This window comes from Leptosomus discolor, chromosome 3 (genome assembly GCF_034619465.1).
Source record: "Leptosomus discolor isolate bLepDis1 chromosome 3, bLepDis1.hap2, whole genome shotgun sequence".
NCBI classification, from domain to species: Eukaryota; Metazoa; Chordata; class Aves; order Leptosomiformes; family Leptosomidae; genus Leptosomus; species Leptosomus discolor.
Genome location: NC_141393.1, coordinates 41,047,822 through 41,192,000, shown reverse-complemented (window position 1 = coordinate 41,192,000; position 144,179 = coordinate 41,047,822). Strand labels below are relative to the sequence as shown.

The 144,179-nt window shown below is 39.0% G+C and overlaps 3 protein-coding genes across 6 annotated transcripts; 2 read left to right on the top strand and 1 right to left on the bottom strand.

The window, feature by feature from the left end:
• The first annotated feature begins 24,383 nt into the window (after positions 1 to 24,383).
• On the top strand, positions 24,384 to 30,919 carry LOC104353706 (photoreceptor outer segment membrane glycoprotein 2). The gene is made up of 3 exons (XM_009960385.2): positions 24,384 to 24,964; positions 28,926 to 29,172; positions 30,653 to 30,919. Exons 1-3 carry the CDS (start codon positions 24,384 to 24,386, stop codon positions 30,917 to 30,919), a joined length of 1,095 nt encoding a protein of 364 aa, XP_009958687.1.
• A 7,682-nt stretch (positions 30,920 to 38,601) lies between these two features.
• Positions 38,602 to 114,964, bottom strand: UBR1 (ubiquitin protein ligase E3 component n-recognin 1). Its single transcript, XM_086462103.1, has 47 exons — positions 114,860 to 114,964; positions 102,660 to 102,916; positions 100,467 to 100,545; positions 98,169 to 98,279; positions 92,431 to 92,561; positions 87,353 to 87,494; positions 85,679 to 85,741; positions 85,265 to 85,388; positions 83,145 to 83,252; positions 82,608 to 82,696; positions 81,649 to 81,747; positions 80,860 to 81,017; positions 80,148 to 80,247; positions 79,691 to 79,819; positions 78,677 to 78,857; positions 77,672 to 77,733; positions 77,332 to 77,442; positions 76,371 to 76,436; positions 76,111 to 76,212; positions 75,448 to 75,511; positions 74,909 to 75,033; positions 73,937 to 73,989; positions 72,818 to 72,920; positions 72,294 to 72,342; positions 70,120 to 70,274; positions 69,051 to 69,150; positions 67,231 to 67,340; positions 65,917 to 66,004; positions 64,096 to 64,285; positions 63,038 to 63,243; positions 59,638 to 59,731; positions 57,060 to 57,212; positions 56,451 to 56,548; positions 55,705 to 55,798; positions 54,261 to 54,409; positions 51,829 to 51,884; positions 51,412 to 51,508; positions 50,421 to 50,488; positions 49,374 to 49,524; positions 48,436 to 48,523; positions 46,691 to 46,824; positions 45,348 to 45,456; positions 43,502 to 43,558; positions 42,938 to 43,015; positions 42,011 to 42,181; positions 41,718 to 41,819; positions 38,602 to 41,234 (listed from the first exon to the last, which is right to left on the bottom strand). Exons 1-47 carry the CDS (start codon positions 114,938 to 114,940, stop codon positions 41,093 to 41,095), a joined length of 5,277 nt encoding a protein of 1,758 aa, XP_086318229.1. The 5' UTR covers positions 114,941 to 114,964; the 3' UTR covers positions 38,602 to 41,092.
• A 4,155-nt stretch (positions 114,965 to 119,119) lies between these two features.
• TMEM62 (transmembrane protein 62) lies at positions 119,120 to 141,884 on the top strand. Of its 4 annotated transcripts, XM_086461933.1 has the most exons (14): positions 119,120 to 119,287; positions 123,385 to 123,496; positions 124,608 to 124,745; positions 126,147 to 126,192; positions 129,793 to 129,934; positions 131,959 to 132,083; positions 132,232 to 132,354; positions 133,242 to 133,397; positions 134,912 to 135,071; positions 136,727 to 136,840; positions 137,807 to 137,891; positions 139,422 to 139,526; positions 140,368 to 140,486; positions 141,405 to 141,884. In XM_086461933.1, exons 1-14 carry the CDS (start codon positions 119,120 to 119,122, stop codon positions 141,729 to 141,731), a joined length of 1,920 nt encoding a protein of 639 aa, XP_086318059.1. In that variant the 3' UTR covers positions 141,732 to 141,884. The 4 variants fall into 4 exon arrangements, with proteins under 4 accessions (XP_086318059.1, XP_086318062.1, XP_086318060.1 ...); XM_086461936.1 differs by lacking the exons at positions 119,120 to 119,287; positions 139,422 to 139,526 and having other exon boundaries at positions 123,430 to 123,496; XM_086461934.1 differs by lacking the exons at positions 119,120 to 119,287; positions 123,385 to 123,496; positions 126,147 to 126,192 and having other exon boundaries at positions 124,628 to 124,745.
• Positions 141,885 to 144,179: the final 2,295 nt, after the last annotated feature.

Below are 144,179 nucleotides of genomic sequence, written 5' to 3'. Positions count from 1 at the left end.
TATATACATATATACACACACCTCACATACATGTGATTTTACATTACATATACACATATATGTCTACACTATTTACATGCATACTATGTGTACATTACATCTAGACTATTATATATTTTATGAGAACACTGAACTACGTAACTGTATCAATGAGGATTCACACCTTTAACCATAACTACTTACATAAAACAGCCACAAATTTGGCAACGTAGCCACCTATAGATGCAAATGAATATGCCCTAATCCTTACTAAATCGGGTAAGGTATTTGTAAAAGTGAATTACTAAAATAAGGGGGAAACGTTTAATAGTAATTAAAAGTGGTACTATCACTAATCATCTTTAAAGTACAAAGAAAGAAAAGAGTGGTGTGGGGAAGAAGACAGAACACAGGAGTTAGTGGGATGTGGAGGAAAAAAACGAAACTAGTATCTGTAATAAGCTGGAAATTCTTTACAGATGTTAGTGTTATTTTCCAGGTTCATCTTTGGAGGCTGTTTTATGGAGTTCTCTAGATGACAAAACAGGTGTTTTGTCAAAATGATTAAGCTACAGGCAGGTTGATGTGTTGTCCTTTATAAACTGTCTCAAAGTTCCCTGTGCTTAAGTTTCACTATAAAGTGAAGTGCATTGGAAAAGTGCATTTGTAACTCTTGCTCAAGGATAGTATAGATACATTTGATGTAATTTGGCTGAAAACGAATGTGCTTCTGATGAGGAGTTTAGCATGACCGGGGCTGTTAAAAAGCCAGGAGCTGTGGTTCTGGGAAAAATTCTTTCACAGTAGAGTTTTCTTCCAGTATAGATAGCATTTGTACAAAGATTTTCTGTGCAAGTCCCAGGATGTAATGGTATGTGAAAACGAGATACGCTACAGTCAGTGGAAGCCTTCTTTTTGTAACGCCTTGCCTGGTGCCTGGGCAGCTCTCAGAAACAAACACGGGCACTGCCTGTCTCACTCCCCAGGTCAGGGAGCCAAGGCTGGCAGGCGTGGTGGGCAGCAGCGAGGCCGGGTCAGCACCCACCCAGGCCGGGTCTGTGCTCCCCACCGACGCCCCCTGGCACAGAGAGACCCTAAGGGAGAGCCAGGCAGATGTCCCGAGCATGGCAACGATGGATGAGGCACTCAAAGCTCAGGGAGACCTATCATGGTGATGATGCATCTTCTACTCCCATGATAGATATTAGGCAGATGCTACTCAGTTAGGGAAGCTGAGAAGAACACATTCGAATAACTTATTTTAATAGGAATTATCAAGATTTCTGATTGGTCACTTCCGATTCCAACAAATTCCAGAAACACAGAAAACTCCAGAAGACTGTTAACATTAATGTTCTGAAAGGATAAATAAAATTACTTTGGTAACTATGGGCCATCAGCTTGCTATCAATCCCAGGCAAAATAAAGGACTGAGTATTAAAGAATTAAAGACAGACAAGATAATTACTAAAGTTCTCCTTCTTGTCAAACTAACTTTTTATGACAACATTACAAATTTGGCCTGGAAAGATAATAGTTGTTATGGCACTTAGACTTCTGTAAGAAATCTAAGTTTGTTCCACACAGCACAGTCTGTTTTTAAGAAACTAAAATGGCAGAAAATCAATAGATCTCCTATTAAATAATAGGTCCCAAAATATAAGTTAACTGAACTACTGTTTCTTTAATTAGTCCCGTAAGAATCAATTCCTGACTTCACACTGAAACATTTTTTTACTAGATAAAGTTTGTAGTTGACACTGAGATCAGGAAGCACTATAGAATAAAGTGCATCAACTGTTTAATGAACTGCAATCAAACTACACATGTTCCAACTCAGATAGAAGACAACATTATACATCAAGGAGCAAAGAATAAATGGAAACATCACCTAACACGGTACAGATAATCAGTCACTTTTGATAAATGCATTTGCTGCAGTGTTAAGGCTATGACAACTACGGATGAGTAGGCAAATAAATACTAAGGGAAGTCACACTACCTCTCCATTTGCTCATTGTAGGATTGCTGCTCAAATATTATGACCAGTTCTAGTGTTCACATTTCAAGAACAGATTAAAAGATTATTTTTTTTTAAAAGCAAAAAGATGCAGAAAAACAAAGTATTAAAATACTGGAGAATACATATTGACTGTAAAATTATGAAGCTCAGTTCTTTCACATTCTCTAATGAAAATCGCCTTACTCTAAGAAATTACAAGAGACCTTCATTCTGACATAGAAAATCATACAAGTAAAAGGCTGAACTTTTAGATTACTTACAAACATAAAAAGATCTCCCAGGTCTTTAATTTCAGTCAATAAAGATATTATACTATTAAAATACTTCACAATTATTTCAGTGGATTCCTCATTACTAACAATTCTTACAAGATAACAGAATGATTTTCTAAATTATATGCTTTTAGTCAGATACTGTTAGCACACAACTCAGAGCAGTCCTGGGGAAGCTGATGCTATGCACAAAGTTAGCCTCAATAACTGCAACAGTTTCCTTGGTCTTAAAGCAGTCAGGCTGAGATAAGTGATGAGGTTTTTATCTTTGAAAATTAACTATACATGTGTATTTCATTATGAAAATATAATTATCCCAAGCAAATTCAGTATGCTGAGACTGTCCTAAGTCCACCAAAGTACTTTTCAATAGTCTAGGGATCAGCTGAAAAAATAAAGCAGGTCAGAATAATGAGGCATAAGAATCAGTAAGTTTATGTATTATAAGCATAGGGATCAAGAGACTTTCAAAAGATGTATGAATTTCTTACAGATCAGAAAGGCTAACAGTGCAAGCTCAGATTTTAGCTAGCTGCTAAAGAACGGCAAAATTATTCCTAAAAACACAACAGCAAAGTTTCCCAAAAACCATTACAGCCTTTCATTTCACCCTTACTTAAGAAGTATTACATATTAGTATCACATGTTGTAAGAAATACTAGGCGTGTGTAAAGACATTCAATACCAAACCTCTCAGAATTAAGGCTTGGGCTTTAAAAAAAAATCCCGGTTGTATTGTTGACATATAATCTGCCATAATTCTATATTTTCAACGTTTAAACACTTGATCTATATAAATAAAATGTCTAAAACTAGAAAAAGTTTTACTTCAGATTGACTGAGCGGCAGATTTAATTTTGCAGATATGGAAACAGTAACACATGACACCATAATGGCAAAAGTGTAATAACCCTAAAATAATAGTGGTATTCTATAGGTTCTTGAATTAGTATAAGAAATACAACTCTACCAACACAAGTTACAAGGTGTTTGTTTAAATACACCAACAGTGATTAAATTTGCCTTAAGGATATTCAGTTCTAAACTGGTGAGATACTTCCTAATTCTGAAATTATTATTTAAACAAAAATTAATTTCTACTCTGTAAGAGAACATGGTGGGTTATGAGATTTCTACTGAGAAACAGGAAACGCATGATATGGGTGAAATCTGCGTACACCTTCTTTTAATTAATACTAGGAACTAGAATAATACTGGTAATAAGAAAGAATATAGTTATTACTACTCTTAAGAGCAAGATTCCAGCTTTTACCTCTTTCTGATCAAGGACTGTAAGAGCACATTAGAATACATCAACACCAAATGTGTGCAGTATCTACTGCAGGGCTACTCATACAGCAGGCCCTGGTCCTGATTCAGACCATAAATCAATTCTGTCCAAATCTTTACGCCAGGAAAAAAAAAAAAAAAATTCAGGGAGCCATCAGTGCAGGTCCTTGCAATAGAACTGATGTATTACCTACCAATTCCAACAAGCCAGACAAAGTGAGGTTGCTCCCTGATTGCAGGGGGAGGTCAAGGGAAAACTGGCTCATCAAGGAAAGGTTAGTCCAGTCTTTGGAGATAGGCACAGAAGCACAGCCACATGACTGAGGTATCCTAGGCTCAAAACTAGTGAAATAAGAAGAACAACATGGACAACAGGGAGAAATGTCCAGCCTGAATTTAGCACCCAGCCCAAACTTCCTTCTAATCAACAGAGAAGGGAGTGCACCATTGCCTCAAAGCAGTCTTTTGGATAAAATGTTCTTCTTTCTCTTCCTTCCTCACCAAGCTGACAACAGACAGAAAGACCTACCAGCCGAGCACCCAGCTACAGTAACAGAAAGGATATGGTTATGACTATGATCTCAGCTAGACATTCAGAGGAAAGTTGCACATAACAGTGTGACCTAGCAAGAGTTACAAACCTGTCTCAGCAAAAAAGCTATATAAACACTCCCTTCTTACAATCAATCTCTGTCAAGTTAGCAAGTTGAATTAGTGCAGCTCAGAGATCAATGAGGACTAGAAAAGGCACGGGACATCATTTTCCAGCTATAAACAGCAGCCGACTGTTAGACTGGTTCAACAATAATGTGCAATTTCAGCTGCAGAAGCTAACACATGAAAGATACGATTATATGTATGTGTATCTATAAATGACAACACCACCAAACAGGCAATAATGGACCTTCTTTCCTGCATACATCTGCTTTACCGTAGGAAGCTCACAGCTTGCTCCTCGGCTTCAGCACCAATTTCTTTCTTAGTCTAGTCAAGACAAGAACTGACTGGGTTAGCTAGCATATTTCTCCCACAAGACCAATAAATACTTTCTCCACACTCGTTTATCTTGTGATTCTTTCATGATTTTCTTCCATCGAGACGAACTGATAACAGGTTCCCCCACTGGAAACACCACCTTGCTTAAAACTGTAAAACTGCAATTTCACCCAAATCATCATGATTGACTATCACAATCTCTAAAGCTTGACAAAACAGCAGGTAAACTTTATGCAGAAAAAGAATTGTGATCCAGTATCAGTTGGCCTCCTTCAGCTCTCAGAGTACAACATGCCAACTTGCTCTAGGCTGACTCAACTTAGGGAATTATACTTTGACCTTAGAGACTACCGGAAACAGAAAATCAAAGTGTCACACATGAAGGCAAGGCATTCAATGAAACTTGTGGAGCAGCACAGTCATCCCTCGTCTAACACAATTGCAATCAGTTGATAATGCCCACTCTGGATCTATTTAACTCAGGAAGCCAGCAAATGCAAAGATGTGAAAACAATTAATTCTTTCAAGACAGTAAATAACTCGGTGTAACATTATTTAAAACAAAATAACAATATAAATAGATTCTAAAAAGTCACCAGTTTGATGCTGAGAAGAAGCATGTTCTATTTATAGATCACCACCCCCTCCCTCTTTTTTTTTTTTTTTTTTTTTTTAAATACTGCAACACTGCAAAGCTAAACAGACATACTTAATTTGCCCCGAAACTGTATGCTCACCAAGAGTGGCATCTGAAGCATTACTATAGCAGTAAACTTAACAGCTGCATCAAGACACATCCTGCTGATACACCACACAACAAAGCAATCTCATTCCTACCACATTGCTGAAGAACACTAGATTAAATAAATGTTGCTAAACCCCTCATAAAACGTTAATACCCTGAGAGACTGCATGACAGAAGCAACAAACGCCATCTGAGAATTATCTGGGAAGTGACAGAGAGAACGAACCCCCTCTTTCAGAATCACTAAGCAGTTGCTGACTGAAGACAATTCCCAAGCACTGAAAAGACACAAAAAACTCTACAAGGCAAGATCTTTCCTAACTGTGGATAAGCCCAGTGGAGTAAGTCCATTAACACAGAATACAACTTTTGTGTCACTTCAGCTGTGAGAGAATTGCATCAAACACACCAGGAGGACACCAACCTTAATAATTTCAGCATTTCCCCATGTTAGCTCCAGATAGTAACTTGTCCCTGCAACACGGAACAAATCCCTTTGTAATGCCCAGACACAAAAAATGGCCTCATATTAAGACGACCACATCTTTTATAAGCTCTCCAAGCAAGCTCAGCATATTTTACCCTTTCTTTATACACCAGACAGCTTTGTATTGGAAAAATTTACTTTCCTCATCAATACCATCAGTGAGCCAGTTAACCTTATCCATGAAAACCCAGCCTTCAACTCGTCTAACTACTCAGAAGCTTCTCCTGCACTCAAATGCAAGGCCGAGCAACAAGCACACATTTCTCTGAAAGGAAGAATTACCAGATGGAGTTCCTCATCAGTGCAAATAACCTAATTCTCAATAATTGATTAATCTCTTCAGAGACAAAGCAAAAGCATGAAATAGCATTTGAGCAATGCTTTTCATCACAGAATTGTTCTCGACTGTGCAGTACAAGAACCACAGAAAAACACGCCTGAACATAACAATGAATACATTTTTGAATTCTTAACAAGATAGAGTCTAAAATTTTAATGAATATAATAAAGTTGTAAAGGATAAGATTGGATGCTATTTTCAAAGAAGTAATGTTTTGAAAGAACATACAAGATACAGTTACTAAAAGCCACATTACACAGTATTCAGTGTTTCCAACAAAGAGAGGGAAGTTAACCTTTTTCCTACTACTGTGCAACACAGAATACAGTACAACCATTAAAGCATTCTATTAGTGCATGGAAAGCAGAAAAATGAAGCTGCTCCATTTAGTTGTACTCTCTCATCCGACTGAAATAATTTTTATTTCCTCTTCAAGTTAACATGTTTAATTCCCCTGTAAGTAGGCTAGAGACTAAACTGCTAAACAAAAGAAAAACAAATACAAGATTAACCATTTGAACAAGTTTATTTCATCACAATCATAGACAAGAAATCAAGTTGATACTAAGTAATTTTTAAACACAACATGATCTGTGGCTCTTGGATTCCTTAACACACACCTTGCATTTGGTCAGTTTTGCACATTTTAATTCTTGCCCTTATATTCTTTAACAACTGGTCCATCAGACTGATCTGCTGGATCCACAGCGCAACACACCACTCTGAGATCAATCTAAACGAGGCTTAGGTTTCTCTGCCGTGAGGAGACATGCTTTAACAGAATGAGGGAGGAAGGACAGTGGCTGGTCCATGTACAATAATGGATCCCTATGAGACCACTATGAATCCTGGTGTCTTGTACTGAAAAGGCAGCTGTTTCTCCTCCCCTCTGCCTAACACAAAGGCTTTGTGTAGTGCTTTCCCAGAGCAGGAGAAAGAGACAACGCAACACACAGGGATACACAGAAACCGTCAATCTCCTGTTGTAGAGCATCAATTCATTCTGACTAGATAAACAAGTCTTAACTAACACAGAAAACACAGTACTATATTAATGCACCACATAGTACAACTTCACACACTAAGCAAATGTTTAACCTTCTGCACTTGTCTATCTAGAACTGGTAGAAGCTGACGGTTTAGAAATCAGTTTCCAACAGGGAAAACCCTACTCCTCCCTCTCTCTCTTTTGTCACACTCAAAACATCCTTCTTGATTTAATCAGTCACATTGGAAAAACCTCTCTGGAATTTGTGATGTTCGAGGTAACAGAGCCTGCAGCAATAGTACAGTGACTACATCGAACCTAATCAACATCACAATATTCCAATCGCTCAGTTTGCTCTTCTCATTCTAACCCCAACACTTCCAAAACGGGAAGTTTAAAAAGATGTTGAACTTCCAAGAGCATAACAGTAACTTCAAGAGCATAACAGTACAGCAGAAATGTATCAGAGAACAAAGTATTTGTCAGAGATAATTGATTCCATCTTTACATTTTTCAAATTATGGTATCTTGATGCACTATTTTAAAAATAACTTTTGACCAGTGAATATACAGACTACTGTAGTCAAACTCTCCTATACAAAACTTTTTTGGCAAGCCGAACAAATGTTAATAGGCATACTTACGATTTAACAAGTTAAGAAAGTTTTAATACTTTGTTAAATGTAATTCACACTGTAAAACAAAGGAATCATAATCAATAAAGTATTCTGTGCAATTTAACACAGAATAAAAATGTTGAATAGCTCTGTACCACGGGTTCACATCATTAAGACCGCAAAAAAAAAAAATTCAAACAAGAACAGCAAAATAAACTCTAATCTTTTGTTTTCTCAGATATAAGAGCTAAAATGACCTGACATACCTACAAGCATAGTAAGTGTTCAACAGAGGCATAGCATTAACTACACAGAATATGTAAAAATTCTACTTGTTTTTTCCAGAACCACAACACGGAAACTAATCACTCACTTTACAGCTAATGTGATTTTAAGATAAATAGAGTATGTTTCATTTCAGGGCTCTCAACCTTCCTGTCAACATAGCTTACTGATTCTGAACATTTGAACTGAAATTCAATTGGTTCTGCACATACAGTCTAACTAAGAAAGCCATTACAACCTGTTTTATAACTTATTTTCTATAGTCCTTTCCAGCTTAATTATAAATACACTAGAAGGTTCTCAAAAGGCTGTGCTACAGTCAAGGGTCTTTCCTTTGTGGCCATCTCCCCCTGTCCCCCATGATAATAGATCAATGTTATTAATATCTGCAAATCCATCCCCGTTCACACTTGCAGCTGTTCCCAACTGCTCTGCCTCATGCCAGAGGTTAGAAGCCACAGGCCAATCTTTGTCCTCTCATTGCTTTTGCTCTAGAGTGACAACAGAAGTACAAGGATGCAGCTGCAGCTCCAGAGATCATCTGTAGACTTGGGAACAAGGTGTTTCCCCATTTCCTTTCTGTTAAAGCTAAAAGTATAACGCTTTTTAAATTGTAAACATATGCCATCTATATGTTTACTATCACCACCGTAGCGAGCGCACCCGCAGCCTAGCCAGGCATATCTGGATGCATATATTCATGCAACCGCTGTTAATGGCTCCAGTACTCCAAGCGCCAGACGACAGACAGACAGACAGCCTCACTCCCCATCCCGCCTTGCCCACAGATGCATCCCTTACGCGCACGGTGTCATAAAGAACTGGAAATAGAGACGCAGCTATTTCAGAACGGGGCTGTTTCGCCATCGGAACACGTAAGTCTCTGTACCCTTTGCCTTCTTGCAGCAAGTGGGAGGGACAAAAAAAAAAATCTCGTGCCTATAAATTTGAGTTCGTCGTAGAGGCCGGGGCGGCGGTGACTGCTGCCGGAGCCCGCCAGCCCCGCTGACCTTAACTCCGCAGATCGGAGCCCCCCGTCCTGCCTGCACGCCCCCCGCTGCAACGAGCCTCCCCTCGGAGCAGCCCGTGGCCCCCCGCAGCTCCCGCGCCCGCGAACTCCCTCTCCCGCGGGGAGACAAACCGCGCACTCGGCTCCCTTGCCAGCACCGCTGAGGCCGGGCCAGCGGCAGGGGCTCGGCCCGCCGGAGCCCGAGGGCCGCGCCCCGCTGACGCGCCCGGAGCGCCCCCGGGGACAGCTCCGCCCGGCCGCCGGGGCCCCGGGAACAGCCGCCGCGCAGCGCCGCGTCTCCTCACCTGGAACGGGGCCGAGGCGGCGGCAGCAGCAGCGGCGGCTCCTCGGGGCGGTGCGCGGCACGGCGAGCCCCTGCGGAGCCCGGCGCCCCTGGCCGCCGCGGGGGATGGTCTGCGCGGCTCTGGGGGGATGGCTAGAGCGGCGCCCCCCGGCCCAGCCTCCGCCCCATGGCGTGCGGCGCGGTCTCTATGGCGACTGCAGTGCCGAGACGGCGCCGGCCCGCCCGAGGGGAGGGATAACGGCTGCGCGCAGTGCAGAGGGGCGCTCAAGGGGTTATGGAAGGGCCCGCGGCCCTCCCCGAAGGGGTTAACCCCCTCGCAGCCGCCGCCATCCCTGCGGCAGTCCCGGCCGCGCTCGCTTGCCCGCGCCGCCTCCCCCGCTCTCGCCCTTCCTCAGCCGCGGCGCCACCGAGTCCACTGTCCTCCAGGACGCCGCCCGCATCCCCTTTTCCGGAGCGGTGATTGGGCAGCCGCGGAGATTCCTCCCAGGCAATTGGTTGTTAGCGTGATCAATTAGGATACCGGAGGCGGGCGCACCTGGAAACGGCGCTGTGCGCGGGGTTGGTGGACGGCCGGTGAGCCCCGCTGCCAGCCGCCGCCACCCCCGCGCAGCCTCGGGGCCGAGGTGCGTGCTGGGCGCTGTAGTCCCCCTGCCGCCGCCGTGACGGCGGGGTGGCTGGTCAGGGCCGCCGCCGCGAGCCGTTTCCAGCCGAGGTTCTGAGGGGGCGGCGGGCAGCGCCCGTGACGGGATCGAGGCTGGTCCGCGGCGAGCGGCGCCGCAGCGCCCGCTCTGGTCCGGGGGGCGAGCTGCGTCCTCTCTGCGGTACCGGCCTCCGCCTCAGCAGCCCGGGCTCGGCCATCCGCGGGCTTCACCGGCGAGCAGCTGAGCCGGGGCGGGTGCCCGGGGCCTGCCTGCGCCCAGGCCGCTACCCTGCCCCCGCCGTGCCGCGGTGGGGCGAGAGGGAAGAGAGGCTTGGGCGGGGGAGGAGGGGCACCGGGAGGGCGGAGGCCGGCCACTCGCGTCGCCTCAGGGACGTCTGTCCTCTGCGGGGACAAACGCTGCCCTAATGACGCAGCAGGGCTGTCGCCCGTGGGCTCCGCGCTGTGGCACTAGGAAACAGGGTGCTTTCCAAGAGAAGGCTTCGGCTCCCACGGGTGACTCGCTTGTTTCGGGGAGGACTCTCCATCCTCGCCAGGCACTGGAGCAAGCGCTCGTCGCGGGGTGCAGGCCTGCCATCGCACAGCCCCGCAGGACGCGTTTGGAGGCCACGGCGTCAACCCAGGGACTGGATCCACCTGGCAGACCAGCAGCTAGGAGAGACCTGTTCTGTGGGAAGGGGGGAGGACAGGTTTGCTGTGCTCGCAGCAGCTTGTATGGAGTGAGTGAACACACTGCAGTCTTCCCCTTGTGTGAAGTTTCCTTAAAAAAAAATATCCCCACACTTTTACTTCCCTACTGTCAGGCAGATAAGATGATGATAGTGTGAATAATTCAAGCTTGTTCTTCATTCATTACAAGGAGATCACAGTCAAAGAGTAAGGTTAGAAAACAGTGTCTCCTACTGCTGCCTTATGAGTAGGAAGATCTTAGTGCTTGTGATTTACAAATGAGTTACCCAGCAGTGGGAGCTGTGAACCTGACCTGACCTAACCTAACGGTGAGCCCTAACAGTTGTGACTTACTCTGTATCTGCTTCAGCCAGATGTTTCTTCCTTCACAAAGTGAACTACTTCAAGCGGCAAGCCACCAGTCGTAGTGGACAGGTGCTGGTGGGGAGCTTACATTCATCTACAGAGAGAGAGAGAATGTGTGTATAGTGTCCTAACAACTCAAGCAGTTAATAAGAAAGCTGATATTACAAAGAAATGTTCATTTTGTGAATGGAAATGAACCAACCTTGTCTGAAATAGATGGGTAGGGTTGCTTTTTTTTTTTGCCTTTTTTTTTTTTTTTTGCCCAATAGTACCTCTTTTCCCCAATTGCAAAATGGACATAGGGGTTTTACTTACCTTTGATAGACATTTACAATTTCTCTGATGTAAAATATTCTACTGGAGCTACACATTCTTCCAAGCCTGTCTTAAAGGCATTGCAAAGGTCACAATTACTCTAGGATAGGCCTGCTCCTTATACCTACTCTTCTTGTGCAGTAAACAATTTTTTCACATTCCCTCTGAAGTAGACAGTACTTTTCCTCCCAAATTATAATTGAGGGTAGAGGAATGCCCTAACCACCTCTTAATTTAGGTAACACCAACAAAACTTGCTTGTGTGTTAGGTGTAATGGGAAGCTCGTGAATATGAATCCATCTGTGAAGAGTACTGTATTGTTCCCCAAATAATTGACGTATTGCCTGAGGTGCAATATTTTCTGAGTCAATTAGAAAGAATGGGAAGGCCCTAACAAACTTGTTTATCTGGTTAGTTTGTTTACCTGTTTATGCACATATCATGGAAATCACATCACAAGTATCTTCTTAGCACGCTGTAAGTCAGCATGCACACTGCAAGCTTTTAGAAGAACAAATAACCTTTCTGTTCCGCATCAGTTAGTTTTAAAGTTATAGTGATCTGTTAGTTTTCAGTTTACCATGGACTCCTTGTAACTGGGCAAAACCTGAATGGTTCAAATAAAAGTCAAACAGGGAAAAAAATAAACTAAAACCAAGGCTTCTCAAAAGGAAAATCTGTTTCCACTTAAGTGCAGGAGGTCTTTACAGAAAAGATCTAATCTTTTTTGATTCACTGCTCCAGAAATACACCAAGAGGTTCTTCAAGGCTTTCTGTTCTACTATTTTTGGTTCAAAGATGCTGGTAAATATAACAGATACCAGCGTTTCCTCTGTCAATGCAAACTTGCAGGATATCTTCACCACAAAAGCAAGCAACCAACCAAAAAAACCACATTTAAAAATCTCTATCTTTATGTAAATAGAATTAAGCTACATTGGCTTCTTTGCGATAGTACAGGTAGTTAAGCTTAGATGCATAGATCCATAGGACCTAGAAAAAGTTACCCTGAGCCAAAACCTGTCTTGTGCCCTTTATTCAAGTTTTCCATTGTTGGTTCCAGTTGGCTATCTCCATGTGAAAATGTGCCTCTTTTTGCACTATGACTAGAACCTTGTTCATCTCTTTTAACCAGACATATTTTGTTGCTGTATCTGGCTTTGTGTGGTAATTATCTGGTATTCCATAACATCCCATTAACAACAGTTTTGGATGAGGGGGAGTAAAAGGGGAATTAACTGTATGAAGTGCCTCTAAACAGAATCTGCTCCTGCTACTATTAGAGACAGACTGGAGGGCCAGGTGGGTAACTGCTCTGACCATGTAGGGTATTTCGTGTGTTCTGATGTAACTATATCTTTCGTATGGGAGTTTATCATGCAGTCTTTGAACCACTATATCAAACGTATGTGAGTGAAGAGCCATAGTCATAAACTATACAAAAAATGTTAATTTTATAAATAATTAAAATCACAGGAAGGGGGACATCATTATTTGCATCAACAAAGGTTCGGATCTTGCCAAGAGGTGAGTTTCACCATAGGATGGAGAAGAACAAGCCCTGGAAACAATTGTCCGCTGGTTTAATTTTTCTGAAGTCAGGACAATTGTATCAGCAGAAACTTCAGTCTATTACTTCCAGAACAGAGGGAAAATGAAGTTACTTAGCAAAGTTAGTCAACCACTGCAAATGGACATCTCTGCATTTGTTCTGAAGATTTTTAGATCTCTCAGGTGGTGCAAAGTAAATGAGTAAAGCAGACGGTCTTGTAGTTCAATCCTAAATGTCTAACCTGGCTGTAGACTGTAAGGAGACAGAACTGCAGACCAGAACTCCGAAGTTGGAGAGAGGAGGATTACTGTCGGAAATTGCTCCAAATTCCAAAGGCTTACCTGACCAAACTTTATTATAACCAAGCAGCAAGCAGCTGCTATGGAAAGCTGTGAACAAAAAAAAAAAAAAAAAAAAAAAAGGCGCGAGAAATTTAGTTGTGCTCATATGTGCATGGCATATGCATAGCAGTACAATTTGCTGAGAAGTTGAGAAGTTTTACTACGAAAAATAATTCCCAGTCCTGTAAATATGTTCTTACATGTCTGGTATAGCTTCAATATTCTCCAAAATATTTTCTGGAGCTTTATCTCCTACTTCTGTGGTCAAATAGCAGAAATATTATTCAGAGCTTCTGACTCATACAGAAATAAATAAACAACCCCAACACCACAATTTAAGTATTAAATCACCTAATGAGGCAATAAACAGAACTGGTCTGAATTTAAAAAATATAGAAAAAAACCTGCAAAGACCAAAGTGACAGCAAACTGGACACAGCTGTAGCTTTTATGATTTTTTACTTTAAAAAGAGCAGAAAATGAGAATATACGCACATATAAACTCCAAATATCTTTCTTTCTTGTCCGAATAACTAGATCAGAACTTCCAGGATCGTCTATAGATTGAACATAATTTTCTAATGCTTCAACTTCTGCTTTCATAGGCTTCATGATGGATAATCATGGGAAAAAAAAAGTTTGCTTTCATGGAAATCTTCTTCCTTATGGGATAAGGGAGATGTGAGAATTTTCATTTTGTTTTTTGTCTGAAAGTAATGATCCAATGTTTCTTCAAGGAATCTTTAAAATTTAAAAACCACACCTATACACAAACATATGTGTCTGCTGATGGAGAAGGGTGACATGGTTAACAATGCGTAAGACCTCAACTCTGCAGTTGTTTTCTTCACATAAATGTGTATGGGAGTAGATGATTCATCCTGCAAAGTACAGACTCCTTGGTTTCAAATACTTTCATTGGAACTTCTTTGCCTAGACATCAGGATGTTGGGGTTGTTTATTTATTTCTGTATGAGTCAGAAGCTCTGAATAATATTTCTGCTATTTGACCACAGAAGTAGGAGATAAAGCTCCAGAAAATATTTTGGAGAATCAGAAATCAAATGATTCTCAAAAAAGAGAAGAGAGACAAAGAAAGAAAAAAATAATATCCCAAATCTCCCAATAGATGGAGAATTCATAGGTTTGGTTTGTCAGTAAATGGACATCCACCAAATCCTAGAATTTGTTGAAAATTGTAACTAAAAATGAATACATAAATGGGGGTGGAAACAGTGCTCTCACTGAAGAGTAGAAAGGTAAACATGTTTTATGAGCTTACGTTTCAGGCAAAAGTCAATGAGTCAAACAAGTATTGACCAAAGATGGAGGGGCACTTACAAAGCTTTGTAGATGTTTAATCAGCTATCCAGTTCATAGCGAATGAAGAATGACAGACCTTGAGACACCCTGTTCAGCCCTTTTTCCAAAGAGGGACCAACTGTCCCTGCAACTTTCCTGGCCAGTATTTGTCAAGCTCTTTTAAAAGTACTCCATTGATGGAAATCAAGCTTTTTCATGGCCTGTTTCACTATCCTCACTAAAAGAACAATTTCGCCCATTATTTCTCCTCCTATCACCACAGGATTTTACTTCCTTCCTCTGTGTGACTGCCTTAAAATTACTTGAACACTACTTTCATGTCTCACCATCAGTCTTCTCTACAATAAGAAAACCAAGTTCCTTTTTTTGTAGATCACAATTTCTAGACATAGAGTGTCAATAAGCATGAAGTCACCACTGAAGAGACAGAGGGACCTTGGATATTTTTCAGAAGAGCTCTAAGAGCACTGTGTCTAGGGGCTGGCTTTTGTCTATCTGACAGCTTCAGAAACTTTGTGAGTCTCTTTTTTTTACTTTTTTTTTTTTTTTTTTTGTAATGGTCTCTTTTCTTTCTAAAAGAATCTCATATTCCCTACAAGATGTCCTGAGTAATATTATTCAGTTCAAATGGTGTCTAGAGAGTGAAAAATCAGGTTTATACTAAAATGAGAATAGGGAGACTTCCTGATTACTGTAAGAGGTCTCTTTGAGGAGAAATGTGAGAGTGTACGTCTGACTACTTTGCTAGGGAAGGAAGGGTCAATTGGCAGTACAGTGCACCAAAGTATTGATGCTGTGAGATATGGAATAGAAAAAGGAAATTGAACCTCATTATGTAAGGGGAATTTTGTTGGGAGCCCTCATAATATGTGTATAATTCTGTTCTGCAAAAAGCTTCCTGGTGACTGGCTTGTGATGATACAATCCATAGTGAATAAGGCACGAAGGTGAAAAGCGAGATTGCTGCATGGTCTAATTATGAATAAGGTTGTAAAAATGGATTCTAGTCTTCAGAAAAAAGTTACACCCATGATGGCAGTTTTAGGTTACCAACCAATTTAAAATACAGGTTCAGTTTCCAGCTGTACTGTAGATTGCTGGTCTGATTTTAAGGTGAATACGCTGTTTCTGTGCCTTAGTTTTCCATTTGTAATGACTCACCATGAGTCAGGAGTGGATGACTCAGAGGTAATGGACAGCTCCTATGGATTGAAATCAGAGCCAGCTTGATAGGTACCTGCATGTTGTTTCTCGGAATACGCAGGAGCCCTGAAGACTAGCAGTACCTGCGCAATGCAGTTCATGCAAGTCTGCTATAGTTTTCTTTTTGCCCAAGACTGGCTCCAGCATCCATGTTGTTACAACCGTTAAACGTCTGAAAAATGAAAATTATAATACTTCTTTTTCTGATTTGTTTAATCTGTGACGTTCTTCACGCGATTAAATGAGTGACAGTTACATTGTATTTTTCATGGAATATAGTTGTATTTTGCATGGAATATAGTACAGCAGGTCTTCTGGTAAAACCGTAGTACGGTGTATAGCTGTAGTTGTAAAAACATATAATTGACTTAGTTTGCAATAAGCTTTGGGGCATTCCAATGCACAAACTGGGTTCTTTTCAATTGCTGTCTAGCCCCGTTATCTCTTATCTTTGAGTTTTGACATTCCCTCTGCCAACTCTGCAATTCCATAAGAATTTCAAATGTTGTGATTTAACTTAGGTATCTTCACCTGACTAAAACAGCCATAATCATCTAGATACCACTATACTTTCCTTCCTAAAAGTTCAAAAGTGTAATTGAGGGATGAATATTCTGCACAGACCCAACTGCTTCTATTTGCCTAATAACTTACGCCTCTCAGATCTATCGTGTGGTTCACAACTTTACAAAAGCCAGAAAAAGCAGATGGTCTGAGTTCCCTTTTTCATATCCTCTTGCCATTAATACATATCAGTGAGAATCTCTTCCCAAATATGGACTCTCCCTCTGAAGCAGTGACATATTAAAGACAGATTGTATAGCACCTGTTTGTGTCAGACTTACTGAGTGTTTCCAGTTTAGTCCATTACTCCAAAATCTCTTATTAGTTATTATTTGCATTAAATACATGATGAAATGGAAAGCCATCCAAATATTTAAAAAAAAACCCCAAGCATTAATTTTTGGAAACTAGATGTAAAATTAAATTTTGCAACATGCATATCCCAACTAGCTATTTAATTAGGCCAATTCAGAACACATCTGGCCTTGCCTGTGGACTTATATAGGGATGGTACTAAAGGGATAAGTAATTGGCCAAACATTTATTAAATTTACTACTTTCAGATCCAAAGCTACAGCACAGCAATCTCCACTGTTAGCAGGAAAGTGTGTGTTTTCTTTTTGCACCACTGGGTGATAGATCGCAGACCCACGCGTACAGCTGCTCCCTCTGAGCTACAACTCTGTCATGGTCTTGGTGTCCAGGCCTCCCAGCAGGTCTGTAAGAAAGTGCATCATGGTTAGTTACAGATTGCCATAAAACAAAACTAATTTCTGAATATTTCAACTTTTAATATTAACTTTGCAGCTGAAACCATTTCCCAGTGTGAGATGGAATAAAAAATACAGGCAGCATTGACCTCTAATTGTGTTAAATTGGATTTAAGTTATTTCTTACAATGATGTGTTCCTGAGCTTCCACTAGCTGTGTGACCTCTAAACTCTCTAACACAAATAAAAGAAAGCTTCTTACTTTGCATTGTAGAAAAAAAAAACTAAATACAGCAGCACTGCCATCTTCTGCTTGCTTTCCTTCACGCATGCAAGTACTAGGTTTATATTGCAAAGCAACAGGGAAGGTGCATTTTCCTACCAGCAGGCATCTGAGGCAGTAACATTTTCTAATACTCGGGGATAACGTATGTCTGGAGTTTCACAGAAGTGGGGGGTTTTCACTCATGAACTTTTTCTGGGCATTGAAAAGGACTTCAGACAATTGTCCAGGATTTTGAACATATCACATACCAGCCAGAGCAACAGCTCAAAAATCACAGGCAAATGTGTACATTTGTGTACTTGTGCTGTCCACAAGGAATATATTATACTTGTTGACTATGCTCCGTAGAGTTGATCTGTACACAAACACACACATTTGAACTGATCTAACATATTCCTTGGGTCTGCACGAGTACAGGAAGACCAAAGCATGAACGACCCGTGTGCATAGGACTAATTTGATGCAGTTGGTGTATATTTGATCATATGCAACCATTTGTGTGGTCCATATGTGGTAGGTCCAACAGGTCCCAAATCTATCACATATGCTCGCGATCTGAATTTTTTCCAGTGTGCTGTACATCAGCATGTAAGCAAGACAGAAAGCTGGAAGCTTTACTTCAGGTATTTTCTTTTAAAAGGTAAAAGTACGGTAAGTTATATTCTTCTGACTTGAAGCTGCCAGCAAAAGGCACATTGAGCCTGTATGGCTCCAGGGACCCCCCACACACCAAGGAAGTGGCTGTGTATAAGTTTGCCATATGGTACAAGATGATGGATTGTTGGATGGAGTTTTCAGCATAAACATTAGTTATGAGTTTGATTGCATCAGAAGAACTGAAAAGGGAGAGAATTTCAGGGTATGACTTCATCCTGTTGGGATATGTCCTTGGGGTTTTCCACCCCCTGGAGGCACAGAGTGACACTGGCAATTATGAGCTTGCCTCTTCCACACAGCAATGGATGAAATGACTTCTGGCAAGGGAACAAGTCTTAATTGTTTTTTCTTCTTAGAATATTGTAGTTAGATATTCCAATCTCTGCTTTACTCAAGACTTTGATAGGCTGAGTTGCACTGATAACTAATCTTTCACTTTTCCCTGATAATAAGTGTGCTAATACTGATGCATGCAGAGGGGTGTCTATCTTTACAAAAGCATGAGACCATAAACAAGGTGAGCAGGCGTATTCTCAGAATACAGTTAGAATCACAGTGGTATCGTGGTGTCGGTTTATTGCTCATCATCAGCTGCGAAAGGACGTTTTATGCTTCTGAGAATATTCATATGCATATGAATATGCAGGGTCCCCTGCAGTCAGTCATGTGTGCTTACTGAACATTCTCTGCTGTGCTATTATGGACCCTATAGACCAAACCTGGGCCTGCTTGTGAATCGGTTCTGGTACTAACATCCCCACTAGCTTGATCAAGCATTGCTGCAGCCTCAGCTTGTTGCCACTGCTGTTGTCAGTTCAACCCAGCCATGTCTATCCCACAAACTGCTACATGCTGGGCTCAGAAATGCCAGGGGACAAGATGCTTTTGCTTCTGGCATAGCATAAAGCTTTTAAGAGTCTAGGACAGAGGTTTCTACTAGATTGTTCTTGAACGTGGAAAGCTTCCCAAACCAGAATCTACTGTGAGTCATGCAGGATGATCCAATTGCTCTTGGTTACTTGAATTCCTTTCTTGGACACGGTCACAGTCAATACACAGAGGACAGACAATTCCATCCAAAGCAACAAAATATGGAATGATGCGTAAGGCATATATCAGTGAATGTAAATGATGATTGCCTCAATTAGATTTTCCCTTCCCACATGAGTATGAAGTTTCATTATTTTCATTCTTCTCTCTCTTGGACCCATATTTGTTAAGAACAAACTAAGAACTAACGAAGACATTAGCAGGTACTGAAGAACAGTCTCTGTTGTGAAAAGGTAAAAGAAGTTACTATAAATCCATTTTGTTGGTGAGATCTCAGTTCACACTCGGTTAATTGGCCTGTTTTGCAGGATTTAACCTGGTGGCATAAGAACCTTGAAATAAATCTCTTAGCTACGATTAGAGATGAAAGAGAGATTAGCACAGGCAGGAGAGTTGAAGTCTTTGTCTCCATCTCCATTAGTGAGTCAGTGTAAAGACAGAAGAACTACGCAGACATCAGGAAACCAGTACTTCAGTCTTCCTCAGGATGCCTGATCCAGGTATTTTCTCCCCTGTACTCAGCAAATTACCATTTTTGAGATCCTGTTCAGTCCTCTGAAGCAGGTTAGTGGTTTCTTTTACCGTAAGTCACAGATTGGAACATGTGTTTAGCTAAACTGGCAGATTTTAGTGAAATCGGCAAGGTAAGATGCAGTTTGTTTATGACAAAATTGCAAACCAAATTTCTTTGGACAATTTGCATCTAATAAGTAAATGTTATAGACAAAGAAATAGCTGTGCTGTGTCTTGTTCTATATAGTTAGGGGAATTTGCTAGCAAAGGAAGAGGTAGGAGGCATCTTGGAAGCAACCATCTGCTGATGGAAGCTGTGTTTGAAGTGAGTTAGACAAGGAAAGCTTGAGAGTAGTATTGATAATACGGGAGAGATTTCCACATTTATTTGGCTGCTTCTGTTGAAAGAAATATTTCTCCCTTTATAGAATAAAATCCAGCTTGCTCTCCCATAGCTAGGGAAAAAATTTCTGTGTGTATATGCTTCACCACTCCAGAGTGGCTCACATGCAATGGTGATGTGTGTTTCTAAGAACCTTCATAGAGGTGTTCGTTCCACTAACTACTAGGAGCGTTTGTGGTTTTACAGTAGCCTGCTGCCAAATATAACTTGGAGAAGAACATATACATACTGCAGAGCAAGACAATGACACTTTTAGCTCATAACTGCACTTCGGTTCTTTCAGCTGAAAGAATTTTCTTCACGGTGCTCAAAAAATGCGAGTACGCAGCAGTACACGGGTTGCAATTTATCTTATGCTAATAAATATAGTCAATACGTCAATGAACAGTTAGGGAAAGAATAATGTTGTGGTGTATTTATAAAATTCATTATGATGGGAAGAGAATTTATTTATCTAAAATAAATTCAGTAAACTGGTAGCACAGGAAAAAATAATCTCAAGAGAAATATCCACGTAGAAGCTGGGAGCACAGGAACAGAGTAGGCAAGTTGTTCTTCTGTCACAGACTCGATGCACTCAGTTTCACAAGAAGCACAGTTGTCCCAAAGGCCCTTTGTGTGATCCCAGGTATATCAGTGACAGGCAGGGTCAGTCACTGAGTGGTCACTGCACTAGAACAACTAGTCATTCCCCGCCTTCCTCCAGCAGTGTGGCTCATGTGAAATAGCAGATCTTACACCGCTGGAGGACTGTTAGGGTTAGACTGTTAGACTGAATTATTCACATATTATTATGTGAATATTCCACAAAATCTGCTCTTATAACAATACTAAAATTGCACCAAGGAAGCTGGAAATACCATACGAGAATTACTGGAGACAAGGACTTACTAGGAGAGTTGCTCTTGCACACAAATTTTTCATTTTTTTTTTAACTTCAGGCATCTGAAAATGGGGGAGGGAGCCGTATCAGAGTAGCTACACAAGTTTGAATGTATCCCTGCTTACAGAATTCAGCTTCAAATTTCTTTGCCGCTAGGATATGACAGGAAGTCTCAAATTTACATCTTCCAAAATCAACAATGCCCCTTGAGTCGACGAATTTTAAGGTAGTACCATTTACAACTTTTGTTCAAAGGTTAAACCAAAAGATGTTTGGCAAGTAGGGCATTCTCAGTGACACTATAACTATGCACGTGCCTAACAATTTAGAAGCATTATGCAAGTACATACATGTATTTCATAGAAATGAACAGTGAGTAATGCATTCATATATGCTGGCCAGTGAACTTGAACTGCATATCAGCAGCTAGGAAATTTCACAACAGATTGTCTCTATTGTGAGCTCCGAGACCTGAGTATCAGGGGCAAATAAACCTATTTGCGGCAGCCATCTACAGCTATTTAAGTTGAAGTCATGAACTGCTTAACTGCAGAAGCAATCAAAGATACTGTCTCCAGGCTTAGCAGACAGGCTCAGCTGAATTCATATGGAGGCTTAATTCAGTGCCAGCAGAGCATGATACTTTTAAATGTGGTCTGTAGAATGTACTGTAGAAGCATGGTGTGAAGCAAGTGTTGCCATGACTGTTCTCTGGACTTGTTTGTACAGAGGTGCCTGTCAATGATCAGTATTTCATCATGATACTCAATATGATTATCACAATATGATCACAATCAATATTCAACTGTAACTGATAATCAGCCTTAACAATCATTAAAATTAGGACCCTGTTTTTAAAGTCAGAGAGCTGCTGGCCTCAACACCTTTAGAAATAAGACCAGTAAGAAAAAATACTCTGCATTTTGCACACTATTCTGTGTATCATATGAAAGATATACAGAGATAAGCAGTTTTGAGGGGTGTAAGTTTCCTCTGTAAATGCAGGAGAAAATAAATACAATATGAATGAATTAGATCTCCCAGGCAGTAGAATGTTTTAATATCTAACCATACCCTAATAGGAATGGAACAACCTATTCCTCGCCTATACAAATAGAATTGATTCCTTCTGACATATACAGATGAAGACGCTGGGATACCGTTACCTTTTTAAACTGTGCTCTACAACAATCTGCTTACCCAATGTTAAGCTTCATTGCAGCTGTGGATCCTGCAGCAGATAGGTGTAGCCCTACTTCTTTACAGCTCGTCTGCAGGTGGTTTTCACACTGTTTTAGCTGATACCAGTCCTATTCAGATGAAGTAGTAGAGTCTACTAGCTTAAAAATATTATACAAGAATAATGCTGCTGATTTCTCTATTTCCCCAAATTTACAGGATTATGTTTTACTGTTTATAAATCCCATTGTACTGGTGGAATTAGATGGCTGTATAATCATATAAATACATGGTTGGATAGTATAAAATCGCTCTAATGAAAATCACTGAATTAGTACAAGATAATGCTGAGAGCAGGCTTTCTGGGGAGGAAAGAAAGAAGAGATCCATATATCTTGCACATGTTAAGGAAATGCAATCACAAAGCATCAGAAGCACTGAAGAAGGGTAAATATTCGTGGTTTGATCCTGAGGTACTACAGCATAATTCTACACCCACACTACGTACACTGAAAACACGCTGCCTCCAGCTCTAACAGGTTTTACATCTTGGTTGTTTCTAGCTGCTTTCTGCCTGTGATCGTGATATAACTGGAGAGGTACGAAGGAGAAGTTACTAGTAGTGTCGCAGAGAAGCAAGGTTAAAAGTGCTGGGAAAGACGGTGTCTTTTCTTAGATCCATTGATAGCTGGGGAAAAGACAACAGACCTTGAAAGACAGAAGTCCTCCTTCAGCTGTGAAACTCTAAAACACCAGACTTGAAACTTGGCTGGGGGGGGTGGGGGTGTGGAGGTCAGTCTCTCTGAATTGGTTTTGTTCCCACCATGGTGATCTTCGGAGAGGAAAAATAAGAGCCCGTAGATCACATGGGAAAGTTATTAAAGGACTGTTAATAGGTGTATCAAAACCACGCTAATAAAATATACGAGATATAAATTACTAAACACATGAGTAGTTTCCTGACATTTTTCAAATGGTTCCTCTTCAAAAAAACATTGTGGTGTCCCTTGGGCTGCAGAGTCTTCTTCAGCCATTCAGGGAGAATGGAAGCAGTTCCAATGGGCAGTGAAGAAGTCAAGGTTATTGCAGAAAGCTCATTCAGGAATGAAGTTTAGGATTCTGACTGGAATATGGGGGACTTGGAAAGCAAACCAGTCTATCGGTGGCAGGAGGGTTGGAAAAAGGTGTGATTGTCACAGTTCTCAGGACAAAGGGAAAGAACAAGCAACTTTAGCTGCAGGATCAGAGGTTAAGACAGTAATGGTGATTCTCTAAGGATTAAATAGGACTCATTTAATACAGCACGCTATTCCAAAAACTGGTTTTTAATCAAAACTTTCATAAAGAAAGGGCAGGCAATCAAGTAGAGAAAGAAAGAGAAGATGTTAAACTGCTGATTTTTTTCTTAAGGTTGGAAGAATTTCTGCCCTTTTTTTGTGGGGTGATATGTTACTTCACATAAAAATGTTAGAGCTTTTATGCCAGGTCAAGTGGAAAAATGTGGTGAAGGATGGTTTGTTCCCCAGTAATAGCACTTAAAAGTTAACAAAATTTTGATATTTTCTAGAAAAACACATAGTCACTGCTAGTTCCAAATATTTGTTGAACATTTTGTGTCTGTGGATAACCACAGTCAGTTCCCTCTGCAGTTTTTGCCAGAATGATTGTATCTTAGTTTTGTAAGTGTAGGAATAAAACTGCATTTTGCTAGCAAAGTCATGTTTTACTGCACAAAATCAATGAAATTACTAAAAATATCCAATAGGATACTGTGTTTCTGGCACTATTTTCACAGTTTTTTCCATATGGAAAAAAGGCTTATGTGATTATGCTGTATTTAACCACTTGTTTGTCCTGCTTGTTCAACTTCTGAATGCAAATCTGAGCATGACACAGTAATCTAAGAATTCTAAATTCCTAGAATCATCAAGAAAATACAGGCAAGAAGTAGAAGGGAAAAGCACGGGAGTCTTCTGGAGGGAAAGACAGCAGATCAGCTCACTTCTAGACATCAGAAGATCTGCACAGAAAATTGCTCTTGACAAAAATCTATAGCAATCCAGAGTTCAATGGTTCTACTGTTCACTCGTTTTTAATTGCTCTAGTCGGTCCTTAGAATTTTTTTTTTTTTTTTCAAGTGATTCACATTGTATGAAATTTAAGCAATAAATTTCACTAGGGCATTCCCTTGGCAGGACTTGGGGTGCATGAGGCTGTACAGGAAGTTTGCTGTAGTGTCTATAAATACCCAGTCAAACATACAGTAATCTCTCTCTCTCTTCTTCAGATTTCTACTGCATGCCTTGGATACATGCTCCTAATCAGCTTACGAGCTTTCCTTGACCTACGCTTCTTTTCCTAATGCTGATCTGACTATGGCTGTCCTCAAAGTAAAATTCACCAAAACTAAGAGGGACAAATTGGCTCAGATCTTATGGATCCTCAACTGGGTTTCTGTAGTAAGCGGAGTTATTCTCTTCAGTCTTGGCCTCTTTCTGAAAATAGAGATCAAGAAGCGCAATGAAGTGATGGCAAAAGGGGATGTTAACTCTCTCCCCAACATGCTGATCTCTGTAGGCGTCATAGCATGTATCATCAACTTTCTGGGTGGCAAAATCTGCTATGACTGCTCAGATGCCAACAAGTTCTCTCGATGGAAACTAGTTATGCTCCCGTACATCGTATGTACCTTCTGTTTTACCTTCTGCATCCTGGTGGGTGCTCTCATGTGCTATACCATGAGGAACGAGCTGGAAGAGTCTCTCTATCTGGGACTGAGGGATGCTATTAAGTTCTATAAGGACACAGACATACCTGGACGATGTTTCTTAAAGAAAACAGTGGATATGTTACAAATTGGATTCCAATGCTGTGGAAACAATGGCTTTAGAGACTGGTTTGAAATTCAGTGGGTATCTGCTCGTTATCTGAATATGGCTTCCAAGGAAGTTCTGGAGTAAGTATTTAATAGTCATAATGAAAAATTCTAGGAGAAAAACTCATTCAAGAAAGCAAAGTAGATAGTAGTTTTTACTGGACCTTTGACTCTTAATCAAAAAACTGTAGAATGACCACATTACAAAATACACTAACTACATGCACAATCAAAGCTGCCTTTTGCTAACTTTTTAGAGATGCTAAGCAAAGCAAAGATGTATCTTTCCTTTTTTAATGTGGTGAATTAGCCACCTCAAAATTTCCATTATAGTGAGCTGCTAATGGAAAGAAGAAAGGATTGTGTTATCAACACATTGCACAGTCAATCCTAAACACTGAAAAAGCTTTCTCCTTCAAGATACTAGACTTTGCAAACCCAGGTTCAAATCTATAGGGTCACATGTGAGAAACTGCCAACACCACATACACTGCATAAAAAGGAGAAAAACCCTTGAAGTTTGTTGGGTTTCTTCTTTGTTGGTGCTTCATATGATGTAGCAATTGTGAAATTATATGCTCAAAAACAAGCGTGGTAATTCTTACAGACAATAGAAAAGGTAACAATGAAAAATTTTTAAAAGTAGACAATCCAATATGTAATAATTCTTCTAAAACTGAAGAAAAGTCTTCACTGGCAAGAGTGTGGTGGCTATATATTCCTGGGAAAGACAAACTCAAAAAGCCTAACTGGCATTTGTCAAGTGTCCTGTTTTGTTGACCTCAAAAGTCAGTGACAATAAAGCCAGAGAAAGGGAGGCCAAGGCTCTTATTTTCACAGAATTTGCAGCTTGAAACTGCCATCATAGCAAAGCATATATACGGAGCTGCAGATGTACCAGAGGACAGGGCCTAGGAGAATACGGACAAGAGAGCATCAGACAAGAGAGCATCAACATGCTTAAGGCAGTTGGCTATGGAAATAAAGCAAGCTGTAGAACAAGTGTTCTTGGGAGAGAAGTTGGAAAGCAACAGTGACACAATGCAGACTGACCCAAGAGGTGTTTTAAACCCTGGTTCTACACAGAGAAGTGACATGACAACAAAGATGGTCCACAGGAAGTTAGGAGTAGTATCATATAGTGAGGACAAAAGTAAAATATACTGTCTTTCATTTCTGAGAGACATGCAGAAACACTAATGTTTTACCCAGGGCCGTAGCTAAACTCCGTTTTCTTCTGCAGGGTCATCTGTGCTCTGCCATTACTTTGAAAATACACTGTCAGTTAATTTTTGCCCCGTATAGGCAGAAGATGCCAGTGAAATGTGTGTGAGGGAAGTAATTACACTGCAGAATTTCTTTTACTGTATATGAATTGGATAATTCCATCTTGACTGCTAGAATCCAAGTTGGTGCTGTATAACCAAATTACACTATGACTTCCAAAAATCTAGTAGTGAAACATTTGATATGAAATTGTTGGAAGCAAAGTCCATCTGGTAACGTTCACAAAGGATGGAGAAGGAACCAAATATTTTTGTTGGTTTCATCTTGTACTGTATGTCAATTAGTACTTGGTAGATTAAGAGACAAAGCAGGTGAGAACTGACATGCTGTCAACTTGCATGTAACCTTTGCAAAACTGAACTTTTCACCTTCCTTCACAATCCTCTTCCCTCTCCTCTCTTCTATATCTCCATCACCAACAGCACAACATGACAAGAAATGGAGAGAATCAATGGGAAGGGTAGGAAGACGAGGCAGGTTACAGCAGTACAATCCTATCATTGCTTCGGGTGGGTCAAAATCATCTTTTTAAAGTCTCAAAAGCAAGTTTTGCTTTACAATACCATAATGACTCTGAATTGCAACAATAAAGAGCAGCGAATGTCTCACTCCCTCAGCTCTGTTACTGAGGTCTCCCTTCCTATCAGGGCCAAGATACATTATTCTTTAATTTGCCACTAGTAGAGGAAACACAATGGAGAGGGACATAACCCAAGTCTGGAGACGGCTATTGTTGGCAGTAAAAAGAAGATTTCTCTTTATAACATGTGTTAGGAAGGGAAAAAAAAAAAAAAAAAAAAGGATGCTTGGCATCAAAGGAAAAGCTTAAGACCTAGTTTAAGACATTGTATTTTACCCATTTTAGATGCTGTGCTACACTTGGGCCATGTCACTGAAATATACAGGGCATTTTGCTGAGCTGGGTAAAAGCTTCCCTTTCACAATGTGCCGGTCCTCCTCTCCTGCCTCTGTGAGGTTTCTTTTCTCCTCCCACATTTGAACCTTTTGGTTTGTACCTCTCTGGCTCCCTTCCTTGTTTCCTTCCCAGCGAGTGGTTTTGCCTATGCCTGTTCCACAGCTTGCACACTGAAGTCTGGTTTCAGTGGATTATTTGAGTTCTTCTGCATTGGTTTCATTCAGTTGTTGTTACCAGGAATATGATGGCCCCAAAGTGAAGAGCTAGGCTTTAAAAAGGAGAGGAAATCACGCCTAACCCACTCTTAGGTGGGAAACGGCAGATGAACTTCCTGACTTGCTTGGAAAGATCTTTGAGTAAGAAGTTTTTGACAGAATGTTAAAGAAAACAAAACACACCATCACCACCTCAAAAAAAAAAAAAAAAAAAAAAAAAAAAGGAAGGAGGTTGTATTTAGCAGGCCCACAGCAATAAAATGAAGGCAATTATTCTGCCATCCCAGCTCAGCCACAAATACTGAGCTTCCTAGCAGCTCGCGTTTCTTTTGAAGGATATATGCAGTCCCAAAATGCCAGAAGGACACTGGACCACACAGTTTCTGCTTCTTCTGTTTGCCTGATGAGCTTCTTGTGATGACTTCCTTCCCTTTAATTTAGATCATTTGTAGTGGAACAGGAAAATGTTATTTGCAAACGTTAACAGATACGGATAAATTTTGGAAAACATTAAAAATTCTACTATTAGCAAATGATGAAAGCTGGATGTCTAAGAGAAAGTTGTACATATTTTTTCATGTATTCTGGCTTCCTAACAAAGGCTAAAGGTCATGGGCTTCATTAAAACAGGCCATGGTTCTCACCTGTGGGGCTGTCTCAGGAAATAAACCTTTTGCAATAAGCATGAAAATAGATACATGCTTAGAGGCTACTTCCCCAAAGTGTGAGAGCATCTCTCAACATCTTACGTACTCTCCAATTTCTAGAAAACCTATTTCTCTGAAGAGCCTGCTTGGAAACAGAAGTCCTCACAAGGACACTAGCTAAAGAGCGGATAATATAAGGGAAATTGATGTCAGGGATTCATTTAACTGTTCCAGAAACTCTTGATTAATCTGAGACTGTGTTCTCTTTCCACCCTAGGATTATTTTTTTCTCCTTCCTATATCTTTCTTTTTTTCCCACTTGTTTTTCTCCTGATCGTATAGGAGAGGGAAAGGAATCATTTTTAGGAATAAATAGAAACAGTTTCAAAAGTTACAGGAAGTACAGTTACAAGAAGTAGAAACTCCCTTGTGAATTAGTCTCCAAACATGTGCCGAATCAGCCATTGCAGGTGGGTACAATGATGAAGTGCGAGTGGACAATTTCCAGTGGCCTCTGTGGCATGCAAAGTTGTTCTGGTATTAGGTTCTCTCTTAAGGAATGCTTGTGTTGAAAAGCAATCCAGAAGTAGTGAAACACCATATTTTTAGGGCCTTAACTTCCCTTAGAGTTCCACCAAGATAAATAAGTTCAAAAATTGTCTTCAGTATTTCCAGCGCAAAGGCACCTAAAAAGGCAACATCTCCATGAACAATGAATCCACGTCTTGCACTCACAGTACCAAGAACCACGTGAGATACTGTGCTGATACCACACTTCAGAGAGACAGCAAGTGAAAAATATAGTTATCCTGCAGTAAGCAATGTTTCCAGTTGGAAATATATTCCCATTTTCCTTTTGTTACATTGGAGAGGCCTAGATGGCAGCAGACTTGCATCATGTCCTTTTAGAAAAACCACAGACACTACCTGCTGCTGATGCCGGATTTGTAATGCCCAAACTTTCTGTCCTGTTGCAGCCGTCTAAAGAGCAATGTTGATGGAAAGTTCTTGGTGGATGGAGTACCCTTCAGCTGCTGCAACCCAAGCTCCCCCCGGCCCTGTATCCAGTACCAGCTGACAAACAACAGTGCTCACTACAACTACGATTTTCTAACGGAGGAGCTCAATATCTGGGTGAAGGGGTGCAGAGAGGCCCTGCTGGATTACTACACAGCTATTATGAGATCCATTGGTATTGCAGCATTGTTTATTTGGTTGTTTGAGGTAAGTCTCATAAAAATGGTCTGTGTCAGGTTAATTGGAGTCTTCCTGCTGTCTGGGACAGGAAACAACTACAGTGTGACAGATGAGAAGCACCTCAGCATCCAATATAACTTCCACAAGCACTTCAAGAAAGTTGCAGGACTCCCTTTAGTACAACTTTCTCAAAGTCCCCAGCGCAGCAGCAAATCTCATTGGAGATGAGAACTGTCAGAAATGATGTCTATGATTCTGTATATTTACATAGCTTTGTCTATAGACTATGGCATATCCTCCTCCCTGAAGCATTTATGGGATCAAATACAGGATGATACATGCAGTGACACCACTGCAAGGGAATTGGGTGTGAAGGTTTGAGGATTTTTTTAAGTTAGTTTTAACAAAGAATATACAAAATAGGGGCAGGCCTTTGGCTGAATGCATTCATTTTATTTATAGTAAAGACTCAGCATAAGTATTAATATCTCAAAGCCTCCTTTTTCCATTACATAGCTTCACTGTACAGACAGCACTTGCAAACATGGCATCGCTTTTTAGATGTATACCAGAATGCTCGTTAGGCAATCAAAAGCAGCACACTGCAGGCAAGCATACACACCTGCAAAGATGTGGTCGTTCTGCTGGCTTCTGTAAAGAAAGTTGTCTGGATGTTATCATCTGCAGGCAAGAGACCCCCCAATAGCACAGGCTAAAATACACTTTGCTTCCCTTCTAAAAAGGGTTTTTTCTGATTATTGCTCTATTGCATAAATATTAATGTAACAAATAAATATAATTAAAACAGCTCCCAACAGTCCTCAAGTGGTGCTAGATAGGGTGTTGGTGCCAGAAACAACAGCCTTTGGAGCACATGAAAAAGCTGTGAGCTGGCCTTCTGTGCTCCCCTAAATACTGATGAGCTGGGCACGCTGATCTCCGTTCCAATGGAACCATGAAAGTGAGGCTTTTTCTTACACTTACGTTTGAGCCTCGACTATAGGCCGTCCTTAATCTTAATGCATTGGCATGTGGGACACACATGGCTCACATATGAGTGATTAAACTCCTTGGAGGAAATACCTATTTAATCAAGGTCAGTGGAAAAAAAATCCACAGAAATTAACGGACTACAATTTAATTATTTTTTTTTTTCCCAGTGACTGATGATTCCATTAACTGAACATCCATCCAACACCAATTAGTTGTAGTCTCTGAGGCTGCAGTGTTCCCAAGTAATTCTAGGTATTTATGTGCTAATAACACACAAGTGAGAATGCAAACCTGAAGAATGGAGAATCAATCAATCTCTCCCTGGTATTTTTCTTGCTAAAAGAATGTAATTAATCGGGAGAGTGGTTAGCTATATTGCTGGGATAAAGGATTTATCAGCTTTACTCAATATTAATTATTAGGCCTGTAAATACACAAGTCAGAAAGCTGACTTAGTGGTAGGATTGAGGCTGTAATTTAAACCCTTTGTTTAACCGTTAACTGTTTGTTACAGCTCTCTGTACTTATCGGTGTCCGGTACCTACAAACAGCAATGAAGAATGTCCTTCTGCTAGGAGACTTGGAGGGTGAATCAGACGGCTGGTTACTAGAAAACAGCTTTGTGGAAACTGCCAAATACAACATCAATATCATTAAGAACCTTGGCAAAGCCAACCAGATCTCGACTGTCTCGGGAATGAACGACCCCAACATTGATGTTCAAAACACAAACTGTGGCAAAACCAACGTTACAACAAAATCTATCCCCGCAGCTAGCTAGGCAAGTCTTCAAAGAAATGACATCACAAGCATAGCTTTGACGTGTTACAATCACCAGATTTTTCACTGGTGGGGAAAAAAAGGGTAGGAAAATTGTAAGACAATTAACAAACCGCAGACTGGTGACAGCTTCAAAAATGCTGATACTTCTTTGGCTGGATGTGTTTTTACTCATTCTTGTGAAACCCCTGATTTTCAGCACTGCACAAAACGAACTGTTGGAATTTTCCCCAATTTCCCTCCTTTGCTTACATACTTCTGTCATGGTCTGAATATGTCAGAATAATCATTATGCACAAGCAAATGTTCCAGAGGGTTTGACATCTATTGACACACAGATGGTTTTACTATGTACCAGCAAAGTTTGTCATTATGTCTATAGAAATCCCAGCAGCAGGGAAGCCTGAAAAGATATTATTATACCAGATCAAAAGATCCTTTAAAAAAAAAAAAAAAAAAAAAAAAGACAAAAACTGTGAAATTAAAACTTTGTTAGTCCAAGTTAGGATAGGGGAAGTTTTAGCTCAGTTATACATATATTGCAGCCCTTCTAAAAGGACCTACTAGCTAGGGGAAATTGAGTTGAAGGCAGTGAAAGTTAGCATAATGAATTTTACTTTTTTTTTTTTTTTCCAAAGTAGTCTGAAGTATCTCCTCATTTTTCTGCCTCCATGGTTTAGAGAAAGGCAGCTGCCAGATCTCCTTCAAGCCAATGGTACTGCTGAAAGGAGTTCTCTGCTCAAGAAAACTAATCCTTCATGCCAGGATATTTAAAATTCCGAGTAACGTGTGATAGCACAAGTTTAAAACCAAGCAGATACTTCCCATAAAACAAATACCGATGATCCTAGATGTTTAAAAGCTCCTAATTTCAAAAGTACTTACGTAGATCCAGGGCCTGGAAGATAAGGGATTATTTGGAACTGATGAAGGCAGAGACAGATGCACAGATCTCCTACCACATTCCAAGCACAGCGCTCAGGAACTTCATCAACACGTGGAGCAGAAGCCGCCTACACCCAGGACACTTGTAGTTACACAGGATGCCCTATGACTGTAATTCATCATTAATAGTATGAAGGAAAAACATACCGATACAGAATACAGGATAAAAGACCAAATAAAATATTTTACTTGTTACTGTTGTGGATGATACATTGAATATAAGTTTGGACAGCTTGTGAATTCTTTGTGTATCATCAAGTAAAATAAGTCCTATCACTGGGATATTCAAAGCAGAATTGTTCCTGCTTTTGAAATTGTGTTAAAGCAGCAGTAATGATTCCTTTACCTGTCTAAACAATGTTGTTTTCTATGACACTAGAATAAACAAGAACCGTACTGTGAGAATAAGTTGTAAATAAAGTGTGTGATGTAAAAAGCGGTTCTGCAATTGGAGCAGGCTATGTGCACGATCATAATTTCAAATGCAATTGCTTCGCTGCTTAAAATTTTAGGCCTATACTTTAGTGTGTTAAAAAGAAAAATGGACAGATGGGGTCTGTCTGCAATAGGAGCCTGGAGCAGATGTTTTGCAAAAGGGTCATAAGAGGCAAGGCCATTAGAAAACAGATCTTTCCCTGACAAAGCCTCCTAACTTCCAGGAAACAGCCATTTGGGACTTGGTATGACAACGAGGGTGTTTGTTTCGCTGTGTTTTAATAAAACTCACTGGACATTTTTTCCTATGAATTTGCAAAGTATCTTTTTAAAGCCATTCGCATTTTTGATATCCAAAACACGACAACGAGCTTCAGACTTTAATTTCTCACAATTCAATTCTGTGTTGTTAGAAAAACTGCTTCTCTTTGCTTGTTGACCCCTTGACAACTTAATGAGGTATCCCCTAATTCTTGCCGTAAGATGTAGCTGGTGGTCATCCCTTATTCGTTCCCTCCATGTCATTCCAAATTTTACAATCCTCTGTTACAATCTCTCTTGGTCCGATCATCGCAAGCTGAAGAAGTTGCTGTTTAACCTTTTCTTCTATGGAAGTTGTTTCACACCCTTGATAGTTTTCATCACTCTTCTTCATTTATTATTTTTAAATGAAAAACACTGCTTAGAGCTGAAAAGATGATGAACTAAGTAGGTCTTCTGTCCTTTTCTTTCCCTAAGAATGCCTATCATTGCTTGCCCTTTTGACTATTTCTGAGCGTTGAGATAACATTTTCACAGACCTATCCATAAAAATACGAAGAAAATCTTTGATGTGAATATATCTGGAGGGGCTGGTCAGCAGCAGTCTCAGTAGGGGTCAGCAGCGTGCCCTGGCAGGCAAGAGGGCAAACCCCATCCTGGGGTGCATCAAACACCAGACAACCAGCCAGCTGAGAGGTGATTATCCCGCTGTATCCAGCGTTGGTGCGGCCTCACCTTGAGCACTGTGTCTAGTTCTGGCCCCCACAATTTAAGAAGGATGTGAAGGTCCTTGACTGCATCCAGAGAAGAGCACAAAGCTGGTGAAAGGGCTGGAAGGAATGTCCTGTGAGGAGCAGCTGAGGACTTTGGGCTTGTTTAGGTTGCTCTCTACAGCTTCCTGAGAAGGGGACGGGCAGAGGGAGGTGCTGAGCTCTTCTCCCTGGGATCCAGTCCCTGGAGGTGTTTAAGAGATGGGTAGATGTTGTACTTAGGGACATGGTTTAGTGGTGTTGATAGAGCTAGGACAAAGGTTGGACTCAATGATCTTGAAGGTCAAATGATTCTATGACATGAGGGAACAGTTCAAAGCTGTGCCAGGGAAGGTTTAAACTGGACATTAGGAAGCATTTCTTCACTGAGAGGCTGGAGAGGCTGGTCAAACACTGGAACAGGCTTCCTAGAGAGGCGGTTGGTGCCCCAAGCCTGTCAGGGTTTAAGAGGCATTTGGACAATGCCCTCAATAACATGCTTTAACTTGGTCAGCCCTGAATTGATCAGGCAGCTGGACTAGATGGTTGTTGTAGGTCCCTTTGAACCGAAATAGTCTAGTCTATTGCAAGATAGTTTTTGCAACTACATGAATTTTGATTTATCAAAACTGAATCTTCTGTTACTATCCTGCCACTAAGTTTCATATGAGCCTCCTGAAAACATTCAAAATAAGCTTTTTTACAGAATATCTTTGTATCATTGGCAGAATTTGCCACTTTCCCTTTTTCAGGTCACTTCTGAAAAAGCTGAAAAAAAAGGTGCAGATTTCTGTGGGTCTCAATTGTTAAGCTTCTTCCACTGTGAAAATACACCATTTATTCTTTTACTTTGTTGCTGAATCAGATCTTCCTTTTTCTCATGCCAACTTCTTCTAATTCTATGAGTTAGTTGGAGGGCACTCTTCAAAGTTTTTTGAAATCTGCCTTATTACTGACTGGCTCAACATCCTCATCACATTCCTTAACTCCTTCAAAGAACTAGATTTGTAAGCTGAGACTTCCCTTTACAAGAACTACGTTAACTCTTCCCTTTGCACTGCATTTACCTCTGTGTCTACTTCTGTTCTTCTTTGCAATCACTTCATTCTGTGTGGAATTGAACTTAACTGGCATAATTCCACTCCTGAGAGCCAAAACCAGCACTTCTGCATCGCAGTCTGTTGTGGTGGGGGCGTTGCAGAACACTGAGCGCACCAGTGTCCCAAGCCTTACCAGTGGCACTAAAACTAGCTGATACGTACTAGAAAAGGCAGCACGCAGGGAGTTGTAGTACTTTGAGACACCAAGGAGAAAGACAGTCATGTACTGCAAATTAATCAGACTTTGCAACAGAGTATGATTTTTTTTAAAATGCTAATTTTTTTTTTTTTTTTCAGATGAGTATGCAAAGTGTCACATGCATCAGCCCATAGCAATCACTTCCTCAACACAATTTTGGTCCATCTGCATTTGGAAACAGTGCTAGGTTGCTCGATAACCAAAAGGTGTAAGGTAATCGCAAAGAACTCAAACAAAACCAGAAATATTTCTGTATATTTGTTTCATTAAGAAAAACTGAATCAAGAGGACTAAGAATATGCAAAATTTTAAAAATAAGATGCTTTAAAAAATAAAAATTAAAGTGAGGAATGGTTCGGAGTGATGAAAGTGGTTGTAGAACAGGAAATAACAGCATTTTTTTTTTTTTTTTTTTTTTTTTTTTTAAGAAAAAAGGAAATCTCACTCTCTATTTTAGGAAATATTTCCTAATGGCAAAACACATTTAACTGTAGCAACAGACAAAACCTGACATTTTGCACCATTAAAAAAAATATCTCTAGGTAACTATTCAGCTGGCAGAATTGTAAGAGCTGTGAGCTTACTCTTCCGATAACTCTCTAGTCGAAGTTCCTGTATAATGGATTTCTCAAGAATCTGCTCTGAAAAACAGATTTGGAAGGAAGAGTGAACTAAAATGATCATCCAGCCTAAGCATCTCTGTAAAGACACAGAAATTTCATGCAGTAGTTGCTATAACACGTTAGCATGAAGAGCAGAGGTATAACTGTCTGGCTACATGTTTTCCCTGCCCGCCCCCCTGCAGCTCACTGACTTTCACATGAAGAGAACACATTTTACCATAAAAGATGGGTTAATACTTGGCACGTTAACCTTTGTCTTTCAGCCAACTGCCAAAAACTGCAGTGGTGGCTAACGGTGGGATCACTTGTGAGATCAACTGAGTATCAGCACCCATTTGCACAGAACAGTCGTCCTCTTGTCCATTTCTACCCTGTGTAGGCATTCAGGGTCCCCATTGATATAGATATACTACAAAAAAAATGACAGCTCATTTCACAGTAATCAGGATAAAATTTACTTTTTTAAAGAAATGCTTTCCTGTCTGCTTTGTATGTATTAGTTTCCCCAGCCAGCGGAAGTGCAACCTACATATCCAGCTTGCTTTACAGCGCCTGTCACAGTAGTTTGGGTTTCCTCGAGTATTTAGCATTACAGCCACCAGATCAAGAAAACAAACGCAGGTAGCAGCACAGACTCCATCTTTAATTCTCTGTAATTTATAAAGGCAAAGATGGCATTAGCAAGCCAAGCCTTTAAGCCGGAGCATCTGCTCAGATACAGAAATAAGTATGACTTGGGGGACGCCTCTTATCCTATTTGTTATTAATGCTTAATCCAGGCAGAATTAATAACAATACATTTGTGCAACAGCAACTTCCAGAGCAAGGAACTCACCTACGCATAAAACTTCATAAGAAGTTCTTCATAAAAAAACCCACTGAGACATTTTAATATTCAGTTTCTGCTAAAGGCACCATGACAGTTCCTTTGAAATTGCAGTTACGATGCTCCTCCTTTAAAGCTTCCTGATTACCACTGAAAACACTGGCTCTATATTGATCATAAAGAAAAAATAATTAATAAGAAAAATACAAATACAGCACATCTAGAGTTTCATTTATATAAAAATAAAATTAACACAGCATGTTTCCTTAGAAGCTAGAAACCTCCCTTCTGCAAACTAATTTTTTTCAGTTGTGTACAATGATACCAGTCTCTACAACGCAAGATTCGTGACAGTTAAAAGCCTACAAGTCATTCAGTACACATGTGCTTTGTATCAGTTCGCCACTTCAGGAGCACTGTAGGCTCTGCACGCAGCACTCCGTAGTTTAGCGGAGACCCATAGAGGTGTGCAGCTCCTGGAACACAGGTGGAGTCCTCATTTATGAGGAGACCATCACTTAAATCGGTGATCTTGTCCTGCTCCTGGATGGCAGTTAAGCAAGGCAGACTGCCTGGAGTATGCAAATCTAAGTGCTCAATGAAGCAATCCAGCCTTCTGTGTAAAGCTGGATTGGGAAAAATATTCCTCGATCATCAGCAGTATCATGAGATCGAGATACATTGGTTTTGTCACTTTCAGTAAAGGTCAGCATGATTCATAGGAAGAAAAATGGGATGAAAGAAGATTGGAAGCTTTTCATCTAGAGCGGATTATTCCTCATGCTGCCATGTTATACTCAGGATAACCTTCAGGCAGAACACTGGTACATTGGGATGACCAGTCTCCAAGCACTAGACTGTTTCTCAACATTGGTGCCCAAAGAGGCTAATATCACATTTCGGGCACTACCAAGAGGAAGGAGACACAAGGTTCTGCAGCCTGCTGAAAAAGACTGACCACAGATCTTCACAAATATAGCAAGGGCTTGACCCGATCATAAAATCCCCAGTCCCCACTACCCACTTCACAACATTTCGTTGAGGCTTATTCACTCAAGCACAAAGCCTAGAAACCTCCTAAAACTAAGTCTGATGGATTCCAAGTTATTTGACAACCTGTAATTAAGTGGCACAAACTATAGCCCTTTTTTTGACACTGATCTCATGAACAATAGTCATACGGAAATAAGAAGAAAACTGAGGTCCAGTTTTAATGTTTCACATTTAACTTCATACCTGGTCTCCCCTACTCACCATTACATGCAATAATGTATATAATCCCTTTGAATTTCAGCTCGCTCTCCTTCAACGCACACTTCCTTTACGCAGCTTCTCCTTCATGTACACTTTCAACCATAGTGAATGTAAGTTTAGAGAAAGGTAGCTAGGATTAGAAATAACTGGGTTTGACAGACTTGTATAGGAGTGGATTTTCATTATTATCCATTTGTTCTCTGTATCAACCCCCAAATTTAGCCTACCTGCAAAACGTGGACAAGAACAAATAGAAGAGATCGTGCCATAGAAATGAAACAACTTTCATTTTGAAGAAAGTCTCTTTGAAGATCTTGTCAAGTAATAGGTTAAAAGAATCTAAGTAACAAACTTAGATGTATCACGAATCTGACAAGTTTGCCATGGAGATTATTCAAGGATATTGTCTAGAAAATAAAGTGGATTTCAACCATAAAGCAAAGCATATGATGTCCAAAATCCTCCTCAGTATAACTTTGTACCTTGCACCTTGAGATTCTTACTACACAAGAAATGGTGCTGCGGCTCCCCCCCATCCCACCCGCAATGAATTGGCTTCTTGTTGTAATGTTCTTCAGCACATTTTTCCTAGTAGACCTCAATGTATCTACCTTTGCCTTTCACCTTTTCAGGAACTGGTTCTTAAAAAATTTGCTTTACTAAGAATAAGCATAGAGAGCAACCCCATTAACACCCAAACTCTCTAAGCTTAATGGTGCCCGAAGCTACAACAAAGCAGCGAGAAAGCAATGACAGCCAGCAGCTCGTAACACAAAAAGAGGCAAGAAATACTGGCCATCCCATGTAAAAGATTTCTGGGCTGTTTGCTTAGCTCTGTAATAAAACCCTTTTTTTTTTTTTTAATTTAAAAAATATGTATCACAACTGATGAGACCAACACCACAAACTCCCTTTCTAGCGGTTAAGTCTCTGGCAGCCAGTTCTTCTTTGAGAAGCTACAGAACCAGAATCGCCCAACTCATTATTTTAAGGACATCTAAATGTTAGATTCTGTACTGAAGGCTTTTACAAATTGAGGCACACACTGCAGGAATTTGCATCTGTAAAACACTAGGATAAGTTTCAAGTGAAATATTTCTTTAAATAAGAAAAAGTGTGACACCAGTACTAACTGGGACAATGATGATAAAAGATTACAGGGATAACTGGTATTGTTTACCAACCATTTACCAACCCTTCTCCTTTTCTATACCGACAGATGCTGCTATAATGCTCTTGTAAAATGGAACTGTGAAGTGTCAAAGTGCTCCCAAATAAAAACTGAATAATCTATGAGAAGTTACTTTATTTACTTTTTTTAAATATACATATACAAGATATTTTATTTCAAAAGCACAAGAACATTATACAAGTTTCAAATTTACATTTTTGCAATTAAAGATACCAATATGTGCATTATCAAATAACTTCTTCTGTCAGCTTGGATGGAACAGAAATCAGTGGCATAAGCGTCTCGCGATCACTAAATACAGATTATACTCACAGTGAAGAAAACTGCATAGTAATTTATGAAATGAAAGATGACCACACTCATCAGTGAATGATATGGGAGCCCATTTGCTAAGTCAGTATGTGCAAACATACAGAAAGATGCAACTTTCCTCTCCCACTTCTTCAGCTACAAAGAGGTTTCTAGAGCTTTAGTCATGAGCTCACCTGCTCAGACCAGCTCCTGTCCCGATATACTACAGTTCAGACAGAAAACAAAGTAAGTGATCTCACTGCATATTTGATAATGGTATTTTTGTATCAGTGAAGCACACGGTAACTTAAAGTTTTTGATAAATGAATAGGTAAATATCAGAGGGAAACAGTAAGTTAATACAGTTTTGGTATCAATGAGGCATACACTTACTACTCTTAACCCAGTACACTAAGAAGTGTTTTGATGACCTTCAAAACTGCCAGTGCATGCAAGTTTTCATGACAACTGTTCTTCTAAATTCAGTATGCATTTCAAATACATTTTAGAGAAGACAAACAGAATTAATGTTTGTCTTTGAAGAGTTTCATGTTCAGGTTTAAAGTCTGAAAGAATCAAAGTAAGAATGGCCTTAATTGCAAGAAACAGAATACCTGAAAAATCTACCAAAGCAAACTATTTATATCACCAGGGAAGGATTATAGCAGAAGTTCTAAAACCATTTTTGAAATCAGAACAACATTCAAGTTCATTGGTATTCCATTTTTAGATGACTTATGGTGCTGTTCAGTGCACTCATACATACTCTAAAAACTTTTAAAAACTAGGAGAACAATGATATTTAAATCTAAATTATTATTTGTGATTCTACTATCTCTCATACACTCAGTAGCAAAAAAAAAAAAAAAGGAAAAAGAAATCGTACAAAACCACACTCTCAGACATGAAAATGTCCCCTTGCACGCCTTAAAATGGCACAAAAGAATCCAAATAGCAAAGGGTGTGGAAATTTAGCATACTGACAACTTCAAACACAGAAATGGCATTTCCTGGGAAACCATTTTTACCCGTCACATTACAAGTTCTCTCATGTATATTATGGTTGAAGTTCAGAAAACGGAACAACAAACATTTAGAACTGAAGCACGATCATGTATCATTGAGAGAGAGTTCAATCACAATGTGCTATTAACTACTGAAGGGCAAAGAGACACTCAGCCACCTTTTTTTTTTCCCTTTTCTGCTCTAACTGGCACTGAGCCACTGAACATGCCCCCAAACACACGATTTCATTTACGCAAGGAGGGCTCCAAACAATCATGACAGAGGCTGAAGAGTGGAAAATTCCTCAAATACAGGCAAACTAACTTATTTCTGCTGCTGCTTTTGGGTTTTGGTTTTAGTTCAGCGATAGGTCTGAAGGTTGTCTACTTTACTGAAGTCTCTGGCTCTCGTATCACTTGCAGAGCTACACTACAACTACCCAACGGCATTTTCACGTTTGGGTCTCAGGAAAAAACCTTAGAAGACAAACTGTAAAAGAAGTAAAACTAACCACAACCTAGCCAAGTGGTGTAGCCCTAGACCTCTTAGGATACACAACGTTAATAGAGGATAAATTCATTAGATAAAGTGCAGTTCTGGCAACGCAAAACGCACGGCCTTTTATTTTTTGATGCAACAAGCAAGATGGTCATTCCCCCATGCACTGTCTATCCCACGCTTCTTCTTTAAAGAGTTCATTAATGAAAACTCTTCATTAAATCCCAGGATGTAGCTGAATGCAGGCTTTTTCTGTACAACTTAATGCTTGCTGTACCTGATTACTGAAGGCCTGGAACCACTTCCACTCCAATATCATGCCACCGATCTTGACCTATTTAAAAGCTTCACTAAGCTTGGGAAAGGAACCCAGGAAGAAAGTAAAGGAGGCTTTTCCATAGCAACATTCACTTCTATTATCAAGGCATGGAAGAGACAGAAATGTGGTATGTGCCCTGAAGCACAGCATTTGGGAAGCTGTACTCATCAAAACATGTGAAACAATTACAACTTCTCAAAAAAGTGGAAATATTTCTGGACCTGAATGTTCAGTAATAGTTATATAACGTGGCTTTCCTTTTTGGAAAAGAAAAAAAAAAAAAAAAAAGAGCAAAACATATGATGTGAGATTCTGTTTTAACATATCAGTAATACATCCAACCTAGAGAATCCATCAACTGTGTATCAATTGTGTCTGAACTACAGAATCCACTTGAGAGTGGATTATTTACTGTCACCCTCCTTTCCTTTTCCAAAGCACTGCTAAAGGTAAGTTTTCACTAAAAAATCAAGAGATTCACAGCAGTTGCCAGTTGAATCCAAAGAAGATCTGATTCGTTTCTTGGCTCCTGGCAATCTCCTCTATGATGCAGTGCTGCTGCCATAGCAGGTGGAGCTTCCGGTAACGCTCCCGACATAAGTGCAGGGGATTCCCTCTTCTTCATAGAAGGAAAAAAGAACACCCAATAAGCACAGCAGAATAGCAACTATTAGTAGTCTAGCATTAACACTCTCAACAACAGCCAGAAAATATTAAATAGTCATATGAACACCCATTCCAACAAGTCTACTGGAAATAAAAAAAAAAACGCTACACGCGACAAGCAATGACTGCCATTTCCAAGATGACACTACAGCAATGGCAGTTGTTGCACATTTCTGAATGAAAAGCATACAAAGTATTCTTGAGATAAGAAATCAAGTTTAACAGTACCAAAAAAGTGTATTTTTCCATTATGAATGACCTATTTGTGACTGGAAAATGCCATCAGGAATTTGAAGTTAAAGTAGTTCACCAGGCCAAGATACACGTTACAGTGCTGTACACGCTAGCAGTACAAACATGTTCTCCAATGGGTATAAGAAAGAAAGAGGTATCAAAATGGAAATGTAGAAAGACAGTCAGTCAAACATCTACGTACTTCAGACCTGGATCTGTTTCTCCATATTCATCCAAGTAGGGAGCAGGATACAGGCAGCCCCTGGTTTTACCTTCAATGAGGACAACTTTGCATTCCCTGATTCTTAAGGAAAAGAATAGCCACACTTAAAATACACAACTCCCAGCAGGTTCTTAACGTTTCAATGAGCTGTATTTCAGCTCAAAGCAATGTTTCTTCATCTCAGACAAAAAGATGCAAGTGCTTTGATGATGTTGTGAATTTTGACCTTCAAATATTCCCCTTTACTCATTAAATTCTGGGTAGCTACTTACTTGAGAAACATACAGACTCCAGCTCCACACTGAAGAGCGTGAGAAGTACAGGCTCCCAACTCCTCCCCATTCACCAGCTCCTGACAGCAAGTGTTCTGAGAACACAGCATAGCCCCACAGAATAAACACAATACTGGATGTTTTTGTTCATCATCAGAAGACCGCGGGCATCTAGAAGTAGTATAACCAGAACATTAATGCAGGCATTAAATTTTAAAAGAAATGTTAACTTTTAATATTTAAATGAAAACTTTTAAAGAAATGTTACAAACAGTGTTCCTTAAAAACAAACAAACAAACAAACAAACAAACAAACCACAAACAAACAAACAAAACCCAACAGAACACAGCACCCAGCCTACAAACACACAAAAACTTAAGACACACTATGTCATAACCGTATTTCACATACCTGCCTCCTTTGGCTATGTTTTCACATTGCTTGAAATATTTTATCTGCAAGATACCTGCTTTGAGCAGGAGGCTGGATGAGATGATCTGCTGAAGTCCCTTCTAACCTGAATTACCCTATGATTCACTCTTCCTGGCATAAAACTGTGCCAACCTTCTGGGCTTGTTGTGTCCAGTGTGAAAATAATTTTCAGGCTTACGGCCAAACCAAATGCACATTGCACTGGTGAAAAACGACCAGCAGATTAAGCTGTAATAATTCTAAATGCTATCCTATCAAACGCAAGTGACTTCATCAAGTAAACTGTTGTGTTTAAGATTTGAAAAGAACATAGAAACATTTGAAAAAACATAGAACATGGCCAGTATTGGCCAGTACAGCCAAAACAGTGCCTTCACTTCAGCAAAACAATTTCTGTACATAGCTTTAACACCAGTTACAGTAACTGCAAGAACATGAAAGTGACTACAAGTGACAAAACACCTAGGACAACAACTAAATAGGTCTCATCTTACCTAAACTGAGAGGCTTGGTTCAGAAGGCAGCTATAGTCTTCAGGAAGCTCTATTAAACTATTTCTTTTTCTAGGATACCTGGATAAGTGGAAAACAACTATTATGAGAATAATAAAGATTGTGGCAAAGAACAGAATGGGTAGCTATCAATTCTTGCTAAGCTTTCGGTCCTTTCTGCAAACTTCTGCAGTCTTAGAGCAGTTCTTTAGTTGTAGAAGGCCAAGTGAGAGGCTCCACATGTGAGCTTCAGCATTTCTATACTCCAGCAAACGTGATGAAATTAAACTTGTATGTAACCTACATGTAATGATGACATTTCATACTTCACTTAGCTTTTCTTTTTCCTAGAATAAGCTAGATCACTGAGAATGTACAACACTGTTAGATAACTTAAGAGTCAAAGCATGAGGAACAATGCACAACCATTTAAAGAGAAATGTACTTTTGGTAGTAGAGCAGGAGGAAGAAGATACAAGCACTCTAACTTGCCCACAGCAAGCATTTAATTCTTTCAACAGTTTTAAGCTGAAACCAGAAGAAAAAACAACAACAAACCCAACTTACCTTATTGCAATGCTTTTCCCTTTCAAACAGCTTAACACTACTGGGTCAGCACACCACCTATTTAAACAAGCATTTGCAGATGACAGTGTTTGATAAAACTATACATTTAGGATCACTAAACTCGATTAGTAAGCAATAAGCAAACATAGAGCACAGATAAAGCATTGATAGTTTTACTACACCTGAAGTTGTGCTTCAGGAAAAGAATTTAAGTTTGTACACAAGAGAAAAAAACCTATGTGAAAAACAACAACACTTAAAATTATCAACATGCACATGAAAAAACAGAGTTAAAAAGTGCAAGCAGTCTTCAGCCATATTCAAGTTCTCAACGTGGGCTACAATACACAGCTTGTTTTGGAATATATCTGCTGAAAGCCACAGCATAAGAAAGTATCATACGCTCTACCAGGAAAATATTTCTTGCTTTTATTTAATAACCATCACCTAATGGTTATTTTGGGATGCTTCACTGCATGTGAATGCTTGCTTAGAATGGCTAAATCTGTCTACCAAAGCAATGGCAGATACTGGCAAGCTACTAACCAGAAGGATCGGTATGTCTAAGATACCTTTCAAGTTATTTCTACAAAAAGGAGAAGGCAGAGAGGACTGTAGCAGATGGTCAACTTAGTAAGCTTCATTTCACCCACTTCGGAACAATCATCAGATTTAGTCTTCTGAAATAAGATTCTTTCAAAAAACATATGGGAACTCGCATGATGATTTGACAACTGTTACTATGACATAAAATATGTGGCCTCCTGCTTGAAAACTCTGTTTTTGACTGAGAGCACTACGATGGGTTTGTCAGCCCTGCTCTAGCGATCGTTTTCTAACATTCAGATGCACCTATCCTCTGTGTTCTCTTATAAGCACCGTTATGTCTTTGAGCAAACATGTAGGAACATGTAAGACAAACCTATCTAATAATTTACTTCTGAAAATGCTATTCATTTATAAGTAGTTATATATACTAGAAATGCAATTAATTATACTGAGATTGTATGTAGGGAATTGCTTAGGTCAGCAATATGGACTGTAAGTTGGAGTCAACAGCTCAAAATGTCACTGAATTGAAGGAATCTCAACAACAAAACAGAACAGAGTTAAAAAAACAAAACAGTGTGAAACAGAATTCTGCCAAGGACAAGGAATAATATTTAATGCAATGAAGTGCTCAATTAAATAAAAGTAGTCACATTAAATACACAGAGACATTCTCCAACACAATATAGCAGGATATTCTCAGAGTTACAGGCGTGTGGGGGGTCTGTTTTATTTAACTTTTATTTTAACTCCTTTTGAATGGAGAATTTTACCAGTTACTTCTTTACTGCTACATCGCTATGTACATAATACTCAAATTGTACCTTTTAATCATTAAGTAAACTTCAACATTCACCAGTCTATTCTGAAAATCCAGAGAAGAAGTAGTACAAATCCTCACCCTGACAGCTACGTAACTTTTCATATTCTCATTTTATAGCTCGTTTAATCAGCACTTTTGCTGTCGACGGATTAAACAGAGGGCAATGAACAGTAAGTGGCATGCCATGCAAGCCAAGTTTTATGCAGAATCATTCATGCAGAAAGAAGTTATCATGCAGGTCTGCAAGCACTAGTCCCTTAAACTGCATTTGTTTAATGTCTGAATTACCATAAAATACAGAATGTTTTATGGTTTTGAAGTGCTTTAAGAGATTCAGTATAACCGTGCACATCAAACAAATGTTTAGACATCTAGTATGAATTTGAGCTCAATCATTTATTAACAAATTTGATCCAGAATTCCCACAAGGCCACCACAAGAGAAAAACAGGGCCTGTCCAGTCCCAATTAGTACCTTCGAAGCAGTGGATTTACTGTGTCCCAATATTCCTGGAAAAGCAGGAACAAATTGGTAGGTAGGTAGAGATAACTACAAAGTGCCTTGAATTGCCCTTCTTCAGAAACTGCAGAAGAAAAAGAAAACATGAGCAACTGTTGAAGTGTTTCAGCACTGCTGAATAATTCACTCAAAACTAGAAATCTTCTGATCCCTTTTCACTGAATGATAAGTATCTTACACCTTCAGCACAGCTCTTAGCTAGTACAATTGGATGTAATTCCACTGCCTTAATCAGAACTATAATAATTTGCATTAGGTGAGGATCTGCTTTAAGTTTAATGAATTTGACAAATATTATTAAGTAATTTCCAAGTCATGCGTAAGTCACTGGAACACTGCATAATACGTTACACATGTCAGTGCAGCAGACTTTTGTACTTACCACATTTCAGCTTTTCCCTATCCTTCGGGCCTGCAATGATATTAAATTTTTGCTGCGATGAAGTCAGTGCTAACACATTACATGAAGCTGGGCTAATTTAATAGTTTCCTGGGTGGCCATTTATTGGCTCTGCTACAGGAAACAGCATTGCCGATACACCAGGAAGACTCCTTCCCATAGAATCACAGTTCCAGTCTAATGGTAAGGACAACAGCATATCCCAGAGTACCAAGACTTTGACTCATATGTGCTCATCAAATTCAAACTTAGTTTGCAGTTTATATAAATCAATTTAAGATGCTGTATTTTGTCTCAGTTGTTCACAGCAATTTTCATCCTCCTTTCCAAATAGCTGATGAATGTGTTTCACTGCCTTTTGATAGAAGACAAAATTATTTTGGGGTTTAGTATCTGTAATATATTAGGATCCTTTAAGGAAAAGGTTTAAGTTTTATAATGTGCTTTATTTCTACTTGGCTCTATTTTGCTGAATCCCTAGGTCTTTAGCATTTACCTACATTAGCAGTTTCACAAAAAGGTTTGTTTTTTTAAAAATATACTCCAGGCTATTTCTCAGGTGATGTGATCTAAGCTCCTAGAATTATCCTTAAATCACAGAATCCTTGTACACCCACAAATACTTACTATCAATACATCATTGATAATTCACATATTTACTCATGAGAAGGAACTTTTTTCCATGCAAAGAAGACCAAGACAACTCAGCTTCTCACGTCTGTCCCTTCCTATACAAATACATTATATATGTGTATACAAATTAGTACTTCCTTTTTTATCCTAGTCTTACTTTAATGTATTATATTGTTAAGTTATTTGGAACATTTAAAAATTCCATTCTGCCAAGAAAACAGTAAACAAAGCCAACACATAGATACATTTGCTTCCTCATATTTACCTTGTAGTAGTTCCTCAGGTGGAGAAACTCCCAGCAAATAATGAAAAAATAAAGCAGCACAACGAAGGTAAGGCATGATGCCTTTTTTAACACGATCCCACACAAGCCAGCCTGGAATATCCTGACTAAAGCAACTGTAATACACAAATGAGAAAGAGCTGCAGTAGTTCACAGTGCAAATCCTTCTGGCACATTCACATTTTGGCTAGCATCGGTAGAATGTCAGCTGTGTAGATGCAACACTGATGTACCCCAAATTCTGTGAAACACAGCCACCAGCACCAAACTTCTGACTTCCCCTTTGCCTCATGAATGAGTACTGAGTTTATGCAGAACACCTACATTAAGCCTTCAAATTATTTCAACTCATGTTTTTCAGAATTACTAAATACAAATAGCCAATATATAGCTGTCCATTTCTAGGTAACTTGGAATAACCTGTTCTAAGCTTTGCAATACAGCATCACACACAGAGCAACTGACTCTTACACCAGTTGTTTCTTGTTACTGAAAGCCAGCAATTTTTTGAAACGGTGAAAGTTTTTCATTCAGTTGGTGTTTTGATTGCAATTTAAAAATGAGAAAAAACCCACCAAACATAAACACTCTTCAGGAATAACAAAACCAACAGAATAAAAAAATTAATAGCTCATACTTCATCATGGAAGTCACAACAGTAACACTCAGATTGTTTAAAATAAAGCTACACTGATCCCATTTTTATCAAAAAATACTGGAGCATTTAGTCTAAATTTCATAGTAAATCTAATTGACTTACAGCGTCCTTGTTTTCAAAAAATTTTAACTCCGTTAAATGCACATTCATGTGAAGAGGATGTTCACACAAATGTTGACCAAGACCTACTGAGGATCAACTTGTAAAGCTTTATTATGACATCACAGACCACTGCAAAATTATTATGCATATTGTGCTGTTTAAGCACAGACAGGTCAGACTTAGAAGACGACAATGCATACACAGAAATTAAAACACTAAAAGTTTCCAAGCTGGGATGCCTAAACTTTGGCATTTAATTCTGTACCCGGGCATCTCAGTACACCGACCTGATTTTCCAAAATGCACAGCTCATGCCTCAAAAATAACTCCTATTATTTAGATACCGAATTTTAAATATTTAGAAATTTAGACTTAAAACTTTTAGACAAGTAGGCAGCACTGTCAATCCTTGAGAAACATATCTTTGCAACTAGCCTTGGTGAAGATCAATCAAAGCAGACTTTGTAGAGGGTGCATCCATATTTTCTAGTTTATTTCACACACAGACACTGAAGTACTAAAGAGTCTGCAGTTACACCTATCAAAAAAGTCTGAAAAGATAGGCACTAATGCTCAAACAAATAAGCAACTGTGTTTAGTTTTACACTTCTTAAACATCTCCTCCTTTCTGGCTTCCATCTATAATTGAGAGATCTAAAAAAACCAACACAGGCAAAGAAAAAATAACTACTCTAGTTGTATTTCTCTCCAGAATAGATAGAGGTAATTTTCCATCCTTAGACTAAGAATTCATTCTGTTGTCCACAAAAAGTAGCTATTTTAACTTAAAGTGTTCCTTTCACAAGTTTCCCTTTTTTCAGTGTTCAGGGTTATGGGAAGAAAGCACAAGGCATTCTGCCAACTGCCCACACAAAATGGATAATTATTTTCCGTGTTGTTGAGGTCAATCCCTGTGGATTGCCATCCTTCTAGGAAAACACAATGCTTTAACTGAACTGCTACTTACCCACTGGTGTACTGGCAGACCTCTCTACAGAAAGACTGTGCAGACCGTGCCTCCTCACTGTTGTCAGATGATCGAGCAGTGGGGGATTCTGCATACAAAAAGATGAATCCCACTGTAAATGCACTTCATCTGTGGCACACTTTTTTTTAAATGTATATTGAGCCCTCCCCCTCCTTTTTTTTTAAATTGTATTATAGAAATATCTCCACTTTATTTTGCTTAATTCTTTCTATCTGCTGTTTTTAACCTAACAAATGTTCTCCTAAAACTGCATGCTATAAAGAAAAATCAGGATTACTGCCTCATTGCTCATCCTCATGTAAAAACTGCTTCCTTCCCTTGAACTTTGGAAGTTATTGTCCTACATAGATTAAGATACAGGATTATTTTTTTTAAATTTTACTTTTTATACCCATCATGCCAAAGAAGAAGGAAAGTAGCAGCTAGGAAGCCTGTAGGTTACTGACAGTTTTTAACAGCAGTATGAAATACAGAAAAAAGTTAAATTCTCTCCTATCAGTTTATACGATTTCATATTTCGGCTCTGGGTATTCACTACGTTGAAGAGTAAAGAAAATCCATACTAACTGTCACTGTGCAGCTCAGAGTGCTGCTGTTGGACAGAGCTTTGCTTCTCCTACAAGGAGTGAGGAAAGGGAAGTTACCAGTCTGGAATGACTGACTTGAGCAAGTACTGATATATCAAAAACTATTTTGCTTTCTTAGGCTAAGCGCACAGAAGAAGGGATACAATAAAATGCTCTGAAAATGATGTAGTGCTATATATTTTTTACCGCAAAATGGTTATTACTACCTAGCACTAAGTCTCATTTATGATCAAATTTATATCTGGAAGACACTAACGGTGTCCATCCATCCATTATTTTCAAGAAATTGTGTAAAAAAGCCAGAATAATCCAGCCCAAATACACCTCTACCTGTTGCTGAAGAGACGACGATTTGTGTTATGTGTGCCAGTGTTGTCAGATGGAAGAGGTAGAGATGGTTATAGGCTGAACTAATTGATGAAGGCTGCAAGTCTACAGCATCCTCCCAGTATAAAGAAGGAAAGGATAACACAACTCCCACCTACAGTGAAAGGAAAGGAGCAAATATTAAAGTAACAGGAATTTGGTAATGCCTACATGGGTAACAGAAATTATATTCTCACTATACATTTATATTCCATTTCTGTAGTCAATTTAAATATGTTCATATCTTGGTAGCTTCAATTCACAAAGTGCAGCAAAAACTCACTGAGAACTATTACCCATTTGTGCCCCTCTAGCATGTAGGGGACTCAGATATAGCTCTCTTGTAATTGCCAGTTTAGAGACACATCAAGAAAGCATGCCCAGTTCCTAGGAAGCTTAATTTCTGGGTTTTGACACAGGACAAAGCACATCCAAAAAAAGTGAGAAGCGAGACCAAGCATTAGCTAGAAAGGCAACCAGGGCAAAACAGGTTTATTTCGGTGGATTTGGTTTTCTGTTTGGTTGGGTTTTGTTAGCTTTTTTGTTGTGTGGTTTTGTGGTGGTGTTTAACAGTAGAAGAAACTATAATACAGATTTGTATTAAGAACAGAAAGAAGAGGCTAAGAAGAGTGAAGAAGGTAATGAGAGTGAATGTGAAGGAATTGGAAGGTATGAGGCCTGCTGAGACAAAGGGAAAGTGAGGGAACTAAGCTGAGTGGGTGCATTGCTCAGGTTATTTTGGAGGTTTGATAACAATGGAGGTGGTAAAAAGATGATTGAGATTGCAGGCATGAAATCTAGTATGAGTGAGAGAGCAAAGACTTGAAAGCTAGAAGAACAGCAGAACTAAAAGTAAAAACTCTTATATAGCAGCCATGCAGTGCTTATGTATAATGATTTGATGCATGCAAGTGAACAGATAGTGCAGGACTATCTACAGGGTAGATAAAGCACATAAAAATCCATGCTCCCAAAAGAAATTAAATAATTAATATAAATGAAGCTGCTTACCAAAACGTGGAACATATCTACTTCTAAGAGTGATGGAGTGTCCTCCACTTTAAAGTTTGGTAGAAGAACTACAAAATAAAGATACAAATTGTACATTTGATATATGTTTTTTTTTCTTTTGGATTGAACTGCAATATCATATTCTGATTTTAGAGCCTCTATAATTTCTGTATTTTCATCAAAAAAAAAGTTCAAGTCTCTGAAGTAAGGAAGTATCTATTTAATTAACTGCTTACCATGTATTTACTTGATTGTGCATGTTTAGTTATTTCCACATGCCCAACCAGCTCACAATTTTAATGACTGTATCTTCAAAATTCTGAGATAAAAATCTTTGATTTGTTTCTCCAGCTCTAATAAAGCACACACAGTGTTAAAGGTGAACTCCACAAACGTACTTAAGACACTGCAACACTAGATGCCTCACAACCTAGCCCAATACAAAAGCACGTATCACACCTAAGAATCCTATCGAATAGAAGGCAAGTCAAAGAGGGGGATTCACAAAGGCCACCATGCTAACCTAACAAGTAAGAAACATGAAGGATAGCTATGTGTCTCAAATGAGCTCTCCCCGAGACCAAAATATCTCAAACTAGCTGCAAGCAGCCTTCTGAAAGTCCTAAAAAGATGAAGTTTCACAATTAAGAGACAGGAATACCTGTTTTGTGGCTTTATCCACCTGTTTAGCACAGAATTTGAGCAATTTGGAAACAGATTGTTAATCATCTGTAAATATTCCAGATCTGAGTATCTCTAGGTCTACATCATCTGTGATAAGAGGATTTTTTGGGGACTTCAGTGATACAGGGCTGGGTTAACAATTATTGATTACTTAAGTTCAAGCAACACTCCATGATTTCAGGCAACATTAGAGAAAGCATTGCTGTCAGTAGTCTAACCTTTGCTTCTATGCTATATTAATGTATGTGCCATTTTGCAATAGAAACTTCTACAACACAAAAGGTAGTAAAGAAAAGGAATACAGTACCTCCTAGAAGACGAATCAGATGTTTCTGAATCAGGACCTGTGGTGATGTTGTTCTCTGAGCAGCTGCAAACTGCACTAATGCTTTAAGGCCACTGTGCTAGAGCGCAAGAGAAAATGGTTGGACAGGAAAAAAAAAAAGGAGAGATATAATAGTGAAATAAAGCTGCAAAACCATATCTACTTCTATGAACAGGAAACACACTGATAAGTGAATTTAGTATGAACTTCCATGTATAAATAGAAACATTATCCTTCCAAAATGCTCTTTATGTTTTCAATCTAAAATTTTGAGAGCTGTCCCTTAACAGAAAATGATCTTGATGTTAGCAGTTTCAACAGTAAGTTTTTATACATACAAAATATACACACATTAAACTTTTTTGTTCAAAATGTATTGCATGTCTTACTTGCCCATACCTGTCTATTTTGTAGAGATCCAAATAAAGGCTTGCCCTCTGTTTCCAAGAGGTTTTCTTAAAATTAAACACAGAAAAAATAAAGTTGCTTTGTTCTCCAGGAACTAACATAACATTTCTGTTAGGATACACTTAGTCCAAGATTAATTTATTTTATATGTACTTCTTTTTAAAGCTCAACTTCATTCTGTTAAGAGAATTATCTTGGAAAAAACCCTATCTTAAATGGTACTGAATGTTTCCTAGATAAAGGGTTGTAACAAGCTTTTTAAAAACATTTGGTTTTCAGATCTTGCTAACTAGGGATTTAAAGGAACAGTTTCACATGAGCTATCATAAGGCATTCTACAGATTTAGTTGTATTTTCAGTCACCCTTACACAAAGCTCGAAAACATCAAGGTATGTTTACAGGCATGCTCTACAGCCATCTTGCCCTCAGATCTGCACTACTGCATTTGACTGTAGTTTAACAAAAATGTTTTGAAAACAAAATTCCTAAGCTGGAATACAATTCAGCTTTCCTCCCTGAGTGCACTGGTTCTGAAGGGATAATAAAGAGAAAAGAAGTCAATAAAAATAAGAAACCAAATTAACTCAATTGAGTAAAAAGGTAGCAGTTCAAATGTTTTTTGTGCTTTAGTCACTTTTCAGAAATGAATCAATACACTTCAAGATCTTGGAGGTTGTTTTTGTTGTTTTCGTTGGGCGTTTTTTGGATGGGAGGTTTCTGTAGGATTTGGGGGTGTGGTTTGGTTTTGTACTTTTTTGGTTTTGCTTTTTAACCACCTCTAACAAAAATATGAAAGTGTTTTAATTGAGCACTTCTATACATCAGTTTAACACAAAACATGTGGAGTTGCTGAGGAAACACAGGGAAAAAAAAAAAAACGGATTTGCATTTTTAAGTTCCTGGCTTTAGGCAGTAAGACCAATTCACTTCCCTTGGGTCAGCAATGCTTTAACCTCCTCTAAAGACTTCACTAGCACAAGTAGCCAAGGTTCCTTGCCTAGGCAGCTTGGCTACATGTTTGTTAAATGGTCTTAATAATACACCCTACAACTAGATTCAAAACCAGCATACTAGAAGCTATGTGTGCAGTTTTGCTTTACAATTACGTGAAAGCCTGCTCTAGTTGTAAACAAGAACAAATCCAAGGAAGTGGTACGGCCTAGGATAGAGCAGACTGTCCCAGTGGTCCCTCTGGTTTTATAATCTTGGCCTGGTAAGGTATCTGAATTTCCTACTCCTAACATACGCCTTCAATATTACATCCGTGATAACAGTTATTGCATTTATGCACCTGCTGGCAAACTCATCCCTGACAGCACCAAGGTCCTTTTCTTAGATACCAAATGAAAACAATCGGCACAGCATTAAGTGCATTCATGTTAATAGAGCTGGGTGGCTTCCAGTCTTCTCCCGGCCCATTTGAAAACTCCGATAAAATCCAACAACAAAAAAGACGTAATCAGTTTTCATGACTCTTCCTGCCTTATCAGAATATTCCCAATCCTCCTAAAAACCTTTTGAACTCTTGATACTCCAGCTGGGCCAAGTCCACCAAGATTTAAGGTAGACTACACTTGTACCTCAACAGCTTCACCAAGAAAAAATGGCATACTTGGCGAGTTGTATTTATGGAAATGAACAATTACATTCTCAATTCCTTCAGCATGCATTTCAGACTCATTTCTTGCCTCTCTCCCTGCTTGGAAGCCACTGCAGGTGGCTTATCTACAGCTTCAAGTTTATTACACAAACTCCTTTGTGTATAGTACTTCTTATATAGTACAGAAATAAAGTGAGATTGACTGCTAAACAGGCACATTACCCCAAAAAATGCAATCATTTTTATGGTAATTATTTTGCCTTCAAAAAGATATTGATGCCAGAGAACATTTGGGCGCTGGTTGTTTTCTTCTACCAGGTATCTGCTTAGCAATTCAGAATACAAAAGACCGTATTACTTCTACAAATTCCATGGGAATTCTTTGAGAATAGAGACAAAAAGAAATAATGAGAGAGGGAGTACTATTTCATAGCTGTTAGATATTTAGCTATGTAGGAGATGCCTGCAGGTTAATGATCTTTGGCAGGCTGAAGATATTCATTGAACATGCTTAATGTTACTATTAGTAACATGGAACATGATCACTCCCCGCTCTCTCAGATTAAACTCAATGTTGGCATTTTGTACCTTATTTTATAAACTACCATCTAACAAAAACATCCTATTATTTATATCACAGATTACCATTCTATTATTATATATGCAATTACACATAATAGACATTGTTATACTATTACATATTGCTTTTATTTATGTAGAAATATTATTATATATACACAATCAGAACGTATAAAATTATACTATCAAACAACTGTAAGATTTTCAAGTCATAAGAAGGAATAAACCCAAATCATGCTTTACCTATACACTGGATGGTAAAAGCACATGTGCTCCAGGTCATCATAGGAATCCGGTCATCTGCTTCATTCGGAGCAACTTTTAGCCCAACTCTGTAAATGGTAGTGGCAAAGAGAATAAGCATCTCTTTGATACTGCTGGAGTATATGGCTCTGCAAAAGTAAGACAAGATAATTTCAGTCTGAATTATTAATAGCACTTATTACTTGACTGGTCAATCAATCGCTAACAAAGTCTAAGTTATTTATGAAAGAATTCTTGAATACGAAGGCCCTTTGTCTGTACAGAGAAGAAAGAAATTACTACTTTCCAGTAGTAAACAAGTACCTTGACGTAACAGGCTCTACAAACTGGAAGCTTAAGAGCTGCCAGGCTGGAAGGAGTCTATTATAATTCACATTCAAAAAAAGCAAACATTTAAATCAAAGCAAAATACAATGAAAAAAACAAATGCAAGTAAGCAATTGTAATTGTAAGTGCTGCAGTGAAAATATATCCCACCTCATAAGGCACTAAAAATGGAAAGGAAGACATTTCAAACAGGTTTTAAATCACGTTATTTAGCATTTCACCTCTTTTCAACTGACATTGGGTTAGATTATGTAAATATGCAGAAAAGTGCCTAGGCAAAAGCACCTGCGGTGTTAATGGCTTGTGTTTTTTCCAAGTCATACACAGAACTTTGTAACAGAAATACATGACATTCATACTACTTCTTCAAATCTCTACAGCTAAAACAATCGTACCACAAAGTTTGGGGCTTAGCCAGGCTCATAGTTAAACACCACACTGTTTAAGTGCAAACTATAGAATCTTTCCCACGAAGATCAGTTATCAAGGAAGAATCTGATTCAACTGACGACACTTTTACAAATAGCAGATACATGTAAATACGTCACATAACTATCACATCAGTCAGAATGAGCAGAAGTAGAGTACTTAGAGTGATCTAAAAAGAAGACATACAGCTGAGTACACTTGAAAAGTATCTACCTGTTCATTCTGTTTTAATGGGTGAGAGCTTTTGCCCACTGGAATAGAAACAGACAACACAGCCCTATCCCTTTGAGTAATCTGTATTCCATTATTGCATCCAAAACCAAGTGAAATCTATCCCTGAAACAGACATACAGCAGGAAAATTAAGGTAGACAAATGTTAAATAACTTGCCTAGAGGCACAGGAAGTGACACAAATCACCGGATTTCGGACTAGAAGATTCCAGACTACTAGCTTTGTACCAAGAACATAAGAAATACCAGACTGGATTTGACCAAGAGGTCCACCTAGCTCTGTATAGATCTGATATTCAGTGAATGCTTAAGCAAAAGTACAAGCAAGCCCATATTCAGACCATATGCCCTTCCCTCAAGACAAATCCTGAAGTATACCTAGGTTATTTTAGGGAGAATTAACATAATGCAGAGAGCACTTCCAGTGACACTTACGAGGACTGAACTCCAAAACTAAGGATGGAATGGAATTCCAAAGCAGAGTTCCCCATTCCCTTGTTGGCAAGAGCTGGAAGATTTTGTTTCTCTCCTTACAGAAAAAAAAAAAAATAGATTCACATTAAAAACCAAAGAAGTTGTTACAGTTTTTACAGCAGTCTACCAGAAGTGAGACTTCTTTTTATTAAACTGGTTTGAAAATGATTATAAACAGACTTCACAAGCCAGATTGTCTTCTAACCCTCCTCCTTAAGTAACAGTTTCTTCTATTCCAAGAAACACGAGGATTAAAAGCAGTGCTTTGCTGGTGAGCTAAAAAAGAACTTTCCTGCATTATAAGAGTGCAAGGAATATGCTGATTCTCTGTACCTTTTGTTTTCTAAACACTCATACATGGGGGTTTTTGGGTGCTTTTAATATAATTTTTCCTCTTTTTTTATCACATCACAGTCAATACAGAAGTTTAATTAACTCTAAGTGTTAGTTGGTGGTATCCTCTCCAAGCGTACATAGTTTTCTTATACAGGGAAGACTGAAAGAATTTAACAGAAACCAGAAACTTGGTGAGGGCACTGTGAAACCAAAGACATCAGCTCAGAAAGGGCCATGACTTTATCCCCAGCTTTATTTGTTACTGTCTTGATCAACAGAAAATGTATTCCTTATTTGAAGTTTTCTGTTGGCATCAGTTAAAATGGATACTGGAACACTAGATATCCCACAGAATAGCTTCGAAAACAAACCTTTAGCATTTTTCACACTGTAGCCCGATATCCTGACTATGATAATCTCCAGCCACCTAGACAGGGACAGAATTTGAGCTACTGCCTCTGCATCCTCACTGAAAACAGAAATAGAAAGCAGTTTTACTTTAATACTCAAAGAATCACCTTATACTTAAAAACAGAGGACATATTTAGATCAAAACACATTAACTTGGTATTTGCACAGTTTTGCTGGCTTTGTAAATTTTGAGCAAACAGTACAAAATGAAGTGTTGGGCTAAATACTAGATTTAGGTACTTTCTCATTTGATATCAACTCCAAAAAAGAACGCCAATCCAAAAATGCTTTTAAAAAATTTGACTGCCAAAAGCAGTATACTCAGCTTAATATATATATACATATATACACACACACCCCCACACCCCCCCCCCCCGACCCGTTCCAGCTCCTACCATTCTGTGGTTCTGTGAATAGTCAATAAGGAGATATGCAGTCTTTCATACAGATTAGGAAGGTCATCCCAAGTTTTCCTTCCAAAAATTTGAAAGGCCAACCAGTCCCAAAGTCATTTTTACTACCTTCTTTTTAAAATTTTGAAATAAAAGCTATGCAATCTGGCAATTCACCTGTTTATTTTTTGAGCCTGCAATGGAACGATAGGAATCACGGTATTGCACAGAGATTTGCAAAGTGGACAAAGATACTCTCCATTCTCCAAGTCAAATATCTGCTCAACATGCAGACGTTGTCGGAAATTCAGCTGCATGGCTTCAAAGTACCTACAACATTGAAAATAAAATTACTAGAAAGTTGAATGGCTCAAATGTGACATGAAAACAAATGTTCAAGTCATTAAAAGTGTTATTGTCTAGCAAATACCTATCCAAGCCAACAGACAAGTCTTCCTTTGATTTATAACTCTTCCACCTGCTTGGATGTGAAAATAAAAGAAAACCTTCAAGCACACAGGCGAACTCATGCAAAAATGCATGGTATACCACCCATGCAAAAATGACAGCAACTTTTCCTTGCTTTTATGATCTTTTGAAATTTCATTAACATTTTTAAAGATAACCAGTCCTTGTATTTTCTGCTCTTCTCACAACATCTTCAACACAACAAAACATTGTATCTATTATCACCCATATGTAACTCATTACAGTAATTTTGAAACAATAATTGTACATATTTGTATTTAATTTTAGGAAAAATACCAGTAACATTTAATGAATGAATAATCAGTTATTCACGGCAATGACTGAGCCTCGTTACTAGACAATGAAACTGTAGCCTTCTTTTAACAGGAAGAGAGAATAATTTATATTATAATATCGCACTTGAGCTATTTTAAATTCAAAAGGAAACTAAGAAATAACTATGATCTTTTTACAGGTTTCATTATAATTTTGCCCCCTCAGTGAATCCAGTAAGCCTTCAAATTACATTAATGTCTCAGTGGTATTATTAGGAACATAAAGATCCAACATTCAAATCTTCTTGCCTGGATACAAGCAACTAAAATCAGTACTAATGTTTAGACTGGGTATGTAGGATCTTAAAGACAGATATGAAATCATCTAACTTCTGCACTAAGGTAATAACTAGATATTTCTTGCTTTAAATCACACATCGTAAGGGAAAAAAATAAAATCCCATTTATGTAATAAGAGAAAGCGTGCATGCAGGGGAACCTGCAGAAGTTCTAATTATTACAGAATATTTAGCAAAGTACTCTGTTACAACCAACAAAAACATACATTTCTTTTCCCACATTCAAACAACTATCATATTGCAAGCGCTTCCTCTTTCTCATACATGGCAACTACAGAGATACTCCATTCATTTGAACTCGTTCTGTTTCAGAGAGTATTTTGCAGTATATTTAGGTTGCACAAATACCCCAGAAAGGTGTGGCAGGCATCGTTTGGAGGAATATTAGTAAGTTAGAATGTCTGTTACGTAATAAATAAAAGACTATACTCAAACCTTCTGTGCCATCCCATATCAGAAGAGCCTGTTGTCCATTTTAATCCCATTTACCCATACCGCAAGCCATCTTTTCTTAAAAAGAGCAAGGGAACTGAGCTTCAATGTTGCACTACTTAGATCTACGCAGATGTAGATGGATCTGCCAAGAGCAGATGTATTATACTCAAGGAACATAATTCCAAATCATTTAAGTGTGTGCACCTATTTATTCTGTGCTGATGTTTTATTGTCAAACAAATAAAACCACCCCCAAACATATATATATACACATACAGAAAAGTAAATAAGCACTAGAAGTTCAGTCAGCTTTTTTAAAGTAAAATGGCACAAGTACAAACACCAAACCTCAAGAGATTGTTTGCATCAATCAACAATATTAAGTAGCTTGCAACTGCATGACCCAACTCTCTTTATCTGTTAATACTTCAGTGGGATTTCTACCACTATTTCACACTATCTTGTTTAGACTTGCCAGACGTATGTGGAGTCAAATGCAGAGAGCATTAGCTTTGCTCTCTGTAATTCTACAAATGTAGCTGCAACCAGGATGTCTATGTTCTGCAAGCTCAGTAACTTAGTCTTTTAAAATTTTGGGTTGCATTCTAATACAACACACTCAGTCTAAACTGTGAGCTCCCCTAAACAATAGAAATCTAGTAAAGTTTTTAAGCACTACCAATTCTTCCCTCTTATTTTTTATTAAAAGTTTGTTCACTGACAGGGGAGGGGTGGGGAAGAAATACTGGCAAATTTAACCATTCATATTCTATTCTAAATGCCACATTCTTATCTAAAGACTCACTGGAATAAGTCAGCTTCATCCTTTAAGTACTGACCTGGTGGCAGACTTTCAGAATCAAAGTACTGTTGCTACAGAACACTCACCTGGAGGATTCCTACTGTTTCTCACTGGATTGCTAAAAATAAACCTACTAGATATGGTTTCTTATTCTTGACCAATTTTACCCCATTGGTTTTATTTGCATAAATTAGTAACTTCTTAGAGATTCTTCTTTAGGTCATAGACGGCACTAAAAACTTCTGATGATGATTCAGACGTTCTTGTGCTATATTTCATTTTTAGATGACTACAAGTAGTTTTGACTCCTTAATTAAATATCCACTTACTGTACAGTGTTTTCAGTGTGCACTTAGATGTTTTGGAAAATAGATTAATAAAACAAACATTAAAAGGCTGCAAAGACAAATCCTTACTTCTGCCAGCAGGCTGCATGCATCACATGGCCACAGCTTCCTGTGTGGGTCCCACAAGGTAAGTCAGGGTGCATGAAGAGAGGATCTAGCATATCTAGAAAGACACAGCAGAAAGAAATTATTGAAAGAACAGTAACGAAACTTCCCACCAGTATGGACAGAAATGCACAACAGTATACACAGAACACAGGCCTTCAGATTTTATTTTCCCACAGTTTGCACAGCCACATGAAAATCCCATTTGGCTAGCTTTTCCAGCAAAGTAATCATAAGACAGAGCCTACTTTAACTATTAAGGCTTTCTACTAATTATGAAGAAAAAGACAACAAAATCCAAAAGCAATAGTAAACTGGCTAAAAGAGAGGGAAAAAAAGGGTTCTTCAGTACTGGAATAGCTCTGTGGTTGAATTTGCTATCACTGAAGCTTTTAATGCATTTGTTATTGTATTTTTAAATGAAAGAAAAGGAAACTACTACGGAAAAGAAAGATTAGGCATTTCTCCAACTAATCCCATATATTTCCAAACCACTGACAAAGACAGCACTGCTGAATAACAAAGTCAAGTTCATCTAATCTTGCATAACAACAGGAAAAACCTTATGAGAATGTAAAGGTGTCTTTGCTGCATATGCACTCAGAATGAGATTCCATTTTCTCCTTAAAGATATCTAAATAATACTGAACCGAACAACAGCAGTCCTCCAAACCTCATCTGTTGGACTGTTTATGATTTTGAACAGATACACCTGAATTTGACAAAATTAAAAAGATAAGAAAAAACACCAAAAAAATCTAGCACCCAAATTACACTGAAAATATAATTCTATTTGACAGCAGCAGAACCTGTTCTAAATAAAATGGAGACTGAAATAAGACAGTGAACCTTGATATAACACTGATTTTCTCTATATGCATTTCTGCTGTGAGAATAAACATTTTTCCACTTAGATATTCAAAGAAAAAAGCTCTTACAGGCCTACTTATAACTGATGAGCTGCAGAGGACCATGCAGTAGAGAGTACGCACTACAAATAATATCCAGAAGTGGCTTTAGGAAAAGAAACTTCATTCCATTCTTTTTTTGAATTATTTCAATAGCCAAACACGTCACTGCAGAAAGCTTACAAGTGCATCTGACTACAAGAGCATAGAGTTTCATTTGTCCTTCAGAGTACCACAGAAGAGAGCAAAAAAAAGTGGACGTCATTAGTACACAGCCTAGATAAAAATTCTATACAGCTGGCTCACGATTACTGTTACCAGTAGTTTGCTGTTCAAAAGAAAATGGATCAAACAGGATGCCATAGGAGTCTGTCCTGAGTATTTGTTAATGACCCAGGAGAAGAAACATAAAACATTAAGTGAAACAACTCGGTAAAGGTTTGCAAGCACGACAGAGAAAAGGGTAATACCCTGGAGCAATAAGAAATGCTGAACCTCCTTTTGCTTTAGAATTCTATTGGATAACATTCAAGAGCGTACTTCTAAACTAAAGCAGGAATAATAAAATGCACAGAGTTTAAAGCTATTTGCTAGACAGTAATGCAATTTAAAAAATAGGACATAGGGTTCATTTTGCTTTATGAGCTGATCACAAATCAACTATACCCTGCTATAAAATAGGGAAAAAAAAATATTTGAAAATAAGTAGGAATTTATATTTCAAGATGTAACATCCTTGTCGTGCAAAGGCAACAGACTAGAAAACATCTTGAGAGCACTTACAGACCTCCAATTTTATTACTTTTCAACACTGCATCCTTACTCCTTACATATTAGTTGGCTTTGAAAAAATGATTCACTCAGCTTTATAGTAAGATATGGGCAGATACACAGAGAATGTATGTTGATTAATAAATATTTAATAGAGAACAGCTATTTAAATTTTTAATCAACGTTAAAATAAATATAATTCAATTTACAGGGAAAAAATTACCACTTTTAACTTCTAATTATTATTTAATATTATAGTGTGCTTGAATCAAACTAGTAGTTTTATGATGAGACATATATCCACCTTAGGGTGATTTCACCTAAATATATGCCTGGGCTGTGTATCAAGGACGACAGAGCCAAAAATGCTAAGAAACATGAGAATAAATTACATTACATTCTCCTTACCCACAAAAGCAGTTATCCTGGTCAAAGAATTAAGGTGGCTTATTAAGTTCCTTTCTTGACAAATCCATTTTTGACATTTCTTACTGCTTTATTGTCTATTTTTTATATTGTCTTATAAACTAATAATAATTACTATCACCCAACATACACTTCTTGGGCATCCATGCCAGGTGGAATATTCAAATTCCTAGCACCCTCTCATCTCACTTCTGGTTTTCTGGTGGTTTTTTTAGACAAATACTTGTTTGCCTTTCTTAGCCTTCTGAGATCTTAACTATTTTCTATACATTTTATAAAATAATTGAAGATTGTACTAATATATATATATAGCTCTGGATAGTACTTTTAATATTACTTTAATAATTGCCAAGGTGAATACACTGAAGTTATCTAGATTTTTTTATCCTATTCTGGACTGTATTTCTCTCGTATTAAAATTAATAGCCACCAAGCATCTGATCTTGAATTTCTATTAATTTTCTTTTTCAAAAAGAGAGCAAAAAAAGTCAGTGAGTACTTACACTTTCCCTTTTCCTTCTATTTATTTTCTCTTTCCCTTAAATAACTGATCAAAATCTTTCTCATGTTTAATCAACCGTTCCTTACAAAAAAATTCTGGTTGGTCTTTATGTTTCCTGCTACCAATATGCTATTACGCAACTCTAACTGTGTTTTTATTATTCTCTTGTGTTCATTTTTTTTCATTCATCAGTTATGTCATATGATCCTTGCTTACGTTTTTCTATTTTTTTCATGTTGCTGTTTTTATTACTTCCTGGACATGAAAAAAACCACAACAAACCAATCCACCCCAAAAAAGCCACTCAAACCACCACCACAGAACACAAACAAACAAACAAAAAAAAAGGCAAAAAACCCAAACCCTCCTGAGGCTGCCATATTGGCCTCTGATAGTGTTCAGGTATTTCCTCCATATTGGGAAAGTTTGCTGCTGCGCTTCAGTAAACAGGAACTGTTAACATTCTTAGATTTTTTCCAGAGTCCCCACTCCAACCAAATCTCTAAGTTTTACAAAGTCTTCTTGTGAGATTAAAGCATTTTCTGATTTCCCAGGGACAAATCAAAACCTTCATACACTTCTCATTTTTAAGTTTTAAAGCAGGGATTTTAGAACAATTTCAAAATTTTCACTTTCTTGTTATTAAGTAGGGTAAGACATTTAGCAGTATGACGGAATACAGAGTTTAATTAGATTCAAAGGGTATGAGCTCTAGGTGCAGGACTGCTTGTAGCCTAAAAGAAGAAAAATCACATACCTCCTGAGAGTTCAAGAATTCTACTCCTATTCTGAGTTAAGGCAGTTGATTTCTGGACACAGGCAGATAATACCATGGCAGCACTTTCCAACTTTACTTCCTGCTCCTCCTGACAAAGAATACAGGTCAGAACTTCTTTCTCAGCAACAGATGGACCTCGTTTGGGACCCAAAGCAATTTTGGAGTAATCAATTGCTGAAGACATGCTGTAAGACCATAAGTGACACAGATATAAAATAATTAGATGGCTTTTCCTAAACAAAGTTATTCTTCCAGGCATCTAAAGATGTCATTACACAATAAGATTCCACATATTTTTAAAATATTCCTTATTCCAGAGTTCAACAATGATTTATAGAACATGAATTATTTAAGATCAAAGCACACAGAAGTGAGCTGTACTTTTTTCCCAGCAGATGTCTCTATTTTCCTGATTAGTTTTGTGCAGCCCCAGTTAGACCAAAATTGTGAGTTGTATTAGGTATAGTATATTGTTGAAGCACCTCTAGAACAGGAGCGATCCATACCAACAACATGATAACGAATATAAACCAGACATCTTCGGTATGAAATTAGATTTTAAAAACTAATGAACAGAAATATCAGTGACTTAAGCTACACGAAGCGTATTTTCTGAATTGCAACTTAACCTTAAGGCATATTGGCCTTCAGATTCTTTCCAAATTAAACACAGAAATTTTCATAAGGTAGACAGTCACCTCCAAAATTACAGTGTTGCCAACTCAGTAGCTTTCTACTGTCACTTTTTCCAAATGTGAAGCAATATACGTATTCACCATTTGAAGAAATAATTAATGTTCCTACCATTTATCTTATGCTGCTCTACAAAGAGAGTCCACTGTTCTTACATTAGCATACACATATTAGTTTACATGTAACAGAAGATGACTTAAAAGTAAATAGACACACAAGTTTACTGACCGGGATGACACAACCTGTCCCTTGATTGTATCTTCAAAATTTTTTAGCATAATGAATTTATGTAGCAGATGATGAACTCTTCCCACCAGAACTCTGGATGTCTGGGTTTTTCTCACCTTTCTTCTTCCATAATAGCATCTTCTTTCCCCTGTGCCTCCAGTGTGTTTTCGTACAAGAGCTTATGGGTTTCAATGAAATTCCTCTGCAGGGCAGACATCTGGGCCATTATCTTCTGACGGTGCAACCTGGCTTCTTCTGCCTTTCTCTTCCGCTCAGCTTTCTCTTTATCCTGAGTGCTCTGTGTTTTACAATAAAAGGGAATAAAGAAATCACAGGCAGAGAACATTAAAAATGAGAAGAATCTTTCCCCAACTATATGTATTCTAAGCACTGACATTAAATTCCTTAACCGATAACACTTTAATGATAAAAACCAAAAGTTAACTGCTATTTCAAAAAAGCAAAACTAAAATCTTAAACATTGACGAGGTTCATTAATGTAGTCAGAAGAAAGAGATTTTGAGGGGTCTACAAAAGGTCACTAGTACAATCCCTTGACCAAAGACAGGCTCAATAATGCCATATCCATTTTAATTAGGTGCTTGTCTGTTCTTAAGAAACTTTAGCGAGATGAACATCACAAGCATCCTCCGCTGTTTTGTTATTCTCCCCATAAGCAAAACCCCTACTGAGTATTCAGTATCTCCCATACAGGACTTTAAGAAAATTTTGTCTTGAACTACCTATGGACAACACAGCAAACAGACTGTTCCTACATTTTTGTGGCACCATTTTATGCAGCTGAGGATTGCATTTTCCCCCTATTCTTCCTTATTGTAGACCGGAAAACTACTCTTCTTCCAGTACTTCCTTATCTAGCATGTTTTCAAAAACTACAAAATATTCATATGCTTTGGAAATGCAGAATTCAAAACACACAGGTAGACTTAATTAAAACATACAGAACCTAATTCCTCGTACTCAATTACTTAAAGCACAAATTCAACATCATACACACTTCTTCCATTCACAATACTATTACTTTTTGAGGAAATGAAACAATAATAAAATCTCCACAAGTAGTGGAACTGTGAGGGTCTCATTTCTTACTGACTTGTGTATTTTGTTCCTGTACCTTACCAGACATACAACACCTTTCTCAAAAAAGAAACACAGCACATGCTGTAGTAAGTTAAGAGCTATGCATGCAATGACTGGCTGGGAGACTGTTCGGCAGCAAGCTGTTGCCAAACAGAATGCATAAGAGCAAACTGGCCTGTCTTTGCACACTGTCTAAGGGTAATCAGAGTCTTCTTTTCTATTCAACTGCCAATTTAAAAAAAAAAAAGAAAAAAGAAAACCAACAAAACCCACAAAAACCTCATGGGACTGCAGTAATCTTTGAAATCTCCATTGCAAGGGGTCATTTAGCTTTTGAATCCAGTGGTCATTTTGAGGGAAGGGGGCAGAGACCTATATGCAGGCAGAATAATCACCTAAGCCTGATGTCTTTATACAATCAAGGCAAAGGAGATTAACCTCTTGGTAGGTCACATAAATTACAAGACATCATTTTAAGTGGATTTGTATTTCTAATTTTTGCACAATGACAACATAATAGAAAAGGTGGTTAAATCCTAAAGATAAGAAATTGAGAAATGAACACAAATTACTTCTTCACCCCCCTCAGTTGTTTCACAACTTGGAACTACAACCAAAACCACATCAGCTGCTGATAATTCTAAGAAACATGCTTAGTTAGCATAAATTTAATTTATTAAAAATATTAATCTTAGAACCTAGATCTTATTTGTAGGCAATATCTCAGAAACTAATATTGTTTTTAAAATTATCATTTTAGGTAACAATAAATTTAGGCACCTTTTTGAAAACAACCATTCAAAACATTAAATACAAGGCTTTTTTTATTATTACCTCATCACCTTTTGTGGCTTCTGAGCCTGATGTAGCTATTACTGTTGTCAAACTAGATTTCTCTCTCAATCTTTTCACTGTGTCAAACATCTAGGAATAGAGACTTAAATGTTAAAAATAAAATACAACTTCGCTCTTATTACAATATACACAAGATTAAAACTCTTGATATTTAGTTTCATGTTATTTTCAGATTTCCAAATGGATGTGACCAGCTGCCATACTCCTAACTAACAAAACTATCCAAGACTCCTGTAACACTGTTTTGTCTGTATCCTAAACCTGATGAGCACTGCTCAGTATATGAAGGAAAGTAAAATTCTTCCAAGTTTTCCAGTCTTGAAGCACTAAGCATCTGCAGCTAAAGCATCTGTACATCAGAAGAATGGACAGAGACTGCTAGCTTATTTCAAATAGGTGAGATGTGGATCAACCCATGGAAACAGTCACTAAAATAATGCAAAAACCTATACACGTGGAACAGAAAGCTTTCCAGCATATGCCCAATTGGTTAAAACTGAGCCTTCAATTTTCATTTACTACTTCCTCCAGCTATCTTTACTTTAATAAGCATCTTGAAATTTTGATAATATTAAATATTCTACTTTTTAAAGTACATTTTTACTTTTGCCCTTAGAATAACTTCTCAAAAAAATCTTTCAAACCTGCCTCCCTAATGTATCCAGGATAGTCCAATTTTAGTAGCTGAGGATAGTTTGGAACCCTACTATGGATTCTCACCCTCTTTTCCAAGAGCAGTCTTCTACATTTGCCACCTAAAACAAGAAGTCCAAGATGGAACAGGACAGTAGCACTCCTGCTAAGCAGAAGAACAGCCTCCTACATCAGACAAGGTGTCACAGCTCTAGAAGTTTCTCCCATCTCTTACTGGATGGAAAAATTCCAGAGGTCAGATGTACAATGTGGCCATTAGTCAGATCTGTATGACTCAAGTTTTTATACACAGCCTCTAAAATGCTTTCCCAAATAATAACCTTACTTATCACTTGCTGTTATTTTGCAACAGAAATATGAGGAATAAAGTTTATGTACAAAAATGTCATTACTGGAGTGAGTTATCTAAGTGAAAATTGACCCAACATCTGAAAGCAGCAATAGCAAGTACAATGACTTTTAAGTGTTAATGCAGTATTCAAGAAATCATCTCATCTGGAGGGAAAAAAATGTTCCAACAGATAAAGCTTCTCAGGAAATCATTGCAGCTGTAAACACTGGTTTATATGTAGGAATAACATCTTTCACAAAAGCTTTCTAAATTATTAAAATCAGATCATACTTATCTCCTCCTTGTGTACCTGCAGTATCCAATTAACTGTGTCCTTCTGTGCCTCTAACTGAGGAACTCTCTTTAATTTTTCCAGAAGCATTAACACATTCACAGCATTCAAGGCTGAGCTTCCCATCCCTTTACAAAGGAGAGAAAAATAGAAAAGCATGGGTCTTCAACATTCTAATGTGTTTACAAACCATCAACATGCCTTAAAATATTGCTAAGTATATAGCATGCATACGTGAACACAACCTGTGCAGTTACATTTCTGTTTCAATTTCATCTGTTTATTCCAGTTAAATGTAGTATAATGTCTCCCCCTTGTAGATCAATACTTTATGCTATTTCCAAGAACAGAAGCACAGCCAAAACCAGAACTGCCTTTTGCTTCCAGGAGAAGCAGTAAAGCTCTTCTAGCTTACGTAAGTTTGCTAACAGCTCTGTGCACAAGTATACTTCTACCACAAAAAAACATTACAATTACAGTAATTATTTGCTTCCTCACACCTTAATAACAGTTCAAAACATTCTAGGCCATTCTGTAACACAAGCATGCTTTAAAATTGAGACCATTCTCTTAATTTATATTTCTTCTGCAGTACTTTCTATTTGAAGTTAATTTGCACGGTTTTAGAAGCGAGACAAATACTTTACCAAAAAAAGTATGGGTTTTTTTTTAGATCAGTAAGAGTTTTCTTACAAAAACACTCATTATTTTTGCATCCTTTATGTATAAATGAGGCTTTGGTTTTTCTGGTTATGAAAAACTAAAGCTGCCAAAGAATTCTCTAATGTCTCAATTATAATGACTTTTAGTGTATTCCTACAGTTGACATAAAGCTTCTTAAACAGAAATATGTTCAGTGTGATGGTAATACTTCTCCTTGCTCAACAATAAGAAAAAACTAAAAATAAAATCAATGTGAATGAAATTAGAGTGTTGTGACTCAGTAACATTTTTGAAAACCTCAATAAAGGCAGTTCAGCAGCTTTATGCATTTATTTATATGGAAGGTATTTAAATGAGATGTAGATATGGTGCTTAGAGACATGGTTTAGCAGTGGACTTGGCAATGCCAGATTAACTGTTGGACTCCGTGATCTTAAAGGTCTTTTCCAACCTAAACAATTCTACGATTTTACTTCACAATTCTTGTCTCAGTTTTCCCCTCTCAGTGACAATTATGTTTAGCTTGATAAAGGTTTTTTTGTTATTTATTCTTTCACGGTGAAACAGAAATTCTAAATAAGATGGAAGATAATTTAGAACATGTAGATTCCAACTCCCATTCAGTAATCCTGAATGTAAGATTAGGAAGTGCTCTGTAGGGATTTGGAAAAGTAAAGAAAAAGAAGAAAAGCACACTTCATAGCCACTAAGTTTTGCTTCTATTATCACTACCACAGTAAAAGGCTTTAACTTTCAGGTAAATCAGTAATAGTACAGCTCAGGAGTACAAAAGATGGAGATAGGTCACTTAAATCCACTGTCATTTTTTTCAAGGGGTTGTAAGTTTCCATTTCAATAATGTTCCTGTAAAGGAAGAACCATTTCAGTTATCTAACCCTAGTATTGCTTTTCTATTTCTTTCCCAGGAAAAGAAGCACATTTCCTCTTCAACATATCAGGCAACTGGGAACAAAGCAAGCTAGTTCAAAACTGGTTTCTTCATTATTTAAAAAAAAAAATTAAAAAATAAAAAAATTAGCAGATTTTACTTCTACAGCAAAAAGTAAATCCTTTCTGACTAAAATCACTGAATAATTTCTTCTACTTTATTTTTCTCCTTGCAAAATAGTTAGATTAATTTACTCTGCCCTTTAAAAAAAAAAAATGAAACATACGTGTTGCTTTGTGATAAAAGTCAAAGGTTACTTCTTCTTCTGGAGACTTCTGTAACTGCTGCTTCTCTTCTAGTAACCCTAAAGAAAGGAGATGAAGCACCTGAAAAAATAAGAGAAAAATAGTAAATCTCATTTACTGTCAGATGTCTGGAAAACTAGCATATAAAATAAGGACATTTAACATAGTTGTATACTATGTGCTCATTGTATCCATGACAAGACACAAAAGTAAGAAAAAGTGCAGAGATCATACATGAAAAGTGAAATAACAATGCACAGGATAATTTTCCTGCATATTACTTGCACTAAAATTAATAAACTTCCACATGCTTTACATTAGTAACACGGATCTTGTAATTTTGCTGATACAAATCTATGAATACTTGTTTAATTCCATATCCCAAAGATTAGCTGGTAAGGCAAGGCAATTAAATAATCTATCTGCTCTAATTAACAAAACTGATTAATTCAACCAGTCTGTACATCCAGGTCCTAATCCCATAAATATTAAAAAAAAACCCAAACAAACAAACCACAACCCAAACTTCAACTATGTCACCAATTCCCTTTTTTTTTAAAAGCATAAAGTCACTGTGGTAAGATGAAATGTTTAAATACTTACAAAATTATATTATTTCATGACTGAGGCCCCAAAGACATTTATGTATTTGGAGACTTTGCAGCTTACAAGATGAAGCAACTCCAATGTCTTTAAGATGACCAAAGCGTTAATGATTTGCATATGAAGTTTCAAGGAAAAATGAGGTAAGGAGAATTATATATTGAAACAGCTTCAGTGATAAGGCAACACAGGGAGAAGGCAAAACAGGAAACTGAAGAATATTCCCAATTTAATACTGTTGTGTTTCACATTTCTATTTTACAATGGAGATAAATAATTAGAAGTATTTGCTTTGTTGGTCAGATTTATAAAAACAGATTTGGGGACAAAAAGTAAATTCTTATCATTCAAAGTGAAGTTTATCTTTGCACATTTTGACCTTATCATAAGCCATTAACATGGTCAACATAGGAATGAGCATAGGAAGAAGACCAAAGCTAACCATACCATTTGGATCATAGCTTCAGTCCACAGGTGGGTTTCGAGTTCTACCGCTCTCTGAAGAATGGTCCGCAGTATGTGCATCATAACATCACAGTTCAGAATCCTCACCACGTTGCTGAATGCAGGACTGAAGTCTGGAGGAGGTGGTGGTGGCAATGCTAGAAAACAGAGATGTGCAAATACACTAACAAACTGGCATCCCATCAAAGATTGCATGCAAGAAGTAGGGAGCACAAACATACTAATGTCAGTGAAAGAACAACTGGACCTTAAATCAATAAAGCCATGCTCAAACACAATTGTTTACCTAAGTCAGATTTTATCTTTAGCAAAACTACATACGTTTAGTAAGTTCTTATATAAAACACATGCAAACTCAGCTAAACGTTCCATCACAAGAACTGAGTTCTATCTGTAAATGCAAATCATTAATACTTCACACTGCCTTATCATTTATGTTTCACTAATAAAGATACTGTGTTTGTGGTTTGTATCAGATAAAAAGTTTTCAAGCAGTTAAACAAGAGTGAGCAGTGGATCTTCCAGAGTGTGGTGTCTCACACTACAGTGTCCCATGCCTAATATCTTCCTGCTACTGTGGCATTCCGATCATTTCTAGCTATGTACATTTTCTGAGCTAATACTGAAACTGTGTGATGTGGTGTCTCGCCCAGAAACCACCTGGAATCCTGGTATCTGCTATCAGTTGCTCAATTAATGCCGCAGCCTTTCCCTACCTGGAAGCATTGACTTAAGTCTTCTTTTGGTACCTGGATGCCTATTTTCAGAAAACTCCTATGAATGCAGTGTCTCTGAAATCATCAATCTTTTGACAATTTAGACTGAATAAAGTATATAAAGTTACAGACAAAAACAACACAGCCACATAAAAGCATATGCATGAAGTATCAGCAACAAAATGGGTAGCCTCAGGGGAATACACATCAACATAAACAGTTATCTTTTTATTTTGGAACTGTATTGTCTGATTATATGAAAGTGAGTTTCTGACAATTGCATCTAAATATCTGCATTTCTTAAAAGTTCTACAAAATAAACATCCTCACTCACATTTTAAGTTGCTAAAGTGAACAGGGGAAAAAAATAAGAAGGTACTACAGAAAAGTTGTCAACTGTATAAAATAAACAGTGGAGGAAGAAATCAAAAGTAATCCAAAGGTGTTTTTTTTTTTACCTCATCATTTTCCAGCTGTCAATCTTCTGAGTTACTTACAACTGAAGGAAATCAGCTTTTTTCAGAGAAATGTGATTTCCGATTGAACTGTGTCCCTCCTAAATAACAATGCCAATTTATTCTTTTTCAGTTCCACAGTTTTTCAACTGAAAGGAGCCTAAAGCAAGTAACATTTACTTAGAATGAATTTTAACCATCTTAGGTATGAAATGCGGTAGCGCCCCTGATGCTACACCAAAAAAAAAAAAAAAAAAAAACGCTTTAGAGTAGGAAGATTAGGGTATTCAACTACAAGGGCAATCTGGAAGAGAAAAATAATTTTATCTGTTGTAACTCACAAAAGCAGCTGATAGTTGATTTTATTGAATTGTTCATTGTACTTATTTGTTCAGCTTACACAGTCTTTCTCAAATCAACTCAATTAGTGCTCGTGGCTTGAATGGGTAAAAGTAAACTCAAAAGGGAAATAACATTTCTGTTACAATAGAAACATGGGGGTTTATTGTTATATGTACTCACATCTTCTAAAAAAAGAAAATTTTGATTTATAAAACTTAAGTCTCAAGCTACTTACAGAACAGATACGAGCACTGGTTCCTGTGGCAACCTTCCCTACATGGCATTATCATGTCTCAACATTGTGCTAGAGAAACTACTCGCAAAAAATAAACTTTTCCTTTCTAGTTACTCCACCACAAAAACTGTTAAGTTGTTCACTTTGTCAATGGGTACTAAGCCACGTTTATTTGTCTACCTGGAAATTAAAACTAAAAATTCCAAAACTCCTATTTTTGTGTTAGAAAAAGGAAAAAAATGAGAAAAGATATGTCAGGTGCTAATTACAATTACTACAAATCACAACAAACTTAGTATGAACTCAACCATCCACGATTAAGCCACAAGACATCTCTCAAAGCTCATTTTATATGCACAACTACATACACTACTGAATTCTCATTTGTTATGAGTTTCAAATTTTTACCTTCATCTCTGTTTTCTTGTTTTCTTCTTTTCTTTTGTGTATGTTCAGCCTACAGAAAAAGTAGTGTTGTTATATCACCATCTCTACAGAAGTACACAATGAAACAATGAGAAACCCTAAACTAGAAATGTGGCAAGCTATATAGCCAATACTCGGTCATGTAACTAGAATCTTGGCCGAAATCCGTTTCACAAATTGCATTTTGCATTTCTATTTGTAGTAGAAATATAAGGGTTATAAAAGCAAAGTTTGAGTGTTTCTCAGTTCAAAGACAATTCTCATCATATTTTGTTCTTACCATACAGAGTCACCATAGAGAAAATTATAATGCAAACCACACCATGTCAATTTGTATTAACAATCTTAACTTCATTAGAAGTTTAGTTTTGAAGTTAGCTGCACATATTCCTTACTGAATCAGTTTCTTTAGATTCCATTAATCCCTTTGCTTCAGCACAATTCTTTAGACATTGATAACTATGTGCTTTTTTTTAACCTTTGACAGTGAATCTTACACTGCTTACCTTGCTGTGCTGGGTCTTAGTATAGTGATAAAAGAACATATTGAACTCCTTCAAGCATTCATCTTTCAGTTCATAAACTCCATGGCCAGACACACCCGGTTTCCTTACAGAGAAATATTCCACAACATACAGGTTAATAATGTATGTTCAGCACATCTTTGAATGTAAGCAAACTACTAACACAATTTATTCTCTAAGGAAATGCTAGTAAGAAGTGGAATAGTGATGGTTGCTTTATTAACTTAGAAAGAGCACAGAGTAAGTACCGTTAGCAGCCTTTAATTTTCAAGATCATTTCTTACCATAAACTCTACCCAGCAGCAAAATATTTCTAGTCTATACCATCTACAGCACACCATATAGACTCTGACAGTTAAATTCTTAACTTCATGGCTTAGAATTTCAGACATTGGATGTTATTGTATAGAATTCATTACTTTCTTTATCCAAGGTACAAAACAAGCAATACAAACAGCTACTTTTCAGCCAGCGAGATTTTTTTTGAACCTTCCGTATAATTCCCAAAGCAAAATTCCTAGGTACACCTACATAGTTGCCCTTGATTAAATATAAACGAGCAAAGCACATGAAATTTACAGTAAGGTATACTAAAATAATTAAGATTACAAGACAAAAATAGCAGACATTTGAACTAGTTTTTCCTCAACTGCTACAACTGGTTCTTCTATGCTTGCATATATATAGATTAAAAACAATTAACTCCCATCTGAAAGTTACAGCAAGTTAGCAACCAAGTAACATCTAAACCCATGATTAGGTGGTGACCGTCAAAGGTACGACAAATTGTTAAGGCTCCCAACCATCTTTGAAATAAAATGACATTTTGAAGATTTTCCCACTAGGATCTGAGATTACTAAACTGAGACTTCTCAAACTGAATTTGAAGAAAGAGGGGGGCAAAAGGAGAGAAGAAGCAGCTTTCGATATTCCATACATTCTTCTTTCCTATGCATATTCAAAAGTGTATATATTTCAAGACAGCAAAATATTAGCTGAACAGTCTGTGCAGTACAGCTTGTTTAACCCATATATTCCTATATAAGCTAAGAGATATTATTTCACATTCAAGCTACTTATAAAACAAAATTAAGAACTTACTTAAATGTAGCCACTTTATCAATTACATTCTCCAAGCCAGTTTCATTGTTCTCCTGGTAAAAAATTTAGTTTGGGATAAATATATAATGATTCAAATATCTTCACTATTACAGTGTAAAAAAAACAGGCATACAGATTTAGATCAATTCCCTAATTAATGAATGAATATATTTTGCCCACTGTTACTCAGTAAGCAGATATTCACAACTGACAAGTTACAAAGAAGTACCAAAGACAGATAATGCTTTCATTTTATCACGTAAAATTTTATTTATAACAGAGCTGATCTCCAGAAACAGAGCAGTGCGTTACCCAACCTCAGTGGAGGGAAAAGCAGAGTTTTAGTCTCTTAAAACAGTGAATGCAGATCACTCATTATTGGTTTCTAATAACATTCCAGGCTATTTAATTTACAATAAAACTGAAATCTTTTGCGTTGATTGCCAGGCTATAAAATCTAATTCACATCTCTCTCCTCTGCTTGAATTTCAACAGTGGGATTAAAATGGCAGGGAAATCTGTGCTTTTGAATAGACCTGTACAATACTTGGCTTCCATTGGACCTGCATAGGTTTAAGTGATCAAAATTACAGGATCAAATTTAGTGACAGTACCCAGGGCAGAATGGAATCCAGCTAAATGGTCCCACTGGGACAAAAGAGAAAATAATTCTAAAATTTTTCTTTTTTAATCTAGGAGAACTACAGCTGAATATTCTAAAAAATTCCACCTCTTCACTAAAAAGCAGAAGCCTTCTCAGATTAGACCATAATTGAATCCATAACATTCACCTTTACATCAGTAAGGTGTGCAAGCTCCTCTGTTCATGCTATTTTGTAATTCTGAAACCAACATTTGAGCTTTATCTCAGAAATAAAATGCTTCAATATAAAGATATGGAAGCTAAAGAAGAAAGAGACATAAAACAAGAAAAAGAAAATTAAGCTAAAAAGTAAACAAACCAGGACTCACATTTTCAGGCAAGGACTTCGTGATTGCACTGTGAGCCATTGGTTCAATACATAATAGATGGATGATTTCTCTCATGATAACATCCTCTTTTGTCACATTACTCACTCCAGGCACATATCTTTCTCCTACCAGAGTGAATCAGGAGAAGAATACCAAATATGACAGTTGTAAAGCAATTCTGAATTTTGCACACAGGTAATGCTATTGCTAGCATATTTCATAGTATAAGTTTGCATTCACCAGAAACCTATCCCAAGTGCCTGAGAGGAAAAACGTTTTTTAGCCTAGCTTCCTAACAAAATGGGCTGAGATGGAGTTCCTCTTCATATTCTATTTTAACAGTCAATTATGAAGTTATCTAACCTTCACTATGCACCACTATTGCTTCCAGTTGACAAACACCTGTGTTACTGAACTATTTATTTAAAATAGGCATTCTCCGGTATCCTCTCCATATCATCTATGTTAAACAAAGTCATCAAGCCTGTTTTGTCAAACTGTAATAATCCATTACTACAACAGAGAGAAATTAAACTTACCCACAACATAGATGAGAATCTGTAGCATCTCTTCTATTAACACATTACATTGTTTGATCAAATCCTACAAGAATTAGAGAAATAATTTTTAAAAAAAAACTAAACAAATAAGCAGGAAACTGTCAAATGACACTAAGCTCAGCCTTCAGATGCACGCCTTTGCTGAAGCACTGTCCTCCATTCTAACAAGCTGGAAAAAAAGCGTGCACTTGTAGAGGAGATACTACTCTGCCACTGAACTGCCAGATTCACATGCAGGAAAAGAAACACCACCTAAAATGCATCCCAAATGAAGGGTGATATGAATGTTCAGACCTCAAGAAGTAGCACAACAATCCAAGAAACTTGAAGCCAAAGTAAGAACACATAATTTGGCTTACAAGACATAGAAATTTATAGAGTTCTATAGAGTAGTCATTTACATGGATTTTGGGAGATGCTCTATGAAATAAAGGTCAAAAAGGGAAAAACCCGTTTGCTAATTTTGAATAAGCCTCTACAAATTCTGAATACAAAATCATTTATCTAACCACTAGGTCCTGTGTTGACTGACTTCTAGTGCAGTCATAAAAACGCAGTTATCAACAGTAGCTAGTTTTTCTTATTAATGTTCCATAAACTCAAAAGCGAAGAAATGATTCAGCAGAAATACTTGCCATTTACCTGATCTTTGGTGGGCTTGATCTTCTTGAAAGCATCAGCAAGCTCGTACCTCTGCAGCATCAGCAGGAGGAACTGGTTTGGATCCATAAGAGATGCACCTATCTATCAAAAAACCCATCTAATATGAACATCAGTTCTTCATTAATTATGAAAAATATCCTCTTACCAAAATATTGTTTTTAAATCATATAAATTTAAGATTAAAAGAAATTACATTAACATATTATGAACCAAGTAAGCAATAATTCAAAACATTATACCTGGAGCATGATGATGTCTTTATCATACATCTCTTCTCTGCATTTAACATCTTGATAATAGAACACCTGAGAAATAGGAAAACAAAATTCAAGTAGAAAAGTAAAGTAATGCACTATCAATTGTGCACCAGTTAATGTCTGAGGCTTTTTTAAAATGTACAGCACCTTTATTGAGTAAAAGTCCTGTGCTTCTTTCAAAACAAATGGGTGCTTTGATGGAAGCGAAAAATATTTTTCACCTATCCAGAGAAAGTCTATGCCGTATTTCTTTGTAGCCCCTTCCAAGACAACATAATTCTAACGGCTGCTACTAACTAAAGTCAAAACACCCTCCTTCTCCTACCCCAGTTCTCAGAGACATAATTCTACAGAGGGCTACCAATATTTACTTTGATCTCACCAAAGGGTCCTGTGAAAGGTAAAAGAAAATTTCTGCTGTCAAAGAAAAAAAAAAGTGAAGCCAAAGCAGACTAAATACAAGTACTTAAGGGTAGAGTCTTCCTTTTACTCTTGCAACAAAAAAGCCCTCAAGTATTACAAAATGTTTGTTCTATCCAGTTATAATGGCACTCAAAAGTTTAGTATGAGATTAAAATAGTTTAACTTTTGCATATAATGCTTACCATACACTAAGAGATACTTCTAACATTTTCTGTTATAAGCAACAGTACTAACAGCACCTATGCAGTGATTTCTTTATCAGATTTGAAAGTAGTTTACAGTAGATGTCAGTAACATTAATACCATTACACAGTCAGAAACAGTCATAAGAGCTGAAAATACTTGTCTAACATGGTGAAGCAAGCCATTGACAAAACTGGAAATAAAACCAAGTCATCTAAATTCCCACCTAGACACCTTTCCATCTAGTGTAGGAGTGAAACCACCACTCGGAGCATTACTGAAAAACACTTGCATACACCATTAGGACCAACTCACTATGGAATATTGTACACAGTACCTGGCTTATCAGGGAGAGCCCATTCCTTCTCCACATCTCTGCAGCAACCTGAGCAACCAAGACAAGGCATCGCAAAGGATATTCTACTAGCAGCTCCACTTGAAATTCTTCCTAGAATTTAAAAAAAAAAAAAAAATCAAAAAAATCAAGCAAGAATAAGTCTGTCAGTGATTACAAAAGTGTAAGTCCTAATGAACAAAGACACATTGATGGCTGCAAAATAACTCGTGTGTGTGCCATGAAAGTCACAGGATATAATTTTAGGCCTTTTCCTTCACAGAGTATAAATCACAAGAATCGTTTGGAGGGGGGAAAAAAAACAAAGAAAGAAAATTCTTACAGGAGAAACGAACTCATGCAATCTTGAGATGGTTCCAGTCTTGCTTAATCGTACATGAAGACCTGCAAAACCAACAGGAAAAAAAATTAGAAAATAAATCAAAATCAGTAAAATCTCTCCTCTGACCCAATCTAAATGTTAGCCAAATCATCTACAACTTAGAGAATTAGAGGAAAAAAGAAGTCAAAGTTTAAGAAAGACTCATTATTTTCTTCTTTTTTGTTTTAAGATAGATCTATTACATTATCACAACAGTTCTTACTAGTCTTATGATCCATTATTTTATGAATAAATGTATTTAATGAATTCATTAAAACCATTTAAACTGAGATGCGAAATAGTATTAACAAAATTTTAATTTCACCTTTAAATTTTATGTCAGTAATAACTGAATTTCAAGACTACAAGGCTTAACAGATGGTATCTTGGTATCAAATGATGTGGTAAAGAATCTACAGCTTAATAATAGCATATGATTTCATTCGTATTCTGGAGAAAGCGGTGATCGCCCACTGCTGTGGTCCTTTGTATTCTGACTGGAAATCTGTCCTGGCATGCTGCAAACATATGTCTTTCAGAAGGAGCATTTTAACAGTCCTAAGACATATGTGGCTGGAAAATAAATTCGAGACACAGCAAAAATGAACATTCATTTAGGCAAAACGGGTAGAAATAGAAACAGAACCACATAAATACAAATAGTCCAGAGAAAAATGAAGATCTTATTAAAACACAAAACTTCTTCTCGCCTAACCTTCCCTCTCCTGTTTAAAAAAAAAATGTCCTCCAACCTCTGTGGCAAATGTTTTGGGTTTTTGAGAAAAAATTTTCCCTTGGTGGGACATCTGGGGACCAGGGTTGCTTGATCATGAGAATGTCAGGAAGTCAGAGTGTGAAGCTGACTGATCTGTGAAGCACTTAATCTAAATGCTTTCTAGAGTAACAAGAGAGAGATGGATGATAAACTCAATTCAAATAGCAATCAAAATAAAACACACCACCTACCAGCAAGAGTCCTAGACAGTGGTAAATGTATGCTGACAGGATCTGCAGACACTCTGTAAGGTCTGCTCTCCAGAGTATGGCCACACAAGTGAAACACTGTCTTCTCCCGTGAGCGGCCATTTGTGCTACACCTCATCACAGCTTTATGACATTCCCTGTAGGCCCTGAGCAACAGCTCTTCCTAGAATTTAAAATAAATGAATAGCGTTATATTTAAAAGTCATATATATGCACTAAAATTCCTCACTTGTTTTTCCTGATGGCATAAACAGTTACTAAAAATCCACAATATAATGACTACTCTGTTTCTTGACACTGAGAAGTACTGGATTGGAGCAGTGAAGCATCCACTAAACCCAACTGAGAATATGCTTGTGTTCAAAAAAGCTGCTGTCAAATGCTCTAAAATCTATGTGCTTATTTAAGCTGCAATATTTTAATAGTTTGCACAGTTTGCACCCCAAGGTGGATCAAGAAGCTCCTGAACTACTGTAGTTCTTCCTTCCTCTCTAGTGAAAATTAACAAAACAAAACAAAAAAAACAAGAAAAGAAACCCACCTCAAACTATATTCAAGTTTACAAACTACAATTTCTTCCCTTCCCCCAGCACAGCGATGAGCTCCGACACTGATTAAGACTACTTACAGTGCAATTACCCACCGAGCGCAAAGTTTCTGCAGTCCACTTTTGCAATCAAAATCTTAAAACTTGACAGTGATATCATCAACCTAATTCTTAAAATCTTGAATTATGAGAAGTATTTTTTTTTATGATTTGCCTGTGCAAATATACACCCTGTGCAGCTTTGTCAGCTAGAAGATTATTTTCTTCTGAGATCCCTTCTCTTTGTCACACCACAGATTAATTCTTTCAGACTCTTTTTTTTTTTTTGTGGTGCTATGTGTTGAACAATAGTGAGCTTTTTTTATTTTTAAAGCTGCTATTTAAAAAGCACTCAGGAACATTCACAAAAGGCACACATGTAAGAATCCCAGACAACTGATAATACTTACGTCACAGGCACACCACTCTTGGAACATCAAAAGAATGTTCTTGAGCTGCATCTGTATAGCAATAGCTGCTTCCCAGTCGGGGTCCACCTCAATGTGCTGACCAATCTGTCTTTTTATCTCCTCCATTCCCTGAAATGGAGATGCCACAAAATACTCAAGCTACATCAGTGACCACTGGCTTAAAATACAAAATCCCAGAAGCAAATGGTAAAATATAGGTTCTTCAGATATATGTAGCTAAAATTTATGAATATTACTTTCTTACTTCTATAAATATATACACACACACACACACACACTTCTTTTTCACCCACCCAAGCCAGGGATTGAAGAATTTATGATCTTAAATGCATGTTTATATCCACAATATTGCTACAAACAAAAAAATGAGCAAGCAAAAGTGCTGTAATCTCTTCATAACAGCACTTTAGAACAAAATTATTTAAATGCGTTGTACCTGCATGCAAGTTAGAATCCTTAGGAAAGAAACAAATCCTTCTAAAAATCGCTCCCTCAGACGGTCTGTCCATAATGTAGGCTTGCTGACTAAGACATACCTGTCCCCAGAGAAAACATTATCATCTTTTGCTCAGTCTTCTCTTCTGCTTATGCTTGTATTTAAAGTGTTCTTTGTATTAAATCATCAACTACATCACATTACAGCACCCTCCCCATCTCAAACTTCTTGTAAAATTTTCACCAAACAATAGGGTTGCTTGGTGCAACTCCATCATTTGAAATTACAGATTTTCTAATTCCAAAGTATTTTGGGTGGTTTGCTTTTACATTATGCAATTTATTAGAGTAATTTGGGACCTGTAAGAGTGGAAAATGCTACACAGATGAGGATCACACGGCATTTCCAGAATGATAATGAACAGAAGCCAAATTTCCCATACTGTCTTACAGTAAACTTATTTTGCTTCTTAATGCAATTGTTATATAGAATGAGACCAGTGAAAACCTTCACAAATTGTCTTTATAGAATATAATTTTGGTATTTTAAAAGTCTCAAAGTTTCCTCTGAAAAATAAAACATTCAAATTTCATGTGTGTCATTTGAAGGGTTTGGTTTTGAAGCAGTTTTATTATCAGATTCCTGAATTGAAACACCTCATCCTACTGCCAGTTTTCTAAGAATTGCCCTAGCTTCTCAGCCTTACACTTACCTGAGGTCAAATATTACTGCATATACCCGGTTCAGTTTGTCCTGGCTGTAACCTTGGAAGTTGAACTTGTCATTTTTGTCTAGGTACTCTGGAAGCACTTCTAGGAGCGTCTCTGTAATGGTGGTGATTACATTTTGCTCTTCAATAAGATGTCGGGCCTGCAAGAAGAAAATAAAAAAAAAAAATTCTTCCTCTTTTGGTTGAAGGGAACTGTCAAAATAATTTTTCCTTTGAATCCAGTCCTTTTGATTAGAAAACATCTTAAGCATTTGTAGAGTGCAAGCTGCAAAAACTCCCATAGTACTTACTATGTATGAACACAACTTATATGAACTTAGCATGTTTGTTCATTCTGACAGCTTCAATGTAACAGATACGCTATTTTTTCCTAGAAAGATCATGTAGAAAAGGACTTTTACACTAGCATTTCTGGCAAGAAACACGTAACCTTTAAAACCTACAGGTATACTCCACCCCCAGGATTTAAGATATTTCACTCACACAAAAAGAGATTTAACCATTTCCCCCCCAACACACCTCAAGTTTTTAAAGTTACATAATAAGGGAAGCGTGAACAGTAAATGAACCCAGAAAGTTAATGCAGAGAATGATGCTGCCTAAAACTTCTAGCTCCTGCTTTCATATTGCCCTTAACAAATCTCAAAATCGTTTATTTTCAACTCAGCAATGCATAAAGACTCTCTGTCAAGTACAGTAGTCTGCAAAGGTGGTACTGCTAGCAATTCTCAAATTTATTTCACATTTCTAGCAGAGACAGGTTGTACATACCAGAGTAGGTACAGTGAACATCTGAACGGAGAGCGCTGTCACAGAGAGAACTCTGTCATGATCATCACTGATGTACTCTTTTTGCAATGCCTTGTAATACTAGGAAAAGAGAATATTGGGGAAATTAAACAAATAAAATGAGTGTTAATTAAAAATGTTTACTTTATTATTTGCAAGAATTAACTCTCAATGTCCTTCTTCCTTTCTAATAGAAGCCACTCAAACAACAAAAATGGCACAATGTCCTCAATGCACCAAAACAATTAAATATGTGTCCCAATGTCTAAGTACGAAAGATAAGCACAAATTTAACTGTTCTGCCAGACTGGAACCAAAATATCTTTTCTCCTACAACCAATCAGAGAATGATGCTGCCTAAAACTTCTAGCTCTTTTCTCCCAAGAAAAGAAATTAAATATCTGAAAAAAAAAAAAAAAACAAAAAACAACCACCAAAAAAGACATTAACTTATTATAAAACAAGCCTTCCTCCTGCAGTGAACTGCATGGATAGTTATTCAACAGCTGTCTATAAAAGATTTAATGAACAATTTAAGTCTTTGCTTTGTTCGAGTCCAGAGAAAACCATGAAGTGTCAGTCACCTTTATCAGCATTAAAAAGTCTCAAACAAAAAACACTTCGTCTTACGTTTTGTATATTTATTAACTATTGTATCTAGTTTTTAAAAAGACAGACCAGTTTCAGCTGCAGTTCATCTGCCATTTCAAAAGATACACAGAATAATGACAATATTGCATTCAAAATTAGCATATATACCTACATGATTATAAGGAACAAACCAGTAACATTGGAATTAATACACTTTATGAAGGCTGAGATAGTTGTTGAAGCTCTGCTCGTTGAAAATTCATTATTTATATTGAAACAATTTGCAGGTTTAGGGGAAATTTTACAAAGCTAGTAAAAATTCATAGCATAAAAAACAAATAACCATTTACCTTCACAAATTCCACAGCAAAAAGCTTTTTGTATTCCATTTCCATGAAAAAACTACTGAAGATAAGTTCATGAAGAACCTTCCTTGCCCCTGTGAAGAGTCAATACAATGCACATCACTTTATTGTACTATGATGCAGCTTTTTGTGGAAAAAAGGAATAGATTATTGAAGTATAATTTAAAATCATTAAAAGCCTTGAAATGGTTACAAAGTATATGAACAAAGTTATTAATGTTTTTTTTTTCTATTTTTAACGTTTATTGGTATGTATTTAAAACACAGGGTAAGCACCAAGTCATTCACAGTCAGGCTACATCTTGTGAAAAGATGCTTCAAAATACATAAAGCAGGAAAAATTTAAGAGGCGAATACATACCAAAATATCAATTCTCAGCTATAAAATAAAGGCTGTATAAAAAACCTGTAACATAAAAACTATAAAGAAAACTCCACCGGCACAGCACCTACTTTTACACATTTGTTACACATGAAAATTTAAATTACCTCTTCAGTCTATAGCAATAAGGATACACAAACCTTTATGAAGTTTTGCATCCCAGAGCATCAACTTGCTTATGAAGCATGGCTTTTCAGATCCAGCTTCTTCTTTGAGACATATTTGACAGAAGATCTGGCGGAAGTCACCTACAAGGACAAAACTATTTATTTGCACAAGAATGCTTCGATAATTAAATGATATGAGCCAACAAAATGAGAATTACAAAATTCTGTTCTTTAAAAAAGAATGCACTTAACTATGAATTATTTTTTAACTTTTTTTTTTTCCTCAGTGAACATACTCACACATACTCTCTCCTTACTAATTTCTTCCTATTATTCTTACCTACTTTGTTTAATAAATCCTGATGCAGAAGAGTATTTAAAATGACAAGCATTTAGACAGCTTTGCAAAGCCAATCCGTTATAAGAGTTCACCTGTCAGCACAGAAATGCAAAGGCTAGGCAAGTCTACGCTGGTCCCTGCCTTGGGCCCTGAAAGTCAAGTCTTTCGTAGGATTTCAGAACATTATTTTATGTTTTTTTGCACCTACCCATAAATACAGTATCTGCTGAAGCAGTTTTGGGGATCAATGTAACAGAGTCACCCATGGGTTACTAATGTTCAGAAACGAGCTCCTGCATTACTAGTTTCAAAAGGAAAAGTGGAGTGTCATGAATCAAGTTCCTGACAACCTGGAAATAAATAGTATTGAATGTTTCTTGATTTGTGTTCTACCACTTGAAGCAAAACCAGGAAAAAACCAGGAACCACCAGAACACCAAAAAGTTCCAGCTGAGTACAGAACACCAGGCTCTTAAAGCATCTACGTATATACTTCAGAAGAACAAGGACAGGAATGTTAGACTTCAATCTGTGTGCTCAAAGACTCTCATAAAACATACTAAAGTATCAGTTAATCTATAACAACTTCCTAACCTAAAATGCTACACCCAACACGGGAGACTCCTTTTTAGTTTTAGCTTATCTCATCAGCTAGAAAGGTAACGTTTAAAACGCTAAAATTTTGGGGTTTGCTGTGGCACTGACACCAACTTGTCTATACTCACACAGAGTCAACAGCTGAACAATTAATTGTCGGTGTTTTACATACAGTAATCTCATAAAATTGAAAATAACAAGAAAAATTATCTAGGAAGAAAAATGTGGATTCAAAAAATTGAACTTTCACTAGAAAACTTGAAATAAACCACACAGTCAAAAACTTGTACCAACTAAAAGAAGTGTCTGAGGAACTCAGGCCAGCAAGAAAACACCGTCAATGGGATAAATACAAAGAACAGAAAGGTGAAATTTGTAAAATATTGTAAAGAACTACAAAAAGGTATAATTCCAATATATTTCAAGGGAAATATTAGAAAGCGAGCGTTCAGAAAAAAAAAAAAAAAAGAAGAAATTCACTTCATTATCCAAGCTTACAAAAGAGGCTAAAGCAGACCAACAGATTTACCCTATCAAGAAGAAGGATAAGCAGTGAGTAGAGCTTAATCTATGCATATTTGTATGGTGAAAAGAAATTTTATAATGACTTTAGTTTGGCAAAACACAGGTATGACAAAAACCAGCAAGAGAAATCAAAGTTGACTCACCAAGTCTCCTTTATACCATGAGCATCATCAAGCACCAGAACAATGCCTGAAAGCTTAAAATATCACTTTCCACTACTGGACAAACATTTAAATTAAGGCTTTTGCTTGTTTTACTGACACCATCTAATTAATCACAGCTATTGAATCTGAAGCAGGAAGTAATTCAAGCAGAGGATGTATGCTTTCAGTAATGGAGATGTTCTGCAGCTTTCCATCAGCAGTGGGGAGTGCAGGTTTTAAGCAAAGAACTCACTGAAATAGGGCATGTGATGCTGAAACTGAGGGATAATAAAACTAGAGGAACAGACAGAGCTCAAGCAAGGAAAGACATTTTAGCAAGAAGGAAAAGAAAATTAATGCTATTCATAACCATACTGATGGATATCAGCACCCATACTACTGTATTATTTATTTACTAATGAGAAGGAATGTGAAAGTATTTTAACAAAGGAATATCATATATAACACTACTAAATACATTTTTTGAGAGAATTTAGTCATTCAAATACTGACACGGCATTATTGTAACAAAAATCAGTTATGCTTACTTGAATAGCTCATGAGTTTGTTCAGCCAAGAACCAAGGCGCAAGGCAAACTTCTGATGAGACATAACATCAGCATGCAGAACCTCCACATGAAGTGGTCGTTGAGAAACATTTTCAGAATGCCTCTAGAGTCAGGTAAATATTAGTAGATATAAAGTAAAGATAACACGAATTCGTATTTGTCTTCACCACCCATTACCTCACCCAAACAAAAAAAGAAATCAGTTTGACATTTTATCTATCTATCCCAAATGTGGTGGGGTAAATTCAGTTTCAAAAAGTTCACAGGCAGGTTATAAAAGCATGGAAGTACTAAGTTAAAGACTGTACAGCAGATAAATATTTTCAGTATTAATAATGATGAGGTTGATTTTTTTTTTCTTTTTTAAATGAGAAAAATATTTTAGGAAGTTACCTTGATTTCTTCTTTTGCTTCCTGACAAGAGGCATATTGTCCTGCCTTAACAGCTCTACGACCCTGTTTGAAGAAAATATTGAGCATGAGACCAATATAAAACAAAACCAAAGTGTCACAAGCCTGATCCTTGCTATGTTTTTTACACATAAAAGAAAAACTGGGACCAACACCACTCATGGTGGTTTTAGACACCTAGAAGCAAATAAAAATTAACATAATTATCTATAGAAAAAAGCTATTTCAATTAAATTAAAGTCTATGTATCTTAATATTATTAAATAAGGAAAATTAATGTACACATTAAAACAAATAAGAGGTATTTTTGCGTAATACTTTAAATACAAAACACATCAACTTTCTCCCTAGCACAAAGTACTCTCATCCTGAATTGCTTTTCTGCAATCTGCTCTACTATTTCTTACTTCTGTATATGAAAGACCAGGGTATATTATAAGCTTGGGTTTGATAGCGCTTTCAAAAAGCCAACAACAGGTCCAGCTCAGACCTCAAATTCCACTCAAAGGAAATCACACGTATGGGCTTCCAAAACAAGTTCTCCACACAGCAGAATTTCACACAAGAAGTGAAGAAGTAGCTGTATGTCATGGAACTGTTATAATTAAAACAGTATAACCTAGTCCTGTGCTGTAGCAGGTGCTTTGTAAAATGAAAAGTCTGATCAACTCTAGATCTAAAACTTAGGAACTTCAATCAAAAGGAACTTCATAATGGAAATCTTTAAAAGTTACTCTATAAGCATGCATATATATACATATTACATATTTTAGAAAAACAGCAACTGCAGGACAAGACTTGCCATTACCTAAACTGAGACTGCTAACTAAATACATGAAACTAAACTTTCATTACCTGAACAAAGAGAAACACAAAAAGAAAACACAGTTTTTACAGATTAAAAAAGGATTCTAGTATTAGAAAGACGTTTTATACGTAAATATACAAGAAATACAGATACTGCTATAGACAAAGTTTCTCTGTGTGCAAACGTAAGTTTTGTACTTTTGTGAGGTAAAAACTATGGTTGCAATTAAGATAATTCAAACACTGATCATGATTCCCTGGCCTGACAATGGAAAAAGAAGTTTACATTACTAGTGTAAGGTCTTTACATGGGACATTAGTTTGAAAAGTGATGTAGTAAAATTGTCAGGTTCATCCATGTTCCTTCATGGATTCTTCCTGGTTTCACCTGCTCAATTTGCAGTTTTAAGATTTTCAAATGAGGGCTGAGCCAGAATAAGCACTAACTTGCAAAACGTAAGGTACATTTCTGATTAAATATAACTGAATATGCATATTGCTGACCTGTATATTTTTCAGACAAACTCTATTAAAATAAAACATTAATCTCAGCTGAGAAAAAAAAAAAAAAAAACCTTAAAGAAAATATGCCAAACATAAAAGGCACAACTTCAGATAAATCAGCTCTTCCCTTTCTCAAGAAAATGGGTTTTCGGTTTTTCCCCTGAAGAAAAACAATAAATACAGTTTAAAAACTTTCTTGAAGCAAGTGATTAACAGTTACTCTACAACATGCCTTTCTGCTCCAGCTCCAGCATCCAAGAAACAAAGATTCTATGACCAAGAGACTATAGTAGTACCTCTTAGTGATTAAAAAGTTACTTTCTCCTATATGCAGAATCCACTAACCTCTTTATCTATGGCAGTAGTATGCAACTGGGCTTCACCGAGTTCGCAGCCAAGAGCCCTTTGCAGGCTATAGATGACATGATCATAAGAATGATGTTCATCATTGAAAAGGACACAGTAGTAGCTGTCTGTCTTCTCTCTACTGGGAAAAAGCCAACATATCATCATACAAATAAAAGTAAAATTGTAAACAGTGTCCTATCCAATACAAGCAACAGCTCACTTGATAGCTTTAGAGAAATGTCGAGTAGAAAAAAAAAATAAAAGAAAATTAAGCATGTTCTTCATGTCAAAGACACCCCCCCCACCATCTAGAAGAGGAAAAGCCACAGAAAACATGTACCAAGTACAAAAGAGATTTTAAGTTATTTGATTATTTCATTATTATTTCTTCTCTCCGCTGTTTCATGATCCCATTTGTCTTTTTAAGATGACACACAGCAGTCTTTTTCCATTTTAGTAGAATCATAGACTACTTTGTGTTGGAAGGGACATTTAAAGGTCACCTAGTCCAAACCCTCTGCAGTGAGCAGGGACACTAGCTAGATTAGGTTGCTCAGAGCCCCGTCCAACCTGACCTTGAATGTTTCCAGGGATGGGGCTTCTACCACCTCTCTGGGCAGCCTGTGCCAGTGTTTCACCACCCTCATTGTAAAAAATTTCTTCCTCACATCTCATTTAAACCTGCCCTCTTTTAGTTTAAAACCATTACTCCTTGTCCTGTCGCAGTAGGCCCTGCTAAAAAGTCTGTCCCCCTCTTTCTTACAGGCCCCTTTCAAGTATTGAAAGGCCACAATAGCATCTGCTCACAGCCTTCTCCTCTCCAGAATGAACAACCCCAACTCTCTCAGTCTTTCCTCATAGTAGAGGTGCTCCAGCCCCACTTGTGGCCCTCCTCTGGACCTACTCCAACAGGTCCAGAGCTGGACACAGTGCTCCAGGTGGGGTCTCACGAAGGTGGAGTAGAGGTGCAGAACCACTTCCCTCAATCCACTGGCCATGTTTCCTTTGATGCAGCCCAGGATACAGTTGGCCTTCTGGGCTGCGAGCACACATTGTTAGCTCATGTCCAGATTTTTGTCCACCAGTGCCCTCAGGTCCCTCTCGGTAGGGTTGCTATCAATCCCTTCACCCCCAGCCTGTATTGACACCAGGGATTGCCCTGACCCAGGTGCACTTGGCTTTGTTGAACACACAGGGCCACTTCTCAAGCTTGTCCAGGTCCCTCTGGACGGCCTCCCATCCCTCAGTCATGTCAACTGCACCACTCAGTTTGGTGTCGTCTACAAGCTTGCTGAGGGTGCACTCAATCCTACTGTCTATGTCATTGGTGAAGATATTAAACAGCACTGGTCCCTATACAGACCCCTGGTGGACACCACTTGTCACCAGTCTCTGTCTGGACATTAAGCATTGACCACTACCCTCTGGATAAGACCATTCAACTAATTCCTCATCCACCAAACAGTCCACCCATCAAACCCATCTCTCCCCAATTTAGAGAGATGGATGTTGTGACCATGTCAAAGGCCTTACAGAAGTCCAGATAGGTGACATCTGTAGCTCTTCCCTTGTCCACTGATGTAGTTGCTCCATCATAGAAGGCCACTAGGTCAGTCAGGCAGAACCTGCCCTTGGTGAAGTCATGCTGGCTGTCTCAAACCACCTCCATGTCCTCCATATGCCTTAGCACAGCTTCTAGGAAGATCTGTCCCATGGTCTTCCCAGGCCCAGAGGTAGCTCCCAGGGTCCTCCTTTCTACTTCTTTTAAAAATGGGTGCAACACTGCAGTCACCAGGGACTTCACCTGACTACTATAATTTTTCAAGTATCACAGAGAGTGGCTTGGCAACTACATCAGCCAATTCCCTCAGGACTCTGCAACGCATCTCGTCAGGTCCCATAGACTTATGTACGTTCAGGTTCCTCAGATGGTCATAAACCTGATCTGCTCTTACAGTGGGAGGGACTTTGCTCCCCCAGCCCCCATCTTGTGGCCCATCCTCACAAGAGGTGCAGGAAGAGAGGTTGCCAGTGAAGACTGAAGCAAAAAAAGTTGTTGAGTACCTCAGCCTTCTCCTTGTCCATTGCTACCAGCTTGCCAGTCTTGCTCATCAGGGGGGTATACTTTCTTTGACCACCTTCTTCTGGCTAGCATACTTGTAGAAGCCCTTATTATTCTTCTTTGTATCCCTTGCCAAGTTCAGCTCCAGCTGCTCCTTGGTCTTCCTGACCCCATCCCTACAAAACTGGGTAGCGTCCCTGTAGTCTTCCCAGAATACCTGTCCCTGCTTCCACTGCCTGTGCATTTCCTTCTTGCCCTTTAGTTTGACCAGCAGGTCTCAACTCAACCATGCCAGTCTCTTGCCTTCCTTGCCTGATTTCTTTCACCTGGGGATCAAGAACCCTTACACTCTATGGAAAGCATTCTTAAAGATCTGCTGCTCCCTTGTCCCTGTGGGCAGTTTCCCAGGGGGTCCTATTTACAAGCTCCTTGAACAACTGGAATTTTGCTTTCCTAAAATTCAGGGTCCTGACTTTACTCTTCACCTGATCCATATCCCTCAGGACTGTGAACTCCAGCAGTGCGTGATCACTGCAGCCCAAGCTGCCTCCAATCTTGACGTCACCAATTGGCTCACTTGCATTGGTGACCAACAGGTCCAGTACTGCATCCCCTCTGGTAGGTCTATTACCTGCCTTCAGAAGTTATCCTCAATGCACTCCAGGAGTCTCCTGGATTACCTACAGCTTGCCATGCTTTTCCAGCAGATGTTGGGGTGGTTGAAGTCCTCCAGCAGGACAAGAGCCTGCTAGCCAAAGCCTCCTGTAGCTGGTATAAGAAGATTTTATCAACAGGCTCCTCTTGATCAGACAGCCTATAGCAGATGCCAACCACAAGGTTCCCTTTGTTGCCTCAGTCTCTAATTCTTACCCATAAGCTTTCAACCTGCTCGTGGCTATTCTTCAGACAGCACTTGACACTCTACCCAGTCCTTGATGTAGAGAGAAACGCCTCCACCCCTCCTCCCTTGCCTGTCCCTTCTGAACAGCCTGTAGCCATTGATAGCCTCACTCCAGTCATGGAATTTATCCCACCTAGTTTCAGTAATGGCAACTAGGTCGCAGTTTTCTAGCATCACTGCTCGTTGTCCATGCTGCACGCATTGGTGTAGAGGCACTTCAGCTGGGCCGTTCACCGTGTCACCTTCTTAGAGGAACACCCCTTAATTCCTTTGAAGTATTTCACTGGTGTTTCCCTGTTGGCTCCTGCTACCTCAGGAGCCCCTGGCTTATCTCTGTAAGAGTTCAAGTGTGCTGCAGTGTAGCGAGCACGTCTCAGAGCAACATGCTGAGGGCCCTTGCTAGCACCCCGTCCCTATAAACTTGGCATGTCATCCCACAGATTGTCATGGACAAGCCTTATATTATCCCACTCCTTCTTCAAGTCTAATTTAAAGGTCTGTCCATGAGCCTCACTAGCTCACGGCCAAAGACCCTCTTCCCCTTTTGAGAAAGGTGAACCCCACCTAACATCAGCAAGCCTGGTGCTGTGTAGGCCATCCCATTATCTAAAAGCCAAAACTGGGGCAGTGACACCAGCCACAGAGCCACACATTAATAGACTGGGACCATCTCTTTCTTCCAATGTTGCTGTCCACAACTGGAAGGAGAGGAAAAAAAACAACCTGTGCTCCAGATTCCCTTACCAACCGCCCAAGGCCCTTAAGTTTCTTTTGATTGCTCTTGGACTACGTGTTGCCACTTCATCACCACCCACATTGAAGAGCAGTAATGGGTAACACTCCGAGGGCCATTAACAGGCTAGGAAGTTTGCTAGTGATGTCCTTAACCCAGGCCCCAAGGAGGCAGCAGACTTCCCTAAGAGGAGGGTCTGTCTGGTATATTGTGCCCTCTCTTCCCCCCAGAAGGTAGTCGCCTACAACTATAATCTGTCTTCTCTTCCTTGTGGAGGCAGCTGTGATGGGAAGGTAGGCCTTTCTGACCTTGGCAACACCTCTGGTGTAGATGGACTGTCATCCACATCATGCATTGACTGGCCTTCCACATTCAGGGCCTCATACCTATTGTACAGAGGCACCTGGGAAGGAGAGGTGGGCAAGGAGGGGGTTTGCAAGCTGCCCCGAGCACGGACTTGCCTCCATTAACTCCCTTCCTTGAGCTACTGCCTTCAGCCTAGCAGGGGAAGGATACAGGATTCCCTTGATCTTGGTTTATTTCTGGTGGCTGTTTCTGTCTCAGTGAGGGCAGGGCAGGGCATGGTCCCACCAGTCTGTCTCTTCCTCAGACTCTCTGATGCTCCTTAACCTTTCTATTTCCTCTCATAGCTCTCCCACCAGGTTGAGCATACCATTCACCTGGTCACACCTCACACAGCTGTTCTCACTACTGCCATCCATTACCAGTGAAAGGCTCTGGCACCCTCTGCAGCCTGAGACCTGGATGGCTGCATGTTTTCGTGGAAGCTGTCTGGGTTCCCCACCTGTTCTGTCGAGTGCAGAGGACAAGGCTTTCCACCATGTGGGGTGATGACCACCAATTGAACTCACTTCTTGAGCAGGTAGGGCAGCTGCACCCTTCCTGCACGCCCAGACACACAAAGTGACACACTATGCCCTGTTTGCCCGCTCTGTTTGGTCCCTGGCACTCCTTAGGGCTGCTTTTTATAGGCATGGGGGTGGTCACAGTTGCTCTGGCAACTCCCAGGCCTCATCGGCATCTCCTGCAAGAGCTGCCAGCTCCTGGCAGGTTCTCTCCACTGCCTTGGCATTTCCCTACCTCAAGAAACTGTGCTGTGTGCTGAGATCTGCTGCTTTGCTGCAGGCTGGAGCAGCTCCGGAGCAGCTCCCCTCAGCAACTGATGGAGCACAGTCGCACACTACTTTTCCCATGAAGTATCAAAAGCTTTTCTCTATATAACTGTAGGTCAAAAATGCTACAGTGCTGTTTACAGAGATTTTGGCACTGATACGTTTGGACAAATGTTAGAATACCACAGGCAAAATTATTATCAAATTTTCTAATGCCTTGACAACAAAGTTGGAAATACTCCCTACCTAATTGTGAGCTCTGAAGGCAGTTCCTTCTCTTCCTCCCATATAAGCATATCCACAATGTATTTTATCACAGAGGGAAACACCCTCCTAGAGTGCTCCATAATTTCTTCATTCAACTGACATTCAGAATTCTGTAAAACAGAAGATAATATTAATACGGAAAAGAAATTTTTAAAATTAAAAAAGGGTTGATAGACTACCTTATTACTATAGTTGTTTCATGAAATTAGCCTTTTCATGATTTTTAAGCAAATTAATCTCACCTAATTTCTTTTCTTCAGAATTATATTATTCTAAGGGCTCTCAGTAGTATTCTAACCGTTTTTTGGGTTTTGGTTTGGTTTGGTTTTGGTTGTTTGTTTTTTTACCGCATCCAGTTTTTATCTAAGAATAGACTATGAAAGGCCTCATCAAATGTGTTCAGAAACTTTAACTTTTTTTTTATTATTATTTTTAAACTTCAGCTTAAAAAAAATTAGTTTAACAGCTTTGTTTACACCTCAAGATATTAAAATCTGCAGTCCGGACCAAAATTCTTCTCCTGCACTGCTTGTTCTTCTGTGTCGGTATGCTGTCAAACGTTTACGACATTTCTTGAACAGAATCATCCAAGGAAACCTAACTCTGTTCTTTTCAGAGTTTCCTTTCCAAAGCTAGAAATCACTCAAAATATTATGAACTGACATATTTCCCATCCACCCAGACAAAGCTCATTAAGTGAATTGTCTACATCATATAACATTATTAATCCTTTCCATAAGCATTTAAGCAGGAGAGAAATTAAGGTTACAAGCAAAGAAAATCATTTCCAAACCTGCACTTAAGAATGAAGCAATCAATATTCAGGTACAAGACATAGATACATTGCAACAACCCTGTGTGAAAAGACTGCTTTAATCCAAAGGCCCTGATGACCTTTTCCACATACCGCCTTCCTTTCAGCGTATGTGTATATAAATGGTATATAATGTTGTTATTAATGTTAACGTAACCATACCCAGTAATTCCATATGCAAATAGGACACAGAAGCAGAGGCTGATATTTTCTACAGCATTTACACAAAGTTTCCTATAATTTTAGGATCACCTAAACTGCCTATGGAATCTGAACATGCATGTGTTTGACGGAGTGAGAAAAGATGAGAAACAAAGATGTATTCCAAGAATAAAGCTTTTCACATGTGACTTTTAATCCCAAAGCACTCATCTCTGCAATACGCAATCTGACATATGTTAAATATAAAGGAACAGAAAGAGTGATGTGTTTAATACAGCTAAGAATCATGTTTTTGAAAAATTCTTAAATCAACTATAGTCAAATTTATCCATTTATGAAGCAGATTGCTTTTTTAAAAAAAAAAAAAAAAACACAAAAAACAAATACACAAGTGAAATCATGTTGTGTCCATATGATGGAAAAGCTAAAAGCATACTGGAAAAGAAAGAAAAACACGTTAACATGACCAATTGCTCCCAACGCTCTGAACAACCGTTTTCTGACCTGATAAGCATTAGAATAATAATCTGGAGTCAAACATACAATCTAAAATGTCTGCCAATGAAATCACGGTCTATAAATATCACTGAGTGTACATACTTAATTTTGGATAAGCTTATGGTAGTTCTTGGTAATTAAGAATGTAAATGTCTGGGGTAATTATTTTTTCCCCAGACTGACAAAGCTATCATGAAAGTCTGCAGTAGAATGAAAAAACATATAGCTCTAAGAATAATCTAAATTAACTGGGTTGTAAGAATACTAATGTTTTTTCCACTATTTCTTAAGAGTTTGTCTTTTTAAGTATTAACGTATGTTAAGCAATAACGATAAAGTTGGAGGAAAAGAGCTGTGCAGAGATACTCCAAACAAGAACCTTCTAGTAAGACATGCTGCTCTCCTTCAGTCTGTACAAGAAATCAAAAGAAACCACATCAAAGGATTTATAAACTATTAAAAGTGGGGACTGCATTCATACAAATAGTAAAAAGTTAAAGGATGCAATGCCACCTTCAATGCTATCCAGAGTCATAGAAGTCACAGTAAAATGAAATTAACATACATCTAATGCGAATTGAAAGGGCAAAAATAGAATTGCCTCAGAACTATGCCCAAAAATGTGTAATTATTAAGCTTCAGATAAAGCTTCACAAAAAAAAATTGTGGAATAATGAGCAAAGCATGTTCAGATATCAAAGTTTAAAAATAACTAACGAATTTAGGGGTTTTTTTAAACAAATGTGCCTGGGAAGTATTTTTCCCTTATCTCAGACACAAATTCTTGAGGTTAACTGTTTTTAAGGATATATTTAGGCAAAAAGGGGGGTATATTTCTGGCACAGTGAAGACATTAATTTGGAATCAATAAGGCACGGATGACTCCTAAAAGCCTTGAATGGGGATTCTAAAATGAAGGACTGCTTTTCTGAGCCCCATATTACTTATATAGCAACAAGTTTTGTAAGTTGTAAAACTGTTTTGTTTTTTTTTTAAACTAATGTTGAATTAGGATTTTTGTAAGGATACTGTATTTTACTAATACTCATCTCATTATCTCAGAAATGCTAAAAACTCTGGTACTTATCTTTAACATTGTAGATTGAAACCTGTCCTTTATTAAGGGCTTGTTTTTAAAAGGAGGTCATTCTGTAGCTCAACCTCTAAACTTAATCTACCTTTTAAAAATAGCAGCCAGTTCCCAAGCATATTTTTACCACATTCTGCATCGCAGACAAACATACTGCAAACACATTCCTCTTATTTGCTTCTACCTGATCAGAGTAAGTTTATACACCCTGGCATGATACATCCTCTGCGCTTACAAGTAATTAAAGGAATACTGGTTAGGATCATGCAGAAAAGAGTGCTCTTTGTCTGAAAAGCATGTGATAAGCTTCTATACTGTCAGAAAACATGCTGAAAAAGGAATGTGCAAGATGTCTGTTCTCAATGCGCTTTGCAACCCATTTCTTTTAATAAGCGCAATATGCTGAGAAAACTCCTACGTTATGAATGTCCTTGACTCCCAAAACAAAGAACAAACTACGAGGTAATCCAAACGATCCAAACTTCAACCTCTTCACCATAAAAAAATCCCAGACAGACAAGCCTTTTATTACAAAAAGGAAGACTGTTATGCAATGCAATCAAATATTAATACACTGATGCATTTCATTATTGTGGTGGTTGTACCTCTGCCCTTTTACAAGGGATGGCATAACTACATAAACTGACAACAAAGAACTATATTAATAAGTAACTTTCTACTTCTTCGAATAATTGTCTAATTATGTTTTCTGTCATTCACAACTCTGGGGTAGCACTCACTGTAGGAGTTTATTTGACAGCAGTTGTAACACAGCTTTAGACGACTTTACACAACTCCATGACAGAAGAGATGATCAAACAAACTTACTGCAAATCAACCAAAGACCTTATCAGAGATTGGAAGAGGAATATTACTCAAAGCAGCATGAAACGTTCCCTATTTCATCACATGTAGGATTATAGTTCTCAGTAAAGTTTACAACCAAGAGATACTGTGTTAGCTGCTCTCATTATTGATATGATCTATCCTTTAACCTTATCTCGATTGGATACAAATGGCCTGAAGAATATTCTGAGCAGCTTATCTTCATCCAAACAGAAATAAAATGCTGCGGACTCTGAATGCATGCAGTTTCCTCTCAAGCTTTGTTTGAAGATGGTTTTGAAAATAGCCCACATAATTTGGGCATTGTGATTTTAACAAAGAGTGAAACAGTCTTTTGGTAAAATTGATAAAGGTTTTGGTGTTTTACCTAACATTTAGGTTTTTATTATTTTATTGTATGAAAAGGAGGTAAAAAGCAGAATATGCCATCGGAGTTGCAAATACCAGATCTGTAAGATGAAAATCTGTACCTTGCAGAGAAACAAGTTCCCCAGCAGGAAGTAAATGTTTCATAAACCATTTTAGGGACTCTGGTCAGAGATGCTGAAACCAAATAATACTATTATTCTCAAAACTAAAGTGCTGAAACAACTGTTAGAAGATCTCATACAGAGAACTAAATTTTAAAGCTGGAAGATACAATGTATTTTGTTTAGAATCTCTTTGTTAAAGTTCTTAATATGCCTCATAGGTCTACATTCATCCAGGTATCTGCATGATTTTTTGTCAGCCATCACAGGTGAAATCCATAATGTATGCTCGCTACTGTCTGTACGACAAACTGGACAAACTGGTCCTGAGACATAAGTAATATCACTGAGCAATGGAGATGCTTTGGCTGGAAACAATTTTCAAGTGAAAGAACACTTAATTCTCAACTGATATCTGAACATTTTGTCTTAAGACCACTGCTAAATGCTCTTCCTGATATGATAAGGACCTCCTAGCAATCAGCTAGAAATCTGATACTGAGCATCCTGTAACATAAATTTTCCATAGTATCCCAAGGTGGGTTTGAAGCTAGTAGACATGTGAGCTCTGTACCTTCCCATATGCCTTTATCAACAGTACCAGGAATCCAGCATTGCAAAAAAATCCTATTTCCTTCAGAACATACAGACAAAAATTAATACTACCCGAAGAGGAACTGTGCTAGTTTCTTATTGTGGAAACGCCTCTAGAATGTGCTGGAAAAAGTATCAAACACTTAACGTAGTAACAGCAACAGCAGTAAAATTAACCATACTGTAGCTATTTTTGGGTATTCTAACACTGAGGAAACAACTTGGCTCTTTTGATTTCAGGTTTTCCTAAGTAATATTTTTTATCAGCCACACATATATCACATGGCTCAGTACTCAGGGATAAGTACTGCACAGCAGAATAGACCTTACTGAAGTAGAAGCAGGTGAACATCACAGTGACAAGCTCCAGGCGGTAATAAGGTGACCTCTTCTTGAAGCTTCAACTATTTTTATCTCTGAAATCCATTAAGATTCACGGGTTTTGAAGGACGAACTAGTGAAGGAAAACTTCGTCTCATTTTTCTGCAAGATCAGTGCTCTTCATTTCTTTTCCACTTGATTGTTTGCGAAATCATGAAGAACAATGCTTTTGCAACAAAACCAGGAGGAATTATGGGTATATTTGCAATGACAAATACTAAGGGGTTTTTTTGTCCTGATTATCTCAGAATGTAGGACTCCAGTTTTACATGAAGCAACTGATTTGCCTACATTCCCTTTGAGAACTATTTATAAGATGGCATGTTTCTCATTAACATGCTGCTTTATGAGGTACAATAAACATGAGACATCCTAGCATAAGAGGTTAGTTTTACAGCATACGCACTTAATTTAGTTATAGTGACAGATCACACACCAGAAGTAAATGGACAAAAAAATTGTTCAGTAATGCAGTAATGTGGAAAGGAGAAAATATTTTTAAAATCAAGTACTATATCTAAACATTTACTAACTACTGGGAAACCAATTATTTGTAAACAAGAACTGAGTAATACACATAGCAAAGAATAGAGCAAGAGACTGCAGTTTTAATTCCAAACCAAAGGCAGAAATGCAAAAGACAGGGGGATGGAACTATTCTGTTGTTTTTGTCCAACATGTATATTTGACCCCAACAAACACCTTGACCAAGGAAATCCTGATTCAACTCGACTGGACCTGCTACATGAATTATACAAAATAATTAACTTTCATGTACAGGAATAAGCGCTTTTTTTTAAAAAAAAAAAAAAAAAGGAAATGTTTACAATATTTATTTTTTCACTTTAAGCGATATTCTTACTTCTTTTGCAGAACCTGATGCTCCAAGCTCATGTTTAGTACACAGCGGTCCAGCCTTCCATGCCTCCGTATCCCCACAGTCACAAAATCCACCTCCAGTGGAGCTATGCATCTGTAAAAAACATGTATTTCAGACACAAAATATGCACATAAAAAGCAAGAGGAAAATAGAAATGTCCATTATTTAAGTCAAACACAATTATAAATACCTGCTTACAAAACACAAGTGTCACTGCATAACCAATGGACTTACCACAACATTTTTTTGCTTTTTTTTAGATAAAAGGAGGCTTATCAGAGGAGCAGGAGGAAAAAATGTAAACTTTTTGAGCAGAAAATAAAGGAGGAAATGCAGTTGCTGCTGTAAAAAAAGTATGCAAGACAAACAAATTTAATTAGAAAGTAGGTGAAAGAGCCTATGACTGATGAATAAGCCATTCATAAATGGCAAAATAATAATTTCAGGTTTTATTAGCAAAATTGTAGCAAAGACACTTAATTACATTCTTTACAAATTACTTGGTCAAGTTTGAAAATAATCTAAACAAGAATATGTGTATTTTAAACAGACATTTAGTAGTACCTCCACTTCTAACCAAAGAAAATAAGATATAATCAGCACCTAAATACAATCTTGCAACTCTAACTTTGCATTACACTTTCAGAAAAGTATAAATTCTGACCCTTCGTTTTGGCAAAAAGTTTGGACAAAACTCAGGCAAAAATAATTATCTTTAGCTTACTCTAAATCCCTAATCCTAAAATAATTATAAAAACGCAAAGTGACCCAATTAAAAAGACATTCAAAAATTTGTTATTTTCTTTAAATGTTTTAAAATAACCTGATCTAATTAGACGTGCTTTGAGCAGGAGGTTGGACTAGGTGACCTCCTTAGGTCCCTTCCAACATATATTATTCTATGAATCTATAAAGAGCATAATCTGTACTCTTTAGATTGCATTTTTAAAATGGAAATGCTGCAAATCTGCTCCCATCTGGACTATTTCCACAGCTGATGTTTTGCCTAAAGAAGTCATTGAAAAACAGGGAAAGGACAACAGCTTTTCAGCCCAGCTGTGATTCCAAATTGTTCTGTAATCATTATTGTCCATTTTCCCTGGTTTGCATCTTACCTCTCTGTAAGCTGTGTGCATGCATGCCTGTGTATATGGAAGTTATATTTGCATTATCCAAGCAGAACATCTTTGAATCAAGTATTTACAATGCATTTTCAGATCAGTATACAAAGACCTATACAGAGGGGCAGAATATTGTATTTTAGTCCCAGTTAATTTTGAGATTGCTAAAACCTTCTTCCAAACTGTCTCTCATTGAAACATACCCACTTAAAGGGGATTTATGACCAGTTGATAACACAAGTAAGACAAATCTCTTCAACTGATGACATGTCAATGAACAGAAGGAATAGCTGCAAAAAAAAATCTAGCTCACTTTTTGGTCATAAAAGATAATTAAATTGAATACATGTTTCTATACATTTTCTTGCCTCTTGCAGCAGAGTTAGATCAGCTTTAAAAATCACTATATTGTTTCCCATTTCTGCTTCCAAGGCTGTTGAAATTAGAGTTTTCAGTGAAGAGGGCAAACAAAAAAGGGGGCCTGGAAAGGAAACAGTAGGTGACAGTTCAGGCAGTAGGTTAGCCAAGAATTATTTAAAAGATCCTTCTTTATCTAAAGCATAGGAATGTCTCAAATACAACAAAGATTTGACTCAAAAAGAATCAAAATGATATCAGAAAGAGCTGATACGGTTCTAGAACAATCTCCTCAATAAAAAATTGATGCTTAACATTTGGTTTAACTTCACCATAGTCCACACTAACCAGAAAGCAGTTTATGCAAATCTAAGTGGAGAAGCAGAGTGGAAACATAGAGACTGCATCAAGTGACACAAGTGCTGAAGTAATGGCCCTTGTTTACGCACACTCATTCTGAATTTCCAAACCGTACTGACTGGGACTCAGGACAGGACTGTCATTTTTGGCTACAGCTTTTTGGTCTGACATACACTTCTGTGATATTGCCAAAGAGAATAATAATGTGTACATTCATAAACACTCCCTTACCCTTTGATTCCTGAATTAGAAAGTTACTGTTCTTAAAAAGAAGCTTTATGTACTTAGAAACATGAGAGAAAGAGAGAATTAACTAATTAGTAAATCCCAGATTTTGTTTTTTAAATAAAAATTACTAATGGTTTATATACAGTTTATTATAGCCTCAAAAAAATCTTCTCTAAAGCTACAAGTACAATTTCTTACTATAAGATTTTTCTACCTTGTACCGGTGGTTCTTGTGAATGCTATTCTGGAAGCAGTCCATACAGAGCACACAAGTTGGATCAACTGCACAGTCTCTGCAACAAAAATGGTAACTGGAAAACTTGCTAAAACAAACACATGGAATTTTTATGCACAAAAGAAAAAGTTGCTCTGAAAAAAACCCCTGAGATTAACACTACATTCAAATCATAAAAACATTGGCTACTCCATGTCACAGAAAGAAGATGAAAGCCAATCTTGTTAGGCTCGAACCATGTACTCAAACCTGTTATATCAGATTCTATCAGAAACATGCTTAATTTCCACTTTCAAAGCTTGTTGCTAACACAGTTTTGCTAAGAATAAGCAGCTATCAAAAACCATGATGACTCTGAAGTAACCTTTATTATTGTTTCCAACAACTGTAGCCAGTTAGCTAATGAAACTTTTGCCACAGTTCTGCCAGGTTATGTTTCTAACTTTTAAAACAGAAGTTAAAATCTAACAAGAATTCCTTTATGAATTTAGCCAAATAATATATACTTTGAAATTTAATTTCAACAGTTTCAGTCATGCACTCAAATACTTGAAAATCCAGAATTACACTCATGGGCAACCCAATTCCACTTTTCCCTGTGTCCTAAATACATATGCTTTTTTACATTGCCTTTTTTTCCCTAAAACTTGGTCACTCTCTTTTCTTTAAATTCTGTTTCATTCTATGCAAAATGAGGATGATGGGTGTTTAATGACAATGTACCAAGTTTTTTGGTTTATGCCATTGTTCAACATCTAATTCAAGCCTCCTTTACAATACAACTGAAATAGTATGGTAATTCTCATTACAGAATGAATTTCCTTTCAAACCTTTAGATGATAACCATCATTACAATAATTTAATACTTCACTAACATTCATTTATTACCATAAATCTACTGCGAGACAAGTTAAAAGAAAGAAAAATTAAGCCAGAAGTGCCTGCTGGATTTGAATGCACAATTCAAGACATTTAGATTTTAGTATTTCACAGTATCTATTACTTTTAGCATTTTAGAAGCCTAAAGCAAATGTATATTTAGCTTCAGCTGCAATACTAAGTACAGCATTTTGTACAAATACTATCACACTTTTGTAAGACAGGAACTCAAAAAATTAAGAAAAAAAGAGACCACCTCTGACAAATACACCTTTGTCTTTTTGCCTGCTATCATACAAGAATTCTGCAGAGGTAGGAACAGAATTATTACTGTTACAGCAGCAGTGAACTGTTTTGACCATCCTTTTCCTTCATACAATCCAATGTGACATTCCCTCCATACTTTCTGGCAAACACGTAATGACTTCTTCAAGGACCATTCTCCTTTCAAACACAACTCTAACTTATTCCTAGAAAAAGCTGAAGATTATGTGATTGATTAAAACCTTACAGTTTACTGAGAGCTTTTGTTTCTCAACATTTCCTAAATTTTAAGGGCTAGATTTTTTTAGCCATAATTATATTCTTCATCCTTAATAATATTCTTTTGGTATTTCCGAGGAAATTTTCTAGGCTTTCAAAATAAGCTGAAAACTACAATAAACTATGACAATAGCATCATATTAATTTTAATGAATTGCCAGCACAGTTGCAATCTTTACATCCACCACGAAGACCTCTGGCTTTTTAATATTAATATATTATTATTTGTACTATTCATATTACCTATTTGTATTAATATGAATTAACGAAACGGATTCTATCAAACCTATGCGCTGCCATCTTTAATATACTCCAGGATGAGAAAGAAGGTGAAAAAACAACCAATGGTCACACAACTATTGCTTACTGATGATGTGCAGAAATGCTGCATTCTGTTTAAGACTTTGAAAGGGTGAGTACTGCAGAGTCCACAGATTTTTATGCCTGTCCCTCAGTTCGGGTACAGATCCCATACTCATACCCTATCATCCACTCTTTTCAACCAACGGCTTTCAGTACCTTCAGTCTGCTTTCCATTTCCTTTCCTATTTCTCTGCCAGGGCCTGTTTTTCATGTGCCATTTCCCTCACTCTAAATGGTTTGAAATGTGAAGCAAATGCCACTGTCGATCAAGGAAATACCTACCATGACACAAGCAATGACTAGTTAGCAGTGCAGCTGACTTTATTGAACCACTTTGCTGCATTATCTCACATGGGAACTTTTACGTTAACACACCTTCATTCTTACCTGCAAGAGTATGTTGTCTCCCCTCCTTTGAAAACCTTCCCACAGAGCTGGGAGTTTCCACTTCGTTGTAGTTTCTCCAGGAATGTATCTGGGTCTTCCCCAAACAAATAACATTCCAGGGGGTATAATATTACTTCCTGGACCATTTCTTCTTGTTTCTCCAGCAAGGGGTCCATTTCAGCTGAGTAAATATTTGGTACATGTTTTGCCAAGCACTGTAAAAACGCAGCTTGGAAGTTGAATCTTTCATCACACCACTGCAAGAAAAGTACACCCATGGATAAATATAAATAAATAAATATAAAGAAAACAGGATTAAGCTCTTCTACTGTGAATCTAGAATTCTTTTCCACATCAAAAGTCAGTTCTGCAAGCAAAAAAATCCAAGAAACCATGGTTTCCCAAGAACTTATCTGCTATTTTCCTTTTAGTACCCACCAGAGTAACCTCTGTTCCCTTGAAGTCTTCTACGAAAACACTCTGAGGCAAGCGTTGGCAAGTGCTATGCTACTGTAGAGGAACCTGTGTGCTAACTAATTTTCAACTACATGCTTGCCAGCAGGCCAGCCAAGACACAAATCTTGATGTCTGTTCAGCTTCCGACAAATAGAAAGAGCAGCAGCGGCGGGTTTCCCTGTCTTAGCTGGGACATAAGTTTGGGATTCATTCCTTAGCCTCCTGATAGTCACAAAATGTGCAGCAACTTAATGGTCTTTGAAATTGTTAGCCTTCAGTAAAATCTTGTTGAAACTGGTCATCAGGGTTCAATAGTTACTGAGGGAGAAAGATCCCAACTGATTATATAAGCTTAAAGTCCTTGGGAGACCAGACTAAAATGCAATTTCATATTTATAAGACAATAAAAGTACTTGTGTTTTGACTTGAGGTTCTTAGTTTTCCTAATTTAAGTCCCTAATTTTACTTGCAACTACTCCAGTTCTCTCCAATTCTTCTATTTCTGTCCTTCAAGTCTGAATATTCTTTCTTTCACATTATTCCCATTGTTCCCTCTGGAGCAGGTCCAGAGGAGGCCACAAAGATGGTCAGGAGGCTGAAGCATCTCCCCTGTGAGGACAGGCTGAGAAGAGTTGGGGCTGTTCAGCCTGGAGAAGAGAAGGCTCCAGGGAGACCTTCTAACGGCCTTCCAGTACTTAAAGGGGGCTACAGGAAAGGTGGGGAGGGGCTCTTGATCAGGGAAGGTAGTGATGGGACGGTTTCAAACTGAAAGAGGGAAGACTGAGATTAGGTATTAGGAAGAAGTTCTTCACTACAAGGGTGGTGAGTCACTGGAAGAGGTTGCCCAGAGAAGCTGTGGCTGTCCCCACCCTAGAAGCGTTCAAGGCCAAGTTGGATGGGGCTTTGAGCAAGTGGAAGGTGTCCCCGCCCATGGCAGTGGGGTTGGACTAGATGATCTTTAAGGTCCCTTCCTACTGAAACAGTTCTATGATTCTATGCTACATGATTTAGAAATAGCTTTTGTTTTTCCCCCGTTGCAAATCAGATAACAAGTTTACCCATCAAGGCTCTTGTAAAACACTTACTTTACAGCTTTAGTAAGACACACTACACTTCTAACATGTTTAGTTTTAGCCTGAGGCTTCTATTGATATTTTGGCCATCAATCCTTGTCCTTGATAGGACAAGGAGTAACAGTTTTAAACTAAAAGAGGGCAGATTTAGACTAGATATAAGGAAGAAATTTTTTACAATGAATGTGGTGAAACACTGGTACAGGCTGCCCAGAGAGGCGGTAGAAGCCCCATCCCCAGAAACATTCAAGGCCAGGCTGGGCAGGGCTCTGAGCAACCTGATCTAGCTAAAGGTGTCCCTGCTCACCGCAGAGGGGTTGGACTAGGTAACCTTTACAGGTCCCTTCCTGCCCAAAACATTCTGTGATTCTAATCTTCTTTAGCATTACCCTTTGGTAGTCCATTACTTTATTTATGATGGTGATCCAAGAACTCAAAGTTATGGAAGAAAACGCATGGCAGACACTGACAGAAAAGAGAAACCATGGATGATGTGATCAAGCAGGAGAACAAATTTGTCCTCAAATCATCCTAGAATATCCCTATTTTATAAGTGCTGGTTGACCAGTCTAATCAGATTTCTTGAATCACAAAGCATTCAACTCATCCTTAAATACAGGAAAATGAAGATTCATTCACAAAGTGAAGGGAACCACTTATTTAAACTTCAATTCTAACAAAAATTCTAGATCATGAACAGATTTATTACTTGAGCAGTAAGTACCACTGTGATCACCATATCAGTCACAAAAACTTTAGCATACACATGCATGTAGTACATATGTATTCTGTATACATATGCATACATGCACTCAAATATAAAGGTATGTATTTATTTTCACATATTCATAGTGCTAAGGAACAAAAGGAAAAAGAAACAAATCAGCTGATTGCCTTTTTATTTTAATTAAGTTGTTAAAATCTTTCAACTAGCTAGCAACAATTTTTTTAAATAAAAATTATGCTTACCTGGGGCATAAAGACACCAAATTGTAAAAAGCAACAGAAAATTAAATACAAATTTATAAAGTACTTGCATAACAACACTTAGAAAAATATCACACTTAGATAGGGGTTCTCAGAAAGATATAAAATTGTAAAAGGTAACTGAAAACTGAATTCCTTGATCACATGTGTCTATTTCTTATATGTCTGATTTAAGATGACTGGAAGTAAACTATCATAATTAAACTCCATAACTCAATGTTCCTCAAAATGTTTCCTCCTGTATCTTGTTTTCAGTTTTTGTTTTAACTTACCTATACTGCACTATGGCTTTAGCAACTTCCCCTCTCAATTCAGTTATGGATTTGTTCAAATTGGGGAGTGTGGGATGTGACCCCTTAGCATGCTCTCTTTCCAAAGGTCAAGAGAATCCCAGTCTGTAGCTCCTCTATCTTAGTAAGTCATGTTCCCAAGAGATGGTGTAAGTTTAGCTTCTGCATTATTGGAACACAGTACATCATAGCTTCAAGAAACACAGGGCTAAGCTTTCTTGAAAATCTGCCAGAAGTGTAGAATGGGTTCTCACACAGTCTAAGGCACAAGCATTTCAAGCATTTCTGTGCAAAGCTCTTGATTCTACTTATATGTTGCCCAGAGAAGGGAGGACGGGAAGTACAGAATGAGAGAGAACTCTCTCAAGCAGGCTGGCTGCCTTCTGGTAAACACACTAAGTTATATCCTCAACCTATACATCACCCAGGAAATATCCATTATATTCACAAGAGAAATGAGAATATTCTTTTTCTTATTTCTCAAAGCTGCACCAGGCTAAACTTCAGACCCATCCCATATCCTTTGCATGTCCTAGAAGTAATTTATTCCTTGCATCAAAATCTGTTTAGTATACTCTACTCAACTGTGTAAAATTACACACAAAACTATCAAAAATACAGAAGCTGCCAAATAAAGCATACCCATAATTTCAGCCTGACTGTTTAACGCTAGCTTGGTCCCCTTGTGCACACATACTGAAATACAGGTTTGAATACTTTGATTAACACTTTGGGTAGTCCCACCTTCCCTCTGCTCACACACTCCTTTATATGAGTACATACCTGTCAAGTGCTCAGTTGCTTACAGACATAAAAATCATATAAATTAATAAATTGTTAGTTTTACTTTATCAACCATATACTGACCGGTGAAGAGCAACTCAAACCTCTATCATCATCAATTAAGTTCTAACCATCCTATGCACAGGATGAGCTGGGAGTCCAGCAAAGCCTAAGAGCTCTGCAAAAGGGCTGCAAGCAGAGATGGGGCTTGCAGTGCAGCTTTCTGCCCAGCACTGGAATGGGCTGCCCTGAGAGGCATGGAGTTGCCAACCTTGGACATATTCAAAAGCCAACTGGACATGGTCCTGGGCCACCTGTTCTAGGTGACCCTGTCAGCCTCAACCATTCTGCGATTCAAATGTCTTCACCAGGAGAAATCTCATTTCTTTCTTCATCTCTATTGATCTTTCAATTTCTGCTACAAGTAAGCCCTACAGAAGAGTAATTTTCCAAATTTATTCCACTCAAGAATAAATTTTAAATAGTGTACTGAGGTCATGAGATAAGGCAATTAAGATAAAAACACGATCACGTAACTAAAATCCTACCATCGGTCAGCTCTCCGCAGCCCCTTGGCGCTCACACCCTACTCACTGGGGCCCAGAGACTGTAACTCAGAGGAAAGCCCAGAGGAAGTAGGCCTCAATACACTCCATTCCAATTGACACTATTCCACTGGAAAATATTTTTGGGCTGAAAATTACTGAATTCAGAAAAAAAAAAAAATCACCTCCACATACATTTGGAGTAAATTAAGGCTTCACCTCAAATTTGAATTCTGAAATTTCTCAGCTTTTAAATATCTGTATTAGCAACCTTAGTAAAGTTCTTTTGATGGGATTTTTGGTCATTTTCTCATTTTTATTACAAGTTAGCTGAAGAAACAGCCACACCATCACACGGACCATATGGAAATATGCATGGCCCAGAAATAACGCTGCCACAAACAACGACCAGAACCAGCTAAGGGAGTAACCACAGCAGCAGCACACCACGACCCTCCCTGCAGAGGGACCAACACCCACACCATGCTGGTGGGCATTCCCAGGTATCGAGAACAGCAAGGAACGGCAACACTCGGGAACCTGGCACTAGTGAAGAGCATGTCACAGACTCGCTTTGTCTCCTGTCTCTTCTTTTATGCTTCATGTCTCTCTAACCTTCTCCAGCCTCATCTCTTTTCCTCCTTTAATCAAGCGTTCCTGTCACGTTCTCCTTTTTTAAGATGACAGTTAATTCTCAAACTGCATGAAAAAGGGAGATGAAAGGAACCAGGAGGAGTTGCAAGGCTGTGTTTCTCAAGCGTAAGCAGTTTTCTCGAAAGAGCAGAGATGGCAACCGTTTTGTCCAAGACATTGGATTCGTTCTGTATAACAAAAGCAGTAATCTGTAATCTTTAATGGCTCTTCAAAAGAATAGGACTACAGAAGCAGTACCTCACAATACCACTTAAGAGATTATCTCCTAATGATTCTGTCTCATCTTGCATGGAAAGATGTCCTCCTCTGTGGGATCAGACTACTAATATTTCTTCCCATGTGTAAGCATGCAGAGATCTTCCCAAAAGTCAATTCCAACCAAACAAGCAGGTTTCTCCTACACCTAAAAGGACAGTTTGTAGGCTTTTTCCAAACCCTTTAAACAAGTATCACGTCAGAAAAGGTCAGAGGATCAAGAATTATATTTGCCTACAAATACTGCTATAAAAACGGCAAAATATCTGTCATTGATATATCCAGTATATCTATATCTAATTTTGTCATTCACAAACACATTCATTTGTGAATACTACAAATAATAATATGAATGAGAGCTAAGTAAGTATACATGGAAAAAGAGAAAAAAGTTAACAATAAACTCTCTCAATTCACTTTTCACCTACAGCTCAAGCATCAAATGAGATTTCTTACCACTATGACAGAATTTCTTTATCATTGCAACTGGCTTATTACGTATATTAATTCAGTAGCCATTACTTCCATGACAATTTTTGATCTTACATTGTAAGCACAGTTCTGCCTGAATTCTAAAGTCTTCTCAAACTAATGGTTTGCATTAAGCACTACTTTAACTGCACTGACTGACACACTGATCTTTTAGTGAAAAAGTGACTGTATAAATTTCAAGACTAGTTTTAGATATAACATTAATGTTATCAGTGAAAATAAGGAGTATTAATATTTATAAACATTAAATAACAAATTATGACGGAATAGACACTTCCAGCAGCACAAACTAAAACCTGTACTTGGGTCCAATATTCCCGTTCAAAGAAGTAGTAAAAAAGCTTAGGTTGTTCATGACTTAAATATCAAGCATGAGATGGCAATACCAGCTGTCTGTCAAAATGGTTGGTAGAAGTAGAATTTTAAAAGCAAATATATGAAAAGCCAGGGACATACTGATTTCAAGCAGGTACATTCAACATAAATACCAAACACAAAAGGATGCTTCACTTTAATGCACAGAACAGTTGTTATTAGTTAAACAGAGATTAGCAGGACAACAGATCCCAGAAAACCTTTTAGCTGATCTTTTCTAACAGAGCAACAATAAAAGACGTTCTAAAAGGACAAATACCCAGAAGTTCTTTGATAAGTATGCAGAATACTTAACATTTCTTTAGAAAGCAAACTTCAAAAGATTCTTGAACTAATACTTTCATATAAGGTTCTGCTTTTCAATTTTTAGTTCAACTTCTCCTGTTTATTTTGCTTTAAAATGATCAGTTTTCTAATGCACTGAAAATAAGATCCAAATGCAGCACAGAACACCTAGGCATTATTTTTAGTAAAAATAAAAAGACAATCAATTTCAACCTGGAAGATATATATATTCCCTGAAGAAGAGGCTTCAAAAATAAGCACTTGAAATTAACTAGCATATTTTTTTTCTCCCTTGCCTTAAATCAAACTGGGCTTTTTTTTAGAAGCATAAATTCTACTATCTCAGGCAGGGCACAGTTCAGGGAGTTAAAATGGAAGCTCACTCGATGCTTTTTGTTACATAAGCACTATGTAGCTGTTCATTACATGTTTCACATTCTCAGACAAAGCACAGCCAACACTTTAGTAGAGAATCTAAGCTTAAAAAAACGACTGTTTAGAACTCAGTTACAAGTATTTGTTTTCTGACACATCAGTCACATGGCTCCTTTACATAACATAGCTGGGAACCAGCCACGTACCAAACTCCGGTCTGCTCTGGATATCGGTAATTACACTGGAAGAAGCAAGTTTGGTTTCAAAAGTTATTTGCTATTGGCACAACACGGGTAACATTCAAGACTGTCTAACATTGTCCTAACAAAACATCAACTCTGACCTGAAGACATAAAAGAACTGTTTGATCTCTACATTAATTTAAACTTTGGCCTCTAAGCCAAAGCAGGGTGCCAATTAATGTTAAAAGATGCTTTAATGACGCAGGTGTTTGCCCACTGGGGAAGAGACTCATAACAACATGCAGCTTACTAAAGCTTTGTCTACAGTAGAATCTACCGTGATTCCAGTCATCTCCAATGAGAACTAGTTTAGCTGAACCAGAGCAAATCAGTGACAACCAGAGAAGCAAAAGTAACCACCAGCACCATCAGTTACTGTTTTGGCTGCTGGACAGCTAAAACGAATGTTGCCTTCAGGGCAACCAACACACAGACCCAGGCTGTTCAACCTCTTTGAAACTGCAGGTCAGGTGTCAGTTTTAAAGCACAGTCATCTCCAAAATCACAAAAGCGCACTGTCAGTTCATGGGGGTAAGTGCTTGAATGCAAACAGATGCCCAAGGAGACATTCGAAGTGAAATCATGGCCTGTAGTTCTCTGCCATGCTGCAGATACCTCTTATCGTACTGCCTACCAAATGGACACTCTAGCCTAAACATGCTACAAAATTAATAGGATTCTACTAAGTAGATTCAACAAGCAAAACAAACTAGCCAGAAATTCTAGAAGTAATTCCAAGTCTTCAAGGCCTGAAATCTAAACATCTTTCATGTTCCAAATTTTTTGGTCAAACATGCCTTAGGGGGATAGCAATGCACAATTAACACATCAACACTAGGGGAAACAGGAATTCACTATCGCATATTAAAGCAAAACAACGTGCAAAATGGTTTTGGGAAAAAAAAAAAAGTTACTCTCCCTAGAAAAAATAGCAAAATCATCATCTTTGCAGAGTTATTTGTAGTATTCTGCAAGACTTTAAAATCTCAGTTTTTCTTTAAGTTATGACTATTCATTTGATAGATCCTTTTTATTTTGTTTCTAGAAAAATAAAGGAAAGGCTTTGTTTCTTTCCTTGTTTGATCCTCAACATCCATGCTGTGGTCTCCTACACCCGAAGAAACAGAATATTTATCAAATTTCTTCGCCCCAGACTGCACTTCAAAAATTGTAACTACAGTGGATATTTATAAGGAAGTAATTCATTAATTTGGTATAGTTATGTTGGGGGGGGGAACAAAAAACCCACTAGGTTTTTGTATTAATTCCTGTGTCCTCAAACTCTTCTTACAACCACCCGATTTTCCAACGATCATGAACTTTAAGATCCATTGTATACATAGTCTAATTCTGCAGTGAACGAATGTGTAATATAAATTCAGGTAAATCTCTCTGTATTTAGCACTCAGCATCTCCCAAATACTTTCTCTTATACATCAAAACCAACCTGTTTATCCCTCGCTTCTCTACTGCTCTGGGATCTAGAAACCACTTAAACAGTTGCATGCTATCGGAAACATCCACTTGCAGCTACATTCTCCTGGAGCCACATACCTCTCGCAGCACTGTAACAGTATTACAGCAGAATTACAGCAACCCTCATTTGTGCACTTTATGTGGACTTGAGCAAAGATGACAGATACCTTCACAATCACAGTTCACAACTGCACTAACAAAAGTCACAAAAATTACCAAGAATGAGTAAACATGAAAGCAGACAAGGAAGAAAACACCACAGCACCGTCCAATGCCACAGCAAAATGAAAGCGCTTCATAAAGTGCTAAATACACAAGGACACAAGCAAGACCTTGGCGATGCTCCAGCTCCCTGTTGTAGGTTCACGGACTCCACTTCTTGGATGCTGATGCAAGTGTGCAGTATACACTGTTCTGCTAATACACTGCACTGTTCTAAAAACAGTGGCTTTGACTATATGCAATTTAGGCCTTATTTACACAAACAGATGTGCTGGTTTACCTAAAGAAGAAATTTTAAACTAGTTTAGCTTAACATAAACTGATATAAAATTGTATAGACGTGTCATCTGGTTTAAGCAGGTTATTTCAGTTTAGGACAGGTAGATTTAAAACTGGAAGAAGTCACTGCAACTCCAAAATAAGATGTCTGACTGAGATTTCATTAATCTCAAGAAATAGCCTGCATATCAGCATCCCCTCCCCATATTACTACTTGATTACAACATGGCTACAGAAGCCAGGCCCCTCATATGCCTTTTCTCAACTATATAATAGCATTGAATGACACAAAACAAAATCTGAAAAAAACCTTAGAATGCACAAGCACCTGTATCATGTTTTGCTTTCTGAAATTAAAATCCAAAATCAAGTTATTTTCCTGTCTTTAAAGAAATATCCTAATAATAAAGCTTCTGTCTTCTTGTACACCACTATCCAACTTACATCTATATTTTTGTATAGAAGTATTGACTGATGACAAAAGATGGGACTTCTGAAAAAAAAAAAAAATCTCTTTCCTTCACAAATATTACTGAGAAGGAATACATACATCAAAATTTTAAGATTTGGTATAAATTAAAATATTTGAAATATTTTAACATGTAAACTCTGCTCGTATATTCCAGACAGCACCCAGCAAAGCTGGCAGGAGTCAAACTGGAATTTGTTTAGAATACAGATGGACAAACAACCAAAGGGCTGGATCCAGCCTTGCAAAGCAGGCTTTTATTAGGCCACCAGCAACGCCTGCTAGACAACTGCTAGACAAGCCAAGTCCAGCCCATCAGTCAGCCAAGCAAACTGCAGAAGCTGTTGGGAAAGAAAAGAAAGTAACTTAAGTTTGATAGACAAGGTTTACTACTAGGTCAGCACCACGGCAGCCCAAATTCAGCCCTCTCTCTTTCAGGGTAGCTCACCTCAGGAAGCCACTGCAGAGAAGTAGAGGGCAGACACGGGATCTGACTTCAACTAACACAGTGAAATGCCAACTCAGGTATTTCCAACTACAGCCATCCAACCCGAAGAGTTGGAGTCAAATGCACAGAAGAAACCACCAAGCAAGCTGAGCTGGGTGGAGACGAGTTTATTACCTGAGTCATCACCATCTACTCCAGAATCAGGCTGGCTCCTGCAGAATCATTCAGGTAATCCTGCATCACGCACCCAGCACTCTGGGAAGGTTTACTAGTCACGCAGCCAGATGTGGTGCTGCACTGCAACCAATGGCACCCAAAGCCAGAGATGAAAAAGGACAGCAAGAGTCAGTCTGACTGGGATGATGTTGCGACAGATTTGACAGGTTCAGTAAGGCTGAAGCTCACTCCATGCAGCCAGTTGTTTCTGCTCCACATTCTCTCAACTTCCCGATTCTAGCACTGCAGTGAAAGGACATTCAGACCAGCTGTCCACAGTGAAAACACAGTCAGGATATGTTAGTTCCACCAAACCAGTATTATCTTCAGTACAGCAGTAAATTGGGTGTACTGCTTCCAGATTACAGCTGTCTGGCACCAGTACAGCCAGGTTTGCAATCCAACTTCATGAATGCTGTCAGATCCAACCTAAATCCATATCCCTAGCTCCCCTTCTCCCTTAATATAACACACTCACCCCACACTCCCTGTCAAAATTCCTGCAGTTTGCTTGGATGGCCATCCACCTCTCTTGGAATAATGGTAGTTCTGGCACAGAGACTCTCAACTGGCTGAAACCGCATAAAATTTAAGACAGTTTAGTGGACCAGCATCAGCTTTGAGCAGCTGAGGATCTCTAACATGTTCCCTCTGTTTTTCACAACGCTACTATATCAGTTTTATACACTGCCTGCGCTAACTCAGCCTCTTATGCTCCCCAGTAATGAAAGATTGATTCCATCTTCACTGCCAATTACAACTATCACTCTCGGTACCTCTCTGACTCTATACACGGCTCTCAAGCTTAAGAAGTTGCCCGACTCAGATTGCATTGTTTGTCACTGTAATGCAATCAAGTTAGATTTTTACTAGTTTAAAATCAAATTGTTTCTAACATTAAAAAAAATCCACACATAGGCCCGTTACGGCCACAGAAATATACTCAGAAAGGTATATATACATGTAGAAATGGCTCTGTAGTCAGAGACTGCATCCTTACGATTTGCAGGTACCCTTACAATTCTGAGAGGAAAGGTACAACAAATAATGGTTGTTGGCTTAGCACTGCCACCTGCAAGAGAAGTTCCATGAGTAAACATCTCCCTTTTTATATCTTCCTAATTATATTAATGGTATGTAGCCTCATGTAAAACATAACTATTCTACAGGCTTGTAAGTGCCCAACTGACATTAAGTTTAGAACATAAGTTTCAAAACCATACTACGTATTCAGGTTGTTGCAGGAAAATGTAACATACATTCAGACTCCCTTTCTTAAAATGACAGCCTTCGGGTTTTAAACTCATCTAGCAAAAGCATTTGTAACCCAGTGATCACTTCACAAGATTGTGAAGGAAAGCACAGAAGGCCCTTACCTAGCACCACTACATACATTCAACACCACAGTGTGTTCAAAAAGGGAGTATTAAATACATAGGTGATTCAAGTAATTCACTGGGGGGGGGGGCGTGTGTGATAATTCTGTTCAGTAAAAACAACTGTCTCCATCTATACCCTTCCTAATCTTCACTATTTGCTGCTTCACTCACACTCTGCAGAACAATATTCTGTCACTCAGCCTTTTTTGTTCTACAGTAAAATCACCTTTAATTAAGACAAGAAAAGTCAGAAAAAAAGATAAAAGACGCATGTACATGCTACAACCTTTTAGGGACGCAGGACAGTCTTTGAAGCTTTCTAAACCTTGATCTCGTTTAATTACGTAAAGGTCAAACAAAGACACGGGATAAGGGGCGGGAAATGCTGCGGGGAGCTGGCGACAAACCTCTGGGGCGCCTGACAGAGGCCCGCCGGGCCCAAGGCAGGGCTGGCTCTCCGGGACTGAGGCAGCAGCCGCCGGGGCCACAGCCAGCCGAGGCCGCCGAGACCGGGGGGCCGTGCCGGGCAGCGGCTGGGTGCGCGCCCCGGCCCCGCCGGCGGCGCAGGGGGGCAGCGAGCCGCCCGCTCTCCTCCCCGCACGCCCCGTGCTCCGGCACCGCAGCCCGCAGCCGTTGCGCGGTCGCGCCTCGGCAGGTGCCGCCGTCACCCGCCGGCAACAACGGGCGCACAATGGCGCGTCCCGCCCTTCCACGACGCCGCACGGCAGCCCCACCACGGAGGACGCCACCCCTCGGGCGGGGGGCTCCGGCTGCCTCCGCGGTCGGCAGCCCGGCGCCCCGGAAAACCTCGACCGAGCGGCGGGGCCGGAGTGCGGGCAGGGCACAGGCTGCCCCCGAGCGGGGGCAGGGGGAACCGCGCCGCCGAGCTGCAGCCTCACCATGGCTCGCTCCCGGGGCCGCACAGGGACCCAGCCCCCCACCGCTCCTGCTGCGGGTCCGCCGTTGGCTCCGTCCGCCATTTTGAGAGCGAGAGACGCGGCCGGCGACGCTGTCACCGCCCGGAAGTAGCCGCCGCCGTCGTCACTCGGCTGCTGCGCCGCGCCGCGTCCTCAGCCCGCCCCTCGCGGCGGCCCGGGCGGTACCGCGCAGGCGCCGCCTGGCCTGCGCGCATGCTCTGCGGCGCCGAGTCGTTCCGGGCTGTGGGGTGACGCAAGGGAGGTCGGCGGTGCAGGCGGTCGTGTCCCCTGTCTGGGGACGGCAGGGCGGAGGAGGTTGATGGCCGACGGCGGGAGACGTCCGGCACTTGAAGGACAAGAGGCGCGGCGAGGCGAAGCGAGCGCGGTCGCCTCGGCCCGGTCCGGCCCGCTCAGGAGCGCGGTGAGGGGCTGGGGAGGCCCGGAGCCGTCCGGCAGCGCCTCCTGCCTCCCACGGGAGGCTGAAGCAAAGCGCTTCCCCAGGATCTGTCAGGACGGTCAGCAAGCGGAGTTTGTGTGGATCCTGCCTGCAGAGTCGTGGATGAAGTTCCTCTGCGGGCACTTAAAACTGCACGGTGTGGGTGTGCACTTAGGGCCCTGCGTCACCCAGGGAATGTTTAGATTGCACATTAGGACAAATTTCTTTACTGAAAGAGTGGTCAAGCATTGGAACAGGCTGCTTCCTGGAGGTGTTTGAAAAACATGTAGATCTGGCACTTCGGGACATGGTTTGTGGGCATGGTGGTGTTGGGTTGACGGTTGGACTTGATGATCTTAGAGGTCTTTCCCAACCTTAATGAATCTGTGATTAACAGCAAGATAATAGCTGAAGTAATTTTCATACACACTGACACAGATTCATACCACTTTAGCAGACATGGCATATGTCCCCCATTTGGGCTAAGCAAAGGCAAAACATTATCAACTTTGTACACATGTAGGAGGCAGCAGTAGCTTTAGGCACATGGCTGTCTCCAAGATATTTTTTTTTCCTCTGCACCTCCTTGCTAGAGCATATTGTACCTGTTCTGGGTACTCTGTGTTTGCTACTCTGGCAGAAGATCAGGGCATTTAGGAACTTGGCTGATAGGTGACAGACCTGGCCTAAGTGCTGCTGGAAGTTTTCCAGATTGTTGCAAAACAGACCAGCTGTGCAGTTCCCTGTGTGGGTACCCCCTCTCTAGGGCTAGGAGAATAGGCAAATAGCCATAGTTTTGGACCTTGCGGGCACACACACTAACCATCTACTGAATGTCTTGTATCTGTTTTGAAGAATCACAGACTGGCAGGGGTTGGAAGGGATCTCTGGAAATCATCTAGTCCAACCCCCCTGCCAGAGCAGGACCACGTACAGCAGGTTGCACAGGACTGCATCCAGGCAGGTTTTGAGAATCTCCAAGGAAGGAGACTCCACGAGCTCCCTGGGCTGCCTGTTCCAGTGCTCTGTCACCCTCAGAGTAAAGAAGTTTTTCTTCATGTTCAGGTGGATCTTCCTGTGCTCCAGGTTGTGCCCGTTGTCCCTTGTCCTGTCACTGGGCACTACTGAAAAGAGCCTGGCCCCATCCTCTTGACACTCGCCCTTTAGATATTTATAAGTGTTGATAAGATCTCCTCTCAGTCTTCTCCAGGCTGAAGAGCCCCAGGTCTCTCAGCCTTTCCTCATAAGAGAGATGCTCCAGTCCCCGAATCATCTTCGTAGCGCTCTGCTGGACTCTTGAACTGAGGGGCCCAGAACTGGACACAGCACTCCAGATGTGGCCTCACCAGGGCAGAGCAGAGAGGGAGGAGAACCTCCCTCGACCTGCTGGCCACGCTCTTCTTAATGCACCCCAGGACACCATTGGCCTTCTTGGCCACAAGGGCACATGGCTGGCTCATGGTTCACTTGCTGCCCACCAGAACTCCCAGGTCCTTCTCCACAGAGCTGCTCTCCAGCAGGTCAACCCCCAGACTATACTGGTGCATGGGGTTATTCCTCCCCAGGTGCAGGACCCTGCACTTGCCCTTATTGAACCTCATTAGGTTCCTCTCTGCCCACCTCTCCAGCCTGTCCAGGTCTCGGTGAATGCCAGCACAGCCAGAAGATTGCCTCCTTCCATTGCAGTCTTACTGCTTCAAGCCTCCAAACAACTGTTCCATGTTCCTCAGTTAGTATGGATGGAATAAGGTTTGCAGGTGACCTTTTCAGGTATATTCAGTAGATTTTTCTCACTGTATGTGGCCACAGGTACACCTGAAGTTCTTTTATATCTTCAGACTGTAGTTCTGTAGTAGCTACCACTTATCTTCATTTTAAGAATTCATACCTTCATTTTAAGACTTAAATACCTTGCTGAAATCTGTCACTTAAAATTACTGTGTAGATCTTGTCACTGAGATAGGCTTAGGCACGAGCTGTAAAAAAAGACGAAGTGAATTTTGCCATTGAGCCACTTAACAACTGATTCAAAGCTTCCTCTAGTTTTGCCTGGACATGTTGCAGATCTGTACTCAATCCTTTTCGACAGCATGGCCGACCACTAACCATCAGTGTGGTTTGCACAACAGCCAAGTTTAGACAGCGATTACTGGAGTCCTCCTTGTGTTTTAGTACCAACAGTAGCAATTGTATAACCCAGCTTCCAATGTCGTTGAGCGAGAGCAGCAAGGCTGTGACTCCAAGACAGCCACAAATGTGCTCAAGCAGCAGGAGGGCTGCCTGCTGTGAGACAAGCATCTTGCATGGCTGTATCATTTAGCTGAACTATCAGTATGGTTTCAATTTACTGTGGGACTTTTAGGAGAAGTTATGCTAATGTAAACCAGCTGCTTTATCTGAACAAGAATATAGAGTTACTAAACAAAACAATGTAAAAAAAAGAAAGATTTGGAATGCACATATGCTGGGAGACAGCAAGTTGAGTGGCAGTGAACCTCTGAAAAAACAAGTTGGCACCACTACCCCAGCAGAAATGGTACAAAACACCAAGATCTCCATGGATATTAAAGTAATAGAGGACATAAGAAGAAGGAAACAGGAATTCACATAAATTTTAATAGAGACAAAATGCTGAAGTTTGGCAGTCCTGCTAGAGCTAAAATAACAACAGTAGAGCTCCAGGAAGAAATTGAGCAAACCCTAGTTCTCAAGATGACTCCCCAAGATTACCGATTGCTAACTGTTGATTTAAGAGCAGTTGTTTGGGGTGTTCTTTGGGGGGAAGCAGACAAGCAAGATGGAAGGCAGCTGAAAAAAGCAAAGCAAACATACATTAGGTCCCACAAAAGAGCAGTTATCAAGAACATGTGAAAAAGGGTGTCATATATTAATAAAGTGTAACTGATCTGAAAAGTGTTTTTCTTGATCAATGCTAAAAAATTAAATCTTTGTCCTATGGCAAATTATATGAGCAAAATTAATGAAAATTCAGCAATACTGAATTAGAAACTTCTACCTGAAAATTTGAGAGTACTATATTAAATATCAAGGAAAAGAGTGACGTGAAGTGACTGAACTCATGCTTAAGATGGTAAGAAAAAAACCCTCAACAGTAAACAGAAAAACAGAGTTGATAGCAAAGAATAACTTAGCAATTATGAAACTGTGCAGTTGTTATAGTAAGGTCTAAAATGGTGTATATGAAAAAAAAAATGTCAAAAAGGCTTTTTAAGTATGCCAGGAGCAAAGAAAGGTCAATTGCCTAGATTCGTGAGCAGGTGGAATTATAAATACTGACAGGAAAAAGTCAAAAGTGCATGTTTATACGCTGCACTTGGAAGAACGCAGGGTAAGACACTGATCCCTTGGGTTTTGTCCCGACCGTTCCTGCCCGAAGGACTGGCCCGAGGCCTCCTGACGGTACATACTGCCCCCCGAATCCCGAAAATGGCCGACGGCCTATTGCCGACCGCACGTTTCGGACGTTTCACCCTGGTTTGTCTAGCGCTGGCATTTGCAGGCACCCCTACGGCTGGCTGGGGGCCAGCGGGCGCGCTCAGCGCCCAGGGCACGGCGGGGGCTGCCGGGACGCTCCAGGCGCTCCCACGGCCTCGCCAAACCTAACCGCCGAAAGGAGGGGAGCGCCCCCCCCCCCTCCCCGCGCTGGCAGCGCTCCTCCGGGCCAACCACAGCCGAGCGCCAGGGCGGCCCGGCAGGCCGAGGAGGTGGGCCGCGACGCGGAAGCGCCGAAGCTCGCGGCGGGCAGGAGGAGCGGACCGGGGGTGGGCGCAGGGGGGCAGCGCGGGATGCTGAAGGTGGCTGTGGGGCTGCTGGCCGCGGCCGCCGTGGCGCTGCTGCTGGACTGCTACGCGCCTTCGGGGTCGCCGGCGGAGGCGGTGGGTCAGCGCCGCCACCGGCGGGCCCTTCAGCCCGCCCCGGGGGCGGAGGCCGCCAACCTGCTGTGGGTAGTGCAGGTGAGTGGGGCCGGGGGAGCGGGGCGGGCGCCCTACGCTGTCCGGGGGAGCTGACGAGGGGGAAGCGGGGCGGGGCGGGCGAAGGTCTTCCAGCTGCGGGGCTCCCGCACACGGTGAGCAGCGGTGGCACCTTCTCCCAGTGAACGCCCGCCTTTGCTGTCCCGAGACCCGCAGTCCCCGCTCGGTTACGTGTGTTCGGCCGGCTCGCTACACTGCCCGAAAGATACGACGTGCGTGGTTGAAGCGGGCAATTAGAACTCACTCGGTTATTACCCTACGCTGTGTATCGCATCGGTACCCGTTACAGTATTGCGTACCGTCCCCGTGAGGGGCGCAGGCTCCGCCTGTCCCCTCCCAGGCTCGGCCAAGCCAGGCGGTGAGGAAGGAGACGCGGGTTCGGTGGCAGGCGGTGCCGGGCCAGTCCGGGGGCGGGCGGCTCAGGCGGGACGCGATCCGGGTACCGCGGGCTGGGGCTGGGGCTGGGCCTGGGCCTAGGCCCAGGCCGGCCGCCATTAGCCCCTCCCCAGGACGGGGAAGAGAGATCCAGACCAGCCCGTACGAAACTGCTACCGAACGCAACCCCCCGATGACCATACGTCGCCGCTGACGCTGCAGGGCGGGCACTGGGGCGGTCCCAGGCTGGACTCGGCAGCAGGCAGGAAACTGGCTCAGGAGCTGGGTTCAGGGGCTGGATTCAGCAGCGCACGCACGGATCGGGATCGAAGACAGAAGAACTGAGGGGGCCCTCCTCAGCTGCCGGCCATCGAAGAGGGCTTAACGCTTGTGACCGCTCAGCTTTATACTGAATATGACATATACGGAATGGATATTTAGTTGGTCAGTTTTGGGTCACCTGTCTGGCTCTCCTCCCCACAGGTGTGACTTTTTACTTACTTACAACCCCTTTTGCTTCCGGCACTCCAACACGGAGCCCAAGATTCAGCCCTGACCTTGGCTTCTATAGGAGTAAGAATAAGCCAGAGCCTTTCTGTGTACCATTCCTCATAGTAACTATAAACATCAAGCACCATCACTGCTAGAAGCAGACACTCTCTGGAAAAACATGCTGTTGACTTCAGAAAGTGCAGTTACTTAGAAGAGATTTAGCTGCAGAGTAAAATCACTGAACAAAATTAGTTCTGTTCTAGCTCCAACCAGGACACCAAAGTAACCTGGAAGTAAACGCTTACGTCTGCGTGCTTCTGTGGCCTCCTTTCTGACTTTTCCCTCCAGAGCATTCCTGAAGCACCTGGTGTGTAACTAACCACAAGCTGTTGCAGGTGATCGACGGCTGAGATATCACAGGGGTTGCCGTGCGGTTCCTTGTAACAAATAGGCTGTTTTTACGATTTTGCTTTTATTCTCAAACTCAAGGAAGATTTGCCTAACCATATTAGCTGCAGGCAGTGCTCTTAGGGCATAAGCCAGTGTATTATTAGGCTTTTTGCTCTCTCCAATTGCTATGTGTTTTCAAAGTCAGTTTTTCCGGTAATTTCTCCTTAAGTGACTGAAGGCTTATCTTTACTGCAGAACAGATTTCAAGATGTGTAGTGAATTAACGTAGATAAAGCCCCTATCTTGAGTTGCTGTCTCAAAGAGGGTCAACTACAGCAGCATATAGCGGCTGCAGAGCTATGCTGCCAAGCAGCACGTGCAGCTCCATACTTCTCTTGCCATGTTCTCTCTGTTTGTGTCACTTCAAGTGGAGTTCTCCCAAGGACAGGTCACGGCACAGCTAATTTGAGACTTGGCTTTACTTTCAAGTGGTTATGTTCTCTTTCAGATGTGCCCTTTAACAGCTGCTTTATCATTGACCTGACTCGGAAATTAATCAAGCACTAAATCCAGGGTTGTGCCTGATGATGTTGTGGGAAACAGGCTTCAGGCTCCCTGGTGACTCCATAGGTCTAGCCTAGGTCACTGAGTAGTGCTCAAGATGATCGGTTCCGCCCCCAGCAGTTCCTGCCTTGTTTTTCCTCCCATCCACAGGACTGTCTCTTCTTACACTGAACTAAACTGCAATCTTTGTACTATGAATTTGTGTTAATGGCTCTTTCACCTTTCTTATAGCAAAACTTCCTTTCTTACCCAGTGCCTAATAGCCACTGTAGTTCAACATTTCACAAGCTTACAGTTGATTTTTTTCTCCTGTTTCTGTCAGCTGGATGCCTTCTGCTGTTGCTGTAGGCCTTGTAATTCTCCCTTGTTAATGGCTGCCTGTCCTGAGCCACATCTTCTCTAGCTAAGGAATGTGGATGGTGATTTCTCCTCACCCCCAAGTCCCTTCCAACCCATTTTGACAAAAGTTACTGCCTATGATGCAGTTAGAGAGGCCAAGTTTCCACATTAGTCAGAGGGAGATGAAAAGAGAAGAAATGCAGCAAGTGGGCTTTTACCTACAGTTTGGGAAATTAAATAAGAGCATTGCAAGCTTTTCCTCTTGACCACTGACTTCCCTTTTATTGGGACATCTTTTGAAGTTAATTAAAAAAAATGAGAGAAGCTCCACTCCCAAGATACTTTCATGGAGCATACTTTCATGGCTTTTAGTGATGACAGAGACTTAGTCCCAGCTCTCAGAAGTCCTGGGACACTGTAACTCTTAGAACTTGCAAGAAAAGCCTTGTGTAAATCTTAAACTTATATCACAGTAGGGGAAAAAAGTGGAAAGGTCTTTGTAGAAAACTAGGCTTCCCAACCACCGTCTGCTAAAAGGTTGGAAATTTACGTTCTCCATAGTTATTGGTAGAACAGGAATAATAAAGTTTCTTTGTAAGACTTTTTGCTCAAGGATCTGGAGACAGCAACAATAGAAATCTTTATTTTCTCTGTTTGATTGCTGACGTAAATGAATTGCAAATCCACAGGCTGAGGAGAAGCAAAGAAAGCTGTTGTGTCATGATTAAATTAGGTTTGATGTATTGAGGTAGTTTTACTGTGCTCTTTGATTCACACTGGCTTGAATGTATTGATAAAAATGAAGTTAAGGTCATGTCTAAAAGTATTCACCTTTTTTAACGTCCAATTCAAAAGTTCCATATGAGCAAATGGGGAATTTTCCTGGCCAGAATTAAAAAACCCCCTGTGTTCAGGCAGTATTCTACATATTCAAATGACTGAATAAGTAGAAGCTAAGGCATTTTGTCTCCAAGGTATTTTATCTGGATTTTTCAAAAAGGAAAAAGTTTTACAAGAGCCAGGTTTATTAAATTGGATGTAAAAGTTAGTGCTTTCGTTCTTACTTAGTGACATTGTCAGATGACCCTGAGCATGTGCTCACTGTTTTTTGAGCATCAAATACCATTTGTCTAAACTGAGGAGAATAATTTATTAATTGATCGACTGAAGCAGAATGGAAAGTGGAATTGAAAGTATTCACCAAAGTTTTATTTTGGACAGACCTCAAAAGCCACAATATTTAAAAAAAAAAAAAATCATACTTTTCTTATTCTCCCTGTCCCACCTCGTACAGCTCTTCTGATGTGAGAGCTTTGACTGTTTGGTTCAGAAATGAACAGCACCTTTTCAGTTATGAACAAGTGGTATCATAATTTCTTGGACAGTCTTTGCCTTCAGGAAGGCACGTGGAACGGGATCCAAACACACTCATTAGCTCCATTAAAGTGCATGGGTAGAATATTAGAAATCCTCCCGTGCTGGAAATGTCACACTAGGTACAAAATTAGTTGTCAGTATGCTTCAAGTCCTAGGTAACTTCAACCTATTCTTGCTTTGCAGAACTACTTAGTATTCTCTCTTGCAGCAAGATCACTGTGTTGCAGAAGCAGCTCACAGAATTTGAAAGTCAACAGGCCACTTAGAACCATCAAAACTTACTGTAGATATCTAAGTATTTCCCCATACATTGTACGCCTTGAGATTTAAGAAAAATGTAGAGGTTAGAGATGCAATATCATATGCTTGCTTTGCTTTTGTTCTCCCCTAGTCACCCGCTTCTGTTTCTTCCTGTGTCCCTTATACTGATACAAACACTATGATTACTTTTATGTTGCGTGCTTGTGTACTTGGATTTTCAGAATAACCTGGGCGGCAATAACACTCTGTTTGGGACACTGTTTCCTTTTTCTCTTTTGCAGGTGTCAGATATTCATATCAGTAGATTTCAGGATCCCAAACGAGCTTCTGACTTTGAAAAATTCTGTTCTGAAACAATTGATATAATTCAGCCAGCACTTGTTCTAGCAACAGGTAGGCAATTGAGAAGTGTAAATTTCCTGTTGAATGTGCTGTTAAAGGAAGAGTGAATAAGCAAAATTCTAGGATCTCAAAAGAGAACTTTAAAGCCTGAAGGTATCTTAAGCAATGAAAATGGAATTGCAGCTGAAAATAGACTGCTAGAAGAGGAAAAGAATGACATGTGAAGACTATTAGTTTTTGTTCGATGTCTTGAGTCTGATGGTGAGTTTAGTGTGTATTATACATAACAAAAGACATAATTATGCAATATAGCTACTGTTTTCCCAATATTTCTCGCTACATCTTAGTCCTTGCTAGCAGCTACCTTCCTTCTTGTCCTCCTGGTAGTGATTCGACATCATTCTTCATATTTGAAATTACAGAAGTGAGCAATGTCTCTGATTAATCATTAAAAGCCAGTTCCTCTGGAAGCCAATCCCTTCTCATTTGTATGAAATTCACCTATGAACTAACCTAAGATTTTGTTGCTGCTTTCTGTTTGAACATATCATACCAAGACAGGTGAAATAAGCCTTGCCATTTCATTTGATAGCTTGCTATTGCTATGGATTAAGTTTTGTCAAGTAAATAAAAAAAGACTTTGATCCGTTATTATATGCAAGGCTTTAGAATCTTAATGCTAGACCTGGACTTCTGTTTCTACAGAGAGTTACTTATCTACTGCTTGCTTTTGAAGTTAAGAGTTCAGAAATAGCATTCATCTTCCAAGTAGCAATGCAGGGAGGCATTACTATATGAACAGACGTGGGAATGGTTCGAAGCTTTAGGTGGAGCTTGAGGGGGTAAGGAAGGTGTGAAGTTAAAACATCTGTGACTAGAATCTTCAGGTATAATGAATGCGTAACGATTTTCTTTGGCATGGCATTAGTAAAACTGCTGCAGTGACATGTTTGATAGGTGTTTGAACAGGCTGCTGCATCTGCCTTAGAAGGCATTTACCCGTATAGTAACCTCTTGGACCAGACGACAGGAACATCCAGATTCCGTACAGGAGGCCTGCAGCCTCTTACACTAGGAGGCTTGGATTGCATGCTTGCCTGGTTACGGTATTTGTGTAAGCTGCATAGGCCTCTAGTTATATCTCACCTTTGTACACTTTCAGGTGACCTGACAGATGCCAAGACAAGAGATAAACTGGGATCTGGCCAGGTAGAAGTAGAATGGAAGACTTACCAGTCCATCCTGAAGAGATCAAGGGTCATGGAAAAAACCAAGTGGATAGACATCAAAGGGAATCATGGTAAGAGGGAAATGAAACATCTCTTTCTTTCCTCAGATTACAGAACCGATGTAGGCAAGTTAGAATATAGAGGTAAAGTGTTAGTAGTCACTAGCATGTTGATGGTTATGAGTCAGTAGAAGGGCTTGCCATCCACATGTCTGCTCTACTGAGTGTACGCTTTGTTTATAGGCACTTACTGGAGTTTTAGTACCAGCGTAGTAAGAGTCTTCATTTATTGCTTTTGTCTGGCAAGTGGTAGAATAGCTTCAGATGTTAGTTTCCAGGTTGTTAGTTTATATACCTGTCCTGGTATGGCTGGGATAGAATCACAGCCCAGCCATGCTAGACAGGCTCAAGCCAGCCAGGCCAGCTGCCCTGAATTAGCTACAGATGTAGCCCATACCATGATGTCATGGTCATTATAAAGGGGAAAGGTTTGTTGACAAGAGAGGGCTCCTGTGGGGTTTCTTCTGGGATTCCTTCTGCTCCTCCTCTGGCCTCTCTCAAGGATTGCTCTCATTTTTCCTGATTACCCTCACTGGCCAGTGGGGGTTCATCGGGTGATAGAGCAACTGTTACAGTTTAGCCTGCACCCGTACCGTACCTTTTACTGGAAGGGTGATCTGTAACCTTACCCTACAGAAGAAATGGTTTGTTTACTTTTCATAAACCTGCCTCACAGGTTTAAGTTAGAGTATCACATCTTCAGCAATTAAAATAAATTTGGTTTCTTTTGAATAGAAAGAACTGATGGAAGTTTGTGCACATCATAGTTGTTGCTACATTCTAAGCATTCAAACACAAACTAACAACCTTGTAGGCTATATGAGCCAGCTGTTACAGAAAGGGCAAAATTAGAAAGCCTAACACTGGGAAATAAAATGTGTGTGCTTTGTCATATAGCGTCCATATGACATCTTACTTCCGTTTCCCTATCTGGTTTCTGCTACCAGCCCTAATGGAGAGGTGGACCCCAGTCACAGGACAAACCTCCCCAAGTTGCTGTCTGTTTTACATGTGCTATTCTCTGATGCTATTGATACTTAATTTTCCTTGTATGGGTTAGGTCTTATTTATAGACAATGCACCCAATCCGAAAAGCTTCTGAAAAGCTTTATGGCCTAAGTGGAGACACATAGTTAGCTTTTAACCACTAAAATCACAATTTATATTCGCACAACTTTATCTTTGAATTGAAACTTAAATGAAAAAACTGTTCCCACTTGTAGATCAAGTGCATCAATCATATAATGTCTTCTTTGCAGTTAGACTGTCTGCTTGTCAATCATGTGTTTTTAAAAAAACAGCTCTTCAGTGCCTGCTGAGACTGCTTTGTCTAAACATTAGGAAATTAAATACAGAGATCAGTGATCAATTTGATCTGAAAGTGTCTTCATTTCCTTTTTCTCTCCCTTACAGATTCATTCAACGTTCCACACCTGCGTAGCGTTCGGAATTATTACAGGTACTTTTATTTACCAGACAAATGGTGTTGTATTCAAGGTCAAACTCACTAAACAATACTCGTGTTTTCAAATATCACATATATGCTTTTTCACTGACTTTCTTATAGTCCAGGATCATGTTTGCTATTACCTCTGTCTTTTCCATTGCCAATTAGTAGGGCAGTAGAGATTGATAAAATAGAGAATTCTTTGCACAGACTTGTTGTCTCTTATCCCTTTGTGTTTTGTGATTTAATATATTGTCAATGTCTGTGTCCAGGAAGTGTGCTGTGCATTGTGTGTTCTGTTTCCTCAGAACAGTTGTGTGATATACTTCTGTAAAACCAGTGTTCCCAAATAATGCTTTTCCTCCTTAAAACAGATGAAAAAAGAAAGAGAAAGCAAGAGAAAACTTCACCTTTTTTATGCTCTTACTGCATGGCCAAAAGGACTTTTCATGTCAGATGGGTCTAAATTTTATCTGAGCCATTTCTTCACATCTGAGCCATTTTAGAAAACTGAAAGCAGATAAAAGCAAGAAGGCAGATGATGATGGCGGGTGGACAAATGTTCTTGAGGAACACCCTTGAGATTTAAATGTGAAGATAGGTGAGGAAACTACCCCCTCTTCAGCTGGCTCTTTTGCCTGTACATTGTAAAGGTAGTCTCAGTTGTAACTCCTGTTTAACTTCTCCATTTCTCTTGCCCTTGATATCTGAACACACAATCTTGTCTCATAATTTTAGTGGTGCTTTCGGCTTTGACTATTTGGAGCTGGAGGAGGACTTGGAATTCTAAATTCTACTTTAATTCAGGCTCTTGAGCCATCCACTTTGCAATAAGAACACAGATTAAACATCTGATAGTTCAGTTTGCATCAGTTCCCTGTGGCCCAGCAGGAGCAGATAGTTTTCCCATAAATTGTGAGATAGGATCCTACAGCAGCTGCATTTGCAGCAGAACATGGAAGTCACATGTGAATTTGCCATTAAGGGATGACTGTGTGGTGCTAAGCAGGCTTTTGGATGTGCTAGTGCAGTGCCACGGTTGTGGCTACATGACAATCTAGTATCAGTCTTATGCTCTAGTTTAAGACTGCTGTCAGAAGTCCTAGTGAGATACATGGGGAACTATAGCACCAGTGAATTTGCTGCATCATCCCTGAATTGTTGTTTGGCCTGGTCAAGCTTACTGTTTGGATAACTGTATGGGTTACCTGCCTCTAGTCCACACCGAAGACGCACTGATAGCAAAAGAGATTGGAAAGGATTAGGGTGAAATTTCAAAGCAATTTAACCAACCTAAAATTTCGGAGTGAAATTCTGAGTCAGGTGAAAAAGTCTTTGCTTATTAACTAACTAACAGTCTCTTGCTAAACAGATGTGTTCTCAGAATGGTTTTTGCTTCATTATGTCTGTCATCATGGCAAAATAAAGAAACTTTAATGAGATTTATCATAGTTTCTATCTAAGACTGAAGAAAGGCACTAAGAGTCCTCAAAAGCTACTAAGCATCACTAGAGGCAGAACTATCTTTACAGGGACAATTTTGTTAATCTGATGTCTTAATAAAATAGAAATATTAAGAAAATTTTTAGTAAGTGTGCCACGCTCTAGGAAGAGCGAAAGAGACGATGGAGTGAAATGGAGTCTTGTGGAAGCCTTTTCTTCTCCCCCACCCCTGCAAAGTTAAACAGTCAAAAAGACTATGTGTTTGGTTTTTTGTCTGAGCGACAGTAAGGCACTGTCTGCTTGCCTTTATGTGATTCCTGAACAAATAATTAATTCTTTTTTTGTACACCTTAGAGTGCTGTAGCTTACAGATATAAAAATAGAGGCTAGGGAAAGCAGTTATTCAACACCACATTCTGGTGTTGATTATGTATTACGATTAAAGAAGGCAGCAGTTGTATTGAAATACAATAATATTTTTACACAAAAACATGGGTTCCTATTTTATGTCCACAGCAAGAGCAGAGGATGATTCAACTGTTACAAATACTCTAAGTGGGACTAAAGGCAGAAATCTTAAGATTATGATACTGAGCTTCCAGTTTTCATATTAAAATTCATGATGTTCATAAAAGTAACTTTAACTTCAAAAAAATAGACATTATGAAAGGGTCTTTGTGGCACTGGAAATAATTGATTTATATCTGAAACTTGGTTTTAATATATTGGCTTTTATTATGTCCAGGTCAACCTTTCTGGCAATTTTATTTTTTATTCTGATTGGTGGAGGAATAGTGATATGAACTGCTTTCTAGATGGCTGTGTTCAAACTTTACTCATCATCTGAACTCAGTGATGTTTTAGCTTCCACATATCGTACAGGGAGTTTAGAAAACAAAACAGAACAAAACCAAAAAACCCCAAACGTATACACACACAAAAAACCTCACCCAAAAACCCAAAAGAAAATGAAAAAAATCCCCCCAATTAAACCAAATAAGTTTTAGTTAATCTCGGATTTACTCACAATCATTTTAGTTACAGAATTGAATTCTTAATTGAGCAGTTTATTAGGTACCATTAGTTGGAATGTTATCTGTCTTTGCCAGTGGAGGATATGTGCGATTCCCATCTAGCATAAAGTATCAAAAGCACTTGAGTTTTAGAGTTAGAAGAACTGAACGTATCTGTTGTCAATGGAATGAGAGAAAGCAACTTACCTGTTCGTTATTACATGTATTTATCGTAGCCAATATTAGCATAAAACCATGGAGAAAAAAAATGTGGAATTAGTTGACATGTCTTTTAAGTCCTTCCCTGTTTACAGTTCTCTCTATTTTAAGATTAAGATTCGAGAGCTCAGTTAACATCAGGTAACGTGCAAAAGAGCAGCAACCCTTTTTGCGCTCTCCTTTGACTCTTTGAATGAATGCTGATGACATTCCACAGGTGACAGGAGAACTGGTAAGATTTGCCGTGTCAAGAAACAAAAGAAAAGTAATAAGTAAGGGGAAATACCGCTGCCTTTGCTATTTATAAGGTTTGGTGTAGCGTAGTGTCTCTGGTTTGGATCTTTCGGAAAATAACTGAAAAGGTTCAATATATCTTTGATTCAAAATCGTATTCCATTAGCCAACAGCTGGTCATTCTACATCAGAGTAACCTAAGAGATCTCTAACAAGATAGTGGAGACAAGACTTGGTGTCCCTGGTATTTCTAGGTAAGCAGGGAAGAATTCTTTTTGAAAAAATCTTCCAGATATCAAGAATAAACACACAACAATAATTTATTTTTCCTTTGCAGATCTCCTTTAATTAAGAATGGTGTAAGATCCTGCTGTCCTGTCATCTTACCTATTTGTTTTGCATCGTTTATGCTGCTGGCCTATCCCTTATTCACAAAAAAGTACCATGTCGCTCAGAGAAAGTGTATTTATGCTAAGATTATTTTTAAATGTGTGCTGCTGTTTGTCTTAACACGTGACCCGTGTAATGCATCTTCTTTGAAGTACAGGCTTTTCAATGTCGTTGATTTTTAAGAGGAGACTTTACTGCAGTAACGAGATTAAGCTGGGTCTAATGCAAGAAATCTTGCATTTATACCGTGCAGGTTGTTTTTGCCATTGCTGCAAGCTTTCCTGACAGCAATATTTCTGTTTTATTTTGGCAGGAAATACTCTGCCTGGCATAAAGATGGCTCCTTCCATTACATCCACACCACCTCTTTTGGGAATTACTCATTCATCTGCGTGGATGCCACACTCAGTCCAGGCCTTAAGAGACCCTATAATTTCTTTGGGATTTTAAACACGGTATTTTATAAGTCTTGTCAGTCCATTTTGCTGGCTGTTCTGCTTGTATAGTGGTTTGTTTGGGGATTTTGTTTTTGCAAAGAATTGTCTGAAAGACTTGTGTTCATCTAAAAAAGTCTTTGTGTTTTTAAGTTATTACGCATGTGGGACATTTATTTAGAAAAATGAATTTGTCAACATATAGAGTATCTGTGTTTTCTCTCTTAAACAACCCAGTACAAAAATGTCAAATTAGACATTTTAAGGACACTGTCAATAGTTTCTTAGTGTTTAGCTAGACTTGAGTGATCCTTTCCTTATAAGCTGTAAAGTTCAAAAAAACCCAAAAAACAAAAACGCAAAACTTTCTCATTTCACTCCTTTTTGCTTTGTTAGGTGCTTTTTTCAATAATGTTACAGATGAGAGAGTTGCAGATATCAGTGAAATAATGTGAAAGTTAATGCTATAAAGAAATGTGTCGTTTATGAAAGTGAGGTCTGATCTTCTGAGACCATAAAAATTACATTATATTGTTTTGAAAGAATAGCATTAACACCGATGTTTAAATCACATATCAGCTTAGATAACATTTTGCTTCCCTTTGATTTTTTGTTGATACGCTATTGTTCTTGAGATACTCTTCTGAAGTGTTGGCAGAGAGTTAACTGTGTTCTGGTAAACAGATGTCACATTTTGACTGTGATAATGGCCTCGATGAAAAGTAAAATGTTCTCCCTCTAATCTTGTCTAAAGGAGGCTCGACATTTAGTTAAGTGTTTGTAAAGCTCTTGGTGATATTTAGATGAAAGGTGATGTAGGAGTGCCAAGTGCTGTTCTCATTGTTTACTGTAACGTATAGTGGGAGCAGTAGATTTGCAGTTAAACTCTGAAGGAGCTAAGAAATGCAGTTGATCCTGTCCTTGGCTGCAGTAAGTCAAGCATTTGCTTGCTGTTTATCCAGCAGGGTGAGTCCAGAGTGCATCAATTGCAGATTATTGCGCAAAACTGAAAGTAAAGGCAAATACCCGGAACTTTTAAGAATTAAACTTCTGCCAGGAATTTGAAAAATAGATTAGATTTATATCAGTGATTTGATTGCATAGCTTAGGTAAAAATATTCTTATCTTGAAGTCCAAATTCATAAAGGCAAAGGAAATATGATATCACTTAATAAGCCCGTTACATTAACCCAGAACAGTATGCTGAATCCATTCTTTTTGATTTCTGTTTCCTTTATTCATGCCCTTCAGCATTTCTTCTCAGGTAGGAGGGAAAAGAATATGTTGGTGGTTCTCTGGGTTACCCTAAAAGATGACCTGCAAAATGGTGAAAGAGTGGATTTGTGTTCTTTTCTGGGTTTAATTTTCCTGCCTCCTCTGTTAGACTTTGAGGTCTTACTGGTATTGGGAGTCTCTCTGGGCAGTAAGTGGTTGATTTAATATTAGAAGGCAAGCAAGTAAAGGAGAGAAGTTTTCCCTGCTGTGTAAAGTGTTACTTTTGCTTAACTTTAACAGCAACAGCCAAGTAATATTTTCAAGATTCGGCATCATAGTTCATCCAGTTAAATGACTGAAGCATACAGCACACAGTTCCTGTGGTCTGTCATGCCTATAAAAGGCCATCTAGCAACTCAAGAGATAGTAGGGATGATAATTGTAAGGTAAAGATGTTTGTAAAGTCAACTCAAGCGTGTTGTCCTTGACTAGATAAATACGCAGTGGAAAGGATAGAAATATTGTTTACCAAAAATCTTTCTTTATGTTGCACTTTTCCCATGTTTGGCTGCAAGGAGGGTGTTGAGTGCCTTGTTTTCGCTTTCTTTTTCCAACATTGGGTTTTAGGGATATGCCTAGTAGTATGGTTTGTTCATGCACAGGTCCGTGAAGCAACTGGGAGTATTCTCTGTAAAAAAGAGAAGGATGAATTGCATTCTTCATTAGTTTCTTCCTGCTTTCCTTCTGCTATTCTTTCTAAATAGCCTGAATGTTAAATGGGTTTGTGTGGTTGGTTGGTTGGTTGTCTTTCAAACACCTGCCTGTTTCAGAATCAAATGAAAGAGCTATCTTTGATGGCAGCAGGAAGTCTGCACAGCAATCATACTGTCTGGTTTGGCCATTATCCTACCTCAACAATCATCTCCCCAGCCCCAGGAATAGGGACATTAATGAGGTGAGAACTTTCTTTTTTCCCTGCGTGTTTTCAGTCTGAAGTGCATTTCTTGCCTCTCTTCACATACTTGTCTGTCACTTCTCGGGTTTTCTGCAGTGGTATTTCCTTCACACCCAAATAATCACAGACTCTTGTGGTCTTTTGTTAGTTCTGCCACAGCCTATTTATGCGGACATCTCCATACACTGGGCGGGCTGATGCCAGCCTTGCACAGTCAACACCCTGGCGGCACTCTGGAACTTGAATTGGGAGACTGGAAGGATAATAGGAGGTAAGTAAACCCTATGTGAGCAAATTATTATATGGAGCCGACCTGGTTATACTGTGATTCCCTTTTATGCTGTTCAGGAAATTTGAAAGAAGCCTTAGATCTGCCTGACTGGTTATTACTATTAATGCTTTTGAAAAATGTTTCTGTATGTAAGTTTGGAATTTTTTTTCCCTATACCAACAGTGTGCTAATAAATTAAGTAAAGTCATTTTTTTTAATCAATTCTTGATATTTAGAAATTAAAAAGAGAACGTCTGAATGTCCTTTTAGTGTGTATTTAGTACACAAATAAATTGTAATAAAATTCAGCATCACTGCTTCAAAATACCCATGCTCTGCACCAGCTGTTAGAATTTTAGAGACAAAAATAGGCTACCTGAGAAATGTTACCTTAGCAGCATTTCACAAAGTGTCCAATGCTACGTGGAATGTAGTAGTATGTTAGTAGTAGTATAGTATAGTGTATATTAGTAGTAGTGTATTACCTTTTATTCTGCAGTAATCCTGAGAAAGGTGCTTGTATGCATACAGGAAGAAAGCACACTGGGGTCTTTGTCCATAACGAGAGTACCTACCCCGACACATAGTAATGTATATTTAAATTCTTTAACATAATGTTCATCTGTCTGATTCATGTGCAAAATTCAATAGATCTTGACATTTGTAATTTTGAGTGGTACTTCAGTGATTTACAATAAAATTAACCTGACCAAAGGTAAGCAGCTGTACAGTTAATACAACAGAGCTGGTTAATGTAGGATCAACTACAGAAGAGAATAAATGGAAAATAAATCAAAAAAGTTCTGTTTGGGAACTTGGGAAGCACACAGGAATCAGCTGTGCATGCAGTAGTTTGTATCAACAAAACATTTTTCCTTTCATTATAGGTACCGGATCCTTGTGTTTGATCATGACCTCCTTAGCTTTGCAGATCTGAACTTTGAAGAGTGGCCTGTAGTTCTCATCACCAATCCCAAATCCTTCCTTTACAGCAGTTCTGCTCATGAACCACTACTCAGAATTCTTTATTCCACTCATGTCAGGTACCCTGTAATCTCTTGATTTCACAATTTCTTGTGAATTTCTTGTATTTTAATGGTTGGGGTCTTTCTTGGTTATAATGTACATCTATATTTATATGTATGTACACAAAACCTTTTTTTAAATGTGTATGTCCATTGTTCTCAGAATTCACTTTTCTCTGGAAGATTATTCGTGAGAGCTCACTTTGTATCATATCTGTGATAAAAGGAGATTATATATAGGAGTAATTAATGTTTGTTTTATTTATGCAGTTATGTTCCCTAAAGTCAATTGAACTTTTTTATGTAAAAAACTCTACCAAAGCTGGTAGAGTTAGATCAACACGTAATCTGTGTTATTAATCTCATGTGTTCACATTGCCTCTGCTGATGTCAGGACTTTGTCTTTCATATTTTTCTAGTGTTTTCTGTATTCACCTTGGACTTCTTAGCCTCTTGGGTTTTCAGTTTTGCATCCCTTGTATATTAAAACATCATAAGCCTCTGCCAATTTTCATATTTATTTTAAATCTCTCCATCTTTCCATTTCTGCCTTTTCTATTTATTTTTTTCATTTGTATTTCAAATTTCTATGCCCTTTCCAACATTTTATATTTGCTGTTAGACCAATATGCGTAAACTATATGGGTACACTGCATACACAGAATTACCATCAAAAGAAGTTTGTCATACTTTTAAGTTAGGAAGCAGTGTCCTACTAAGCCTTCCTACTTTCCAGTTTCCTATTTAGAACCTTGTCTGAACAGTCTTATGATTGTATTAAATATATGAACTGGTAGAGTCGTACACCGTAAGTAAATGAGATTCCTTCATTTGACTGAAACATGCTCTGGAATGCCTTTTGTATTACCAGAAATGAAAGAAATTATATGTGCAATATGTTGAGTCTATCTTAGTATCACTGTTTCCCTGAATATAAGCACTGTCAAGTGATACTACGTTTGTTGGTATCTCAGGTCTGTAATACCAGTCTTGCATTTCGCTACATGTTTCATAAATTCAAAGGCTGATAGGTTATATTCTGACTAGCAAAAAGTTTAGAAAAAAAAGAGAGAGAGAAAGAAAAAGAAAAAAACCCACACCCAACAACAAAGGACTTTAGTGAGAGAGAGGCTGGCAATTTTTAATGAAGATATCTAGAAGTATTTGATTATGTCTCTGCATGCGTGTGGAAGGATGCATCCCACTTGTGTTAGCAAGTGTTCTGACAGCGAGAGTTCAGAGATTCTTTCTGTCAGGACCTGAAGATCTCTGCCACTTTTTCATCTGTTCCACAGCCCAGTTTTCTGTCCTATTCTTTCTCACAATGCCATATAGAACTTCCTGTTTTAACTGTAGGAAAGAGCTACCATGTTACCATTAGCGTACAGATATTTCACTGCTTTAATTTCTAACCCTTTTCAACTCTTAAGTACAAGGTAGCATAATCTTTAGGGACTTCTCTTCAGGAAGTAATGACAAATCTGTAAGTTTGGTAACAAATCTGTTTATTCGGCTGTTTATTCACTCCTTAGAATTCTGGCCTTCTCTCCTTCTGTCATTGTCTCCGTCAAAGTCTATATAGACGGAGTTCACTTGGGGAATGCTCATCAGGTGTCTGGCCCTCTCTATGTACTGAAGTGGAGCCCACAAAACTACAGTGAAGGATTCCATCACATAGATGTGACTGTCCAGGTAAGGTGCCTGTTGACCTTCTTTGTATTGAATTCTTATGTTGTCATGTCTGCTCCATCACCCTTCTGCATCACATAACTAGGGACAAAATACATGATAACAGACTTCCTTTCATATTTGTCCGATTACAAAAAAACAAAGGATTTATTAAATGAAAAAATGCCAACTGCTGAGCACTAAAACATTCATAAAGCACCTGGATGAAGGAAAGGATTCTTTTTTTTCATAAGAGATATAATAAGACATAACAAAAGAGCAAGTAATTGGTCAAAAATAAATTGAGTAACAGGCAACAATTAACTTTTAAGGTTGTCTTGGAAAAAAAATAATCGGGCTGGATCAACAAAAATAGGAAGTAGCGTCGTTAGTTCAGAAGGCAAAGGAACTGGATCTGGAAGATTGGAATGCTGTCTTTGAGTATCTGCTTGAAGTTCTTGTCATGATTTCTTACAGGCTGACAGTGAATATGGTTTCTGTTTCTCAGAACATCAGACTTAACTGAGATTAGATTACTGGGTGCAGAAGATGTTTTTCAGTGAATACTTCTGTTCTTGGTACTATATTTTATTTTTGTACCTTCGAGTGGTCTTTGAAGAACTTGATCAGACTGTTCTAACACTCCACAGATTTGTACAATAGTAATGGGAAAGTCAGCTTTGTCCTGCTTGGTGGAACCCAGCTGGGCATTATTGCTCACAGGACAGGACCAATACTGCTTTTTGTTCTAATGGCCTTTCTGTACTGCCAGTGTTCTACCTCCTAGCTTGTTACTGAGTTCTGTGATGCTTTACTTGGGAAAGCTGTATTTTATAAGTGGTTTGGGGTTTGAGGGTTTTTTTAACGACGATGAAAGCATATGCACAAAGCTGTGTAACATTTGAAGAGGGTTGTACAGGCCTGCATAGCGATAGTTTGCTTGCCAATGCACATTTGTTACTGGATAACTGAATGGGATTTTTAGAAAAGTAATTTCCTTTCCCTGCCAATCATAAATCACTATTACATCTAGTAACTGAATAGTTTTGGGAAAGTGAGGAGGATGAAGCATTAACTTGAGTTAGGTAGCTGGAGAAAATCTGAATACTTAATTGCTGTACATTATTTCTGGGATTGTCCACACATTGTCTCAGCTGTAATCACACTAAACATACTGAATCATCCTTTACTGTAAATAAACCATATATTATGCACTGGAAGATAAGGCATCAGTGTTACCCATGCAGAAATATCAAACTGTTGAATAAATGTAGCACTGTTATTGTTTATCAATATCAGTTTCCAGCAAATACACCAGAAAAGCACAACAAAGCTTCAAAATATTTTAAGATGGGCTATTATCTAGAATTGAGCTTTCAGAAAGCAAGTGGTGGTGGCAGCCAATAAATAGCCACTGTCTTCCACAAGTTACTGAATGTCTGACAGGATCTCCTTCATACGTAGCACTTCTGGATTATGATCTTACAATCACCAATTGACTTGAAACTCCAGAATTGGCAGTAAATAATCCTTTGTAGGTAGAAGTATTCAATACAGCAGTATGCCAGACATGCGTCAGTTGGATCTTTCCAGAGAAGCTGCAATGATAATTAGCAACTTTAACTCGATATTTTGTGCACTACTGGTATGTAATTGCTCTTTATTTTATATCAATTTAGGACGCTTCAGGAAGAATTAGCGCACGGGGTCATATATTTGCTATGGAAGAAAACCTCTCTCTTAGATTTGGGTTTTGGCCGTCTCTTATTCTTCTCACTGACTACTGTGTTCTAGTAAGTACTTTCAGCAAAACAGCTGTCATTCCATGTTGGTTTCCCCAGAGACTGCAGGAAGCATTTTCCTAATCCCTGGTAGACTTCAATGCACTTTGCTTTTTCCAGATATGACTCCATTGGAATGTCACAAATATTTCAAGTTTCCTTTTCAAGTGGCACACTTCAAACACGAATGTGCAGCAGTGATTCGTGCAAACAGTTGACTTCCTGGATTTAGTCACAATTGTCTATTTTTGGGCATAGGTATACACACGTTTTGTGCAAGCAAGAAATGGAAAATGAGCTACGGAGATAGTAGAAAAAGGAAACATTAAATCGAAGAAAACTTCCACTGTGATCTGTTGCTATATGTCTGCTGGCAAGAATGCTGGAGAAAGTCTCATTTCAGCTGCTGACATTATAGCTAGCTCTAGCAGAGAGGAAGGCAAAACTCCCATTGACTTCAGTAAGTTCCAGGTCATGGCCAGAAGTGTTACAGCTCGGTACATGCAAAGAAGGCATGTCATAATAGTTTGGGTGCACTTGTAGCAGAACATAGGAAACTCCACATGACTGGAGATAGTAATTGGCTCAAAATTATTATATTAGTTTTGTAACTCAGTAACTGGTATTGTCTGCAGTGTCTCAAGCTGCAGTTCTGTTCAGTACAGCACTCAGAGAATGTTTTATGTAGGAAGTGTGTTTACACTTTTTCAATGGATGTGTTTTGCAAACCCCATTTTTGAAAGAGGCAGGTCTATCACTTTCAGCGATCCAACCAAATTCAGGTCAGTAAGACACAAGTCCAATAACTTAGAAACCCTTAAGTTTCTTTTTAGTCCTCATTTCAATGTTTCAGTTCATCAAGCTTTGAATATGTGTTTCAGTTAGAGATCTTGGTATCATTCTATCAGTGTCCATAAGGCATGCTCAAAGGTAGCCACTGCTCCAGGGGCTAGCTTAGAGTTAAAACTCTCTTTTCAGGCTCGTGTGCTCTTTGGACTGATTGTACTGATTCAGATCGCCTTGCTCATTATTTTCAGGTACCTCCAAAAGCCAGCGCTCAAAGGTATGAACCAGTGTTTGTCTGTTGTTTTTCCCTAAACTTTTTTTTACTGTTTATCTGTATGCTAACAATATATAATTGCACTGTTAATCACCTTATGCATTTTGCATCTAGTACTGTGGGGTTTGATTGAGTTCTCAGAAGCTGCTGTTTTGCTTTTAAGGCAACCCAGAAAACATCAAATAAAGTAAATTAAAAATTAAAAACTTGATTGGGTATCTTTGTTTAAATAAAAATTCAATTAATGGAAGTCTAAAGGTTTCATTTTAATTTTCTCACTAAAGAATCCAGTGTATAGGGAAAGGAATGTTTTATTTTGTGTTAGTTCTGTACACTGCCTGTTTCACTACAGCTGGCAGAAAATTCTCTGCCACCTGAGTGAAGAAAGAGATTTCCTTCTACAAGGATAATTTTTGTGCATCTCTGTAAAGAACATGAACAGGCTTGGGTCCTTCTCAAAATAATATTAGGACCAGTTCTTTAATAACTTGACATTTTGTGATAAACCTGGTAAATGAAAATCAATACTGTTAGCTCATGGTGTTTATCCTTTAAACAATTGTTTGAACCGCACCTTACTAATGAGATTTTTCTGGAAGCCACCTCCCTTCCTATTCATTTCAGTGTATGTCCCTTCTTTTATACTCATGATCACGTAGCATCCTGAGGTAACTACAGCAACTGCTTATATGGAAAAATAATAGATTTTCAGTTGCCTTTATGGAACTTGGCAGCTGAAACCAAAAAGAGCTAGTACTCTCTGATCAGCTAGGTCCTTGTAGACCATCACAAGTGTTTTACAAATTAGTGAACAAATTTGTTAGAGCTTTTTATTTCCAAAGGTCAAGCTTGTCCACTGGGAGTTAATGCTTTGTGAGAAAGGCGGCCATGTAATAGGTGAAACTCTAAAAGCTAACTTTTACAGGAAGGTTCTCTCAATCTCAATCTATGAATTGCCTGCTTCAATAAGAAAATTAGCATTGCTTTTTTTTTTTTGCTAACATCACACACTTGTCAGAATGCTGCCATTTTAACGTCTAACTTTCATTTTATCTGTGTTCTGTCAGATCTCACTAAGTGTATTTAATCAAAGAAAATCCAGTTCATCTAGTCCGTGCTGACCTGCCTTTCTGGGTTTGCACAGTTACTGTTTTGAATCTTTTCCTTTAATACGAACTTTTTCCATGTTTTTCATCCTAACTAACTTCATTTTCTGGGTATAGAGTGGTCATTCAGTTTTATTTAAATACAGTAAGTGTAGGTGTTTAGAATGGCAGCTTCTCCTGCTGTTTTGAACACAAATTGTTACATTTATCCCTTACTTTCAGTTATCACAGTAATGGTAGAAATGCATTCCCCTGCCTTTGTTCTGTAGACTTATCAAATATTATTTTTATATTTCTTAATTAATAGCATGAGTAAATAATGTGCAGATTTGTTTTAGAAAGATCAATTTTTATATATATATATACACACACACACATGTTGCAACCTGAATCAAGTGTATTTTTCTTAACTGTTGTCCCTGTTTAGGAAAGCCAGGATTACTTACTCTCACCTCATATTCCCTTCACGTCTTCAGTAAAACAAACACCTTCTATTACTCAATTCTGGTTCTGAATGTATACAGCATTGTGGGTAAGTAACCCAGAGTACTGGAGAACATAAATTAGTATTTTTAAATTACACATCAGATCCTGATGAAAAATAAGACTTCTAACATCTTGGAGAACAAGGAAAATCTACTTAAGTTACAAAATCTATGTGGAACTTGAAAAGTTAATGTCCTGAGAGACTAAAGGTTTGTTTGTAAGAGCCTAACTTAGAAACCCTAGAATTAAACACTTAAATTACTCTGAAAGCAAAGTGAATATTTTTAAATTCAGTTTGTTTTTCACTTATTCTTTGATTAAGATCTGGTTATACTTTGGTGTAAAATGAGTACCTGGATGTCACTAAGATATCTGGGCTCTGATGCTTATAAGTTTTAGCTTATTTCTCCTCTGATAATATGTTACTAAAATAGCTGCTTCCTTGGCAGTCAGTGTAGTATGCATAACACAGTGCAGCCTGCCCATTTTGACTTGTAAACTGAGCCAAGCTGGAATTATTTATGACCACGTCTTTCATATGTCATACTGTAATTCTGGGAAAAGGTCAGCATTTGAAAGGATCTATCTTTTCATGTCTCTCACAAGAAAAATGTTGTATGTGGTGTTGAAGATTGTTTCAGAGATGAAACCAACTTAGAAGTATTTTCATTGCATGCCACAACTCATTTGTGTGCTGTGATATTTTCACCTCAGGATTGTTCATCAGATTACTATTTGTTGAAGATGAAAACGTTAGGCTTGTTACTATAGACAAGCCCCAGAGAAGTCATTTTCCCCAGTTAACTGCTCTGTGCTCAGGAGTAAAAAGGGCCATGTCTGTATTCTATTTTCTGATGGTGCTGTGTGTTTGGTTTCCTCTCTTTCAGGACCATGGTTTGTAGGTGAACTGGTAGATGGCCAGGTGGGGGCCTGTTTTTCCTTTGGGGTCTTCGTTGGTGGTTCCTTCTTACAGGGCGGTCTGACATTTGTGGTTGGGATTTTACAGGTACATATTTATAAAAATTTAGGCTGACAAACTGCTTTCTTCTGGGAATTTTTCTTATTTGTTTTTAATAATTTTGTAAAGAAAGGAGTCTTGGAAGGATAGAGAAGACCAATGGCTATGTCTGACTACGACATCTCTCTCGTACCTTTTTGCAAATTTAAAAGGCAGAAAGGAAGGGGTTGTGCGTTATTTTCTCAAATTTCTCTTTTCCTCTGTTTGATGTTGCTTTGAGCTCCCTGAACGTCTGGATTACAGGCCACCTCTACAGATTTACCACTCTAAATGTTGCTGGTTTTTTGTCCCCGGCTCACGCAGAGGTTGCAGTGATAAAGCAAAAGGAACTGAATGGCCAGAGCAGGCCTTGCAGACTCAATCAGTAGGTGTCACTCTCCAAGTACACGAGTCCAGTTTTCCCAGCAGCCTGGCCTGCCTGCCCTCTGGTTTTCCCAGCTGCCATTAGTCTGATTGAGAGGGTGTAGGTCCTTGGCATTTAAGTCAGACCAAGCTAGTGTTGCCTCCTTTGTGGTCCCTCCCTTACGCCAGTGCTAATGCTTGTCTGACACCACAGTGGGCTGGGTCAGAGAGCTAAACTGACATAAGGACCTTCCTTTTTTATGGTGCTAGTATTTTGCCAAGTGTGGCTTCCTGAACCGGTTCCAAGAAAGGTCAGATGCATGTCAGTGCCTCCCACTGCCAGGGAGTGGGCAGGAGTGCTCAGCCTAGGACTGAGGCACTGGCAGCCACAGCTCTATCAGCTGCAGAGTCTTGGAAGTGCATCCTGAGACTCCAGCTCTGGGAATTGTACTCAGCCCGTAGAATGGGACAGTTTTATGTGCTCTTATCTTTCTGTGCCCTCATGTATGTTACCCATAACATACCCGCTTGGCTTGCTCATTTTTTCTGTGCTCTTCTTTTCAGGTGCTGTTTTTCAACTTGCCATTAATGGCCTATCTCTGCTGGTGCCTGTTGCTGCGATGCCAGGGTCACAGCTTCTGTTCTCACTTCCGTCACGTCCCACGCCTCGTGGCTGTGCTGGTTCACCTGGCAATGGCACTCCTTCTGGGCTGGCAGGTCTATTCCTGCTATTTCCTGCAGCGAACCTATGGGACTTTGGCTTTCATCCTCTCCCCAATGAGAACATGGCTGGTGGCACTGACCTCATCTCTGATTTATAAAACCTGGACACTGAAATCATCTGAGCTCAGAACTTTCATAGTAGAAATGAAAAACTGTCACAGCTCCTGAATAGAAGTATTCAAAACTTCTTTGACGCAAAGACTGTAAAGGCACAACCTATAATTTTGTGATGCTGGAATTCCCTACAGCCCAACCATTAGATGGTAAGATCTGAAGCTGCACTTGCATTGCTAAGGAGCTGTATTAAATAGTAAATGTATAACAATATGTAATATATACTTTTATTGTATTATACATGTGCAATATACTGTATAATACGTGTTATATAATACAGTTATACATTATATGTTAATACAGTAATCTGTATAATAATCTCTGTAATGGGGGGTTTTGTGATACAGAAGATAGATATAAAATCACAGAATGGTTTGGGTTGGAAGGGACCTTAAAGATAATCTAGTCCAACCCCCCTGCCTTGGGTAGGAGCACCTGCCACTAGACCAGGTTGCTCCAAGCCCCATCCAGCCTGGCCTTGAACACTGCCAGGGAGGGGGCAGCCACAGCTTCTCTGGGCAACCTCTTCCAGTGTCTCACCGCCCTCACAGTGAAGTTCTTCCTAATATCTAATCTAAATCTTCCCTCTTTCAGTTTGAAACTGTTGCCCCATATCCTATCACCACACTCCCTGATCAAGAGTCCCTCACCACCTCTCCTGCAGGCCCCATTTAAGTACTGGAAGGCCGCTAGAAGGTCTCCCCGGAGCCTTCTCTTCTCCAGGCTGAACAACCCCAACTCTCTCAGCCTGTCCTCACAGGGGAGGTGCTCCAGCCCCTGATCATCTTCATGGGCCTCCTCTGGACCTGCTCGAGCCGGTCCATGTCTTTCTTGTGCTGGGGGCCCCAGAGCTGGACGCAGCACTGCAGGTGGGGTCTCAACAGAGTAAAGGGGGAGAATCACCTCCCTCGACCTGATGGCCACGCTGCTCTTGATGCAGCCCAGGATACAGTTGGCTCTTTGGGCTGCAAGCGCACACTGTTGGCTCATGTTCATCCTATCATCCACCAGCACGTCCGAGTCCTTCTCCCCAGGGCTGCTCTCGATCCACTCATCGCCCAGCCTCGATCTGGGCTTGGGATTGCCCCGACCCAGGTGCAGGACCTTGCACTTGGCCTTGTTGAACTTCATGAGGTTTGCACAGGCCCACCTCTTCAGCCTGTCAAGGTCCCTCTCGATGGCTTCCCTTCCCTCCAGTGTGTTGACCACACCACACAACTTGGTGTCATCAGCAGACTTGCTGAGGGTGTGCTCAATTCCACTGTCCGTGTCGCTGACAAAGATGTGAAACAGCACCGGTTCCAATTCTGACCCCTGAGGAACGCCATGTGTCACTGGTCTCCACTCAGACATGAGCCATTGACCATGACTCTTTGAGTGCAACCATCTGGACAGTTCCTGATCCACCGAGTGGTCCATCTGTCAAAACCATGTCTCTCCAATTTGGAAAGATGTGTGTCATGCAGGACAGTGTCAAATGCTTTGCACAAGTCCATATGTGCATGTGGATCACAAATGAAATGTTTGCTCATTACTACTGTGAATGCAAAAATATTTTTTAATTCATTAAATTCTTGATTTTTTATAATGCTGGGAAAAATAAGCACAGATCTTGATAATAAGCTCCATGATTTGTGCTTAGCTTTGCTTTTTATTTCAAGCTTTACATATATTTTTACAAGACTAACTACAAGAGTAGACGAGATGCCTTTAAGAAGTAATGGTTATTGGGGAAGGTGCTGCAGTGGCCTTCACAGCAGGAGACCTATGTGTATACACTTTTTCCGTTCATAATGCTACATGCGAGAGGTGTCTAGGCTGTTAGGTCTGTATATGTGTGTGTTTATGTTTACCTGAGCCATGGCCTATTGCTCTAGTCCTGGGAGTGCTGGCTAGTTAACATGCTCTCTCTCTGGGAGGAAGTAGTTATGCTGAGGTTGCCAATTTTCCCACACTTGACCAGCAAAAGGACAGTGAACGATGAATGTTGCTGGGGTTTCCAGCTGTAGTCAGAGTTGAGCTTTAAAGCAAAGAATGGAGACAACGTCCTCGGGATGGGAGAGCCCGAAGGAATTGTGTGGTCTGATGCCTGTAATGTCCGTAAGCAAGGGGGTCAGGGCTGTTATGTCTGGGTCTCAGTCAAATGCACCAAGGAGTGACAGAAGAAAACTCATTTCTTTGTTTCCAGTTTTTCTGAGTCTAAAAGTGATAGAACAGGTACATATGTGAAGAATGAAATGATCCAGAGCAAAGAGAGCTGAGGTGCCTTTAACTGTAAAGTAAGGAGAACCCTGGCCTGCTTCACAAGACAGCTGTGAGCGGAACATTTAAAATGCTTCAGGTAATTTTACTGTAACTTATTTATGGCTCCTCAAGAAAATGGAGGGGTAACTTATTTATGGCATCTTAGAAAAAAAACAGCAGTGACTGTAGTAGAACATACAGGAAAATAAATTGAGTTGGAAGAAAATAGTGACTACAACTAAGACTTTCTGTTATTTC

What these genes read in the sequence shown, in the direction of transcription:
- LOC104353706 (XM_009960385.2), top strand. Translation starts at nt 24,384, where the DNA reads ATGGCTGTCCTCAAAGTAAAATTCACCAAAACTAAGAGGGACAAATTG. An exon ending in GCTTCCAAGGAAGTTCTGGA is followed by an intron (nt 24,965 to 28,925) that starts GTAAGTATTTAA and finishes GTCCTGTTGCAG; the next exon opens with CCGTCTAAAGAGCAATGTTG. An exon ending in TGTTTATTTGGTTGTTTGAG is followed by an intron (nt 29,173 to 30,652) that starts GTAAGTCTCATA and finishes TGTTTGTTACAG; the next exon opens with CTCTCTGTACTTATCGGTGT.
- TMEM62 (XM_086461933.1), top strand. Translation starts at nt 119,120, where the DNA reads ATGCTGAAGGTGGCTGTGGGGCTGCTGGCCGCGGCCGCCGTGGCGCTG. An exon ending in ACCTGCTGTGGGTAGTGCAG is followed by an intron (nt 119,288 to 123,384) that starts GTGAGTGGGGCC and finishes TCTCTTTTGCAG; the next exon opens with GTGTCAGATATTCATATCAG. An exon ending in TCACTGACTACTGTGTTCTA is followed by an intron (nt 136,841 to 137,806) that starts GTAAGTACTTTC and finishes CTCTCTTTTCAG; the next exon opens with GCTCGTGTGCTCTTTGGACT.
- UBR1 (XM_086462103.1), bottom strand. Translation starts at nt 114,940, where the DNA reads ATGGCGGACGGAGCCAACGGCGGACCCGCAGCAGGAGCGGTGGGGGGC. An exon ending in AAGACATCATCATGCTCCAG is followed by an intron (nt 76,213 to 76,370) that starts GTATAATGTTTT and finishes GTTTTTTGATAG; the next exon opens with ATAGGTGCATCTCTTATGGA. An exon ending in GTCTGCCAGTACACCAGTGG is followed by an intron (nt 46,825 to 48,435) that starts GTAAGTAGCAGT and finishes TGTGTATTACAG; the next exon opens with TTGCTTTAGTCAGGATATTC.